The sequence below is a fragment of the Dermacentor variabilis genome, chromosome 2, assembly GCF_050947875.1.
Source record: "Dermacentor variabilis isolate Ectoservices chromosome 2, ASM5094787v1, whole genome shotgun sequence".
Taxonomy (NCBI): domain Eukaryota; kingdom Metazoa; phylum Arthropoda; class Arachnida; order Ixodida; family Ixodidae; genus Dermacentor; species Dermacentor variabilis.
In genome coordinates, this window is record NC_134569.1 from 43229386 (window position 1) to 43373564 (window position 144179).

Genomic DNA, 144179 nt, shown 5'->3' on the forward strand with positions numbered 1-144179 from the left:
ATTTCCCTAGTCGTTGTATACGTACAAAAATGTAAACAAGGTTCTTGAATGTCAGAGAGAGAGAGAGAGAGAGAGAGAGAGAGAGAGAGAGATATGCAAACGTGAGAAAGGCAGGGAGGCTAGCAAAGTTTTCTTTTTTTAATATTTGTCCTCAACTTGTTCATTTCATGACCTTTGCATTTTTCATATCAGCGCCATGCACTGCTTTGCTGGTTTCAAACTGATATAGTTTTAAAGTTCGTGTGATATTTGCTTTACTTCTTAAATATACAGAAAACATAGAAGCATTGATATCAGTTATTACGGGCACAATTTTTGAGCCTTACGAGTATACTCTTTTATGAAAAAATTCATATTTTACTTGTCTTGACAGTGCGTAGCGTTCAAGAATTCGTTTGCAGTATCTTTGGCAATGGCAACGCGGCTGTTATTAATGTTTAATGTATTTCATCCCTCGATAATTTCTATAAGGAGGAGGCCGAGCTGCAAAGTGAGCCCCCCCCCCCCTCCCCGAATTAAATTTCTGGCTATGCCACTGCTAACCTACGATCACTGCACTTTACCCTACCTACCACTTCTACATCCTGCACATGCTGGGATCAGCAGAAAGTATGAAGTCAATTTCATTCCTTGTTTCACCATTAGGGCTTTTCCAGGTCCACTTTTTGTTGCTAAGCTTCTTGAAAAAGGTGTTCATTATTCGAAGCTTATTCCCTTCTGCGAATTCTACCAGCATCTCTCCTCTAGCTTTCCTAGAATCGACGCCGTAGTTTCCCCAGCCTATTTTTCCCAACTTTTGCATCGAAGTCGCCCATTACTATAGTATACTCAGTTTGCACTTTTCTCATCGCTAATTCAACGTCTTCATAAAGCTGATCTACTTCCTCATCATCGGGTCTGCGCATGGGCACAATGGAATCACGCGCGCTGGCTATTAACGCGCACCATTCGCCACTCCACTTGGCATACGCCACTTGGCCGAACTCGCATGTCCGGTTAAATGAAGCTGCTTATCAACGTTGCCGCTTGTGAAGAGGAATCCGTGCAGTTCTGCGTGTATATAAGGCCGAGCATGCCCCAGGACGCGCAATCTCGAGCCCAGCAGTCTTCGCCCACGTACACCGAAGCGGGCCGCACTCTCGATCGACAGCAGTGAACCGCGATGCAAACCCGCAGTGGCATCCCGTCCTCTCCAAGGCTCACTGTAAAGCCTCTTCGCATACGCCGTGTACGTACACACGCACTACAGCAAAGCGAGGGAAACGTTTGACGTATCCTGTAGCATGTATGCGCCATGTTTCAAAGTGGGATCGATCAACAACATTAACTGGCTCATAATGGTTCGTGCACTGGATTATTTAGAGTGTAAATTTCTTTCGGAGAAAACGAATATTGATGTTACTCAGCTTTCCACAGTTAGAAGCCCGCACGGCGAAAACTGAAATTTTATGCGAACGACAATGTCTCGTTAAGTTTGTTGCTCTGTGACGAGTTCATCTAAATTACATGTTTACTCATGAGCAACAATTTATGCATGCCTTTAAAGATCGCTCTCGACCATTTTGAGCGAACTATATATACCGTGTGTCCAACAACGTTAGCCAAGCTGTCCAAATAAAAGAAAAAAGTTACGGAGTGCATGACACAATTATACGACATATACGGTGGTCGGTTCAGAGGTCTGACGACTATATAAACACCGTATAGGTATTAGAATTGTATCTTGCACCATGTTTTTTTATCTTTGTTTTGCTTTGAACAGCTTGTCTAACGCTAGCTGGGGAAATTGCTTGTACGTGCTAAATGAATTAAAGGAATGATAAATTATTGGAAATGGAAGAGGATGAAAAAACAACTTGCCGCAGATGGGGAACGATTCCACGTCTTCGCATTACGCGTGCAATGCTCTCACGAGTTGAGCTACCGCGGCGCCGCTTTCCCATCAACTTCCTGGAGTATTTATGCTTTACTACTATAGTACTCAACCCTAGAAGTGCTGGCCAGCGCCACTACTGGCAAACCTAGACGCCGGATGTGCAACATCCTTTCTGCTGCAGGCGTCACGAGTATACGTGATCTATTTGGGTGACGGCAGCTGGTCAATAAACCCACACATGCTACCTGAAGGCATCAATGTTGCCGGATTCGAGACTTTCCTAATGCAATGAACGATCCTCGTACATTACATTACATTAATTGCCGCGCGACTGGCCGCTCGAGGCACGGCCACAGGGACGCTCCCGCTACTCACAACGAGCTTATTAAATTCTTCTAGATGTCTAGAAGGGTCTTTCCACCCCCTCACCCCAAGTTGAATAGGGCGCAAACCGTTTCGCTTAGGCTTCTGCAGACCAGTACGTATCCGTGTCTGTCCGTTCTACACGAGGCTTACCCGGACGTGTATCGCGACGACGCCTGCCCCTCCTGCGGCCAGACCTCCACTCTAGCGCACATGCTGTGGGAGTGTGGGTCGACATACCCCAAGTTCATCAAGGAGGAGTGGGACTCGCTTTTGCGTAGCCCCGCTCTAGAAAAGCAAATCCTGGCTGTCCGGCGTGCCCGCGACCGGGCCGGTGGGCTAGACCTGCCGGTCCCGACGTGGGACTAGCCGGGTGCGCGACGAGTTCGCGTCCTCGCCGGACCTACAATAAAGTTTATTCACTCACTCACTCACTCACTCACTCACTCACTCACTCACTCACTCACTCACTCACTCACTCACTCACTCACTCACTCACTCACTCACTCACTCACTCACTCACTCACTCACTCACTCACTCACTTTGCATGTATATTTGCTGGCTTCTTTCACTCTCGGAAAACAGTTTTATGTAGCAAGTATTGAGCAACAGAAAGCTGTAGCGGAAGTTTCTCGAGTTTCTCTATGATTTATTTTCTCATTTACACTTTTCGTCGAATTATAATACGGCAAAGTTTATGAATTATTGAAGACTAATTGTCTAATTATTATATAATCAAGCGGGTTCCAAAAAAATATAATCTGAGTATGCCCAAATGGCGGCAAACAACCTTGGTTCCTCCCAGCTACGCAGCATTTACATATTTTTAAAGTTCGGCTCAAGTTAAGTGAAACACCCTATATATATATATATATATATATATATATATATATATATATATATATATGCGCCTATTATAAATGCGCCTGATGCGATTTATGCTTTGTCAGCTTAGGGCGCATCACTTCGCATCGTTCGGCATCACATTGCACTGCAGCGACACATGACGCGCTAATCATCTGTAATTAAAAAGCTCAGCGCACGTAACTAAGTATGCAAAACGCTATTTTCTGCTCCTGCAGCTGTGCAACATCGATATGTGTGCGCCATACATCCGCCAGCAAGCTTATCACAGCACAAGGATTCGCTCACGCACGCTATAGCTGCCTACCGCTGGAAAAGTTTCTCGGCGCACGTGCCATTGTAGTGTGAATGCTAAGCGTATACAGAAACGGGTTGTTGTCACCTTGACAACGCCTGCACTCGTTTGGGCAGACGAAACAAACCGCAATCGATCGGCCTTGAAGAGAAACGCCACGGCAGAGACAACTGCGCGAGCGCCGCAGTCCGTCTGTGGCCCGGGGCGACCATGCGTGCAGCTGCGAGTCCGCGCCGAGTGTCTGGATCGGTGCCATCGTGTGGAGTGAGTGCGTTGTTGTGCTGGCGAGCCGCACGCCAGTGGCGTTAAGTGTTGCACACCGTATAAGCGCCTCGCTATGACGGAAGACGGCTGTCATCGCAATTCGCCTCACGTTTTAATACCGCTTGGTCGGGACGCGATATGTATGCGCGAAGGCACCGACGTCACCTCATGTGTTGGCATTCACGCTTCTTGGGAGCGATGAAGGAGCTTGACTTATCGTGATCGCGAAACGTAAACGCACCTGCCTTACTGGCGACGGCGACGAAGCCTTCCGGCAAAACGACGTAAGTAAAGATAAACTCTTTGCAGATTTTATTTCTGCTTTTGCTACTACGTGATATGCACGAAAGAATTATTTTGAAGCTCGGCAAATGAGATAATTGCGGAAGCACTATATCGACTAAAGGATGGCGACAACGGAAAACTTTGCGATCCATCCGCAACGCTAATTCACTAGAAGCGTCCTCTCGCCAGAACTCCACCATGCCTCGGCTGACCTCCATACGAGGCGTAAATGCAACTCCTCTACCGATTTGCCGCGTAGCGGTGTCGGGAAGCCTCTCGCTTGCACCCGCGCGATTTCGTAAATAGCGGCGAGTGGAGGCCAAAACAAGCCGGCGCGCACGCCGGCGCGGTAGGGGTGGGCGTTCGCGCGCGGACCGCTTCCGTGACGTCATGGTTTGGGAGGCGGAGCGACGCCACGGGGGCTCGCCTCCCCGTGGGCGTGGTCGGCGGCAGCGGCGGGCGCAGCAGCAGCGCCGGCGGCAGCCGCTGGGAGGCGAAGCAAAGGAGCGGGCAGGCGTCGCGCTCCGGGGAGTAGCAGTGCCTGCGCGCGCTCAGTGTGAGTGAGGAGTCGTCCCGCAGCGCGCGACGATGCTCGCGCCAGCAGCTGCAACATGATGGAAAGCGCCGGCAGCCTGGGCCGGCCGCGCACGGCGGCTGCGGCGGCCGCCGCAGCCGCCGCGGCTGCCGCGCGGCTCGACCCTTTCGACCAGGACCTGGGGGCGGCCGAAGCGCCGCACTTCCAGAACGGATTCGCCATGCACCCGCACCACCCGCACGCGGCGGCCGCCGCCGCGGGATACACGGCCGCCGTGGCCAGGGACTTTCTGTTGCGCGGCGCCACCGACCTGGCGCCGCCGCCCCCGCACCACCACCACCACCACGCGGCGACCGCCGCCGACGGCATGTTCGTGCACCACCACCACCACCACGCCGCGGCGCAGGACCTGTACACCTCGCGGCTGCCGCTGACCGCGGCCGACGTGTACCGCGGCGACGCGTTCCAGACGCGGCCCGAACCCGTGTACGCGACGTCGATGGGCGGCCACCCGCACGGAGCCTTCTTCCGCTACATGCGGCAGCCGGTCAAGCAGGAGCTGACCTGCATGTGGGTGGAGCCGCCCGCCATCCACCACCACCCGCACCATCCGCACCACCCGCACGCGCAGCTGAGTAGCAGCAGCCCGCGAAAGCCGTGCGGCAAGAGCTTCTCGTCCATGCACGAAATCGTGACGCACCTGACGGTGGAGCACGTGGGGGGACCCGAGTGCACCAACCACGCGTGCTTCTGGCAGGACTGCGCGCGCAACGGCCGCCCCTTCAAGGCCAAGTACAAGCTGGTCAACCACATTCGCGTGCACACCGGCGAGAAGCCGTTCCCGTGCCCGTTTCCCGGCTGCGGGAAGGTGTTCGCGCGATCCGAGAACCTCAAGATCCACAAGCGAACGCACACAGGTCAGTGGCTTTCGATAGCCTCCGCATTATACTGTTTCGTTTTCTTTGACCGTGCGCACGAACACGATGTTGGGAGCGCGGCTTCTCGGCCCCGTTCACGCGAGTGATTCCGAAAGAAGCATCCTTAGGGACCTCGGGGGATACACTCAGCGGGCCCTGGCCGCCGGTGACCGTAAGCAGCAAATGACGCGGCTTGCCTTCGTAGATCCTTTCTCTCCATGAATTAGGGATTCACTCATTCGTGATTGTTCCTATACGAGCCAACGACCTGGTGATTAATTATTCCTGCTACAAATATTTCGTTTGTTTCTGTAATCGCTACTTTGAGCGAGATGTGCAGGCCACAGTCGCGCCCTTTTCGTTGAAACAAACGCGCGCAGAACGTTGCACTCGCTGCAGGAGTCCTCAAGCGCGGCCGCACGAACCGGCGTGGGTCTCGCGGATCGAAGTCCAGCGGTGAAGCGACAGCGCGCCGGCCATTATTTACGCCGTTAGCCACAAGGTGTTTCTTTGCGCGCAATCCGAGAGCGAGCGCCTTCTTTCGTTCTCCCCCTTCCGTCACCGCGGCGTGGGGCGTCGTCGAGCCTATTATGCACACTTGACCCGCGCGGCGACGTCGGGGTCCCCTTTCTGCTGCGTAACGCACCGACGCAGTCGACGATCGAGGCGGGTCCCCGTGTGTGCGCGTCGCCCGTCATCGGCAATTTGTGAGGCGGCTTGCCTGCCGTGCTCAAGTGCTCATTTGTTAACGGGTCGACAGACGCGCACGCAACTCTCGTCACTCCTTGACGCGAACAGGTTTCGTGACAAATTCTGGTCGGCTACACCGATCGACCGCCTTTCGCACGAGCCACGTGGACGCTAGTCTCGTTGTAGAAGCGAGAACATTAATACAAACACGTTTAATTGCCATCGGTGGGCAGTTATTAAAAAAAAAGTATAGTGAATGACTGATTCATTAGCGAAGCGCCTTACATGTATACATAAAGCCATTTTGCTGCTTGATTTTAAACAATTAAGCTCCGCTTCTACCAATTTAATTCTAAGCTTCTTCAAAGACTAGATTTGTTAAACAAATACGGCTCGATATTATTATTATTATTATTATTATTATTATTATTATTATTATTATTATTATTATTATTATTATTCATGGCAGTTTTCGAAATAATTAAGACGGCGTGCCGATCGCTAACCCTCTCTCGCACCGACGCGTCGATGACAATTTCGGGCGGGAAGGTGAAAAGTTCTAATTAAGAAAGTAACACAGCCTCCAAGACCCAAACGATGCTTCTGCATAAAATATTTTAAAATATGAAAAAAATGGGGGGGGTGGGGACGTGCACGTTGAGTACACTGCGAATGGGCGTCATATTGGATGCAGCAGCATGAAGACGGGAACAACCCTATACAGGCAGTGGCTGCTAATACATAATTTGACGCAATTTCCAGGCGCGGCAATATTGCTCGCTGCCTCTGAGCGGACGCGTAATACTGATCTGGTCCAGCAGTTATTGGGAATAGTTGCGGGTAGTTGGAATCGGTTGGTGCAGGACAGGGGCAATTGGAGATCGCAGGGGGAGGCCTTCGTCCTGCAGCGGACATAAAATATGATGATGATGATGATGATGATGATGATGATGATGAACTGAGAACGAACACTACGGCGCCGATATCCTCAGTTTTGTTTGTATCGCATTCCTTATGCGAGTTCTGTGTGCGTTTACCAAGTGTACAAAAGTTAATGGATAAGTCAGCGCGCGTAGTGTATGTGCGCTGCAGTGAACAAAGTTGCTGCGCATGACTTCGACGAAGTGCACTCAACGAACTTGACGTCTTCCAGCTGGATGCGTTCCGCTTTCTGCTTGCACCTTCTGTTTCCATGAGGCTGCGAGCCTCCGGACAAATTCGAGTATGGGTATCAATATCTCTCGACTTCTGTTATATAAACAGAAAGAGTACAGACGCAGAGCATTCTGTTTTTTTTTTTTTAATTTCGTCCCACGACAATTAAATAATTTCGTCTCGGTGCTGCCTTCTGTAACGTAAATATCCACCCACTTACATATTGGAAAAGAGCTTACCGTATGCACTCTATATACATAAGTCGCGTCGTTGCATAACTATCGAAGTGCTGCTGCACAAAGTATATATACATACACTTACTGTCCCTTCTATGAACCTTTAGCGACTGATAGCGTCAGCGTCGGCTATACGTTCACTCTTTATACATACGTGTATTTACTTCATTTATATACTGGTTAACGCAGAGATGAGCGATTAGCAGCAAAGACGTCACTTTATATATGAGTACAGATACAGACCAATGATTTCCTTCGACTCCGAGGCAGACGCGGGACGCAATCAGAGACACGAAGGCCCTGCTGTTATACTTACGCCAGGGAGGGCTTATATATGACCATTCGATTACTTCGGCTTCATACTTTTCTTCTTGTTCTTCTTACTGTTGCTCATTTTCTTGTTTTCCTGACGTAAGTTCAAACACATCATTTGATGTAAAATTCCGGCATGTATACATATAGCAAACCTGGCAGTTTCAGCTTACATTAAGATCTCCTTCTGAATATCTATCAATATATATATATATATATATATATATATATATATATATATATATATATATATATATATCTTAGTGTGGTGCCATAGCTGTGACAACGGTGAACCATTAGGTCAGAAAAGTTCAACGAACTGCTGCATTCTGTAGAGGCTTCATCAGCTTTTAGCTCCAAGTCCTATAACCTATAAAAAAGAAGAGGACGTGTAATTGAGTGCTTGTATGAACTTAAATACATTACTGCACTCAGAAACAAAACGACTGCATGCTAACGAATAGTTCTTTCGTGCCATCGGTGAGCAGGCACGAAAGCAGGTGTTGCAACCAAACCGGGTAAACGTGTTAATTTGGATGACCATCGCAACGTTATGACCAGAACTTGCTTTATTGGACGAAGTAATAATGGGCATGCCGGCATGAATACTTGAGACGGCAAATAAGCAACGGTAATTTTTTTTTAATATTCAACAAATACGTTCAATAGTCTGGTAATTTGGCGATAATTTGACGTTGTATGTGCCTAAGTATTCAGTATACAGCGCATACCGTGGCGGTCTGTACTTGTCAACTGAGTTAGTCGTCAATTTCCCCAGAAATCATTAGGTATTCTTGTAACCAATATACTGATTGTTGTCGCATCAAACGCACTGTTGCTGCATAGAGGAAGTGCCTGAATGGAGCTGTCCTTGTTATTTTTTTATTTCTTTTTTTTAAAACTTAGGAGCTGCCCGTGATCCAACGAAATATTACCTGGTTTAGTTATTTTGAACCTTTTTCTTTAGTTTGAACCTATATTCAAACATAATGCGAAACCTATAACTATTGTTTACTCAGTTAAGTATCACTGTTAGCGTGGTATGACGAGTTTTGTCGTTATCTTTGTGCATCCTTCGAATGATATATTAGCTTACAAATGCAAATTATCACGCATTTAGCCGAAGCATTTATGTGCATCTAAGTGGAAGTTATTTGTTTCATTGTGATCATTGTCATGAGAGCGCATTGTCATGAGGCAGTCTTTCACAAGCTGCCCTTTACTTCGTCCAGCTAGCGGCGCTAATAGAGTTCCTTAGGCGTACTGGAGGTTCTAAGTTCATTTTCTTTTGTCTTTAGCTCGTTTCGTCTGCCTCGTATTACGAACAGCAATGAAATAAACCATATTAAATATGCTAGTTATATAGATATATGGGAAGTTCCTCGCTAACGCCCCTGTATATATTCGGCTCTATTTGTAAATATGTATATCGTTGTTCGCTTATATCCCACGCAATATGTATAGCAAAAAATAATGCCGTCATTTGAACGAAGTGAGAACGCTGAAAAGTGCTGAACAGTAGACGGCGTCATTTAGGCTGTCTCCGTCAAAAGGAACGTGTGAATGACGTTTAAATACAAACATGAAAGGCGTCGAGTACTCTTCACATAAGGTCAGAGGTATCGTGACACCGCTTTCGCAATGAGGACAGCGCGAGAGCGATTCCTAAACGGGATTATCGAGCGGATGTTAACGGGGAAGTGGCTGGGGAGTGGGCATTATGCGTACGCTGTTTTCTTTTTCATTTTATTTTTGCATAAGGAGGGGGGGGGGTGTAGGTAGGTTATGAAAGCCGTGACGTAAGAACTGCTTTCTCGGCGCACTCGCACTCCTATAGTTATATACCTGTGTGCACGGTTATCCAACCTCGCGCCGCGTGCGGACGCGGCTTTTTCCACTGCATGCATATGTGAACGTGACACTCGATATATATACCGTGTGTCCCAGCTAGCGTTAGCCGAGCTGCTCAACGGCACGAGATACAATTATAAAACCTACGGCGTTCGGTTGTCATAGGGCCGACGACCGGACGCCGTGGGTCTTATGATTGCATCTCGTACCGTGTTTGTTTAGTCTTTTTTTTTTCTTCGTTGAACAGCTTGGCTAACGTCAGCTGGGACATATATATATATATATATATATATATATATATATATACGCACTGTAGAGCGCGTCTGCCGATTCTGTGGTCGATTTCTGTATTCTACTCGCGCAATCGTATAGCGTCCTGGCCACTTCAGGAAATCGCTAAACGTTGAACGAAGACAGCGGTAACACAGAATGCGGGTTCTGAGCGTGCATGATGTACATTTCACGGAGGATATTTCACCGCAGTTATGCGAAAAAAGAAAACTATATAGAGGTAAAACATAGACTATATCGTGCAAGCGCGTGTGTGCGATAGGCACATGGCAGTTAATTTTGATCGTTTAGGCACATACTGTCGGTGGTTTACCTCCTCTCTTTTTTGTAATGGGGAATAGTAACGATCGATAATGTCGATGAAGCGAAAAGAGCGGGCCTCGAACAACGGTCCTGAAAAGGTGGTCATTGCACCTTTAAGGAGTCCGCGTCACTAAGTCTATCGATACGTGCACCGTGGGTAATTATATCCGGTCTTCGGCGAAAAACTTACTCTCGCTGATAACGTTCTGAAAACAAGTGAATACTAGAAATTAGGGGTGAAACGAGCTAACAGATGCCACGCAAATAAATCGCTGCCACAAGTTAGCTGCAAGCTAGAAGCCCTATACAAACTCCACAATTCGCCGTATACGTATTTTTTATACGAACAGCTAGTGTACGAAATAAGGCACGCTCATCATCACGCGCTCGAGAAAAGCCACGACATTGTATTTCAATGGTTGCCAAACCGTTGCGGAATTGTCGGCAACGACAGCGCAGATGAAGCTGAGCGTTCCGCTCACCAAAAACATCAGCGGTTTCCTATACCACTTTCAAGGACTGATGCATGCGCGACAACTTCAGTCGCTTGCTCGCCACATCACACTTCTACGATGGAATTCACCGAGTTTCGCCACATCGCGCTTGCACTCTCTCGACTCTCACTTGCGACTTCGCCTGCCCCCTGGACTTTCCCGTCGCGAAACAACTTTACTGTGTCGCGTGTGGTTGGGCGTCGCATTTAAAAATTCCTATTCATTCCTGATAGCAATGGCCAACAGTGCGGCGTGCAATTTGTGCGGGTGCAAGAGACTCTATAGAGCACCTTCTATGTCGCTGCCCATCCTTTGACACTCGACTATGTACTTTAAAAGTGAAACTCAACCTGCTAGATAATAGCATTCTTGCACGCAAAAGGCCAGAATTATAAGCCCGCTTCTTGAAGGACACTGGATTGTATGAACGCTTGTGACAGTGAAGATTCCTCTGCAACTGACTGTGAATGACTATTATTTTTTTTCTTCTTATCTGTTCTTTCCCCCTCTCCAAGTGTAGGATAGCCAACCGGGCACAACCTTGGTTGACCTCCCTGCCTTTCCCTCTCTCTCTCTCTCTCTCTCTCTCTCTCTCTCTAGAAGACCATGCAAGCAGCGACAGATGATACCCACGCACAACTCATCGTTGCAGATACATATATAGAATTGTCAAAATAGCGGCGTATACGCGGACTACAGCGCCAGGCTTCCCTCTGGCGCCGATTTCCCAAAACTCTAAATCGTATTGTCCTCTATCATGCATGTTCTACATTGGTAAATTAAATAAAATAAAATAAATAAATAAATAAATAAATGTTCTTATACGGTGGGAATACATAAGAACAGATATGCGCCAGCCAATCAGGCTTTTGGACGCACATCATTAGAGAAGGCCCGCCGGTCGATGGCATTGCAAACAGCACTCACGAACGAAATATTTGCTAAATTTCGCTGCTGATCTTTCCTGAAAAAAAAAAAAGAGAAACGCTTAGTTTCTGCGCTTTCGCAGCGATACTGAATGGTCCATTCTGAAATGACTCGCACTCGCACCTTCAACATCTGTACACACCTTTTAACGTTAGATAAGCCGGAACAGGACATAGCGCTAGACTTCAACTGGCAGTTGAAGTCTATAACGGTCTTTCCTGTCCATTTTATTCTTCTACTAAAACTTTTTTCGTGCTAGAAACTATAATTCGCAGCAAAAGCAACAAAACTAGCCCAACTCTCTTGTTCAGGACATACAAAGCGCGTGATGAAGGATATGACCATGTTCTTGTTGACACTATAGCAGGGGCTTCAAGCTCTTTGGAAACGCCTCGCTCGAGGCTATAGAAAATTGCTGAAATAAGCGCACACAAAGGTGAACTCGGCGAAACGGCATACCCGAGCCTCTTCAGCCTATATACTGAGGGATAGCTGATTAAGTTCTTTTTCTAATTCCCTTTTAAAGGAACCACCTGAGACTGCCTCAAAGTACATAAAAGTTCAGAGCAGCGTGCTTTTACTGCAATAATCAACCTTTCTTTCTTTCTTGTGCGGCGCACATTCTCGCGACAACGTCAACTACGGTGAGGTGGAAGTAAACTTTCGATTTGTGCCCAGGCACCTCAAACTACGAATTTATGTGCACAATGCTCCCTTGACTAAAGTTTCCCAATACATGATCAAATGATTACTGCACGTAAGACTGTCGTACCACATAATCGGCGTGACATCAATACGGTGCCTTATATGCACGCGAAAGTTTCGTCAGCAACAATGTTTCGCTTGATTATAAAAGCTATTTTATAATTATACACATGACGCACGATTGTTGCTGTGCTACTAGTGTTACGTTCACTGTTATGCCTATGCGCTAAAAGAAGATATATTGATTCCTTGAATTAATTGGAAACGTGATTATTACTTCCGCCCCCGTGATTTTCCTGTATATTGAGTGACTTTGATTCTGTTGACTAAACTAAACCATTTACAAGACGTTTTGATGTCCGTTCAGAGGGTGAGCTTGGTTGACGCAGCTTAGTTTAGTCTGAGTAAGACGCTCTACACATTCACTTTGTGTCGTTGCTAACATCTGCGATAACGCTTAACAGAGGCTTCGAGCCCGTTATAGCTGTACAGATTACAAATTAATCACAGTTGAATGCTGTTTTCAGTACCTTTGTGTAACTAGCAATTGAAAAACTATAGTTATGTGCATCCAAGCAGACACGCAGGCAGGAGCTACTGAAATCCATGGTGTATGACGAAAACTATCGCGCAAGAAATCTGCAACGAAACTTCATGCATGCGGAGACGCTACACATTCCCGAGTCAAGTCTGTGATCTGTTTCGTTGCACACTGTAAGGAAGCACTGTTATTTTGTAAACACACATTCCCCAAATGTAAGACAACGTACGTATCATCAGAAAAGAATGAAAAATAGTATTAAATCTGGCTAGGACAGGGAAATGGACATCGTCAATGGAACTGTTAATCAAATGTGAATACATTATCAATATATTCGCAGGGAGCAAAAAACTCACGGTTGTCCAAAGAACGTGTCTATAATGCATGGTAAGATATTTTACAGCGAAGCTGTCTATGCCAGCCGATTCGTCCGTCCGTCTGTCGCCTGTACGCCGAAAACTACGGTGCAACCCCATGCGCATGCGCGACAAAAGAAAGAGGCGCGCGATTGGCCGTGCCACTAGTGACGTCGTTGCCCTCCGTTGCAGCCGAGCGAGCGCACAGCAGTTCCTCTCCGGCTCCGAAATCGGTAGGCCACGCGTCATACGTACTCCCGAGGAGCAGGCAGCTTTCGATCAGCAACGCCGCGAGCAGAAGCGGCAACGACCTCGTCTACGCCGTGCCAATGCTGTAGCCCGGGCGCAAGAATAAGCTCGTGCAGCCGAACGCAAGCAGAAACTGTGCATACCGAGGACCCGGCAGCCTACCAAACCGTCGTTTAGTGAACCGTTGGGATTCACCCAATGATAAACGTCGGGGCGGCACGTTTCAGCTTCGCTGGTTAACCATCTTTGCGGAGTGTTTGGGCGGAGATTTTTTCTGTTGTTCTTTTGACGCATTCTTAGGTGGTTATTCAATGAAGAGAAACCTGCCAGTCAGGATAACAACTAGATAGGAAAAAAGCTACAAACTGCGGGAAAATCAGCGAATTTGGCAAATTGCCGCCGTGAATCTGGCAAATTCAGTATGGACTGGGAGCATTATTACAGCATAAAGAAAGAAAGCATCATAAACCAGTTTTATTCGCCGTGTTTTCAATCCTATAGCGAGACTTGCCGGTAAGTAAATGCACACTACAAATGCCCACGTGGTTGCAGTCATCCGCCGTGATCTAATCGGTGTGCAGTGAAACCGCCGTCTCTTACGCGGTAAATTACCAGAAGCTTCTTATAAGCCGTGCGGCGAAGAAATGGCAAGATATGTATCAATGGGTCGGCGCGCTAAATTTTCTTAAATGTAATTCGCTAAATGCGTGCGCAAGAGAGATGTGATCCCCGTTCTTCTCCACGCAAGTTGCGCTCACGATAGTCTTTACACACACACGCTCGCGCAGACGCACGTATACTCAAACGCACGAATACGCGCGCCCGCTATCGGCAGCTCAATCAAGTTGCGAGCGAGGCATTCCGGGGCCAAAGCGCGCAGGACATCGACACAAACCGAGGAGGAGACGGAGTACTGGAGCCGCAGCTTATCGGCCGCAGACACGCGCCACGCGCTTAATCCGCTTGTAGAACCAGCCGACAACCAGGCCCAGCCGGACGATGCGCGCGCCCTCTGCGCGGCCGTGGCTCATGTGGAGCGCGTAGCCGCGCTGTCCAGTTTGCTCTCGTGCGCGCGCAGACGTACTTTTGATCGCGCACGCCTTCTCGCCTAAACCAACGCAATCGGCACTTTCATATGTACGTGCGCTAAGGTTAACGATGTGACAAAGTCAGGTGCGGTAAAACCTCTTCGTAAAGAAGTGATCGGAACAGGCAATCGACTTCGTTGTAAGCAGTATTTCGTCAAAAGCGGATGGACTATTGGAAAGACACAGTAACGCGAGAATACAAAGAACTTCGAGCAATGCTATATTTTGAATGAAGCGATTTCGTTATGATGAGAGTTTACTGCGTATAGTTTTGTATATAGTCCTTTTCCTCAGCCATACTTTCCTTTCCACTGTCCTCTCTCCGTGCCTTTTACTCTTATACGCCATAGTCGTCAGGAACGTTGACCACCGTTCAAGCGTCAGCAGACTCGGCTAGACAGTTAGTGTGATCGCCCCTTGACAGAGAAACAGGTTCTGGTACACTGGTCCAGACGGGCTTCGGTACCCAAGGCCTCAAGTGTTTGCTCATGGTATTAAGGTCTTGTGAATTGTGTTACCGACTTTCAAAGCTGTAGCGCGTAGCATCGCGTTATTGTGTGAATTTTTCGCACCTTATTTTTTTCTTTTGTTATTTTTACCACCTTTTCAGCTGTGGTGTAAGTGGAAATGTGGAAAACTGTGGTGTAATCGGCCCAGGGCGCGGAATCGAATCCCGGCGCGGCGGTAGCATTTCGATGCGGGCGAAATGCTGAAACATTCTTGTGCCACGCATTGACTACACGTTAAAGAACCCCAGGTGGTATTAGTTATTGCGCAGTTCCCCCTACGGCGTGACTTATATATCATATCGTGGTTTTGGCACGCTACAATTTACTGACACGATCGATCGCAATCGCGATAGCGCGCTTGGACCAAAGACCATTAACAGAAGAAACCATTTCAGAGTGCCGACATCACAAGCCACCGCCGCTGAGAGCGACGAGGGCTCTGTTGCAGTTTTTAAAGACAACAGAATTAGACAAGCGGCTGTAGCTGAACTGATGTTTACAGTGCTACTGCGCTGTGCGGTGATTGTGTGCAATGGCAGTGAACGACTGTGACTGTGAATCTGTGCTCGCTTTCTTTCTATATCTCTTCTGTCTTGTCACTCTACTTCCCCCTCCACTCTCTCCCAAGCGTAGGGTAACAAACCGGATATTTGCTTCTGCGTAACCTGCCTGCCTTTTCCCTTTCTTCTGTCTCTCATGGAACGTAAAACCCTGTAATTTAATTAATTAATTGCACGTGTTGGGCCCCTCTATGGCGCCTTACCAAGATAAACCTGGCACAAGATAGCTGTCTTATTGTTGTCTATTGAGAGATAACTAATAGATAAATTTTCCCTAACGAAGAATTCTAGCGTAAGAACGTTTTCCGAATACGGGCCCTGTTATTTTCGACGCGAGGCAACTGCGCGGTGCCATGACCGAGTGGTCGAGACACAAGCAAACTCGGGGGGAAAGAAATACCAACTCTTCATAATTGCTTATTTTTTAACAATTGCGTTCACTCGTTTCGCTTCCCTCTTTGGGAACACTGTTCCATAATTCCTCAGCAAGGAAAGTTTGCGAATACTTTTTTTTTGCCTGTTCCAATTAATTATTAAGGGCGGGCTCCGGAATAATTTTGACCATCTCTGGTTCTAAGCGTTTCGACTTCATCTAAACGCGGTTGCTGCGGCCAGAAATTGAACCCTGGACCTCGCGCTCAGCAACAGAACGCCATAGCCGTTGAGCGAACCGATATTGATTAAGCGCTTTGGTTCGTGAGTATAGGCATTTAGAATACACAATAATTATAGTATGCGACTTAAATGTATACTGCACCTGATGCGAAAACAAGAAATTGCGTTGCTCACTGGCGCTGTCACGTACACTCACGGCTGCGTAGTATGTCCCGGATGCGGCAATGAACTTTATGAAAGTATGCAACCCCCCCCCCCCCTCCCTTCCTCTCCGACAGTCACAGAGCAACGCCCTGCGGCTATTAAACCGCCTTGAACTCTTTCGCAAACGTCGGTAAAACACCTATTTCAGGAGTCGGCGAACTGTTTCTCTATTGATCAATGGCCCGGAAGAGTCAGTCACCGATCGTGCGTGACATTATATGCGAGCAGTACATTTAACAGCCAGCCTCATTTACACGACTGAGGTTATGCATATGTTTCTTTATGTTAAAACAAAGTAAAGATATTCTTGACGTCTTGGAGGCATTGTCTGCCACAAGACTATTCGTGTCATATATTATTCAGCATGTTCGTAAAATATTGTCTCAACTAACCATGCTTGCTTCGCTCTTTGTGGAAGTGCGACCTTATAAGAAGCCGTAGCGCCCTAATCGAGCAGCAAACAATGTCGATCATAGATACATACGGAGATCAGAAATAAAAGAAAATGTGCATGTTTAAGCAGCGTGCCGGAACAAAAGAACGCCATATTGTCAACGTCGTTGAGCCCCAGTAGAAACCTGCTACAACAAAAATTATGCGTAATACTCAATTCCTCAATACTCAATGAAAAGTATATAAGAGAAATACAACGGCATTCGACTTTTATAAGGGCTAAACCAGCAAAGACAGCCGCGTACCTACACAGACGTATTCGCATGTACAATCTTATGTACACTGACACCCTGCTTGATCCCTTAAAATAGATAGCGCGTAAACTGCGCCTTTCATCGAACTTTGCACCTGCCTTGTAGACGATGCTCCGGTGCTCAACACCGTTGCCGGTCAATGCACGTTCGTGCCGACGCAGCAGACGTGGGGAATTCACCTGTCGGCGCCATCAGTAAGGATTGTGCTGCTGCTTCCCGCGCCGAATGCAGCTGCTCACGTTATAAATGCTTGTGCTGCCTTTTCTTGTTTCGCTTTGTTTTCTTTTAAAGCGAAGCTTTCTACGTCTCACTGATTCGTCCGTGAGCGCTGAAAACGTACTGCAGGAAAGCCAACTTATACATCTGCGTAGAACACTACAGTTTACATTCGCAGTACCGCGCCAGCGTTGACTGGCTGGCCGCGGTCAGTGCCTGATGACTGCGCGAAACGACGAGCTTTCGTTTCCAGCACAAAGTTCGCTGGAAACGAAAGTTGCGTCTGCTAGGCATGACACCACCCCTGTCGCGATTAACTGAGCTTCCTTGCTTATCGGAGACAGCAAATGCGCCTGAACACGGGCTCGTCTTAGTATCTGGGGAAAAAAATCACGCTACCCAGACGAACTGTACATATCTCCACTGCATTACGCGCGCCACGCAATGCATTCCCGGTCATCACCATGGGTAGGCCGCGGGTGCAGCGCACGGCAAAAGAAGTCGCGTGCCTTGTGTGCCACTCCTTGGCTAAGCACTGGCATCTTTTTTCCTCTTTCTTTAGCGCCGTATGCCGACGTTATACAAATATGCATACGCACACACGTATATACGCGCATACGTAAACAAACAAACAGAAATTAAACAGAAGCAACTTTTAAAGCTCGCAATTGCCCATACTATACTGCAGTCAACCTTTCTGACAAGTTCATCGGCCACCTCTACAGAGAGTTTTCATATGACGTCACGGACGCAGCTCTCACTGCGCTAGTACCCAAATACGGCGGCCACGATGACGTCAGTGCATTGTATTATCACGCGCACATTGTTTTGCTTATCGACGGCGACTGTTTTTTTACCGGTTTTTCACCGTTATCGCTTTGTCGTTCCGCTGTCATGATGTCACGTTTCTTGATTAGACTCCTTCTCGCCGTGCTTGTACCTAAAGATGACGGCCGCGATGACGTCTATGCAAACTATATATATTAACGCGTTGAGGGCCCCGTGTCGCAGAATATCTCGCGTCGGCGTCCCGTGCCAGCGTCGAAAGTAGTTTCGGCAAAACGATTTTCGCACCACCCAGGTCCTACATGTGGCGCAAGAACGTTACTGAACTAATTGAATTTCTCAAGCTAAAATACGTAAAAAAAATCGTAAGGTACGACACACACAACCTACAGACACGCTAGCGTCGAATTGTAATTTGAATATACGAGAAAACATAATTATGTTACGCGAAAACTCAAAGGAACCCCTTTCACAGCTTTTCTACAATACATAGACCGGAGACGGCGTCCGTCATTCGCGCACGGCGGCGCCTGAATATCTCAGAGTCCACGGAGCGGTGCGCCCGGTATACCTTGAAACATTTCCAGATGACGCTCACCTCCGCTTCATCACTGTTCGATCAGATAGCCCGCCATCGTGCGTAGCGTTCGCTACCAGCGTTTCCCGGTGAAAATTGTGGTTACATGCGCTGCAGTTGCCGGGAAGCGTGAGAAGCAATCAGGGATCTTTGAATGTTATCGCGTTCCATTTTTAAAGACGAAACTTAAGCGTCCTCAAAATTTTTTATAACAGTGCAGCGAATGTCCTTTCTGTTTCATTTCTTTTGCTCTCTCCCTCCTCGTCGTACTGCTTGTCTCAGTGAACATTCACATGTCTTGAAACTGGTTTCGCTGCTGTGTGTAATAGAAGAAAGAAAAAGCAGGTCAAACGAAAACGTTGAGTAGCGTTTAAGGTCAACTGTATTTTCATATATTGAAACCTTAAAGGCCCGGAGGCATTACGTAAGGCGGGGGCAAACAATGTATTGCTTGTACAGTGTGACTCATTCATGTTCGCGCACTGAAGAAAAATGATGATAATCGTTGAGGCCGTAACAAATAATCAACAAGAAATCAGAATGAGAGACCGAAAGACGTGCTCCATAAAAAAAAAAAGAAGCAAGGTTTACAGCAACGCTATACTTCAGTGTTCCGTGACAACTTGACCTTTAACTGGTGCACAGCACTCGCATAAATCATTGTGGAGCAACATACCGCTAACACTCGACAGGCAGCTGCAGTGTTTAAAGCTGCAGTAACCACATTCTAGGCTTGTAACTCTAATCAGAAAAACAGAACAAGTTGCAGCTGTAGCGAACGCGTGCATCCATGAATATATATGTTCTTCGGGTGAGATGTATATATGCTTATTTCAGTGAACGCCGATTCCATTGCATTTCATCCTGCAGGAACAACACTGTGTATACATATATACTGATGCTGCGCGCAGTAACTATTACAGTGCGGATTTTAGTGTCACTCATATTTTGCTGCACCTTACATATCATGCACGCGTACCAAGGAGGACACGTGAAGGAGACGTACCAAGGAGGACGTTTCCGATACGCAGATGAGTCTGACACTGATGCCAGTGTAAATACACAATTACGGTAAGAAGGCCGGCCATATGGAGCTATAGGTCTGTCTTCGCTATTGAGAGGGATCGGACCCACCGAAACAGTAGCATATGTAGACTCTCTGAGATGGGCCACCCGCGGTCCATGAAATAGACGGCACTGACGTAGTGGTCACCCGCAAGAGCGGTATACATGCGACACACCAGGCTTTCACTGTTGCTTTTGAGCACGACGAACACGTGAAAATTGTAAGGGACTTCTCGCCCCTTTCACCACGCTCCTGTTAAAGACTATTATTATTATTATTATTATTATTATTATTATTATTATTATTATTATTATTATTATTATTATTATTATTATTATTATTGAAAACGTATATACACTTGACAGGAAAGGCAAAGTGAGGAAAGGCAAAGCAAACCGCCGTCTGAAGAGGCACAGCGCCTGCTCACTCTTTAGAAAGGAGGAGAGAAAGCGAGAAAGTATGCAGGTATCTTAACCAAAAAAAAGAAAAGCGTCTGGTGGCTATGTGTACACGCTGGGAAAGGAAGGAGAGAAGGCGGTGGAACATGTGCTGCTAATGCGTCCGTTAGGGACGTTATACTTGCCTCCACGAACGCGAGCCACGGAGCCCGCAACCTACAGATGACTTACACAATTATCGACCGGACTTCATATGCATCCGCGTGCTCGGGCGCGTTCGGGCCGCTGCATGTACTGATACTTGCAGAAACGCACGTTGTCTGCCGGCTCACGACCGACGTTGCTCCGATGTGAAAGGCGTCGGCGGTTACGTGTACAACGCGCCCGGCAGGCTCGCGAGAACGCGCCAAAGAGGCTCCGCATCATGACCGATCGGGGAGGCCGAAGTTCGCGAACGGCTGTCAGCGCGCGCCAGACAAAAGGCCGCCTTGCCGCGGATGGCTAGGCGCGCCTATCGCGGCTCACACCGCAGATGGCGCGGGAATATGCGCGCGCATAGTGCGTATAAAAATATATAGATATACATATATAACGCTTGTCGAAGCTGCTTTTTGTACGCCATACACGCGGCGTCTGTCTGTCCTTCTCGCACTGCATACGCTTCTATATCCTCCAGTATGCGCACACTGACCCTACAGTGTGCCCGGGGCTTCGTCGCGTGCAGGTGGTGGACTGGCTTTGATTGACACGCCTTCCACGGCTCGGCAGATTCACCCGAAAGAGGAAAGCTTGTGTTTGGAAAAGGCGGAGGAAAAGGGGGGGACTGGGGGGCAGGGAAGCGCGTCAAGCTGGTATAGCTATACGCAAGCCAAGCGTAATATCGCTCTGTGCACGGTACGCGAGTGAACCTCGGCGCTCGTCACTGCAGGCTGCGGCAACGGTGAGCCACGATCTTCTCATATCCGCGGTGTGCAACGTTTCCCGCGCGTTACGTTCACGATCGCATCCTTTCATGTGTGTCTGCGAGATTCGCATGATTATGATCGATTTGTTTATAGTGAGCAATTAAGGCTTTACATTCTTGTGAGGGAGAAACACATATTAACATCGCGTCCAATTCAGAGCTCAGACGCCGCGCACCCGCTGAATTTCTGAAAGCGCGCACTTATTGAGCCTCGAGTTTGTTTGACGCGAGTCTCGAATCTTTATTAACAGCTTTTGCCTCGAAGGACCACGTGTATAGACTCGGTATGCATGCACTGTCCGTATAGTGGTGGCATACCACCAGTATTTTGCGTTGCATATAGCTGCAGGCTGGTTTAGCCTGGCGATCGAGGACGGTAGTTGCTCCACCTGTGCATCCCTTGCAGTATCACTGCAGGGGTGCTCACCCCACGTGCAACAGGTCAGTGCACGACCGCTGTTCAGTGTTTCTTAAAAATGTAACAAGATGGCGTGAAGCTTCATTGCGGGCCATAACGCGTGATCTTCCCTCTGTTTTCCCATTATCCACGCCCCAGTAACCATGCCACACGCGCGGTATTCTGTGTATTACTTTGCTTGTACATTGAACATATATATATATATATATATATATATATATATATATTCCGGGGTTTTTTTTATGTGCCAAAATCACGATTCGATTATGAGGCACGCCGTAGTGGGGGACTGCGGAATAATGTCGACCAATTGGGGTTCTTTAACGTTTTGTGCATTGAGCAACCCCTTACGATTTCTTTTGTTTTGTTTTTTCTTAGTGGCGTTATTCCGTCCTGTGGCGATAAGAAAAAGGGTTATTAAAAAGGTTAATTTCCTTAGTTCCGTCTGTTAGCGACCAGTCTGTGGCCGGCCGGTCGATAACAGCCTATATAAGTATGCAGTTGCAAATGCATAGCGCTGTCCAACTATAATGGGGAACTTGTAAACATATATGCGCCAGCCAATTGCATTCACCCGTTTCCGTGACTTCACGGCGAAGACAAACTTCTTCGAGCAGTGTGGGAGGAACCCTCAGTCCAGGGTCCTTAGGGACCCTGTACTGAGGTTTCCTCCCACACTGCTCTCGCCATTCAGATATTACTAATAAAGATGTTTTACTCTCTCTCTCTCTCTCTCTCTCTCTCTCTCTCTCTCTCTCTCTCTCTCTCTCTCTCTCTCTCCAATATTGGCATACCCTTTTGGGAACTGTTTTGTGGACCGCGGAGGCACAAAGTGCAGTCATACAGTACGGTTTTGCAGTTTGAGCTTAAGGAATTCTTGGTTCACCATGAAGTCATGCATTGCCACTTCTCTGTGACGCGCGTACTGATTTTATCACGCTAAGCAGTGATCGCGTTCCATTTTCGGCTGATTGCAAGTGGAAGGTGATATACATTGCCCACGGCCTGCCCTCTCGAAAACAAAAGTTAGTGAAAACATTGAATACAATTGTCCATTTTCAAAAAAAAACAAAAAAGAAAATAAGTGTCCTTGGTTCAATAGCGCCTGAGCGTCTACGGCTGGGACGAGCATAGCGCCATCCGCACGGGCGTCTCCCGCTGTGGCCGCGTTCGTTTCGGATGTGATGGCGGTAAAGGATGGCGGCGGGGCGAAGGTAATATCGTCGGGAGGATTACGGGCTGGGAGCCGCTGGGGGTTCCGGAACGAGTGCCACCGCACTGGAGACGCCGCGATGAAGTTCAGTGTCAAGGCCGGTCCACCAACGGACCCGCTCGCATCCCGACCACGATTTCGGCTGACGACTAGGAATGGTTAAGACTATGCTTCAGGGGTAAGTCTGAGGACAGCTACGCGCAGACAAAGCGCGGAAAGAAAGAAAGAAAGAAAGAAAGAAAGAAAGAAAGAAAGAAAGAAAGAAAGCAAGAAAGAAAGAAAGAAAGAAAGAAAGAAAGAAAGAAAGAAAGAAAGAAAGAAAGAAAGAAAGAAAATCCACACAGGCACGTATACGCACAGACCAATCTGACGTTATCATCCGTACCTGCAAACGAGTTACTCAGAATGTCAAATTTATTAGTTTCTTTTTATACGCACAATACTGAGGTAATACTAAACAGTGCTGGCTACGGAAGGGCTATTGCGGTTCTCAAATACGGCTTAAGTTTACGGCGAACCTCTAAATCCGTGGCTAGAAGTTCGAGTGTCAACGCAGCACTCGCGTGGTTTGTTGTTTTTCCCCCTCGTAACCTTTGTGAAACATATTTCGCTTCTCTCAGTGTAGGGTAGCAAACTGGTTGAAATGCTATAGTTAACATCCGTACGTTTCCTTACCTTCCTTCTATATTTCTTAGAGATCGTATGACGTTGTAGTGCCTCTGCACTGTTGTTCATTCACAAATACAAGTTCACGGAAACACCCGGCATACTTTCGCCTATATTCTGCCTACATTCTGCGTAATTTGGCGTGTATTATAAGGCTATATATTCGCGGTCTCTGAAGTGCCAAAAACATTGTTGGGCAAGCCTTAAGGCAAGTCTTCATCGTGAAAGAAAGAAAGAAAGAAAGAAAGAAAGAAAGAAAGAAAGAAAGAAAGAAAGAAAGAAAGAAAGAAATCAATCAATCAATCAATCAATAAAGACGGCACAAAAGACGACGCGGATGGCCTCGTCTCTGGCTTCTTTCTTTCTCCGTCTTCTTTTCTTGCGTTTGGTCCTGGCCATTTGCTAAAGTTCATTGTCGCTGCAAATATTTTCGCAAATTCCTGCGCTCTAAGCATACGTAGTTATCCCCAAAATATTTCTTCGTTGGCAAGTGTCATTTAACATGTGTCTGTTGTATATATTCACAAAATTACAAGGAACTATGAACCTCAAATAGGATCTCGTGCCCAAAATCACTATACGCACTTATTCGCTGTGATTTAAGGCCCAAGAGATTTCGAAACTTACGTACAGGCATGGGAGAAACTATCGCGGAAGTCTGGCAAATAAAACATGTGTGTGAATTTAAAAGAAAGAGGAAGAATATATGAAAAGCCTGAGAGCTCCGATACGCGCTAAAGTGACGGAGCAGACGAGGCCGCAAGGCATCCACTTCTATACATGTCTATTTGATATGGTAGGGACGGGAAATAAGCGGGAAATTATTACGGAAACAGACGAGCCACGTGAAAGAGCTGTCAAATGCCGCTATGTATACGCGGGGCATCATCAGGTCGAGGCGCAAAGAAGAAAACACGGTGCGCTGCTCTCGGCGCTCGAAACAGTGTATATGAAGCGCGCTACTGTATACAATGCGGCAGCGTTGTCCAAGGGGGGGCATATGCGTTCGGTGTCCGTGTGCATACAATGTACGGGTGCCAGGGCAGCTGCCGAGGGGACATAAAACAGTGCCGCGTCGTGTCGACGTCGCCGAAATGAGGCATAAATCTGTCAAGGCGGCGAAACAATGCGGCGTTCCCCCTTGCACTGGCAGGCCGGCAGGAGCGCGCGTATACTGACGAGGCGAGGCGGGTGTGTGTGCTCCGACGCACATACGCTTCTGAACGTTCTGAATGTAGTCAGCTGCAGTCAACTGTGTGGCCGCGCTGTCGCGAACTTCTCGCGCGCGCTTTCAAACCTCGGACACGAGTGAGTGAGTGAGTGAGTGAGTGAGTGAGTGAGTGAGTGAGTGAGTGAGTGAGTGAGTGAGTGGAGCCCAGCGAGTAAGGGGAGTGAGAGAAAGAGAGAAACGATGGTGCAAGATGAAGCGAAGAAAATGAGGAGCAGGACGATGAATGAGAACGCTCAAATGCCAGTTGCGTGGATATCTTTCCCCCAAGAAACCTCACCTGTATGTGATTTCGGAAGATTAACGTCCTGAAGGAACGAGCATATAAGACCGAGATTTGGCACTCTTTCTGGATAGACTAGACACACACACAAAAATAAAAAAATCATAAAAAACCGCGTTGTTGAATGATCGCCTTCACACAGCTGTTAATCAGTTCTTCGAAGAGCATTGCAAAGCAGACATTGCCAGTTTAGTGATAAACGCGCTGTCTTGCACCGAGAGCCGATTTGTTCCGCAGACACTGCGCCCGAGAAAAGCTGAACAACGCCCCGTAGAGCAGTGCAGCAGGTGCACCTCTCTATGCCTCCGAGCGCGCGGGCAACGCCTGCAGAGAAACAACAGCAGCATCGCACCGCCGGAGTTCAGCCGCGGTCACACCGAGTCCTTAACTGTATACGCTGCAGAGAACGCAAACGACGTTTCCAGGCGCAGAAGACGACGCAAATGTGGGCCCATTAATTGACGAGCGAGGCGAACACCACCGCGCGGTGAGCGGTGCAGCTGCATGCGTTCGATGAATGCGCGACTGCCAACGTGCGGCACGCTCAGGGGAGTGCCGCCTCTCGCGTATACGCTCATGCGGGAACCGATTGACGCTGCCGGGTCCCTATCCTGTTCTTATTTATGTATATATTTTTTTCTTTGCTTCGTTTCTCTTGCCCGCCACTCTTGTTGCGAGTTATCGCAGCACAGATAGCTCGCAGCGCAGGCTTAGAGCGTGTGTGTGTGCGTGCGCGCGCGCTCATGAAAGAAGCAAACGAAGAGAGTCAAAAGAAGAAAAGAAGCTACAGAGCGACGGAGAAAAGGGGGAGGATGGCAAAGCCATTTTGAAGCCACGCGCGAGGACGTTGAGAAAGCTGCATTACGAGACGCGCTTACTCGCGAGCGCTCCCTTAAAATAGGGGCGACTCGAGGCGTGTCCGGCACTTCCATTCATCTGGAGGCCTCCAGACTGCTCCGCTTGCGGGCCGCGAGGAGCAGCGACCGGCTCGGGCCAGCTAGCCGCGCGCGATTCTCCATTAACACGGCCTCGCCCATGCGCGGATGGCCGAGGCGACCGCCGCCGCCCCGAGAACGAAACCGCAAACGAGACAGGCCTTCAATTTGGGCGTCTCTTCTTCGGGGGGCCCCGCGGCTGTTTCGCGTCCGCGCCGTACGGCTGCTGCTGCGGACCGCAGCCGGGGGCGCGGACGGACGTTCCATTACGCACACCTCGGCACGTCCGCCCCTTTCCTGCCCCACCTGCGGGCCGCGCGGCTACCGGCGCGGCGTTGATGCCGCTGCCGCGAGCGCCCGGCCGAAGTGGCGACGACGCTGATCCCTCGGAGCCTCGCCGACCGTACGCTACCACTCCCTGTTGTATAGAGCGGCCGCCTTCGGCGTGCTCTATACGCTACCTCGCCGCCAGAGACGTCGACCACATATATATATATACATCCACACATACAACCTTGACGCATTCCCCCCCGCGCGTGCACCGGGTGCCCTTGCAGTCGCTGCCACTACGTCGTGCGGGACAAGAGCGGGTGGCAGCGGGCGCGTCGATCAGCGCCTCGACGGTGACGCGTATGGAAGATGTCAGGAGTGAAGGACAAGGTCAAGAACGGAGGAAACGTCCGATGGCGATCGCCGCTCCCCGGCTGCCGGGCTTCGCCGCCCCGGCACGCATTCGGTGCTTGCGCGCTGGCTTACGCTCGCCCGGCACCGTGTGTGTGTGTGTACATACGGTCGGCAGTGGGCTTTCGTTGAGCGAGCGCCAATTCGCGTTAGCGTTATTCGCAGGCTGTCACGGGAAGAAGGTTAACGCGACGCTCGCTGCAGAACTGCGCTCGATGGCCGAGTGCCGCTCGGCGGAGTCACGGCCACCGTGGTTGAAGTGCGCACGCATGGCCCAAGTTCTAAGCGCAAGTGCGAACGCAGAAAGAAAATAAAAGGAAAAGATTGAATATTTCCGTAATTTCGCGCAAGTATCATTCTCACCGTGATTGTTTCAAATGACGAAAAAAGATAGAAAAACGTCTTGCAGATTCCAGTGCTCAATTTCAGTGGCCACCGCTACGGTGTCTTCATGCGATTGTCCTTCGCCCTGCACGTGCCATAGCGAATCAGGGGCCGAATTCACAAAACTTTTCATTCGTGAGTGCTTTTTTGCATTGACTGTACCCCTTCGCTAATAACGTGTCCGGCGTCAAGATTGACTGGAAAATACTCTTGCGAACAATTATATCGTAACAAAATTTTGTGAAAAGGGCCCAGGTAACTGCGCAGATGGCCGATGACATTGGTGGCCAAATCGTTTCTGTGAATACTTGCCATGTGCTTACCTAATAAACAAAGAAACCTTTATGATTCGTCTTCAAAGAATCATATCAAATGTATTTCGTGCATACAGGAACTGCCACTGTCATGAATTCCGAATGACACTTTGTTTTGTCAAGCTGTACCTTGCCGCTAAGTTTACAGCCAGTGAGATCACCTACACTTCAGCTAAAGCACACTAAATCCGGCAGGGTTAAGAACATCATTCAGGAACGCACGGTTCTTTTATTCAATGAGATGTGGCGGCCATTACTGGCGCAGTGCATAAAGAATATGCTAGACCAGGAGTACCCTTCCGAAACGCCCGCATGGGGTTTAGCCTTCTAAACAGTGGAATTTGCTTCACCCTTAAGCATCCGGATTAGATTAGATCCTCGGATTTTGCCTGCGAAAACCACGATATGATTATGAGGCCCGCCGTAGTGGGGTCTCCGGATTAATTTCGATCGCCTGGGTTTCTTTAATGTGCACCCAATGCACGGCACACGAGCGATTTCGCATTTCGTTCGGATCGGGATACGGCCGCCGCGGCCGGGATTTGATCCCGCGACCTCGTGCTTAGCACCGCAACGCCATAGCCGCTAGGCCACCACGGCGGCTCTTCAGTATCCAAATAGCCTTCGTTACCGCTTGTTTTGTTCCGCTTGCCCTTTTTAATATTTCGCAGCCCTCTTCCGTCCTGCACATGCGTTGACTTTGTCGTGATATTTACGACGAGCCACAGATACCGCGAGACTTTTCAAGCCGCAACATCATAAAAAGAGGCGTGGCAAGAAACGCAGCAAGAAAATCGCTATCGATCCAACACTTTTTCGCGTTGCCGCGGCGCAATGATTTCCACTTCACCGACGACGACTCAGGCCGACCTACTACACTGTGTAAGAGGCGGATAAATAGAAGTAGCAGCATTTACACGGCACAAGATTGTTTGCTCGATTTATCAAACATGAGCGAAAGAAGAAGAAAGGAACGCTTTTATGTCGAAGTTTCCTGCAAGTCATGTAAGGCTGCTGTTTGCAAGCGTCACTTCAGCAGCCACGCATTCACACAGTCCCGCGCAGAAAAGGGGACCAAAACCGACAGTCGATCAGAAGAGCAGCTTATGGCGAGCGAACACGATCTTCACCGTCGTTCAGTGACGACGACGCGCTCGAAACGCGGTCTCGAATCCGCGGGAGAAACTGCCTGTCAGTGGCAGTCGCGCCCCGAGCGGCTGAGTTCACCGTCGAGTCTCTCGCCTCCCGCGCCTGAGTCGTAGCCGCCGTTGAACGAACGCCGCTGTCGACTTCGCTTTCCCGTCGCCTCCTCGCGGCCGTCGCTCCGCTTCACCGGAGGACTGCCTCCCCCTTCCCCGCCCGACTTCATCTGCAGGTGGCTCGCTCGGGGCGGTCTTTCATTTCTTTATATGTATTCGCCTCTCTTGCAATTTCTCTCTTGACTTCTTCCTATGCGCTGCCTCCATGTAAGCTGCCGCCGTCATGTTTCGCTCTGACTGCGCTGATAGAAATTGGTGTCTGCGGTTTATATACGTTCTGCGTTCGGGGCTGAAAGCAAGCTCTCTTCGCCAGCGGATGGTAAGGAGGAGGAGGTGAGGGGGGGAGGGGGAGTTCAGTCGAACGAATATAAAGGAGACGTTCGGTCGACTTCGACATCGCGGCGGGGACTGCACGCGTATGCGCCCCGAGACGACCTCGGCTGCCCAAATTAATGATTGCGATTATTGCTGGGGGGACAAATGGGCCGATAGACGCTAACGACGCGCCGATCGCAGAAAGATACCGGCAGACCCCAATCGAAGGACTCGCCACGGCGCATTGCCGAATCGACAGGACCGTCTGGAACTATACGACACTAAATATGTCGCTATATACGAGCGGGAGAACATGTTAGGATGCACGTATAAAACATTTTGTCACGGGCGGTTCCACTGCAGCCGGAACACGCTCGACAACATCGAAGCACATATATCCACTAAAGCTCGAGCGTCTTCGTGCGATGCGAGGTTACGCTTTAAAATGCGAATCGTTGCTATTTTCTTCGTATGCATGTTATACATACGAACAGGGGGGGGGCGAGGGGGAGGATTAATAAAATAAAAAGAACAAGGCTAACTTTTGAAAAAAGAAAAGCGTTCTGAGAAAACGCGCGTGCTCAGTGGGTGGAAATCGCCGCTGCTATATTCCGTGCGTACGTGAGTAAAATGAAGTATCAGATAGAACGAACGCTATGTTGCTCCCATTACGACTTCGTTATGTCGAGGTTATACTGCGTATGTTACCCTGCGACGCACACGCTACGCGCCACAGCTTGCGCTTTGTCACGTGTCATTCGCTGACGACCGTACACACACATACGCATTTGCAGAAGCGCCAAGCGGAACAAGGAGAGCGTAAAACCTGCGCCACAATTCAGGGTCAAGTGAGTCGGTCAACAACCGAAAAACCGCGGCGGCGTAAGGCGCTCGTCCTGAGCGCCCTATCTCGCCCTCTTCGTTATTTCGGGGAAGCCCGCCAGCAGTGCTTCGTGGTGCGAAGAACCGCGCGCGCGGCAAGCGGCGGCGAGCCGCGCAAACACAGCCCGATGTGTACACCCGAGAAGAAAGAGCGCACTGGGGCCCGCGGGACCGCCGAGTAAAACACTCGGACGGAAAAAGAGCGCCTGCCGTGGCACAAGACAGAGCGGGAAACAAAAAACAATAAAAGGAAAGAAAGAAACGTGACCACAGAAGGCTTCTTCGCGCGCACAACGGAACGTGTTCCGCCTGGTTGCAATTAAAAGACACAAACCGCGCACCGGTGTACGCGAATGGTACGCACCCGCACGGAAGGTCCCTTTCTCTCGCTCTTCGTGCTAGCAAAAGCGTGCGCGTCTGCCCCCCCTAGCCCTTGTCCTTGCTCGTATACGCAGCGCAGTCAACTCGGGCGTTTTGTCGGCAGCGCTGTTCACATTAACTGTTCGGCACATCTGTATACCACATTTGCCTCCGTCTAAGCCATCCTCGAACGACCCAAGAAGATACATAGCAATCGAAAAGGCGAGAGTAATACTTTATCTATGTAATGACGCGTGTATTCTGTGCAGAAAACAACGACGATGGGGGCATTAACGGACTCCGTCTATATAGTGGGTGACTGAGATTGGGCAAGGACGAAGAAGGTGTGCCTCTGTTCTGTTTGTTTTTGAGCAGGTTGTCCTGTTGTTCTTGAAGAACGTCTCCCTGTCTTCTGTCGGCGTTGTACCGCGACCATATGTATGTATAGTATAAGGCTACCGGCATGCATGGATACAAATAAAGCATTGTATCTTACTCACTTACTTCGCTAACTTAAAAGTTTTAGATAATTGCGCGCGACACATTATAAAAGTTCCTCTCGCAACACAGTCGTGGTCCTCAGGCGGTTTGCTAAAAGCGACGTCATCATTTGCAACTTCAAATAAAATCAACCAGAATACTCGAAGCGCATTATTGAATGTATGCTGACCTCCATGCAGGCTTTGTCGCGCGTTGTAAATAGCGCGGCTAAACTTCGAATTAATACGGTATGAAATTCTGTTGGCAGGCTACCAGAAAAATTCCGAATTTTCTAAATAAGAATGCAAAGCGTCAACAACCTCGAACAGATAGATCATCAATTCGTATACGTCATAATTATTGTTTTTGTCATCTTGACGTTGCATATATACTGACGTTTGCGCCTGCTCATATCTCCTGTCGGTCAAGCTTGTTCGAGTTACTCTGCATTCGATGACGACATTCATAGATCATCGACAGCTACCAGATAGTAAGCTGCAACAACAGCGACAACTCAATTCGTCAATATAACGACCCATTCTCACAGAGCGTATATGCACATACGGCATGTGCCCATTATAAACCGCATGCACAGGAGGATATAAATAATCGTGCTTGCGTCTCACAACACTATTCATATACGAATGGTTAGTCGTCAGCAAAGGGAAAAAGCTTGGCGTTGGCAAACACTTCCTGGGTTTGTGAAAAAAAAAAAAAAAAGCACGCTGTGGATTCTGAAGCATGCAAAGCATGCTTCCTGAGAATATATACCACAAGGCATTGAACGAATTATTAGATGCTTAACTTCAGAAGAGGACCCAATTCATAATTGGGAAGAACGAAACACATGCTAGGGCAAACCGTATTTACACATACATCATCGCAAATGTATGCGCAACAGGGTTTCGGCAACCCGCCGTGGTTGCTCAGTGGCTATGGTGCTGGGCTGCTGAGCACGAGGTCGCGGTATCGAATCCCGGGCACGGCGGCCACATTTCGATGGGGGCGAAAACACCCGTGTACTTAGATTTAGGTGCACGTTAAAGATCCCCAGGTGGTCGAAATTTCCGGAGTCCTCAACTACGGCGTGCCTCATAATCAGAAAGTGGTTTTGGCACGTTGAACCCGATAATTTCTAAGGGTTTCGGCATTTCAGTTAATTGTCTTGAGCGTTGTCTTGGCGCCCGAGCCGTTTGACTGAGTTACACAAATCGGTACGTGAACAACGTTACGCAGCCACTTGGGCACTTCAACTTAGAAATCCTGTCGTATGAACTTGGCGGTACAACGTTAAAATTAAGCTCTTTGATACCAAAATTTTCTCAAGAAGAAACCGAACACAGATGTTGTTATACGACGTTTATCATCGCATAACCAACGCATATCGCGCTATAGCCTCAAAAGAAAGCAATGCGATGACAAGACGAAATTGTACTTGAGATCGACTGAAAAAAGCGATAAGTGCCGTACATACGCGCACCTAATGGAACGCCTGTGTACTACCTCGCCTTACGCCCGATTAAAAAAAGATATCGTTATATAGTCGGTTTGCCACTCCCATACTAAACACGGATTCGCGCAGGGCGCTTAACCCGCATCGTACAAAACGTCCGGTTACTGTGCGTGTACCAGACACTCAGAAGGAGTTCACTTAACCGTGACAGTGTACACACACACACACACGCACTCGGACCCACAGGTCCGAGCACGTGTGTGCAAAGAGAGCGCACACTCGATTCTGCCCACGCTTTCGTCGGTTCGTATAGTCTGGCCACCTTTTGTTTTTCTCCCATTGTGGCGCCGCTTTACACACACGCACGCCCGCGCACGGCGGACTGCTTCAAATTGTTCGCGGCTGTTCCCTATCCGCGCGGTGTGTCCGGCCTTAGCGCGTCCCCGCCTTTTGTTATTGTTATCGCCGCGCAAACCTGACCGCGCTCGCGGGAGTCGTCGCTTGTCTCGAGCCGAGAGCACGCGCGACGAGCCTTTTGTTACGGCCACGAACAGGTGTATACGTACGCGCTGCCCTCGGCGGCTCTTGCGGCTGCCGCTGCCGCACGGCGCTTGCCACCCAACGCTTGTTTGCCGAGCTCATCAGAGCTCGGCGAGGGTCAGCCGTATAGCCGGCGAAGAAGGGCCTCCGGGAGCTTACCAAGAAGCGGCGTACCGAGCGCGTGTTTACATTGACGGCCGCGTACGCTTCGTTCGTCGCATATAGCGTTTCTCTGAAAGGTATATATAGGTATGCTTCGGCAGTCGACTGCAGAGGCTGCGGACGGTTCGATACGTTCACCGTGAATTTTCAGATCATCGCTTGCGTACGCACATTTCAGCGTCAAACATACTACAGTCGCGCCTCGATATGATCAACACCTATACAGCAAATAATCGGATACAGCGAATAAACGAAAATTCGGGCTGTCACGCTCTACATGAATGAGCTAATTGCATTCTCAGATATCGGTTTGGAGCGAAGTGTTCAGTTCGTGCAACCTGGTGCGCTTTATAATTAGGGTGTTCCACTCTGCTAAAGAGAGCTTCGACCTCCACCCGGTCTTCACCGACGTGAGGCATCGTTTCTGTACCGGCTGCGGCTGGGAGCGGCTTTCACGAAGGCGCACACTACTTAGATTGGAATGACCGACAGTGCTACATGCGACGTCTGCGGCGTCGAAGAGAACGTCGAACATTTATTGTGCCAATGTCATTTATTTCAGTAGGAAAGACAAACATTATCTATCGCCTGGGCGACTGGATAATCGGCCGTTGTCTGTGTAGATGCTCTTTATAGACCGTTCCCATCGTTCGTCGGCCCACAAAGCTGTGAAGGCACTTTTGTCTTTCTTGAGGGTGACAGGCCTATGTGAACGCCTTTGACTCACTCAGGCCCTCCGTGTAAATGCGTGAGCTCACCGCAGCTTTCTTGCCCTTCCCCTCCCTCTATCTCATCTCTCTATTCCCTCTCTCCCGTCCCCCAGAGTAAGGTAGCCAACCAGACGCGTTTCTGGTTAACAAACCCTGACTTCTCTATTTACTTCTTCCTCCTCCTCCTCCTCTTTTTCGTATATCGGCTTATGGCGCCGATATATAGCATCACAATTGCGCTTTATTTTGCATAAATAATAGATCCGTTCGCGAACGTCTTTTTGACGTTAACACTGTGTAGTTCAAATAAAAAAAATCGGATATAATAAAAATAGTGTAGCACAGTGTGAGAATGAGGTGAGGTGAGAATAATGAGGTGAGAATAAATTCTGCCAGTCCGAAAAAGATCTCGACAGGACAACTATTGCCGAAGTTGAAAGATAGAAACCCTGCGGGTGAAACGAGATTTACGTGAGCGTATCGCAAAGTCTTAACAAAGATAAGTAGAAAATGCATTACGTACCACGAGTATATATAGCCGGCGCTCCGCGGCAGACACAAAGTTAGGAGAAATGCACATGACGAACGATGGGTCAATCGACTGTATGACCTATGTCTATACTATACATTACAATACCGCTATATATTATATTAAGGTCTATATGACAAGTGACTCGACAACTTCGCGGTGCTCACTGATTTTCTCACATAGGAATGGTGCTCTATGCACCTTCAGAGGTTATCGGTGCGGTTTATACGCGGGTAAAATCTAAATATATACCACGTAACTTACTTGAACAAAGTTGTAATTGTGGCAAATTAACAATCGCAGCTATTAGGCGAGTCCACGCCATCTTTTATATTTCCTTTTTCTCACTTGCAATCCGAATCTGTCGTTAACTTCGAACTGCACAGATAAAAAACATCCCAAAACGAACCGACCGTGCAGGGTCCAGCGACAGATGGGAAGGGGGGAGAGGGGGAGGGCTGCATACGCAGTTTAGGAGGCGAGAAACGCCCATGGTCTCATATTTTACGATTACAAGTCCGTCTTTGCGCCCTTTGAGTTAGATATGCAAGCCCGCCGCGGCAGCTGTTGCGAGGTAAAGGGGTCCACCTGCGCCTTATCACTCCTACGGGTGCACGAAATGGACGGCGTATGCGTATAAAGCACGTACTCGGCGCACGCCCATCGCGTCCCCCGGGTCGCCGGTATAATTTACGTCTCTGGCGTGTGCGCTGCGACGCTTGCTGGGGCCTGGACACGCGCGGTGGGTCTTCCGACGCATCGCGCAATCGGGAAACAACCGCTCCTCGAGCAGTGCAGTGCATTCACGCACGCTGTGTGGGAAGTCGGAAAGGCGGAATGTGGAGCACCGGCCGTTTTGGGCGCCCTTTGTTGTGGTCCTGGCACTGAAGGAGCTATAAAGACTACACCTGTATGAACGACACAGCGGGTCAAAAACAACCTCTTTCGCGCGCGCCTACGTATATCTTAAGACCTCCATGCACGCCTGCCGAATATACCCATAATGTGTCCTTATAGGAGCGTGAGAATTCGCACGAATCTTTTATATATGGTGTGGTCTTTACAAGCGTGCCATCGACTGCCCCGCTGACCCGCGCACCTCTCACATGGTGTTTAGTGTTTTCGTGTGTGATTTAAAATTGTGTTTACCTCCGGGTGTGAACTGAAGTATACAGTTCACCGCTGTTGGTGTCATTTATTCACCGCGCTTGTATTTTAATATTTTATAAGATCTATTAGTCTGTGTTCGTGTACTGCTGGTATAGGTTACTTATACTCCCTTACAAATTTCTCTATGGATTAGCAATCCTAAATTGCCTTTTATAATATATATATATATATATACACTCATACTTTCTTATGTAACACGCATCTGTGTGAACAAGAAAGAGTTATCAACGATTAAAAGAGCGTTGTCATCCAAGAGGAGAACGTCTTAGCCAGCACAATAAGAAACATGATCTGTTGTTATCGTCTGTGTCCCACCGAAGCAAGACTATTTAAAATACGTGACAAAAAGCCTGTGGGCGTATACAATTGTCGTTGCTTCACGCGACACGAGCGCCCCGAACACGTTGTTGGTGCTATCCGTCATGACGACCTTGCTGGCACGTATGAAAATCATAAGTAGTAAGGAAACAGTGAAGCATTTCTAATGTAGAACATCGCAGAAACACGCGCATAACGTCACTGGCATACGCCACAGAGCTATATGCGATGTAGAGGTGCATCACTCGCCCTGTTGCAACCTTCGGATTTGCGTTTTCTCTCCCTCTTTCTTTCTCTTTGAATTATGGATCTTTTACTCAAGTTACTCTTCCGTGCAACTGACGAAATCCCTCTATTTATTTATTTATTTATTTATTTATTTATTTATTTATTTATTTATTTATTTATTTATGCAGAATACCTGCATCTGGCCTTGCCGTGCACTTGGCTCTTTTCACGCATTGTTCCCTGGCCCTCGATCCACTCCACCCCATTTTTCTGTTCCTTCTTTCAATGTAAATTTATTTTCTCTAAGGAAAATTTTCAAGAATTAAATGACGACCTTGCAACAGTTATACAGCATTAGACCCTTGCACAGAAAACAAACGAATGCCTGCAGTTCACGCTTCCAAAACAACATTGGCGGGCGCATGACATATATAAGCGGATCATCACGGCATGCCTTGAGTATCAAACGTCGCTCGTGCGCTGTCGTTATTATCTAAGAAGGGCAATCTCGTAATCATTTAGCACGAGGGGTTTGCGACAGTGGGCGGCCGATTATTTGTCTGGTGTCCTCTCATACATGTTGCGTAGTGATCCGCGTACAGAACATGCATGCGAGACGATGGGCCTATATAAGTATCTAGTCCTACATAAATAAGTATCTCGACCTTCTCGCTGCTGAACATATAGAGAAAAAAAGCTTTGTTTACTTTCCGTATACAACACAAAGTGTCGATCACCTTGATTAATTTGTTTGTGCATCTTTCCACGTTCTGAAGAGAGAGAGAGAGATATTAGGTTTGAAAGTATGTGCAATGAACATCTGGGCCGACTTTTGAACTTCATGGCCTATTGGTTTAGTGCCGCATGTAAGGCGTCAGCTTACTCGAGCTCTGAATGTTTGCCGCTCGCTTCTTTCTTCCATATATATATATATATATATATATATATATATATATATATATATATATATATATATATATATATATATATATATATATATATATATATATATATATATGTGTGTGTGTGTGTGTGTGTGTGTGTGTGTGTGTGTGTGTGTGTGTGTGTGTGTGTGTGTGTTTGCTTCACACTTTGTGACTCGGATTTGATATAAAAACAGCCTATCTGTATATACATGCACAACTCAGTAAGTTATTCTTGACATCAAAGTATCCGTAGCGCTCCGCGAGAATGGGTTGGAGGGGCGCTCGCGAAGTTATCTGCTTATCGCGAAAACACTCGACACAAACGGTCACCCAGGCGCCAGCTAACAGAGAGCTCAAGGAGGGATCCCTTCGTGCTCCACAACAGACGCTGGCGCATCGCTGTGCGGTATGCTCGCGCTCGGCGTGAAAAATGATCCTCGTAGGGGACATTTTTTACATCCCCTCTAACAAGGTCACGATCTCGTGTGCGGCGTGTGGTTCAGAGATCCGCACTCGCCCGCGGAGCTGATAACGCGCCGAGCGCTTTTCGCAATAACCCGCGCCTCGTAGAAGGGACAGATAAGAGGCGCGGTGAGCCGCGCAGATATGGTATATATATACTATACAGCGTTGGCACACAGAGCCTGGATCATCTCGCGAGTATCTTCGATGCTTTTCCGCTCCCCGGCGTCGATGATTCGAAGCGCGCCCAGTATCGGCTGTGAGCATCGCGCTGCGGGAAAGCCCACGGGCTAACGTCAGCGAGTTGGACAAGCGCTTGAATGTCGCCATACATCATCAAAGGCACCTCGGGGCCAACGTGTCTCGCATCCGCCGACAAGAACGGTCCCCGACGACGACCCCTATTGGCTATTGTGTTGATCGTAACAAACGCACGCTTCGAGTTCCTTATATATATATACGTACGCGTATACGCTTATACGGCCCAACTCGTAAATCGAGCAGTCGAATCTCAAGAAACACGTGAGGCATGCGAAAGAGTGAACGCTTTCCTCTGCGTTTTCTCCCCGGTTTCTTTGTTTCTTGGATATTGTTCCTTTTTCTTTCTTTTCCTCTTCGTCTCTCTCGCCCGCAGCTGCTATCGGGAAGGCGCATCAGATCATTATGCCGTCGAGCCCGGCTCCTTGGCTTCCCCATTTCACTTTGTGGCGCGCTGCTCTTTTCGATAACTGAGCGCACAAGAACAATAATATAAGTAAGCAAGGAGGAAAGAGGAATAAAAAGAAAAACAACAGGCTCCGTAGAAGCGCGCCCTTAGATCTATGGAGGCGCTCGAACAGCTATCGTTCGCTCGGGTAAGAAGGAGCGGATAAATAAATACAATAATGGGCTCTTCGTATACGACGCCCCCTCCCCACCCTCTCTCGCCCCATACATTATTTCCTCTTTGTCTGAGACTATGTGCCTGTCCGTGCAAGTGAGCTTTCCTTTTCCTTCTCTCTCTCTCTCTCTCTCTCTCTCTCTCTCTCTCTCGTGTTCATTTTTTTTTTCATTTCCTCTGTGACCTCTGCGCCAACCAGCGAACCGCGATGACGATATCGATCTGTTAGGGTCGAATTCGCTAGATCGCGCTGCGCGAAACATCCGGGATCCTCCTCTCCGTGGGCTGGCTGTAGGGCGCGTTTTTGGCGGCGCCGATTGCTTTCCATGGGAGTGGCTCACGCGCGCAAACGGCCCGAACAGCTTGACGTATGCACCTTATGCTGTGGCTGCACGCAGTAAAGCACGGTGTGTACCGTTAAGTGTCGCAGAAGCACTTTAAGGGGTTATTCGGCGGTACCGTAAACATGCCGAGATTTAAAGCGCAGTCTGTTCTCTTACGTCTAAAACAACGAGCATAGATTTTTCTTTTTTGTTTCAGGCGTCAACGAACAACAAAAAAAAAAAAAAGAATGCAAGAACGCTCGTTTACCGCACGCTTTGGGCGAGCGTTCAAAAATCCCATGTGATCAATGAATTGATTGATTGAAAACATTTTTTATTGGGCATGAGAATTCTACGGGCCGAATGGGAGGGCAGCCTAGTCCGGCCGCTTTCTGGTTTGTCCCGCAGCCAGGGCCGGCCGACGACCCATTGCAGCCGGTCAGGGTCATCGCTACGAAGCATGGCCTCATATATAAGTTCATTATGGCTAATTTTCAAACAGGTCACTCTTTACGTCTTTGGAGACAAACGCGTGAGACGTAGATCACATAACACTAACGCGCGAAATAAATGAAGCATAATTATTCCGATCACATAACCCAATCTCACTTAAGAGATGTGTGATCGAAGTAATCGTGCCTCACTTATTTCGCACGCCGGTGTTATGTGACTTACGTCGCACGCCTTCATACATATAGACGCAGAGAAGGATCTGTGTGAAAATTTAGTCATGGTGAACTTGTATATGGAGTGAGACGAAAGCGATCGCGTTGCGCCACTGTATAAGCTAATGCTTATACAAGCTAAGCTGAATAACTTAATGCCATATTCGGGCCCACCGTAAGACGGCGTCGGCCCGGCTTCACTTTCGGAACATCATCTCCACTCCAGCAAATTTTGCTAACCTACCAGTTTCCTCTGTCTGACTCATTCACCGTTCAGTTGACACACACAAAGAGATTTCCCGTTAAATCTCGGTGGCCAAGCTGTTTATGAAACGCAGGAAGAAAATACGATAATTCCGTTTACGCACTTTCTTCGCAGAATAATCACTATAGAACTTGAATTAAAACTCTGTAGACATTTTTCTTTTTTTTTTTTTGGTAAGGGGCGCACTGTTAGTGTTTCCGAGAACCTCATCGATTCGATTGGTTTCTGCGCAAGCGCCAACAAAGTGCTGCGTTCCCCGTGCTATCGCGAAGACAAATGAATTTGTCTCATCCAAAGCCGAACGCGTTGCGGCCTCATCGCGCGCATATATACGTACAAATACACACACGGGCGCGCGCGAACGATGATGCTTGTTCGCCGCATTGCTTATCGGAGATGGGGATCGCCGGCTCGATGCGCAGGCCTGCATGCCGCGGGGTCACAAAGGCCAAACCGCAGAGTCAGGCTCCGCGTCGTCCTCCCGAGCGGCGACTTGCGTGCGTGCGCCATTCGGTGCTGACCTTCGAACCTGCGCGCCTACGCGCAGTGCGCGCGGCATTCGTCTTTTGTCATTTCACTCGCGTGCGGTGGTCGCTGACCTCTTTATTTGAAATGCAGGAAATGCGAGAAGAACAAGAAAAATTAATGAACAGTGACAGTGCGCCTGCATGCCGGCTGTGATATAAATAACGCTCTGGGCTTACTTTTAATTAGAAAGCAAACAAGTTCGCGAATTGAAGAGATCATATAGATTTGTTTGAATGAAAAAAGAAAAAGAGCAACATGATTTCTAGTCAATAAATCATTGAGTATCTCTTAAGATCAGAAGAAGAATAACAAAGACCGCCGACAAACCAGTTAAAAACATTCGCACGTGTGACGTTCCAATAAATATTAGCATATAATTATAAGAATGGAGAGAAAGGACATGGGGACAAGACACGAACAAGACGCGAGAGGAAGAGAAGGCACTTGCAGTGCGCATCGAGATGTTTCACAATGCGCACAATAAGATGCCGCACGGACGCTGACCCCTCGCATGCCGTCTGCGCATTGTTGTCTGCGTACACGACGCGGCATACGTTGTGAACGCGGTCGGTCTCGATAGAACAAACCCGCTTATAGAATGTATACATAAAGCCGTCTATCGACCAGCCTGATCGCACTGGTTTTGCTGCAAGCGGTAATTGTTTTTTTTTATTTAAATGGTCGCCACTTTTTTTTTCTCTCTCAAATAAGACGCGGCGTTTCCTTTGCCCGTCGCTTTGCGCTAACGATGCGTAGTGCAGATGCGGGCCGGTCCTACCGCAATATCGACCTGAATGCCGAGTTATACGTGCATACGCAGGCCGCGCGAGCTCGGTCACTGCCACGCAAACGCACCGGATCGGCCGCCCTTCCCCGTGTATAGGCCGGCGTGGTCTTATACTATCTAAATCGCGTCCTTTCGCTCGCGCCACTGCTGTCGGAGTGCCCAGCGCTTGCGCGCTAGTATATAAGCACCCAACGTGTATTGCTCCTCGAGGTATTCCATTTGCGTCGAAGGCTGCGTTTTGTTCGTTCCACATTTTTGTTCGCTGCGATCGACGGTCAAGCCGTGCTTGGGCCGAGCGCTGCATACCTGCGTCTCTCGCGGTCAATGCGTTCGTGAACCAATTACATCTGAGAATCGACGCACGTTTCAGCGAACGCGTATGCATGTGGTTTCACGTGTTACGTGTGGGTGAAGTCTTTGAGCGTGCTGTTTCATCTTCCCCCTACGAATATATACGGCCGGGCATAACATTCGCCCGCTTCTGGCTATATATGTCCATTTGGAGGTGAATTCTTTCGGCAAGTTCATCACCAAGAGAGAGACAAATATATACATATCCCATTCTGTAGTTATTGCGCCATCCACTATTCATTGAAGTCATCCGTGGACGGAGGCGTTGACGAGTTGGGCTAGCTAAGCGCTGTAGCCTTGCCTGGTCGCTAAAGATAATGCAGTGTGGTGTCGAGGACCACATTTCCGGCGGCTGCTTCGGGTGGTACGTACCGCTGGTCGAGGCTGTCAGGACGATGTCTTAGAAGTAGGGTCTCGATGAGCTTATATGCGCTTTAGCTGAGCGGTGGCCGCTGTTAAGGGGACGGGGTTTTGTGACCTTCAACAGTGTCTTCTTGGAGCTCGAACCTGGTTGACCATCGGAGAGGGTCAACAAATAACAGAAGTTTAATACATCATTGAGCAGTGCGCTCTAAGATAAAAAATACAGAAGCGTTAAGCGTGCATGCACCTGCACGGAAGGGCAGAGAAGATGTCACCACACGTGGCGTCTCGCTGGCTTTCCAATACACCTCCACCGTCTGGGCAACCTCATTCTCTATTGCTCTTTGGTAAAGGGCCTTGTCAGGACACGTCGAGTCAACCTACACAGAGGGTCATGGGAGGGAAACCAGTCCTTGGCGCAGAGGCCGGGGTCGAACCAGGCACGTATACAGTATTTCTTTTTTTTTTTTTTCGGCGGTGACCCAACTCAAGGTAACTTTTCTATGCAAATTAGGGGGGAGGGAACCTTTACTATTGCGAATATGAATAATTCCCAGGATTTGTTATAAAGACGCGTAAACCCGCCAAAGAGAAATGAAATGTCTCACAGGCGTACCTGTGAGATACACCTCTCCTTTATTTGGCAAACAAGGAACCACGTCAAATGGACTCGCGCAGCAAAGAAGCGAAGGAAAAACACTGCCAAGAACAAGTAAGCAAGCTACTATAGTAGAATAAAAAAAAAGGACCAGCAGTGGGCAGCCAAGGCACACGGACCACGTGGAGTTTTTACTCCGCCAGCCAATCACAGAAGCAAGAAAATCATCGTCATGCGACCTATTCAAAATGGCATCGTACTTGATACCTCCGGAGAGTCTGCTGTTCTCGAAGAATCTTTTCACCGACAGAAACAATGAGGTGTGCAACACACACGAACAAAGTGTATGGAGTCTGAGGATTTCACTCTTCAAAAGTCTGCGGTATACAGTTCATTTCACTGCTGAACCCGTCTTACTCATGAAACTGCACTGCCAACTGAAGTGAAACTTTACAATAAATAGTTGCAGCGAAGCAAACATTTTATTTCAGTCCAATAAAGAAATAGGATTTCGCCATTCCGCTATAACAGGCGAGGGAAAGCGTATAAAAGTGCGCGCTAATAATTTTATTTTTGTGGTTAACGTCTTATTTGGGTAACAGGAAAAGTTTGAAGTACGAATTATTTGCATCCTCGCGGAGGAACAGTGGTGGCGGTTATCAGGACGTGGGCGGGGCTTCACTGCAGACTTAAGTTGTATCCGACTAAGTGGCGTTTTCTTTTTAATTAGCTTTGGAAGAATTAGCTCTGGAAGCCTAGAGCTGATTATTTATTAATTTGCTTGTCCTAACACGGCTGTTGAATAACAGTCGATATTCGAGCGAATGCTGCAGTATGCAGAAATACAATGTGTCGTTAAATCTGTGCCCTTTCCCGCCAATAACGTTAAAGGAAGTTTAGTGACAAGAAAATGGCGCGACAAGAGAGAGAGGGAGAGAGATGAGAGAAGGAAAGGCACTATGAGAAGTCTCTGAGAGAGAGAGAGAGAGAGAGAGAGAGAGAGAGAGAGAGAGAGAGAGAGAGCAAAGGAAACGTAGGGAGGCTAACCAGAGATTACCTTCGCCTGGCTACCCTGTACCGGGGGAGGGGCAAAGGGATGCGAAAGTCTCTCTGGGTATATGCATGCCCATAAGGTAAGAAAAAAAAGTTTACTGCAAATTTCTTGCGTTCACAGCACATCAGTACCGTCAGTAGGTGCCAGTGAACGCCGATAGCATATATTGTAATTCCAAACCTTAAGTGTCGAACTGCAAGTATAATTTGTCACCTTATGTACAGCGCAAAATACACACGGACGGAAATGAAGACGACAGGACGGGCGCTGTCGATCCGTGTGCATGAGTGTGTTCTTGCGCTGTACATAAAATGAAGCTTAACCAACTTGCCCAAATCTCAGTTTTATTAAATGTATAATTTTCACGGGCTATATAGATAGTTGGGTGTGTGGATTCACGGATCATGTTACCACCACAAAATTAAACGGGACGCAAAGAAAAGGCGCAGTCACCACTGCGTCTTCTCGATCACTGTGCCTTGTTTAATTTTTTTACCGCGCCAGGTGTCGTACCGGAACTATACCTCTGGTTATAACCTCCCTGCATGTCTATGCATCCCTACCCTCTCTCTCTCTCTCTCTCTCTAGCGCTAATAACACGAATCAAGAAAGCTAATGAACCCGACGGAGTTAAATATGCTTTATGTAAAGAATGGACAGCTCTACAACTTCTTCCCACGTCGTATGCGCACACTTTGTCGTGTTCCTGATCTTGGACACAGAGACAAATCTTGAGCCATAAGGGTAACCAGCAAGAAGGAGGGTCATTGTTCCGCGAGTATATATGAAGTATTCGGCGCGAAGCAGCGTGACAGATGCTGTTACACAAACACACACGCAAAAAAGAAAAAGAAAGAAAAAAAGATTTAGATAAACACGCATGCTAAAGAGCACCGCAGTGCATGTTGTAACTGCTCGGGTGCACAATGTGTAAGAAACCATACAAACTTTACAGGTAGTATACTACAGCTGTACACTGACTTACGAGCTCCCCACAGAGCAGCGCACACAGACATAAGGGCGGAGTAAAACGCGCTCGTCCTCGTATATATAGTATATACACGCACTGCATGCCTCCCGCTCACGTTGCAACGTTGTTGTCTGCGCAGCCGCGCCGCCGGCTGTCCGCATTTAGCGGCGCGGGCCTTATACGCGAATGATTTACGAGTCGCCTCCGTATCACCTGGAAGATCTGCGCAGGAGGGGGCCGCCGACTCCGCAGCAGCGGCGGCGGCAGCGTCGAAGGGAATTTCAAAAAGCACGCGCGAGCGCGAATCGCATATAACGGTCGGCCCGATCTCGCTCTGCAGCGCGTGGTCTCTCTGTGTCCGTTGTGTCCCTGCAATGTGCAGTCGCGCGTCGCCTGCGCACTCATGATGCCTGTGGGTCACGTGTGCCGGAACAAAAAAGTATGATGCGCCGCGGTTGTTGAGCCCGAAACTTACGCGACTCGCACTCGGCGGCGAGCGCTGGCCTGCAGGCAGACGCCGACGACTGCTTTCGCCTTCGGTGACGGCCGTATACGAGATGCTATATATATGGCACAAAATTGTTTAATACTCAACCTTTCCACGTGACAAGGTGCCTGAGCTCCAATACCGAGCAGGAAATGGCGTGCAATATATACGCCTTCTCCGAAGCAACCTTCTTGAGTTATGCAGTCGGCGTCTAAGTTGGAGATGCGTTTGTAAGTGATTGGTCGGGTTTAGCGTATACACATAGCACTACGACAAAATTAACTACAATGAAAAACACACGAACGCATGGACACATGAGCACACATCACGCGCGCCCTTACTGCGTCGCAGGTGTTGACGCCAGCTGCGAATTATGTCTAAGCGATGAAGTACTAAAATTTCGGCCATATATATATATATATATATATATATATATATATATATATATATATATATATATATATATATATATATATATATATATATATATATATATATATATATATATATATCCTTTTTTCGCAGACGTCCGACAAAATCCATATTAAAAGGACAATCAAGCGAACGCACAGCAGCGAGGATCTTGAACTGACACTCGCATATATGTAAGCAGCGCTGGGCCTTCGATCCGCGTATAGCAGTAATCCGAGCTGCCGATTTGCGCCGATAGATATATGTGTATGCGTGCAAACCAGATGGTCAACGGCACGTACTCCGACCGGTTTTCATTTCATAAGTAGCGTTCTTGTCTCGCATACAAACGACCCGATCGGCACGTTGGCCCCCCATTACGAAGCGCTATATACATATGCTATGCACTTCAGCTTCAGGCGCTAACCACAATCCACAATACCTCGCTCCACGAGGATATAAGCACCCCTCTCCCTTTTATATGTAACCATTGACAGAAAGGCCACGGGCACGCTCTCAGCGAACTACAGGCAATTATAGAGGGCTCACGAATTCGATTTTCAATTAGTTCCGTTCTGGCACGCAATGCTCAGCAAGCGACGACGAGACCTGAGCTTTCCGCAAATTCGCGTGCACAACTCGATGCGAAGTTCAGTATGCGCTTTGTCCACGCAGTACGCATAGAGCGTATAAGCGTCTGCCGCGGCCTCTTATACACATTCGGGCAAGCAGCCAGAAGTCCCAACGAGTATCGATCGCGCTTCAGTGAGCACCCGAATGCCGTGCCTTCCCTCCGCTCTTTCCGGCATATCGGGTTCCAGCCATTTCGCCGCGCCTGCTTCCTTTAAACGCGTTTTTCGGGGGAGCTCGCTGGGGCCAGACGCGCTAACAGGCCAGGGGCGTAAATATAAATTACGACCGTCTCTCGGCGGAATCCGCTAACGGGCCTCACTGATTGGGGGAGCCCGCGTGTCGGCCGACGCGTATCGCGTGGCGTACGGGCAGCCGATTGTCTCTTTTAACGAGCTGCCCTTATCGTCGGTCCAATCAGAGTGGCCCGCGTACGCCTCTGTCGGAGCCAACCATGCGTTCACTTTTCGCCCGTATCTGTGCACGCCGCCAGACTTATTTGCGTTATTTGGATACGCAGTCGCAGGATTATATATACAGAGTATGTACATTTGATCCGAGATAGAAGCCAGGAGACTTGTTGTAACGGTGTGTGCGCATTTGTTGCGTGCTTGGAGTGTTTTGTTTTGTGAACCTTGTATATCGCGCTCAGTGGGCGCGCAACGGACCACTGACTGTGTACACATACTGACTGTGTATATATACTGACGTATATATACTGTGTATATATACTATGTATATACTCTCCAGCAATCTAATCTAATTAATTATCGCACTCGCTGAATTGTTATGTAACCGCTGGCCGTAAGGGCTACGTATAGAAAAAGGAATGCACTGCCGTAAAATTATCAATGTCCCTTCAACGCTCGCACGTTTGTATGTGCGTGCGTGTGTGCGCGCGCGTGTGTGTGTGTGTGTGTGTGTGTGTGTGTGTGTGTGTGTGTGTGTGTGTGTGTGTGTGTGTGTGTGTGTGTGTGTGTGTGGGCGTCCATATTCATTTCTTTTATTGCGTAATCAAGATAGTTCGCTACCGTCAGTTTCGTTTCGCCTCCTGAAAGAAACAGCGAAAAGTGGATGCTGAGATCATCTGCATGCATGCAGTCTTAAAAAATGGAAAACAAGGACGGGAGACTTGTACGGCCGCAATCGTGCATATAAAATTTGCATTCAAATGGCAGGATATATGGCCAAAACACAAGCAAAAGAAAACGTGGCGGTAAACGCAATGACCTATACAGTGAATGTGGCGCTGGCTGTTAAAAGCGCAGTGAATAAAAGCATCACGAAAACGGAGAAAACCTGTCGAGCAGATATTTTATGCGTGCACGCGGCTTGCATAGCAAGAAGGCGCGGGCACGGGAGCCGTATTGCGACGAGGGTCGTTGCTGGCCTCTGAAGTGTAGGGCGCGTTCTCGGCGGTGCAGCCTCGAAGGAGGCACAGCCGGCGACCTCGTTGATTGCCAATTTCGCTTTCCTGCGGCCTGCCGCATGCCTGCGACATTACTCTTGCGGGACATGCCGAACTGTTGGGCCTTCTTTTTTGTGATGCAAATGACATCGCTTTAGCACGCGGGGAAACGAACTCAATCTCGCGCGGCAATTCATTAGGCGCTTAAATTATCTCCTTGTTTGCGCGTTTGTTCTTCACTGAGCGCATAGGTATACCTACTCGCCGTGTTTTTAATTTCTGTCGTGTGCTGTCTCACTTTCAAGATTTGTCAAGCTATAGCGCACGCAAACATTCTCTTTTTCGACCTTGGTAACTGAAGATATAGCGCTGTTATCGTTATTTGACACACACAAACACACACACACACACACACATAAACACACACACACACACACACACACACACACACACACACACACACACACACACACACACACACACACACACACACACACACACACACACACACACACACACACACACATACACGCGCGCGCGCGCGCGCGCGCACATAAAGAGGAGAAACAAAAGAAAAAAATAAGGGGGGGGGTGGCGGTAGATGGATTTGCTATTGTAAACTATCTTTCTGAGAAATACTGTTCTTGAAGAATAAGCAAGTGTTAATAACAGTTTGTCGTGACTGCTACCGGTGCACACGAGGCATCCTTCGTTTCTAACTGTACTTCATTTTAAACCGTTCTCTTATTGGCATTTGCCAGATTCCTCCATAAAGTTAAAAAAATGTTATTGAAACTCTATTGAGAGTGCTCACAATATTTTTTAGCCCCTCATCTATCACTATATTAAACCTATATTAAACGTGAAGAGCAAGAAGAAAAATGCATTCTGCATTCTTATATCAGAACTGATACACCTGCGCCAGCGAACTCGGTGAGCATATAGATTTGAACTACAAGGAGGCGGGGAAATGAAGCGACACTGCAAAATACTAGACTATGAAAGATGGATTATGAACAACACATTTTATAAGTCACTGTTGCAGTATATATCTCTAGGAAACGGGCCTGCATACTTATATTTAACTCCATTATGATGTTATGCCGCGTGGCAAACCAAGCGCAAAACAGAAAAATGTACCAGGCCACTCAGGAAAGAAAAAAAAAAAAATTACGGCCCAGGAAAGTCGCACCCATATACATTGTTTAGCAAGCGGTGTTGATGACACTGCTGTCGCACTCAATTCAAAAGGACGAGCGATTATACGCAACGATTGATAGCTGGCAAATATCAAGATGGCGCTGGAATGAGTATATAGATATAACGAGAGAAAAACAAAAACGGAAATCTAGCCTCCGGAATACAGCTGCGCAGTATATATATATATATATATATATATACCCTATAAAGGAAGGCTAAGGGATGCCGTATGCGAGTATATGGTGATGACATCGCATATGGGGAAGACGCCGTTTAATGAAGGCGGCCGGTTAGTGACAGGGCCCGCATTTCTCGCTGGGCGGGTGACTGCAAATTGAGAGAGCGTAAGCCCATTAGAACACGAACGAGTACACGCAATCGAAGCACTTGCTTCCACGGCGTGTGTATACATAGCATACGGCGCGATAGCGTCTCGCTTTCCGCGTCGTGTTCAGCTGGCAACGCTCGCGCAATGGCGGCGATGGCGGAGGCAGGTTATGCGCTTCCGATACGTCACCGGCTGTCTGCCGTAGTGCGCCGCATTGAGCAATCGAGTCCTATTTACGGAGCCGCGGCGGCACGGCAACGGGGATAGTATTTCCCGCAGCGCCCAGCGCCGCGAGGGGCCGCGGAATGCAACGGCGACGGCAGCAGCAGCAGCAGCGGCGCGCTGTAAGCGCCGGTACATTACGATCTCGCATACTATTCACGACACACACACACGGGAGCTCATGCTGCGCTCGCCCGTTGCGCGTCCTCTTTCCGAGCTTAGGTAAGAACCGCGGTCGCAGCGTGTCGCATTAATGTATGCACGCAACTGAAGCGGAGCGAAGTGAGAGCAAGCTCTGACCCGCTGCCATAAAGGGTATGCATCGCTGTGGCGTGTTAGAGCAGCCGTCGGGTAACCCGGAGCAGAGTTCGCGGAATCCCGATGGCACTTTCGACTGGTCGTTTCAAGGAGCTCCAAAGACAGTGGTGTGAGACAGGAACTAAGCATTACTTGTAACATAATCAAGCTGCGATAATGAATCGAGATCATTTGCCATTTCGCACGCTTGTTCTATTAGTGAACATTTACAGATGGCTCGCGCGATGTTGGCTAACACTCGCAGACAACCAGTCGAATAAGGCCGTTAGGCTGCTCATAGAGAGCATGCGTCTCATGCGCTGAACAATCGCGATGTGCAACAGCCCCGTGGCAACACCTCCATCAATAGTCACGAGAGCCACGTTCCTGGGAACAAACTGTTTTCGGTGAAAAAAGAAAGGAAAGAAAAGAAAGGTGCGTAGTGAGCTGACAGCATCAGCGGATTCCACGTCACCGCTCGGTATTAGCGAGGCAGAACGGCCTGATTTCGTGCGTTCTCCCATCTCTCCCGCGTGCACTGGTGTTTGGCTGGCTGCGGCAGTCGACCCTGAATCACGGGGGCGGGGTGGGGTCTCGGAGAGGCGCATACCTGATACGGACGGAGCGTCCAATGCGGCTCTCCGCCGCTGCCGCACGCGCGAATTAATCGTGGCCCCCGGGGGAAAGAGGAGTGCTGCCATGGGAGCGGAAGAGGCAGCGCGAGAAAACGCAGGAAATAAAAGAGAAAATGGCGTGCGAGTGAGTGCGCGCACGGACCTCGCCGCTGCGACGAGGGAGAGACGAGAGTGGAAGAGTGATTGTGATGCAACCGCTACCCGAAGCGTGCGGCGCGCTCAGCCGCTGCGGCTCATCCATTGTATGCGCGCCGCAACCAGGCGCAGATGCGTGGGTAGTACACACATGCGCCATGGGAGAGAAGGAACGAGGCGTCCGGCTCTGCTGCATGCAGGTATGCGGAGAGAGAAGATACGCGGCGCATCTCGCCCTCCTGTTCGCAGGCTCGCCGCCTCTATAGGCGGTGTATATAAATATGTCCGTTCGGGGGTATATACATATAGCATGGTGTGTACGTACCCCTGTGCCTTCCCTTTTTGATATTTCTCTTGTTTCTGTTCCACCCCGCCTTCGCCGAACTGCGCGCTCACCTCCCTATGCTTCGGCTCACTGCGTGTTCCTGAGCTTCGCGTTCTCCTTGTTTTGCTTCGTTGACGTATAATAAAGTGCGGGTGGGAGTGGCGCGCCGCAATTCTCTCGGTTCGGCGATGAGTTCTATTCCGGTATCGGCGGGCTGAGAATGGAGGGTCCTTGCTGGAACGTTCGGTCGCCCGTCGGCGCGCAGTCTATAACATTCAAAAGAAGCTCGGACGTATAGGTATACACACAGACATCCGCTGCCGCAACGGCAGCCGTGCGTAAGAGATGACGTAACGGGCCGCGAAGTGGGCGGAGCGATGTGCTCTGACCTCCGTGTATAAACTTAACGTGCTTCCCAGAAAAGTTCACCCGCTTGCATAGACTAGAGGTGGCGGAACAGCAGCAGCTCGCGGACCGCATGTAGACCTTCTCGTGCACCACTTCCCCCATTGCAGGGTAGCAAATCGGATGTGCCTCTGGTTAGCCTCCCTGTATTTCCTCTCTCTCTCTCTTCTCGCGTCTATCAGTGTCTTCCTCATGCTTCCATTGTTCCTACATGTTTTCGGCACTCAAGGCCTTACTGGCTTTGCTGACGTTTTTAAGGGCTTGTGAATTGTGCGACCAACTTTGAATGTTGTAGCGCGTAGCATCGCGTTACTGTGTGAATTTTTCTCATTTTTTTTTGTCTTCTTTCTCCTTTTATCCCCTTTACCCCTTTCTCCGACCCAGGGTAGCCAGCCGGTACATACACTGGCTAGCCTCCCTGTCTTTCATTCCGTTTTCTCTCTATCTATCTATCTCTCTCTTTTCAATTGTAGATTCAAATCATCTGCTGCGTATCAGTGGTCGGAATGGGAAAATGCAAGATAGCTCCAGGTTTTCTAAAATATCAGATCTCAAGATTTTGCTTTACCTAGAAAACCAGCTTGGGTGTACCCAAATGGTTCACTGATACCTTTAATGCAACAAAAAATAAAGCCGGATATCCGCTTTGGGGAACATGGCACTGAGCTTGACCCATGTCCCTCAAAAAAGTCTAACATTGCAATTCGACTGCAGTTAGAAACGCTAACTGGCCAGGAAAAAGTGACTAAAGAAGTCACTATGTCTCCGAAAAGGGGTGGTCGTTGTTAAGGTGACTAAAAACTCGCTAAATTTAGCGACCCTCTCGTTATGTTATCAATACTGGTGTCTGCTATTTACGTTACCCTGTCGTGCAATCGCTGTCTGCCCCGTTTTAAGCAGATCTAGTAATGTACTGGCTTTTGCCAAAATAGGAAGCTTTCGTGACTGTATACGAATGCCGAAAACTGAAACAGTGCCTCTTATCAGGGAGGCTCAGAAGTGAAAAGACGGTAACTGGAATTAAGGACTGAAACTTACATTCTTTGCCGCGGCTCTGCATGGTGACACTGGGGTGAGCACTTTCGGGGCTTGTTGAGCATGTTTGTCAGGCGGCCTCATGGTATAGAACAACCAGTCTGCGAGAAATAGATGCAGGGGCAAAGCCATCATTGCCCTTATGCCAACAGTCTAGAACGGTCGTGAGTGTTGAATGTTTATTAACGAACTTATCACCTCGTTGTTAAACATACTTCTATAAGTGACACCTAAAGAGGCCTCGTGTAAGGCATTTCATCATTACTGACGAGCACTGAATTTACGTAAGCTTACATCTATTTCAGAGTTTGACTTTGCTTGCGTAGTGCTGCCAGCTAATTTACTGCCGAGTTGTGCGTATAGGGGCAACGCCTGTTACTCGGATTCCGTTGTTTCGTAGCTGAAGCGCTGCGGCGGCTGTGCTGTATTGTACGATGATTTTAACGCGGCGTTGGGGCACCTTCCTCGCGCCTGTTGCACACGGAGTCCAAGAAGAGCGCGTCTCCTTGGAGGCACCGAGTGCGCGGCCCCCGAGTGACGTGAGCCGTGAAAGGGCCGCAAACAAGCCGGGAGTTCGTCACGCTGCGACAGCCACGGCGACGTCAATCACGTCGTCGCCGCCGAGGCCGCCGACGCCTCCGCCGCTGCTGCTTACTCCACCGCTTACTGACACGAGGGAGTTCGAATAGAGTCCTCCTGCTCTGTACCTTGCGCGAGACTCATGAACGAAAATTGCCTCCTTCAGAGAGAAAGGGCGTGCACTCAATTACGGCGCATTCGAGGGGTCGTTTTAGAACGCTATATATATGCTAAAGGTCGTCAAAAACAGCTAAAGCTGTACAAAAAGATTGTGTGCGTATAGTATAGCGATAATGTAGAAGAGTACGCATTTGGGCTGGTTGGTTCGGGATTACGGGCAATAAAACAACGCTAAACAACAGGACGAGGAGAGGGACACAGACAACGGCGCCGACTAACAACCAAGTGTCATTATTCTTTCAGTCAGCATATATATACTCCGCCGCTATCTCAAAGCACAGAATCAACACAATTCAGCATGCGCAGGGGGAAAAATGCAATTAATGCGATAGGAAGGCAATCTCCTTCGCAAGGAGGGAAATAGAGGGAAGGCTGACACATGTTTCGCCGCTAACATGAATGTGGAAAGCTTCGGAAATAAGACGTGTGCGGTCATCGCGGTATATGGACAGATAGGTCACACCTTTAAAAGACGGCTTGCAGCCGTATTCCTTGCAATGCAATGATAACCCCTGTATATATATATATATGTATTGTAAACTGTTTGCTGAAACTGTTTCAGCAAACAGTTTCAGTTTTTTTCTTGATTTTTTTTTTTATTGCCTGTGGCAGACAGCACAATTCTAGTTCATGATCCGGTCAACTCAAAAATGCCGACATTGCTTGAAAAAAAAAAGAACTCCATAATTAGACTAATCCACAAACATTCACTCATTAAGTTTTTGACTAATTACCTTATGGTACATATTGCAATTTACCGGCCTGTGTGAACGACTTTAACTGGAACGCCTCTTGTGTGTTTGTGTCTCCGTGTGTGCGTGTTTTTTTTTTTTAACGTTTTCCTCTCTGTCCCCTTTATAACCCCTCTCATCCTTAGTGTAGGGTAGCAAACCGGAGACCGATATCTGGTTGACCTCCCTGCCTTTGCTCTTTATCTCTCTCTCTACAAATTCTAGCGGGTGAGACTGCATATCGACTTGAAGATAATTCTCTGGATGACACCAGTTATGAGATATGCGCCATCAAACTTGCGGTAAAAGTGCAATGTCGTTTCGCATATTTTCTTACCAAAACGTCAGCTTATGCACTGAACCACAAAAGTAACTGGAAAGCCAATCCATTTCTCCGCACTGGTCGGGAATTAATATCTCGAAACTCGTGTTATCTAGAGAATCCGTTCCAAATAGATCCGCCTTGCGAACTGCCCGGCTCGAATTTGTAAATCCAATACATGCCATAAGGTAATTAGTTAAAAACTTAATTAGTAATTTTTGTTTATTAGCCGTGCGCATTTTTAATTAGCGGATTATGTGTTTTTTTTTTTTTTGCGTGTAAGTGATGTCCGCCTCTTCGAGTAGAACAGCTCATGGACTAGAATTGTGCTCTCTGGACACACGCAGTTTTTAATATTTTTGAAGGTATTCGCTGAAACACCCGGTATGTATACGGTCTTCATTCCTTCGTCCGCATGCTTTTAGTATGGCTTCTGGGGACCGTAACCATCCACTCCTCGGGCATTCAAGTCGATCTCTCGTCGCCGTTATGCCTCCCCACCGTCATGCGGGCAACTTATTTATGTTCTCGGGCGCAAAATTTGCCGTTGCTCGCCAAGTACGCTCTCCCTCTTCGTCGCCCTCTGCGTCGGTTGCCGCGCAGCATCCACCGCGCACGCGAACGACTCTCGCGCGTACGCGAACGCACACGCGAGATCTACGACGCGCTCAAGAAGAGACGGAGAGAGTGAGCAGTCGAGCAGCGCACCGAGGAAGGAGGACAAGGGGGAGGCGCTGTGCTCCATCACCTGCGTTTGACGTCCCCAGGTCGGAGGCTAAGCGGCGAGCAATGGAAGGAGAACCCCTCCGCGTAGCAGAGCTGCTACGGGGAGAAGGCCTCGGCTCTGTAGCTGTGTACAGCGCGCGCTGCCAGGCAGCAGCAGCAGCAGCAGCAGCCCACCTCTGCCGTTGCGCTCGCAGGCGGACGGACCGGCGGGCGGCGAGGGAACGCAGCCGTGGCCGCGTGTACTTGTTGCTGGCCTGCGTGCGTGTGTGCGGCCGTTTCGTTCGATGAGTTATAACGAGTGCTTTCTACCCTCTTTCCTCGCCTGCGCCTTTTATTCGTTTGTTTGCTTTCCTTTTCCTCCGTCCCCTTCGCAGCTTTTCAGGCGATCGCCGATTTCTTCTTACTTCGCGGACGTTGCCAAAAGAATTCGCATGTGTACACAGTCACGGGCAGAAATTCTTCTACTCAACCAAAAAGAAAGGAAAAGAAAGGACTGAGAAGTACGTGTTCTAAACGATAATAAGGAACGAATGATGGCAGAAGAGATGACTGTCTGAGAAGGAATGGGTGACGAATCGAGTGGTGCCTGTATCGGGCACTCGACGATTGTTGCTTTGTTCTTCAGCCATTGCGCGCGCGGTCAAGTGACAGTAAAGCTGGCGGTGAAGACGGAGCAGTAAGGGCAGGATGTGGAGTGGTTGCGATAGGCACCTGCATAGTCATTGGTACAAAATACGCGAAGAGAAACAAGGACAACAACCTCGCCAAATAATATATACTTACATCGGTCCCACCCGGCGTGGTTGCTCAGTGGCTATGGTGTTAGGCTGCTGAGCACGAGGTCGCGGGATCGGATCCCGGCCCCGGCGGCCGCATTTCGATGGGGGCGAAATGCGAAAACACCCGTGTGCTTAGATTTAGGTGCACGTTAAAGAACCCCAGGTTTCCGGAGTCCTCCACTACGGCGTGCCTCATAATCAGAAAGTGGTTTTGGCATGTAAAGCCCCATATCTTTTTTTTTTTTTTTTTTTTTTTTTTTTTTTTTTTTTTTTACATCGGGCCTGTGTTGAACACATATAGTTGCTATATGGCGCTTGGCTACCTGTAACGCCACTGAAATCTGCTGAAGCCGACGGATTTTGTTGAACACTTGTCCGAGACTTGTGCGCTCTATTGTACGAATGATTGAATGGCGGTAATCGCTGCTGACCATCCTGACGAGCATAGGTGGGGAATACGGTTCTGAGTTCGCCGCAAGTTGCATCGTTTCAGCAACGCCATTCTACGCTCGTAAACCTGCTCGCTCGCATTCCTCGCGTTGGAAGGCCAATAACGCACGGTGTAATTTAGAGCGCCCACCGCGAGCAACAGAGCTTAGTTCGCAAAGGACTCACTTTACACGCTGCGAAAGCACGGCCCTGTAACTTTGAGTCCGCGTATGGTGCGGGGTACAAAAGCAGACAAACTGCGCAGAAATGAGCGAAAACCCACCGTTCGCGAACGTGACACGTTACAGTATCAACAGAGTTGTCGACCTGCTCCTTTTTGGATGCGCGCGTGGTGTAAACCGCGAGTGAGCGATGTTCTGCGGGTCCATTTCGCGATATCGTTCACTGCTTGCGTGTACGCGCACAATGTAACGACGTCGAACTACTATACTGCGGCGCGGACAAAAAAGGCCGAAACCGCACCCATTCGTTCATTCTCCACGCCCGACGTGCGCGGAGGCGTCGAACACATGCGCGCTCCCGCGCACCGCCAAGCGAGGCGTCTCCCCTGCATACATATATATGCACGGAGCGAGAAAGATCGGTGTGCACGCGGATATCGCGCAGCTGCAGGAGTTTCGGGTTACACTGTCCCGGTGCTCGGCCTTTCTTCGTAGAAGCACTTTCTCCTCCCCTTTTATCTGCCGTTCTTAGTTTCCTTTTCGATTCCGCCCCCCCCCTTTTTTTTTTCTTGTGCCACGGGAAAGCTTTGTTAACAGCAGTTTTTGGGGTGGTATCTCTTTGCTTTATATGCGCAGCCGGCGCACCTGAGTCTGCCAGAGAAGTAGCGGTGTACTGAGGCGTCTCAAAATGTAGAGCCGTATATACGTATAGATACGTGCAGCCGGTGCACGGGTTCGCGCGAAAACAGAAGGCACGATCGATGCGTGCTTGGGTTTCAAAGCCGCTAACTTGCATGTTATCTGGAGATCTTTAACCATATAGAGGATATATGAGCCCGTCTGAAAAACTGCTATTCTTGGGCGTGTCTTCTGTCCTGTGATCGGAAACACCGACAGAAGTGTTTGAGCGCGGTGAGGCGCTTCGCAGGCCGTCTCGCGCGATATGCGGTGCAGTGGCAGTGATTGCTATAGCGAAATTTCCCGCGGAGAGTAAAACTCGCTGTACTTCGGTCTTTATGTACACATATGTCGCAGTAAAAAAAAAAAATGCCATGGCGAACGAACGGCATCTTGATTGCTGCGAGGTTCAAGTTTGGCTGTACATGTGTGGCCAGCACATCCGGTACTGCCATTGTCTAGGCGCGGCACAAGGCCGAGGCAAGTGTCACCCATGCGACACGACGCCGGCCGGCCGGCTGGACCGTGTGTGGGCGCCATTTTACACCAGCCCGCAAACCTGTGCAGAGGAACGCACTAAGCGGTAACAAAGGCTCTGCAAATCGACAATAAGAGCATTTATTCCAACAAAGGTAATTTATTCCAACATACGAGGCAAATTATATCAAGGGGACAGTACGAACAAGAAAAGAGCTGTTTGATTATCGAAACAAACAATAGGTTACTGCAGAATCGGCGGCCACCGAGTAACGTACAACAGTTAAAGTGTAGCCACAAATAGGTTTGCAAGTACATGAAATTGAATTAGTAGTGTGTTACGCATGGAACAAGAGTATATTTCTACAGCATGAACCAGAAAACAAGATTACATTTATTTAGGCCAAGAAGCATATGGTAATGAGCTGTTTACTGAACAAAGCGCAAGATTGCAATTACCGCGCACGAACAAGAAGCTAACGAGATAATTACTGAGCAATCGCTAATAGTTCCTCGTGATAACCGAACTAGTTTACACAGGTTTCGCAAGTCAGATCACCTGCGTTCTTCACTAACAGTGTGGCCGTGCACGTGTTGTGCACAGTAGCTGAATTTATCAGCTTTGCTTGCAAGGTTCAGATCGAAGAAACCTTTATTGAAAACTGTAAGCCACTTATTACGTGGCTTTGAAATATAAACATTGAAGTCCCCAGTCATTTTTCATTGGTGCATTGTAGAGCACGTGCTGGCCGAGGCCACGCCAATCCAAGACAGTGACAATGACGAGTCGCGCCTATACGTGTCAGAGTAGGCTACAGGTCCTGTTTCCTCACAATCGAGAACCAGTCTCAAAAATACTGCCGAGAGAATGCCCGAATTTTTTGCCGAGGTGAGACGAAGGGTACATCGAAAGCCTGCGCCATTCACTTGCCGGGAAGGGAGCAAACGGGTTGGAAATGGCCACACGTTTGGCCTGAAGCGGGAAAGCCGGTTGCCGCCATGGCGGGCGATGACGTAGTTTCCGCGAAGCGGAAGTCTATCTGTGGGATAAATAAAAAAAAGACAGCTTCGGCATGGTAAAGAAAACCTTAGGAAACCAGAAAGTGATACGCCCAATCGTCACAGCATGCATGCATCTGTACATGCTGCGAAATCGCGCTCTCACGAACCAGGTTTGTTGCATGAGTTGACTTATATATCTCTACAAAATATTGCACAAGTAACCGTAAGAAACGCAAATTGATTGACGGATTAGCGATGTCCTTTTCCCTTTTTTTTGTTTTTTTGCTTATGCTTTTTAGTCTGTAAACTTGCTAAAACCAAGGAATAGGAAATCAATAGGCAGTATCTTTTACTTGAAATAGAGAATGGTGCCACAATGGTTTCTGAGAGGTACAGCTCGTTGTCCTTATGCGGCCGCAGTTCTGTTATCCCCGCGATTCGTTCGCCGCACCACCTTGCTTTGGCACCGACGCTTTGGCATCGCTCAGTGGAGCACATAATGCGAAGGCCACATTCTCTTTTGCACAATCACGGCGGCAGGTTGTGCACAACGTGCCGCCGTGATTGTGCAAAAGAGAATGGCACACTCAGACACTCCAACGCAACGGTGCATTTTTTTTATTATTAGTCTTTCGCAACGCGGCCCCAAGCTCGCGTAAATTTGCTCAAAGCATCGCTGGTGGCGACTGCGAGCAGCTCGAGCAAGCAGCGATCGCGCACGAGAGAACGTCTGGGGGCTCGCGTGTCACTCATTCAGCCAAACAGCGAATGCCAACCTTGATCGATTCGTTAAGTATATGCACGTGCCGCACAGCGGCCCGCGGGCAGCTAGGCACCGTCACTGCTGGCAAGGAGTCGCGGCGTTCGCGTGTGTAATACACCGACCAAGTGCGACTGACACCGACGACCGACCGCGCGAGCGCACGTTTTGCGTTGGTCGCGGACCGAATTGCGACAGTGTGCAGACAGCGGAAGAGGCGGCTCGCGCGCTGTCAGTCCCCGTTCGCGCAACCTTGGAAGCGCCGCGGACACCTCCTCGTTCGAATGAACGCGCGCCGTTGCGACAGTGCGCGCGCATGCAGTGCGCGGCGCGCGATTCTCCATAGCGACGCGAAACGCCGCACCTGCAGGCCGCCGGACAGGTCGTGTTCTCGCGTGCCCGCGCGGCTTCGGGTTCTCGCACGTGAGGTTCCACGCTCGGCCGACGTCTGCAGACGAATGCGTGTCGGCGGGCGCTCTGAGATCGTATACGAGAGAACGAGAAACTTATAATACAAATATATATATGCATGGATAGAATGTAGAGTTTCGATTGCAACGAACGAACGATGCAGGGAGAATTGGAATCGCGCGGTGCCGTGGGCGCGCTGCAGGGCGGCTGCGGAAGTGACAGCGGCCGACCTTCGGCCGTCTTGTTTTCTAACAGCGGAGAAACGACAATCGGTCACGCGCTTCTGGATGTGGCCTTACACCGCTGTGTGCAAGCACGACTCTGCAGGTGGAAACAGTGAGCGACACGATTACGTCAAGTATTATACAGCCGGGTCGTTGAACCGACAGCGCATATAAACGGTTCTGTGATTCGATGGTTGGTATTATAGCGGTGCTTGCAGATATCATAGACTATAGACACCGTTGATAGCCCCAGCAAGTTTGACGTATACACAGATGCGAACAGTTGGGAGGTTAACCGGAAGACAAACATTCAGTTTGCTACAATGCACTCTAAAGGGTATAAGAAGACTGAAGGATAAGAAAAAAAGCAGAAATTATTTTTGTTAGCTTATGAGGGGGGGGGGGGGGCACCTGGGTGGCGAGACTATAGCAGAACCTGCACGACCGGCCTTATTTCAGTCTCATGACAGCGCGTCACCCCCTCTCCACTTGCTCAACACACGTGCGCCCTTCCTATGGCAACTTTAATGATTGCCAAAAGAGCCTCGATTCTTCGCTGGACCTGCCATGATAACTACTATGTGCGCCTCTATAGAGTCCAGGGAGAGCAGAGATTAAGTACAAGCACGATGACCTCACAGAAGAGACTTTCAGCAATGCTTGCTCATAATCGGCAACGCAGACTCTATGCAGACGGCTTTCAGCATAACTCCGCTCTTATATACGTGAAAGGGTATCTATAATCGCACTATAGGAAACAAGACAATGGGGCATTATAAAGCGTACCGCAAGCGAGTGAAATAGCAAGCAGCAGCGTAATGCGAGCGTATCGTTCGGCGCGCGTAATAAATTGTTGCGAGTTCAGCCTGTCAACGGGTCAAAGTGGGAAGCGGAAGACGACGCCGAGCGCTTGAGACGAAACACGCGGACGCGCATATTTTTTTTTTGCAACGGCCGCGCGATTTCCTGGAATCGCGTCTCGGTATAAGGGTTCGCAGTATGCGACGAGAGCTATGTGGACGGCGCGGGTCGCGCTTTTGTTTGTTGACACGGAGATGCCGAGCTGTATAGACGACGGCGGCTTCACAGGAAGTACATATAGACCGTACACGCCGCCCCATAGATCACAAAAGGAATCGCGCTTCTCTGTAATTCCGAATGCGCGTGCGCCGCTTATATATATATATGCTTTGTTTTATCCTTCGAGCCAATAGATGCCGCCTGCGGGAGCGACAAGTAGCCAGATGATACTCGAGGGGACAATCTCGTAGCGCCTTGCAGCTTGGCGCACAAATCGCCGGAGTGATCCAGCGGGAGGCATGTAATTTCATACGTGCCACGCGCAAGCAGTCGCGGTCTGCGCGGGAAGTTATGCGCACGAATGCGTTCCACGACAAAACCGCCACGATCCTTGTCTGGTCGCGTCGCACTTGACGATACACAGGAGGCGAACCACGGAATTCACGCTGCGCGATGACTCTATACGGGATGTTTACTAGGCAACCCCGTTTTAATGATATACACACATGCTCTGCGACGAAGGGAGTTGATCGCGGATGACTAAGGCAGCAGCAGTTTGGGCTTGTTGCTATGTTTTACCTGGAAACAGTAGGAAAGGCAATGACAGATACACAGGGATCTGTTTCACTACCGTATCTGTCCTTGGTTATTTTTTTTTTCTTGTCGTTAGCAATAAATCCATTGTTATCGTAAATGCGACCCGTGTCTGTGTGTGCACGGAACTGATTTCCCGCGCAACTATTGCGCATAGTGTGAATTTCGTAATGCTCTAAGTACAAGAAAGAAGCTCGCGAGACATGTATACTTGTAAAACGCACTTGCACTGTTTTCAGTGCGAATAGTAATAAAATCTTCAATTAACTGCGAGCGTGGTCTTACCATGTACAAAAGGCAGCTAACGGCGGCGCAGTCATTTTTACGATCATGCAGCGCATGCGTGCAGACTTCGTGCGTATTATAAGGTAAAAAATGTGCACACGTACTAAATAGTCACGTGCGCAATACGATATTGTGATGGCACCATGTGCACCAATGTGTGCATATTGAACGTCATCTTCATTTCAACTTTTCTCAACATTTCAACATTTCTTCATTTCAATTTATTGAGAATATTGTGTTTGCTACTGAGTCTGAGCTGTGTTGCCAGTATGAACTGACGTTTTTTAGTCTTCATGATGCTCTGTTTTGTTTGGTGCCTAGAGATTGTACTTTCCAACGGCCGCATACGTACATTTATTTTCAGTTGAATACCTGCCCATCGTTGAATATTGTACTTTGTATTATGTTCAAATTTGTCCTCTCCCAATCCTGTTATAGTCCCTCTGGGACTGATAGTATCAATAAATGAAATGAAATGAAACAATGAAAGATGCCGCCAGCAATTTCATTGCATCTCATTTTATTGTTTCCGATTCACTATACAGGTCAGAGGAAGGTACGGCAGATATTCAATGCGTAGAAGTGGACTTTCAAGTTAGGAAAATTTCAATTCGCATGTCAATAAAGGTATACAATGCCGACGTTAAGATGATATTGCGGAAGGAGCAAATTAAGTGCGGAAGTTGTGAGAAAAACTTCTTCATCATCATCATCATCATCATCATCATCATATCATATCATATCATCATCCTGTTTTATGACCACTGCAGGACGAAGGCCTCTCCCTGCGATCGCCAATTACCCCTGTCTTGCGCCAACCGATTTCCACTAGCGTCCGCGAATTTCCCAATTTCATCGCTCCACGTTGTCTTCTGTCCTCCTCGATTGCGTTTCCCTTCTATTGGTACCCATTCTGTAACCCTGATAGTCCAACGGTTATCTAACCGGCGCATTACATGACCTGCCCAGCTCCATTTTTTTCTCTTGATGTCAGTTAGAATATCGGCTATACCAGTTTCCTCTCTGATCGAAACAATTCTCTTTCTGTCTTTTAAAGTTATACCTGGCATTCTTCGCTCCATCGCTCTTTGCGCGGTCCTTAACTTGTTCTCAAGCTCTTTTGTTAGTCTCCAAGTCTCTGCGCCATATGTCAGCAAATGCACTGATCGTACACCTTCTTGTTCAATGATAATGGTAAGCTTCCAGTCAGGAGCTGGCAATGTCTGCCGTACGCGATCCAACCCATTATTATTCTTCTGTGAATTTCTTTCTCATGATCAGGGTTCCCTGTGATTAATTGACCTAGGTAAACGTAGGCCGGCTGGCGATCCTGAACTTTTGTTCCTTTGCCCGGCTATTTATCATTATCTTTGTCTTCTGCATATTAATCTTCCAGCCCCATTCTTACTCTCTCTCTGTTATGGTCCTCAATCATTTGTTGTAGCTCGTCTGCATTGTAGCCGAATAGAACAATGTGATCGGCAAACCGAAGGTTGCTGAGATATTCGCCGTCGATCTTTACTCCTAAGCCTTCTCAGTTTAAAAGCTTGAATACTTCTTCCAAGCACGCAGTTAATAGCATTTGAGAGATTGTGTCTCCTTGTCTGACCCCTTTCTTTAGAGGTATCTTCCTACTTTTCTTGTGTAGAATTAAGGTAGCTGTAGAACCTCTGTAGATATTTTCCAAGGCATTTACGTAAGCGTTCTGTACTTCTTGATTACGTAATGCCAGTATGACTGTTGGTGTCTCTACCGAATCAAATGCCCTTTCGTAATCTATAAAAGCCATATAGAGGCTTATTATACTCTGCGAATTTCTCGATAACCCGATTAATGACATGGATGTGATCCATTGTAGAGTATCCCTTCCTGAAGCCAGCCTGTTCCCTTGGTTGACTAAAGTCCAGTGTTGCCCTTATTCTATCGAAGATTATTTTGGTAAATATTTTATAGAATACTGAGAGTAAGCTAATGGGCCTATAATTTTTAATTCTTTACCGTCTCCCTTTCTGTGAATTAGTATATAGTTTGCATTCTTGCAGTTTTCTAGGACCCTTGCAGTCGATAGAGACTTCCTATAAAAAGCCGCCAGTTTTCAAGCATTATGCCTCCTCCATCTTTGATTAAGTACACTGTTATTCCATCTTCTTGTGCCGCTCTTCCTCGTTTCAGATCTTGCAAGGCCCTTCTGACCTCATCGCTAGTTATAGGTAGAGTTTCTGTATCCTGTTCATTACTGTTTCTAATTGAGATATCCTGACTCCTCCGGGTACTGTACAGGTCAGTGTATAGAATTCTTCCGCTGCTTTTACTATATTTTCGAGATTGCTGATTATATTACCCTGCTTATCGTTCAGTGCATACATCTTGGTTTGTCCTATGCCAAGTTTCTTTCTCACTGATTTCAGGCTACGTCCATTTTTTACGGCTTCTTCAGTCTTTCTCACGTTATAGTTTCGAATATCACCTATTTGCGCCTTGTAGAAAAACTTATGCTTGAACAAGTGCGTCTTCGGTTACCTTGTGAGCTTTTTTACATGTTGTTGTCTCAATCCGCGCATTCACAATGCAAAAACGCGACGGCTTTTCCACTATACTCCATAGACTATAACATAGTCGGCTACGCGGTCGGCTTGAGGGCCGCGCTGTCTCTCGACTGTTAGTGTCATCGACTGTCTCACGACGCTTCGATAACACTGCTCAACTATTGCAGATCGGTAATTTCATCATCAGGAACTTTGGTGGTTTCGGTATTCAAAGGCACTGCAGCGGAAGTTAAATTTTCAAGGAACTCCTCGTTGCTGCAATCACTGCGGAACGTTACTGAAGTCGCGAGATGACACAGTTAGACCTGAATTTAACGACAGCCGATTTTACGAATTTCTTTATTTAACGATCATGATTTCAGTTCCCCGGCACATATTCACAGAACCTAACGCGTTCAAAACCTATAGGCCTGAAATGAAGTGAACGTAACGTTTCACCTCAAGTAACGAAGTTGTGTGCCTAAATATTGGCAAAATATGGGTTTGCCAGTTTTAGTTCAGGTGACGGATGCATTTCATCGTTTAAGAACGTTTGCAACTCCCATGAAGGAACTAAGGACGCGTTCAACAAACCCGCTGTCAATGCGTACACCGGCAAATATTGCGTTTTATGGTTATTTGCCATAAATATAATGTCGTTCGCATGAATGCTTTAAGTGCGTTCGATTAAGCGAGGTTCTCGACTTAACGAAATGAATCTCAGGTCCCATCGATTTCGTTAAATCGATGTTTTCGTTAATTCAGTGTTTTGCAGAGCCCGCGTCGAGGTGCCGCGGTGTAAAAATGACGTCTCTCGGAAGACCGGAAAACAACAGACGTTTCACCTAGACTTTCGCTCACGGAAGACATCCGTGAAGAATAAAGGCGCAAAGAAGTTTAAGTTTCCATCTGCGGGCATCTATAGCCTTTAGGTATACCCTTAATCAAGGCAGAAACTTCGCCCTCTTGGTGTAGCATATAGTTCAGGTCTTGCAGGACCAGCGCTTTAGACGTATCACAAGCGCACTGTGTGTATGTGTGTGTGTGTGTGTGTGTGTGTGTGTGTGTGTGTGTGTGTGTGTGTGTGTGTGTGTGTGTGTGTGTGTGTGTGTGTGTGTGTGTGTGTGTGTGTGTGTGTGTGTGTGTGTGTGTGTGTGTGTGTGTGTGTGTGTGTGTGTGTGTGTGTGTGTGTGTGTGTGTGTGTGTGTGTGTGTGTGTGTGTGTGTGTGTGTGTGTGTGTGTGTGTGTTTCTTGTTATTGGTCTGAGCGCTGGTTCAGATTTACGAAACCTGAACATACAAAGATCGTTCACACAGAGGCTAGAACGTCTATGAACATAGTATCATTCTGCTATGAAGTTTATAAAACGTCGGTGGATAGTCTATACGAACTTTCTGTTATGTCCACGAGCTGTCTAAAAAAAACATTTACCAAATTTTATCACAAATAGACCTGAGAGATTCCACCTGTTAGAAAGCTTTCTCGATACACAACCTATTTATCCTGTGTCGACAAAAGGACGACTCTGCAGTGTACGAAAAGCACTCTACTCAAAGTCTACATATGGATATTTCATTGAGCAGTTGTTTTTTTCTTTTTCTCTCTCTCTGTCTCCCTCCCGGAACGAACCAAGCAGCGCCCTCTGTACTCGCTTTACGCAGAGTATAGTTCAGGCTGCGATCTCATCTAATCGTTCTCTTTATTTCTTTTTCCTTCGACTTCCGTGTTGCAACAACTTGTGCAAGCTCTTGCGCGCGTGACGCCGGCTTGTTCGGCTACAGGTCGACCGCGCTCTCCTTTGAGCATCAGTTAGAACTGCAGGCGACCCTGCATGCGTTCTTTCGAAAGCGAGCGCCAAAGAAAGAATAGGCGTTTTCTACGCACGTTCTCAATCGCTTTAAGAGCCGGACGTTCCACTGCCGGCTAAGTAGCGACACATGTAACAACTCGTGCTTCCCGCCACGTGTACGACGCCGCACATGCGTTGAAATATGAAGAGCAGCAACACCGTGGGCGCGTGAATGGACGCAACTCGGCCGTGCGATCGCCCAGCTACGCTGCACGCGTTTTGCAGACAGCCGGAACGAATGGACGCACGCAGTAATCTCCGCGGGCGCCCATTGTTAAAGGCAGTGGAGCTTCTTTGCAAAGCCCGGTGCGATTCATCATGTGGACGGATTGCGGCGCATCACGCCCTTCGCGGCCACTCGCTCTGCCGTACCTGCGAGCGCTCTCGCCTCGAGATAGCGTTCTAGGAATTATTCATTCAAGATCACCCGAGACATGCAGGCTCGTCCGGGTGTTTCGCTGCTCTAGCGTATATATACACGCTATAGGCAAGATACAATTTCCGATCCAACCGTGTTGCACTCAACGTGATAATAATCAGCAGCCCCTCCGAGACAAAAATTCACTTCGCCATTCTTCAGAGGGCGCATACACGTGCTCATCATCATAGCCTTATGGGCTATAGACGGACAATTATACATATACTACTTACAGTTAATAGACGGTCCACACACAATGTGTTAACTTTCAGCCCGCATAAGACCGTATAAGCATAGAATATTTGAACTTGCGTTGTTTATCATGTCTCCCTGAAGCGGCGGCCACATTCCGATGAGAAACCCCGCGTTGGCCAACGCTCTTCGGAGTTTCTCACGTAGAAACGTTCTAAACAGGCAAACGCTCAACACCGCTTCGAAGAAACTACAGGTCGAGAGATGTATCTCGAGCAAATTGCTCATCGCGGGAATAGCCAAGAAGCGTTTCTGAAGCGCAACGTATACACTTCAGCCAAGGCATATAGATAGACCTGACCTCAAATTCGCTGCCTTGGGTGTCTTGCCCCACGGTGAGGCAAGTAGAAGTGGTGGGAACGAGCAAATGGTCATCACAATGACCAAGCGGTGATCTACAGACTGGGGGTCACTGAAATGTAAGGATCATAACCTATCTGTTTGTTTAATTCTTGCCATTTTATAATTTTTCAGACCAGTCTAGGCTCGAACAAGGTCACGTGCCTTCCCGTTTCGAAAGCTACGGCCACAGCGACACCATAATCATGACGTCACGCTAGATCTTCGATTTGAGCCGCATTTCTGCATGAAACCAGAGGTTAAACTTGGAACCTTGTGCAGTCGAAATCTTGCCTATATAGATAATCATTAACCACGAATCCTTTCCGATTCACGCTTCCGTTGCGCGGATTAAAAGTCAGACATACTATTCGTCGAATAAATGCATATAGTACTGAAAACCGCGATGCCACGCTAACACCGATTTCTGTCCGATAATTATATGCGATGCCGCCAGACCGCTTCAATGTAACCGTCCACGGCACACCCACTCAAAGAAGAGCGCAACCTACGGGAACGCAGACATCCTGCGCAAGCATGCGCACCCACGCCCTCTGTAACACGTATATGCGCACTCGACAATGCAGGCTGTGTCACTGGCAATATACGCTCGTGTCACGCTTTCGCAACGGGCATCACGGATAAACGGGAGCTCGCGCGGGCGCCGCAGAAAGTCGAAAGAAGCGTGTCGAAAGAATGAAGCCAGCGCACAGTAGCGCGTTACAAAGGAGGGGGAAACAAATATAATAACGTGTGCACAAGAGACCAAGCAGGGGGAGGGCTGGCTGAGTGAAGTAGGTATAGCCCGCGGCAACAAGCGTTAATCCCGCGGCCTATTCAACGCAGTCCACCACACCACTGGGAGAAGGAGAGAAGGGTCCGACAGAGGTGCGGGCGCGCTTGGGTGTCGACCCCGGAGTCGTGGCCGTCACGCCTTCCCGCCTTGCTCCGTTGTTGCGGGGCGAAATGCGGCCGCCGCGCCGGACGATTTCGTGAGCTGTGAATTAGTTCGCCAGCGCCGCACGAACGGCACCAGCGAAACATTCACAGCTCCCCGCCTCACCGCCCCGAACGATTGCTTGTTTCCTCTTTGCTTCCTTTCGCTGCGGCCCCGGTTACACGGCACGAACAAGCGGTCCCTTTGATCGCTGCGTGAACGCGGCTAAGGTTACGCGGCTAACTGCTGCACGAAGAGCGCTTGTTGCGTGTGCCGTTTCCATATTGGCGCGTGCCGGGCTGTTGAGTGTAGGGGCGTTTGTGGGCTTGCCCGTGTTGCCTTCCGAAACGGCTCATTTGTTTCGCAGCAAGTGCTTTGGGGCGCCGATAATTGCGTCCTTGCCTCTGCGGAAGGCAGTGCCGAGGTGGTAGCTTTAACTGGCACCCAATCGCGTGTGTTTCGATCGCCCATGCAGTGCAAGTAGATATGTAGAAACGGCATAAACGCACGACAGGAAGTTGTGGGCAGGTAAAGAGGCGGGTGCAAAAGCGGGCGAATTACCTACAGGCTGAGTGGTTGAACTGTGGGTGCGATTATAGCGGGTCGAGACTGATCACTGAAGCGGGCATATGGAGCACGTGTGGCGCAACATAACGCTGATGTTTCAAGCTCTACGGTTCCATGTTCCCGCGCGGGCTGTCACGTCATATATATGTCGCAGACACTGCGGAACAGCGTCTGAGCATGAGCTTGTAGTTACGGCTTCGCAATGGAAAAAAAAAAAAAAAAAAGCAGCGCACCAGCAAGAATGCACTACCTGCAGAAGACAAACTACGAAACGGATGCCCTCGGTGGAACATGAATTTAATTCTGGGGTTTTACGTGCCAAAACCACGACTTGATTATGGGGCACGCCCTATAGAGGGCCCTACACCGCTTGTCTTCGTCGTTATTTTCCCTGTCTATGTTCGCGCTGTAAGTGACGTTTGAAACAATGGAATACCAACTAGCCCGTAACCGTCTAGAGGGGGACCGGATCAATTTTGACCACTAGGTGATCTTCATCGTGCCCCCAATGCACGGGACATAGGCGTTTCTTTATATTTTGCCCCCATCGAAATGCGGACGCCGCGGCCGGGATTCAAATCCGTTACCTCGTGCTTAGCAGCGCAACACCATAGCCGCTAAGCCACCGCGACGGGTCTGCGGAACCTGACATCAACTGACTGAAATGGCTCACACAGAGTGATGCGATATTACATTTGTCAGAAGCGCTAAGACACGGATGCAGCCGCCAAAATAAGGCAACAGCAGAGAAAATGAGATGTCTGTAGGGCAAGCACCTGACAAATTCTCTTACACTTTCGCCCTTTGCACTCGTTGCGTAAAACGAAAATCAGTTCGCCAGCAATTGTGCCCCAAAGCGACCACATATTATCTCATTGATTTGTCTGATAACATTTGTAGGAAATCATGCGCCGACGACGCTTGAATATAGCCTTATTAAAAAGCTCTAAGCTAACACTGCAGGCGGCGTAGCAAACCAACAGACAAGCTGCGCATTTGTAAACAAACAAGCACAGTACAAGCAAACGAGCAATTTGACATTTTTCCTATTCTTTGTTCACATCCTCGAATAATGACCTGCTGAAGGCCGTCAGGGAAAAGTCATGGAATAATGACCTATTTTGGCCGTCATGGAAAAGTCGTGTCCTCATTAGAGCAAGTCAAAGAATAAGAAAGAAAACTTTCTTTTTTCTTTTTCTTTCGCCTGCATGGAGTGGGACAGCACAGCAGTGACGCTGCATGTGCATGACGTCAAGTTCTGCACTTTGTGCGCAGCGGTGGCACGATGCGAAGGATCATCCTAAAGACACAGCCGGGCTTCCGCGCGCAGACACGCGGGCACGGCTTCCCCGTCTCGCTCGCGGCGCCCGAAGCAGCGCGCGCGTTAAAACGCGCTCGCGGTCGGGCGAGCGACAACCGGGCGTAGTACAACTGCGCGCTTGCGAGTGGGAAGCGAGGACTGAAAGAGAGCGCGTTTACTACGAAACTCCAACTGCGCGCCACTCGCACACGGGGACACCCCGCGCGGAGGGACGAAGCGGCGGCCCAGCGAGAGACGCTACCGAAACGCCAACGTCGGCCGCACAAGCGGCGTCGGCGGGCGCAGCATGCCCGGGTGGAAACCTGCGGCGATCCCGACAGCGCGCACAGCTTGAGCGAGACAAAGGCAGAGAGCGATCGCGACGGCTGCTGAGCCACACCGGCGGCGGCGCAGTCGTCGGAGAGCGCGGGCCTGCGCGGCGGCCACAATTGCCGGGGCGGCAACGGCGTGTCTCCGATCCCCGCTGCCTGACAGCAGACAGATGGCCATCGACGCCCGCTCTCGGCAACGTGCATGTGCGTGCGTACACTACACACACACGCCTTTTCGCCCTACGGTTTGTACGCGAGCGGTGGGGCAAACGCCGCCGGGAATCTCGCCGAGGCGCCGCTTTCTGCGCCGTTGTTCGAACGGACAGGCGATCGGCTTGTGCCCTCCTCATCCTGATGATGATGCTCCGGACGAGTCTGCACCGGTGTGTACACCCAGACGCTACACGAGCCGCACCCCATGCAGCCCGCCTCCTGGTCCCGTTTTCCTCCGCTCTCCCTCCCATTCGCTGCCGCGCAGTGCGATTCACGAGGGCTTTTAAAAAGCGAGCGTTTAAAAACCACTTAGAACGGTGTCCTGCCAACCTCCACGTCCCCCTGCCTCTTAGTTTACTGTGTGTGCGTCTGTACGCTATTATATACTCAACACATCGATTCTCAATTGTCCTGGGGCTTAGTGGATGTATGTACACACGTGGTCACCGCGGTGGCCGTTCAAATCATTAGAGTTGCACGGTGTGTGCGTGAATACGCAGATGCTCTTCTTGTGTATATGTGTGCGTGTGTGTGTTTGTTCGCCTATAGCTGCTCCTTGAACTTGATAAGTGTCAGTTTGGAATAGCCGGTATTTTAGTAGCTTCATTTTCCAGATTTTTATTTGTCGGTAAGCAAAATCAATCCGTGTCCTTGCATCTTTGTGTCGTGTGCGTTTGATAGCGTCTTTGGTGCGGGCAACTGTGAAGGCATACGCTTCGAGATCACGTGCTGAAAAGTGTTTTAAAGGACAAAAGCACGGAACCGTTAAACTGCCGCTCCGTAAGACAATCCAGCGGAAAAACAAATAAGATAAACATTGTGCGTCGACTGTCTCGCCCTCTCGAGTGCCGAAATTCCTAGTGTAGTACTCTTCGCGAATGTTCTATACGGAAGGGAGTACGGTCCTGTGTTTTCTCTATAGCAGCATCCGCCTCGATTTTAAACGACAACTAAAGACATCCGAAACATAGCTAGGCAGTAATATACGATTAGCTTCTGCTGCTCAATTAAAACATATATTCGCCATGTAGTCGCGGATCTGAGTATTCCACGGGCACTCAGGCTGCACCCAAGGCCACACATCCCCGACCCCATTCTAGAGGGAAACTATATCACCCCTTCCAGGCTCACGCGTTTCGACGACGGCTGAGCATCAGGAACGTCTCATTGCGACTTAGCGTGGAAGCTTGGGCTTGTTGGTGATTCATTGGAAAAAGGGCGCCATGCAAAAGAGAGAGGGGCACGAGAGAGCGACACGCACACAGCGCTGACTTGACAGCAGTTTATTCATGAAACCATGAAGGAATAAATATATAGGGTGCTGCCATATGCGCACTATGTAAATGATCGTAAAAAACCTGGAGCATCATTTGCAATGCTGATAATGACAGCCACACGCGGGCAGTGCACACTGAACCTTTGCCATTCAATCCTTGTCAAGATATATGCCATTTCCCGAGATGAAAGTGCGATCCAAGGAGAACTGACGCACGAGCTACCAAGCCTCCTTGCGAAATCTGCCTCAACGATTTCACGTGTCAGCTGTGAATTATGTTTAGCCAGCTATTCGATTTTTTTTCCAAGGAGGACTTACGCCCGTGATCGCGGCAACACAGTGTTATGGTGCTCCCTGAGACGATCATTTAAGCACCTTCCTGTCTGTTCCACGTACTTTTTTCCACGAGCGAGAGGAATCCCAGACACCACGCCAGTGATTCAAGGCACTAAACCTTTCCTGTGTTTCACAGTACAATGACCACGCCTGGTCTGTGAAACAAACTTGCAAAGCTTCGCCAGTTTTTCCGGAGCGGAAAAAAAAGCACCGCAGCAACAGCGGGTTGGCCTACCCTCTTCAGTTTGTGGGACACATCATGTAAGTACGGAAACTGCAAGTCTTTTTTTTTTTTTCGTTTCCACTGGGAGGACGTGGTGCTCGATCATCTTTGCCATGCTTGATTTGCTTAAAAAGCTTTTCCGCGACAGCTGATGCTAAAGCCTTCGTGTATCCGACAAACAACGAGCGGGCAACCTGAGCATCAAAACTTTTTTGCATAGAATGCGGACATGACCTTCTGAGGACACTGACGAGGCACACATTAACGATTCCTCTTTTGACTAATTTTGAATGTGCTGACTGGTAAGAGAGAAGCGGTTTCCCGCTCCTCGGTTCGAATGACCAGCACAAATGTTCTATACTGGACATGCACAGATGAAAGTTTAAGAACCTTATATAGTTACTTTCGGGTAGCCCTATAGCTATTGAATCCGTTTTTCGATGCGAGGACGATATTTCTCTCGATGAAGTAAAATCCGAAGCCAATAGGCTTTGCAATGCCCTTAGCCGTGACAAACTAGCAAAATCAGTCGAAAAATAAACACAGCTAAGTTTGGACTTGCTTTTTAACGCTAAATCCCACAAGAATGACTGCTCTCTATATACGAGTGATTGTAACCGAAAAACGGACTTGCCGCGATCACGGGGAAAAAGGCGAAGTGGCTGCTGCTAAACATAGTTCACAGCTGACACGTGAAACCATTGAGGCATATTTCGCGAGGAAGTTTGGTATAGCTCGTGCGTCAGTTCTCCTTGGATCGCACTTTCATCTCGGGAAATGGCATATCTTGACAAGGATTGAACCGCAGACATTCAGTGTGCACTGCCCGCGTGTGGCTATCATTATCAGCATTGCAAATGATGCTCCAGGTTTTTTTTCCCGATCATTCGCATATTGGGCATGGCAGCACCCTATATACTTATTTCTTCATGGCTTCATGAATAAACTGTTGTGAGTTAGCACTGTGCGGGTGTCGCTCTCTCGTGTCCCTGTATTTTTGTCGCTGTGTCCTTTTTCCAATGTCTCATTGCGGTTTCAGCGGCTTGGAGCTTTCCCAGCAATTTTCGCAGCCAACGAGAAAAAGAGACGGTCACACGCAGCGGTATATAAACCGTAAGGGATTTCCGCATGTGAACGCCACCGTGCTAATTTTTCTTAGAGTGGTTCTTAAGCTTCGCTCTCAGGAATACTGTTCAAATCCCAATTCTGCATCAACGCGAATTCTCCTTTGCAAGTATTCGCGGTCGTCTTTCTGAGCACACGAGCAGCATTCGAAGGGCCCCGTGTGTACAGGGGCAATTAACCATCCAACGCTGAGCCGAGGCCAATATCGCCGCGGCGAAGATCGCGTTCCGTGTTGCCGTCGCGCTTACAGCTTCGCCGGCGGCTGCCCCGGGCGCTCCGTTTGATCGGCGCCTGCCGCCTGCCATACATCAAAGTCGGCCCGCTGATGGAAATCCTCCTTCTCCTCCGACAAGAGGCACGGCCGCGTCCTCCCTCGCTCTAGACGCTGTCCCTTGTGTATACCCTCCAACCCCCATCCGCTTCTTCTTCGCTAGTGGCGATGCCACACACTGCATCGGGACGGTGCCTGTGACGTACAGGTTATTAAACCACGCGAGCTGCCGGCGCCCACGCAAGGCAAGGTGCAGCGCAAGAAGCAGACGAACATAAAAGCTGAAAAGAGTCTCGCGGTTCTACGCCAAGCTCACTCCTTCCTTTGTGGTATACTTGTGGTGTTACTTCTCTTGTGGTATTACTTCTCTGGGGGTCACTCAGAATAGTTAACGCAGTGAAGATGACTGGCACTGTTCCCGTCCTGCCAGTATAGCGCTGGTTTTCTTCTTCTCTGGGAGAACACACAGCGGGTCATCCATCAGTGCCCGTCATATACCTCGTTGATCGGGTTATTTTTAGTTGTTGAGTTATATGCACAAGTGTGTTTCGGCTAACTCGTGCCAAGCCTTAAAATATCAGCGTGCGCGTTACGAGAATGCAACATAGTGTTGTTCACTGTTCTCTTGAGAAACTCGGACTGTATTTTACTACGAGCTCGGGGCAAGTAATTAACAAATAATTAACCAACTTTTCAAGTACTGCCTTAAACGCGAGATCTTCAATAATAATGTTGTCGTAGAGCGTATACATTGAAAAATATCCAAATAATTTCTTTCCGTGCTACAAAGAAAGTGCGCGAGATTTGAAAATGTACCACGTGAATATGCACTTGCGCGCAGCGACACTAGTGCCCTCAAACATGCTACCAGCGAATAATCGATGGTGAGCGCAGACTCAATAACCTTTCAAATCGGCGTGTGTGTGCGTGAGAGAGAGAGAGAGAGAGAGGTCGGCCTGAGCTAAGGCGCTCTAGCCTACTACTCTGCACAGGGGGAGGGGAAACGGGGACATAAAGGTGTGATGAGGGATGATGATGAAATAGCAAGAGGGATGCGCAAAGGTGAAAGCAAGTTCAACACTGATGATAAACATTCACAAATGCCATCCATGAAGCCACTGTCAGGTTTCCTACGAAGTCTGTAGTCACCAATTCAAGTGAACTTAAAAATAGAGGCGCTAGGACGAAGCTGGTGTGTGGGCCTCCCCTGCGTGAACAGCACAAGCGCCAAACAAAATCTTTATAGCATATAAAGAGCTGCGATAAGCGGCTCTAGCACGGCGAGCTCTTGTAGGGCACTTTTAGCGGCCGGAGTCTCGAGACCACCGAGAAACACGTGCATTGACTCTACTATATAGGTGCTTCAGCATTTTTTGTACACTCTCCTTCTCATTGGGTTCATCTCCTTGCTTGCCCGTAGTGTCACCGGTTTCATTGACCCTATAATTCCTGGCTTCATGGCGCAGAGGACCACTAGTGCCCGCTGGCATGGCCTTGGGCCTAGAGGGCAGCAAAGGCCATTCCGTGTCTGTATCAGCCGGTTTGCCGCGTGCTCTCGTCGACCTTAAATTATCAGTAGACGCCGTTACCGTCCTCGATGCACGCACAGACAGAGGTGGTCGTGGAACCTGTGCCACGCTAGATAGTTCTCCTGACATGGTTTTGTGATGCTTCTGTCACGAGCGTTGGTCACTTTGGCGAACAGATTGAGCATCCTCTATACGTGAAGACTGGTCTCTTGCCATTTTTCGAAGAATACGAATCTCTTGTTTCATCTTCGGGCATTCCTTCGAAGTCGCTTCGTGAGAGCCAGTACAGTTGGGACATTTAAATGAAGACGCCTCACAGTCGGTGGTGTCATGCTCTCCGCCGCAACGGGAGCAGGTGGCTTTGCTTCTGCAAACAGCGCTCGCGTGTCCTATCTTGTGACATTTCCGGCACAGAATCGGCATCGGAACGAATGGTCGTACTCGGTGTATAACGTAGCCCACTTTGACAGACGCTGGTAATGTCGAAGAAGCAAATATTAACTTGATACATCGGGAGTGCCCCAAGCGGTGAATCTCAAGAATGCGCACCGATGACCTCAAAAGACTCTTGAGGTCCGCGTGCTTGATTTCAAGCTCCACGTCGGAAATCACTCCAGTTGTTGTCTCCTTCCCGTAAGTAATAAAGGAGCGGACGGGGATTGCGCTTAATTGTGGAATGGTCTTTAACTTATCAAGTATTGCGTATTCACATCTATTGTCAGGATGTTCTTTCGAGCGTTGATCCTGGGGTGGTATTCTGTAAGAGTCCACCTAGTGGACTGTCCATTTCGCCCGCTGCTGATTGGATGCAGCTGTATACGAGCGAGGAGGAGACGAGCGGCCCCAGCCAACCAGGAACGGCCGAAATGAACAGTCCACTAGGTGGACTCTTATAGAATACCTCCCCTGATCTCGTTAATTTGCCCAGGGGCCACACTATCAAAATATTCGGTTAGAAACTGCCTGCTGAGGGAGTTCTTGCTGTGCGACGTTGAGAGCGGCACGTAAGAAACCATGAAGGATTCTTGCTCACTCTGATGCGATGAAGTCGCCTCAGTCGACATACGGCGCATCTTCTTCATACGGCGGCCCATAACTACGGTGTATTCGCTGTCAGAGTCCATGGCTTCTGGCGTTGAGCTCTCCCAGGAATCGAGCTGGTCCGAGCTTCCAAAGACACGTCGTCCACAAATGAGCGATGAAGTAGACGACTGACCTTGTTCAGGTGGTCGTGGGAACATCTTCTTGCTCATCCTTGATGAAGTGACTCTCACGAAAATGGCAGGAACGTAAAAAAATGCATAACAGCGAGAGGCCCAGAGCAGCAGTGAACTCTGGGCACTTCTTTCTCCTCCTCCTCCTGCGAACAAGAAGAAAGCTGGTTAACCGAGGCACCCGATTTTCATTAACCTTATCATAAGAAGCCAAGAAACAAAGACAACACAGGGGAAATTACTTATACTTTCTAATTGAACTGAAGAAATGATAAATTAGTGGAATTGACAGTATATGAGAAAACAACATGCCACAGGAGGGGAACGATCCCACTTCTTCGCATTACGCGTGCGATGCTCTACCAATTGAGCTACCGCGGCGCCGTTTTCCCCTTCGCTTTCTGGGATGTTCATGTGTTACTACTAGAACTAACCCTGGGCGCTGGCTGACACTTCCATCGAGGTAATCCCAATAGATGTTTTGTCAAAAACCAGGCCGGCCCGTTTCTTATTAAGCTGCACTGAAATCAACGTATCCTGATTGAGCGCGGACCCCTTCAGTTAGAGGATCGAAGAAACACCTCGGGGGCGGGAAAAAGGCGAGCGAGCGGGCACCTATAGCGTCCCGCCTCCGCGTCCCCTACATGTCACACAAAACGATGCGCCGCGCTGCCGTCTCACACGCGCCTCTTATCATCCGCGCGCCCGGGAGGAGGACAGCGGCCTCGGGACGCTAACACGACGCGCAGCTGACCGTAATGATTTACGAGCCGCTTGGAGCAGAAGCGTCGAACGCTTCCGGAACAGTCCGCGGCGTCCATTCCATTCTTTGCCGGCTGAAACTCCGGCCTCCCGCCGAGCGCGCACACAACAGAAGAGACCGCGGGAGAGCAGCAAGGTCGACACAAAAACAGCGCGCCGATCCCGCAGTTCGAAGCGCGCCTCCGTGTCTACCGTCGCTGTCTGTGCGATGACCTGCTGAGCGAGAGCGGCCGATCATCAATTGGATGCCGCGCGGGAGAAAAGGCGGTCGCGCCTCGAGCGGACGCATGCGGCCCGCCGCCTCCAATTCAACGAACGGGATGCGATGGGTTCCAGCGCGACGCCGTAAGCTTTTTCACATATAAAGAAAGAACAGAAAAAGAAAGAAAGAGAGAAGGGAAACGTGACCAGCGGTCCGCTCGCACTGACATTAACCTTTATGCGTGCTTGTGGCGGTCGCCCACGCAAGCACGCAGCGCGTGCGTTATGCCTGTGTCGCTTGTTGAAAAATGGTTTTCGCATCGAGACCGGTAATGGCGCTTTGGCGCGGGCAGGCAGGGTTGTAATAGGGCCCTTGCCGCGAGGGCCAAGCACTTCTTCGCAGAAGTCGATCGTTGTCTCCTTTCTTACGCTCGCATCTTCAAGTATAGATGAAATATACAGTGCGTAATATTGCCTCTAAAAAAAAAATCTTTACTTTCTCTTGAATTAAATAAAGCAAAAAATACTAGAAGAAAGACAACATACTTCACCTAGCGGTGCAGAGTAAGTTCAAGCTGACTAAAAAATAATTTTAACACAACTGATTTTTTTCCCTCTCTTGCAAAGAAAAGAATAAAATTAAGCTATTTGCGCGAAACGCACCAAATGAAATAAAACCTCATTGGACAAAAGAAAAAGGAGCGGCGACACAAGTGGTTGTGTCTCAAGATGAGGCAGGATCCTGTCCTGCCTCATCCACAATTAGGGGAGGAAAGCTGCCGTAAGCTCGCGCACGCACGCGGAGTGCCTGATACTCTTTAGAACTTATATTCCAAATTTATTTAATAACTATTCAGCTTCTTCAATTTCGCGCCCAGGCTGCGGCGGTGATGACGTTATTATGACGCCAAGTATATACGGAGTACGCTTTCACGGACATTTGGGTTGTTTTTGTGTAGCGTAAAAGCCCGCGGAACGTTGTCAGGTTAAGCGATTGGTTTATTTTCTATAACTATTTCATGCTCTGTCACTATTAAACCACTAGCTAATCTCCGCGAGGCGTTTTTGAAACCTGTGACGTGTCACTGCAGAGATGTTTGGGAAACGTGAAAGTGGTGCCTTTGGGCGCTTTTAGTATTGGCGTCGAGGACATATATCGTGGCGCCGTCTGCCGGAATCTATCCGTGACGTAGAAAACGTCGTCACGTGATACCGATTGCGAAGTGTTCGACGTCTCCAGTGGCTCAGCCCGTTCAGCGACCGTTGTTTTCGTGTTGCAAGCGTTGAATGTGTGCGTCTTAGCTGCAAAACAACGGGCCAACAAATATTTTTTTTTAGCGAGCCAACGTATACGGCATCGTCCACTCTCGTATAGGAGCGCGTGCACGCGGCGCCATGGACCACGAACGTGAAGAGGCCACTCGCGTCGATGGGAGCTGTTACGGAATTTACCCAGTAGTATACAACTCTAAACACTCGCACATCTCGTGCACATTTATGTTTACTGAGGCAAGCCTGATTGCGCGCACCTATCTCTGGCTTTTGCGCGCACGGTGCGCGGCCGAGAGGAATGATTCGGATTTGCGTTGATTGCCGTGCATGATTCGTGGCAACCCTTCGCCCCAGTTTTGAGCGCGTAATTAAGTTGGCGACGCACGTGACGCCTTCATATTGGTTATTCAGTTCGCATGGCCTTTAATAAAGGTAGGCATACGCACTCTCGGCGCCCAATAACAGCATACTGTTCGCAGCATTCGTCGTGGCGAGTGCGGCGTGCCACTTTCGCCAGAATTATCGCGGGGCGATGATTTATCACCGGTATATTTTATTAAGTGGAACTTGAACCGATCGTATTTTTGCGTCTTCAATCCATGCTTCCACTATTTGCGCTTCTCTGCACAAGGTATTTTCACTGATACGATACCAAGTGAGCACACTGCAAGCCCAGTGTGCATCGCTTGCTCGACTCTTAATTACGGTGCACCATATTTCGTTTTCAGTGACTCTGCCGGTCTCTAGCATCAGCCACTTCGTTAACCAGCAGTTCAGCGCATCACGGTTGCTAACAGAAGGCGAGGCAGTGTGTGAGGCTGACCACGTTCGAATATGCAGCCTAAAGGAACAGCATGCACGAGGCCAAATTCACTCTTGCCGCCCCTGTGCTGCAACCAGCTGGAATTTTGCGTAATTCTCTGCGGCGGCGGTGTTATCGCTCTTCGACTGTATACGGAACTTCACGGTGACGGCGACGGCTGAAATGCGCTTGGATTGTCCATACAATTGCTCTCGAAATAAAAGCTTTACGTGATGAGTTCACACCGAGCACTTCACGAAGGCTAGCGAATCGTCAGGTTTCGCAGTGAACGTTGCGCGTGACCTCCCGCATGTTATGCAACCCGAAGGAAATAAGCCGCGAGCTTATCTCCAGCTCCCGATTCCGGCGAAGCTCGGTGTATTTTGGACGGTCCAAGGGCCGTACAGGAAGGTCCCGCGATGGCACTGCTCCGGGAACAAGGCACCTTCTTTTCCAGCCTGGCGCGAATAAACGTCGTAAATTCTGATACGTACAGCCCCGGGAAGTTCCACGCCGTACTAACCGAACATTTTCGCTCCAACGCCGTACACAAAATCTTCTCGCGGAAGTGCATGCTTGCCACACACGCTATAATGAATGTTGGGCTGCTTCTCCATTCTCAGCTTTATCAACACTGCATCCTGCTGCTACTTGGGGTTGGGGCACACATGAAAACTCTCACTGGGCTCCGTCGAATACGTTCTGCACAGTGGCACCGAGCAGTAAACCATGCTGAAACAATAAACGAAATTACTGCCCTCCGGATGAAAGGCAGCGAGCGCCGGCATGGCTGGCGGCGGCAAAGGCGAGTCACGTGATGTCGTTTACAACGTGACAGCGATAGCAGCGCCGGTCTCTCCTGTGGTGGCCCTCGAGGCCAATGTATTTACGCTCTGTCGGAAATAAACCCTGCGCTCCCTACAAAAATAACCTCATTTGTATTGTAGAAGGACAATATAGGGCAGTCTAACTTGCTTCTCTTTATTTTTGCTTTAAGGTGATTTTCAAGAATGTTTTCGCAGGCTCTGATCTAACATTTGTGTTAATAAAAAAAAAACATTAGTCTATCACGCCTAATCACTACACGCCAGCCTTTCGATTTCATAATCGTATCAATTGGTGCGTCTCGGTTAGTTTTCATTGTGTCATATAACGGTACGGAGTTTTAATAACGTCTATACGGGCATAAGCTATTCCAAATGCCGCAGGGCGAAAATTCCGAGCACTTAAAAATAGATATCTGAGTCTGGCTTCGCAAAACGTTTCACATATTCAGTTTTCCATCGACTGCAGTGCAGCGACAGGCGAGCAAACAACAAAGGAGCAAATAAGAATAGGGTGAGCGGGATGTACACATCTATGCTGCAGGCCTTGCACATGTCTGCTATACTTCGCAGGCGTGCATATTGATTTGCGTGCATTCATATCGAGGTTTCTTCTCAGATGGCCCTCCCCGGCCGTTGCACCCCAACGTTGCCTGCCCAAGCGAGAGAGAGAGAGAGATAAGTCATAAGGCAAAGGCAGGGAGGTTATCAAGACCTATATATAGAGACGCGAACGCTAGTTTTCTTTCTTCCCTTTTTGTTGGTATCGAGCGACGTGCTGCCTATGGAAACATCATCCTTGTGCCGTCAGACACCTCCTCAAAGAAAAAGAAAACAGCGACTAATAGCTGTGCCGCGGGGTTTAGCTAGGGCTCGAGTTGAGCTCCACAGCGGGAAAACAATTGTGAACACAGACTCGCAATCGCAGCGCTCACGAGGGGAACAGCGGAGCCCAGTGCGAGAAAAAAAAAGAAGGAAAACAAAGGAAGAAAAGGAAAAGAAATCGCAAAAGGCAAGCACGGCGAAGCAGAGAAAGAAGTGGGAGGGGGAAGAAGGAAGTTGGCCGCTACGCGGGTACACAGTACTGTACGCGCGAGTCGCAGATGCGCGCCGCCGCAAGACGTGTGCGCAGCCCGGAGGTCTCCGTCGTTTGTCACTCGCTCTAACGAGCGAGCCGCGCAAGCATCTGCAACGAGCCCCTCCGCATCGCGCCTCCTCAACTCGACTGCCTTGCCCCAACACAGAGAGACTCGCTCAAACACACACACACACGCACATAAAAACGCATCCAGCGCGCGTACACCTTCGCGTCGCAGTAGCAGCAGCGAACCACCACCACCACCAGCTTTCCGCACGGCTCAGCATTGGCCACGGCTTAGATCGACTTCTCCATAGCTACGGCACGCACGCACACACTACACACGGACTCGGCAAGGCGCCGCTTGGCCGACCAAGCGACATAGCCGTGGCAGGCAAGCGACAGGGCGTCGCTTACATGGCTGACGCGCGCGGCAGCTTTTTTTTTTTCGGGAGAGGAGCGACCGCCCGCTCGTTCGCTGCGCTGCTCCTGCCGCCGGTTGCGCCGTTTTTATCTCCCTGCCCGTGTTTTTTGGCGTTTTGCTTAGCGCGCCCATTAGAGGGGCAGAGCGAGGGCCCCGCGCCCTTATCTCGTCACCGCTGCCGCGCGATTGGCAAGCCGATTTCCAGTTTTCACCTGAAGCGTATACGCCGCACGTGACGGCTTGTTCCAGGAAGACATGCTTCCCTTGTCAGCGCGTGCGTCTCTCCCTGTGGGGATCCGTTTATCGTATATATAGCGCCGATTGGAAGCCGCGTGGACCCCGGTGCGGCGACGGTATGACGTGTGAGGCGACGCAACTCTGCCAGGCCAAGCAGGAACACGGAGTGTACCACCGTACACACGACCACCAAGCGAGAGAACGGGGATGAGCAGCTTGTCCTCTGTAGTTTTATGATCTCGTCTTTCGTCTGGTTGCGCATTCTTTTCGCCTCCTTGAAAACTATACTTGGTGCCGCCAGATTTTACTTTGGCAGCGTGTTGGAAGGCTGTGCCTTTAAATGCGCAAAGTGCCACCTCCATCTATATATCCGCATTTATCAGGATTACACCTTTTCTCAAGCTCGAAGACAGAGTGAGGGGGTGGGTCACCGTATAAGCTTATACAAGTAAACCTACAAAACTTTGTGTCATCGGAAATCATGATGTTTCTAAACTACTTCGGAATTATAACACAAAGAAGAGTTCATCATCAGGTCGTTTACGCGACCTGTACATGGTGTCACAGCTGCGCTCGAATACGTGGGCGGTTTCACATGGCGGCATTAATGTAGTAGCTTGTCAGCTGCTAAAAAGCAGCGTTGGTGCATAGCGCCATCTTCCCTGAAAATGAAAAGGCCTGTCGAGAGCGCGCTTGGTAGGCTCAGATTTGAATGGACTGCGTAATTTCGCTATGATGGATGCGGGTTTTAAGTCACAAGGCGATACCCGTTCACGAGAGAAACCCCAACGGCGGGCTAGACACGAGTGTTACCGTGAAAATATTGAATGTCGACGACGGGCGTCACCTTTGGACCCGAGCGCTGAAGAGCATGTGTTAATGTATACACATCTTCAGCCGTCAATAAATTTGGACCACGCGGAGCAACTTAAGCGGCTTTCCGGTTAAAGCGGAGAGAGAATAGTGTTGCACAAAGTCTGCAGCTATGCTTCGATCAATTTATGCGTAGCTTTAAGAATATTTTGAATGCAGCTAAGCAGCGATGCGTTTTTGTCAGGAGAATCCTGATTTGCTGGGTGTTCAAAGTACACAGACTGCGGCGCATCTCGGCAGCCATATATAGAAGCATTCCACTGCATCCCGATCATCTGCATAAATGAAATGTTGGTGACGCCATAGATTTGTAAAGTTGGCGACTTCGAAGAACTTCTATTTGTGTATACGCGCACATGACCATGTGCTATAATAGGCCGGCAATTCATCATCAACGTGACGTGCTATCGTCATAATCACTGACGGAGAGAGGGAGAGAAAAAGAACGACTTCAATAAAATAGAACCTCTTAAGCCCCCGTGGAAAGATATTTATCAAACAAAAGTGTCTGAACTTGCTTAATACACGAAATACACGTAAGAGTAGATTACATTACAAGGCATTTCACGACGGGTGAAATAAAAGGTCGGCGGGAATACGCACGTCGCCATGTCTGTATTTCCTCGCGAAGCGCTATGTAGGCATGATCCAATCGACGCAACTACCTTGCCTTCTGAAATGCACCACACACTATACATTTACACTGTACACTGTACGCTGTACCACTGGTACATCCACACTGTAGGATGTACCACACTGTCCGATTCGCGCGGCAGTTGCACACAGGAAAGTTTGCCCACGATGAAGTTTGCACTGGCACACGATGAAAGTTTTCAGTCACGAAGGCAGGAGGAAGTTCTTCTCCCCGATACCTATCACCGTAAAAATGACAAGAGAGGAATAATAAGGCCGCTCGCTGTAAATATCCTATACATCCGGAACACAGCGGGAGCGTATTCAGAAAATGCCTCGTGGGGAGGCCGCCCTTTCGCTGATACGTAACGGCTCGAGACGATAAATGTGCCAACGCAACGTCGGGATTCTCAGCTCCGCGCAGCTATGCGTGCGAAGACGCCAAATGTCAGAGTATGCACGGAAAAAGAAAGAAAGAAGCATTTCGCGCTTGTAAGCAAGACGCGCCTTTGTTTGGAGATTTCTTCTTTGCTGCGCGGTATTTGTCAAAGAACGTATGCCCCCAGCAGAATGCAAGCTGTCTCGCGGCGCGTTTAATTGGCCGTGCGGGTGTTTTCCCAGCTCTGCGTGTCGTCTGGAATGCCAGCGCGTCACATAATCGATTACTTCTTTTCGGTTGCTTGATTCTTTTCTTCTTTACTACGGCTGGCTTGCTTACTGCGCAGTTAAAGGGACGCTAAAGGCAAATAATAAGTCAACGCGCACTGTTTAAATACCATTACAGAAACCTCGCAACGCTTGTTTTGGGCCAAGAAAAGACTTGATTTACGAGAAAATTTCATCTGACGGGTCCGAACACCCTTTTCGAAACTGAAATCTCCCGCCACCCAACCGGGGAAGTGGTGACGTTGCATGCGCCATCGCCATCCTTTGCTGCCGTCGGTGAGTAAAACGGCGCGCGACAGACGGCGGTGCCGAGCAAAGACACAAAGCAAAGGTGGATTCGCCGCTGCAGCTGCTTTTTGGTCAAGTGGCGTAGACCGTTCGGGAATCCCGCGGCATCACGTGGAAAGTGCATTCTCTGCTACTTGCAGTTTGTGCGAGTTTCGCGAGCCGGCAAAAGCAGCGCAGCACTACGCGATAACGAAACTTCTGAAACGCGAAAGCGACGCAGAGTTGAGCGAAAACGAAACTTTCCACCGCCCGCGTCGTTGTCAAGGGAAATTTCAATTAGTTCTTTTTTCTAAAAATCAAATAGAACTGTACAAGTAGCATTTTATTTAGTCTTATAATGCGATATAAGAATGCCTTTTCCAACGAGTTGTTGAATTCTAGTGACAGAATTTAACCGAGGACTGCTTTCGTCATTGGGCAACTACCTGAATGTCGATCCCGGGCGAGTCTCTAATCATGTCCTGTATTTCTCGATTATTAAGGCTCTGTTCGCGATGATACTGACGCCTTATAGGTTCTCTATAGCACTAATCTATCACTTTAGCTTGACATAATATTGGCTTTTAGTGTCCCTTTAAGCTTATAGTAACCCACAAGAGCACTTTATATATGCTATGGCCTTCATAAGTTTACGAAAATAACTATGTGTGTTTGTGTGTGTATTTCCGTAAACCCACGCCCCTCAAGCTTTTGACGCCGACTCCACATTTAGCGTTTTTTACAGGTTCCGAAACGAGAGCACATTTCTTTTAATATGGCCATTGACCGGCGATTCGTTGCGTCAACCTGACTGTTTCGCGCACATAGAAGGACAGATTATGAGTGCAGTTTCTAAAAGTTGCACACTAGCATTTACGTACAAATATGTTCTCAAGAAAGCTTACTGGGTAATACAACACACATGGTGAGAAGCCTGTGTCTTTATACAGTATTACACTTATTTTATATTATCTTGGCGCATAAACACGCAAACACGCTTTCTTTTCTTTTTGTCGATAAGCGAACAGAGATTACCTACGCCAATATTCGCTCACGTGTGAGAAGTTGTAGCGCACGCTTTTTCGGTGCCTGCACTTTTCCATTCCTCGGAAGGTGTGCTGCGGCAATGAAGCCACAAAGGACGCGTCACGGAGGCAGGCGGGACTTTTGTCGAACGTTCTGACCGGCCGGCCGATATGATATTTCTTTTTTCTTGCGCAGCTCCGAGGCAGCGCACCGAGGCCTTCCATTGACGTCTGGCGCTTGGCGCAAGTAAATCTTCCCACACCGCGAAGAGACAGAAATAGAAATCGAACACTCGCATTCCGCGCGAGAGAAGGAGGTTGATGCCCAAAAGACAACACGTTGCAAGAAACGTCCCGCTCTCCTTCGCCCCGAGCTGTCTTCGCAGTGCCCGCCGCCGTGAACACTCGCGGCTGCGGCAGTCGCGTATGACACCATATTTCAAAGCGATCTGAAATTCACTCTCGCTCGCGAGGGCACGGCACCGTCAGTTCGTCGGGGCCACAGGGCGGCGCCGCTCGGGTCCCAGACGGCGGCACCTCATCGCGAAACGCACACACGACTCGCTCCCGTGGCTTCTCGGTCCGCCGCCGTTCGGGGGTCAAGCGCGGCGCCGGCCGCTTTCGATTAATTCGCGGCGGCGTCTCCAAAAGCGCGCACACGCGCGCGTGAGCGCTGCTTTTACTTATCTCCGCTTTGATTTCGTTTCTCGGAGCCGGCCCGCGAAGAAGGGTCGCCCCGCTGCCAGTACGGCACACACGCCACACTTTCCCGACGCACCGAGTCAGCGGCCGAACTCGAGGAGGAGGCACAGAAAGCGTGCTCGTAGGCCTCAACAACAACGACGGAGGCATCGCTCGCGGAGCCAGCGACGACGAGCAGTCGCGGCAACAACTCGGCGAGAGAGAGATGAGAGACCGCCCGTCGCGAGGAGGAGGACGCTCCTCCTTCGGCGCCGGCTGCTCCTCGCCTCCCTCAACAAACGCACGCACGCAAGGGCTGCTGCTGCTTCTGCTGCGGTAACTTGCAGCGCCGCGAGCCTGATCCACATATGATCCCAGCGCGGGCGTGCGCCCCGCGAACCATCTCGGCGCATCCCATAAGCCGCCGCCGCCGTGGTCATTATGGGAATGCGCATGCGCTCTCCGGTCACGACCGTTTCTGGAGTCACGTCCGCGACCTCCCCCCCAACCACCCAACTCCGGCACCTCATTCCCCCGCCCCGGTATTCCTCACCTATGCTTGCTCTTTTTCTTATTCTTCGTCATTGCCGCCGCCGCTGCTGCTGCTGTTGTTTTCCAGTGCTTGTATATTTCGCCCCCTAGGCGGTGGTCGCTTTCGCGGAGACCGGTTCCCAAAGCCACGCGATGTTCGGCCGCCGTCGTGGCCTCCTCCGCCGAGACATCGTTGTCTCGGCGGCAGCAGCAGCACTGCAGCGCACTCTCGCAAGAACGGCCTAGCCGACGCCGTCCCATCGATTATCTGCCTCGCGGGAGAAAACGCGAGGTGAAAGAGACTAACGACGACAAGCAAAGGGAGCAAGAAAAGCGAGGAAGCGTACGCCGCGAGCTTTCGGGTAAATCGCCGACTCCGATGCGACCCGGCAATGCGAAGCGCGCGGCCCTCCCCGGGGCCAAGCAAGCGAGGCTCGATTCGCCCTCAGCTGCCCCAACGTCGTGAGCGCGCGCGCGCGCGCGTACAGCAAGCAGTCTGGCGCATTCCTGGTTCTTAAGCTGGCCCGTCTCATCTTCCACGGCAAAACCTGCGGGAGCGTGGTCCCCAATTTTAACTCTTGCGTACTATCAAAATTCGAACCGGTCGTGACTGGGGTCCCGATCGAGCGGTTTGATGTTCTTCTGTTCGCTTTTGCATCGCAGAGCGAACCGCTGATCTCGTTCGATAATTGTATATAGAGCATGGAAAATCGCTGCTTTATCTCCAAATGGCCGTATATACCGTGAGGAGGGTACCACCGTATCATCAAAGGTGGCGAAACTGCCGCACGTGTGCCGGTCCTTTCTCGATAGCAAAGCTCCTGCGGTGTCCTTCCGCCTCTGCGGAAACCAAACCGAGTCACGTCCAAGTTTGCATCGCGAGCAAAAACAAAAGGAGATACCTTTCACTGCTCAGGAAAGTGGTTCAAAGAGACAGTGCATGTTCTGCAAGAGCTAAACAGGACACACCAGCCGTATAGGTCTGAGAGGCTACTCCCGATGGCAAGGGTGAGATTATAAAGATGGAGGCGCTCACACAGGCTCACCGACGCCCACGAACACGCAACGTGGAAGTACTTTGCAGGTCCTGGTTGATAAGCGTCCCGCAGAGATGTGAAATTACCGCCGTTGCGCACGACAGAGTAAGCACTCTTCTGAGGTTCATAGGGCGTTATCAGAGCAGCCAAAAACACATGCTAAGTGACCTGTGTATATGCCTTTACAGGTGAAAAATAATTCGGATAGAGTTTGACTCGTGCGTATCACTCCAACATGGGGATTAAGAAGTGAATGAAGATTAAGAAGTGAAAACATTCGTTGCTGATTAAAAAAAAGTATTGCATGCGTTAGTATTACACCCGACACTGCTTATACATGAACTTTCCGCTTCCGCTCCACTGCGATATAGGCGATCTTGAGGACGCCTTGGAGTGACGTCGCAACCGGGTCTGTTTGTGCGGGCGTTTCCTACAGCGGTTAGTGCCCACTGCACGCTATATGCAACGGCTGATTTCTTTAGACGTAAAAGTCCGCTGTTTCGAGAGAGTAGACAAAATAGTTCGTCGTTTCAAAAGCACGTTGACTTATCGCCACGCGCTAGGACGTTCGTGTTACACGCCTGATACGGCAGACAGCACGGACCGAAACTGGAATGGCCCACGTAACCGCGAGCAGAATGGATAAAGCCCCTTCGCAGTGGCCGGAACACGCAGGCCATCGCGAAGCGCAGCTAACGAATAGACAGCCCTCTCTCGGCCCTTAATCTCTCCGCGAGATAAATATTCTGGAAAGGCACTATATATATATGCCGCACGCCCGAAATCGCACACTTTTTACGTCGACGTGGACAATTTGCGAGGAGCGAAAGACCTCTCCGACTGCGCGCGCCAAGCGAGTAGCAATAACGTCAAGCATCGACCATGAAATGGGCGAGAAGAGGCGGGAAAAGAATATAGAAAGAAGAAAAAAGAAAATCGAGAGACGAGCTAGATTCATGCAGTGCCGGCGGGAGGGGGAGAGGGCGCCAATGCACGAATCCCCGCAGCAGCGCCGGCGCGGCAACCGAGGCGGATTCCGCGCAACTTGGTGCGCGCGTATACGTCCGCGCGAAGAGAGACAACGTGTTGTGTGCACCGACGGCAGCAGGTATATGGGACTCCGAGGAGGCGCCTGAAAAGATGGCTCCCCATCCCGCGGTGACCATTTGTCAGGGACCAAATCCGGATCTCACACGAACTCAGGACCGGTTTGGTGCAGATTCCTGCAGAGCACCGCGCCGCGTTCTGGCCGCGAGGACTCTCCCCCCGGATCAGTTGGGGTGGTGTTGCTCTTGCACACACTGTGTGCGCCACTGACACACACACACACATGCACACAAACGCATCACGCGCACGGATAGGCTGCCGTGGTGACGCCGCCCCTTGAATTTTCACGCACAGTAATAAATATCCATGATGCGCGAGCTCGTATACTCGTATGCGCACGTGTATATTATAGAGCAGCAGGCATTTGATATGGGTCTGCGTTGTTGATGCCGGCGGGTCTAAACGCGCACTTTAGAAGCCGACCCATCAATATGAGAACGAGCTGCGATATGGGTTTAAAATGAATCTCGTTAGTCATCGGCCTCTAGCAACGCACTATGGATGGAGCGAAGGAGGAGCGAAAGGTACATGCATGCACTCAAGGTTGCGGCTCTCGCGTGCATCGTACCTCCTGATGTCACGCGATAAGTTTCGATAAAAATCTGCTGTCTAAACGTTAGGGAACAAACATTTCGCAGTCGTATCTATATACATACCTGTATACTACACGTGAGAATATGATCGGTAAATAAGAAGCAACGCACATCGGCGATTTGTATGTTCATTTTCGCGGCGCCGGAGCAACCTGATTTTACGGTATACTGTGGCAGCCACATGAGGGCACAACCACTCTGTCCCTTCAGCATAATTCAGTCCTACCAGATTGTGTTTCCTGCAGACATGTCTCCAAGATGACAAGCGGCCTACTGATTTTTCTTGAAGAGTTCTGTATACCGATAGCAGATCTGCTGTAAACACGCGCTCCCAACATACAGTGATGTGTGTATACTGAACAATAAGTTATAGAATATGTCCCCGAAAGTGTCGGATAAACGTGTGCAGTGCAGCTTATGTTGCGGTTAACTCGATCGATGCGCCGCAAGCCAGTAATAAAGACCCGCTCGCAGTCGGCAGGCACTCGTAAAGCCCGTGCAGTCCACGCGAGTCACAAAGGCACATTACTCTCAATATCAATTTTGTGAATTGGTAAAGTTTAGCAGATGAGCAACACAAGAACAAGGTAACAGCTGGAGCCGACCTTTCGACAAGTGGACTTGTCTTTTTTTCAAAAAGTCCGCTTGTCGAAACGTTGGCTCCTGCTCTCACCTTGTTCTCGTGTTGCTCCATTGTGTTGAATTTCCATCTCCCGTATTCCCCCTGTTTTCCCTAAGGTTAAGCAGTACGATAACGTTTGTTTTTAGCAAATACAAGTCGAAGCCCACAGGGGGGTAACCATTATGGACACCTCAGGGCACGGACACTGTATTTATTATTATTATTATTATTATTATTATTATTATTATTATTATTATTATTATTATTATTATTATTATTATTATTATTATTATTTCATGAAAGTTTCAGGTGAAATAGGAACGTAATGGCAATACGCTGTCAGAAATTAATGAACATCGATGCAGGCTACGGCCCCAAGTAATCGACTTTTGATTCTCAAGAATGAATTCAAGTGAATGAATTCTGTGGTTTTATGAGGCCCTCCGTTGTGGGAGGACTCCGAATTAATTTTGGCCACCAGGCGATCTTTAACGTTCCCCAATGCGCGGGACACCCTCTTCGAATCGCATTCCGGGACGACAAACTTCCCAGTCTTCCGAGGGCCACCGCGAAGTATGCGAGGGAATGATCCACACCCTCATCGACCACGGTGCGCGCTCGCACAGCCGGGGGCCACACCGGCTGAAGAGGCATCGCACGAGGCGAAAGAGACCACGCGAAAAGAGAGAGAAAAAAAAAAGGCCTCCGTAATACAAAGCAATAAATTTTCACTCGATATAGTCTGCTGGCTTCGCACGCAGAATGCGCAGCAGCAGCATACATACCCCGCCAGAGCAATCTCCCGCTCTCTTACAACTGGCTGCCGGTAACCCGGAGCGTCTTTCCTTCTGTGGCCCTGGTGCTCGCCTTTCCTCTCGTCTTCTCTCTTTTGGCTCCCCCTCGCTTCCGACAGCTCATCGCGCTCTCTCATTTTTCAACTCTCTCGCAGGCGACACCGCAGCTCTTCCTCTCTCGCGCGCACGTACGCGCTCGACTCTCTGCGCGTCTTCTCCTCCTCCGCTTCTTCCTCGTCGCCGTCGGACACAGGTGTCTACAGGTGTACACTCCCCGAGATCGGAGATGTGTTCCTTGATTGCCACAGAACGCGCTAGCAGAAGCAGCAGCGGCGGCGGCTGGAATCGTAGTTTTGGGAGTGGCACTTCGAGGCGAGCGAAAGAGGCTCTTTGGGCACGTGCGCGCCGCGTCAGGGAGACGAGATTCATTTCGACGATTGTCCGATGAAACGATGCCGATGAGGTGTCCGGCGCGGAATTTTCTCGTCGAGAGAACGAAGAACGGGGAGGAATCGCACTCCGCATTAATTGAGAGCCACTTTGGCAATTGCCGTTGTGTGCCTTGTTGCCATATGTATGCAGAATAACCATAAGCGTACTCCTTAAACGCGAGGAGTTTAACCCATGGGTTTCGCGCAAGCGTGATGACGCATCAAGAAGGCGCGCCACCATATGCGAGGGGTTTTCGGGGGGTAAGGGGGGGGGGGCACCTGTTTTGTGAGTTACAGGACCTCACAGATAGCGAATGTAAAGGTTAAAAAATAATGCTCGGACGAAGAATTGTTTTATTCTGCAGGAATATGCTCGCCTCTCAGAATCACCTCGGAATGTGTAGCGTTCAGAGCGGTGGATGGACCTCGAGCGGAATCACGACGGTTGCGCAATATGGCGCATAAGACGCGTCGAAATGCTGCGCATTTGTGAACGTGATTTTGGTAAACGCGTGAAAGGGCGGCATAAAATAATTTTATGGGGTTTTAAGTGCCAAAACCACTTTCTGATTATGAGGCACGCCGTAGTGGAAGACTCCGGAAATTTCGACCACCTAGGGTTTTTTAACGTGCACCTAAATCTAAGTAGACGGGTGTTTTCGCATTTTCGCCCCCATCGAAATGCGGCCGCCGTGGCCGGGATACGATCCCGCGATCTCGTGCTCAGCAGCCTAACACCATAGCCACTGAGCAACCACGGCTGGTAAAGGGCGGCATCGATTGCTGCGCACGTTTTAGTGCGTTGTATCCCCGCATGGGCACTCTGTGAGCATAGCGATATACATTTTTTTTCATTTTCTAACTTATGAGTTTCGCTTTTCGCATTTCACAGATACTACAACGCTATTGCGAAGCAGGGCCCGTGTGCACAAAAGAAAGAAAAACATCAGGTACTTACGCAAGAACTGTTCGTAAGAGCGCATGCCAACCAGTCGTGATGGCGGACATCATCGAAGGTGGCAGCCCAATGAAAGCAGTACTTGCGAATGAAAGAAAAAAAAAAGAATAGTTTTCTTTCATCTTTTCTTTTCCCCGATATATTTGCGCTTGTTCAGTGCACTTAGTTACCGCGTCCGTAAATGATGCACACAGTGAAAGCGCGTGACAGTGATGCACACGAAAAAAGCGAAGCTTTTGATTTCTTCTTTTCTTTTCCTGTTTTTTTGTTTCTTATTTCATTTATTTGTCTATTTATTTACTTATATTTTCCGCAACTCACCGGGGCTTGACGTGGCTGCAACTGGGCCGGTCGGCATTTCGACGAATGTGTATGCGGATATAGTACATTATATAAACATTATGTGCGTGCCGAATGCAAGCTCAAGCAAACTGCGGTTTATATGATCTAGCGCAAAATGGGGACATAGTATAGTGCCTGTGTGCGCACGTCTGTTATTCGTAAACGTAACCGAAAAAGAAATCACTGACAAAACCTATGCGTACAATGTCTGCTCACAGATGTATCTCTGAAGCATACGGACCACTTAATGGAATGACACATTACATTCAATGGCTTCTTTGTATTTCTTAGCTTTCTGAGGCCGAATTCACAACACTTTTTGTTCGTATAATATATAAGTGCTCTTTGCCATTGGCTGACCGCCTTCACAAATAATATGTCCAGCATCGCGATTGACTGAAATTTCCCTTTCCGAACAGTTCCGGCGTAAGAACTTCTTTTTGTAAATACGGGCAGTGATGTTTGTTGTACTGCATTATTGGCCCGCTGGGATTGATATATATGTGCCAACGTGACATAAGGCGAATGGAATGCTGAAATACATATATACATACATGTGTCGCGCTCCCCCCCCCCCCCCCCCCCCCGTGCTTCTTTCCTCACCATCCTTCCCTCGACAAACACGAAACTTCGCCTTCAACCTCTTCACATCGGCATACGTCGAGGTATCACACCGTGCGCCCGCCGGCAAGCCGTAACATGTGAACAGATATACAGTGCATAGACAAACGTCGCGTGAGATTACGGTTGTGAGCTCTGCGGTGCTAGACATTGCACGAGGTCGCACATTGCCTGAGATGAAGCGACTCACTTGTGCGCAGTTCATTTAGTTGTACAGGGTAATTAACCATCTGACCTAAGCTTCACTTGACATATGAATTGCAACATGTGCGCTGGAGCTGCATATTTGTTTTTGTTTTTTCCCCAACGCCAGCATGGCGGGGGATATTCTTAAAGCGTTGCTATGCTTTGCTTTTTCTGGCCCGTTTCGATATTCTCGAAACAAAATTGGCCAAACAAAAGCGACGTTTCTATGTCGCGACAGCCTTTCAGTGTCAGTGGTGTGCATATATATACAGGGTATCTTATTTTAGCTGCACCAACATTTTTTAAAGATTGTCTATGGCAGATGGCACAATTCTAACCCTTCGTCTAAATTACTCGATGAGGCGGCCATTACATTTATGAGAAATCAAAATGTTCAACTGAATAATTAAGGCAATCACGCTAATTAACCTTTAATTAATTGCTTTGCGCAACACATTTAGTATATATTAAATGTGTCAAATAACGAACTATTGTATTCTATGCTGTGATGGTGCTCTTGTAAAACAACTGTATGTGTTATATATCCTGAAAACCTGTTTGTTCCACCTTACTTGTCTTTCTCTAAATGCTATTGTAGTGCCTCTGTTTGGGAGTATATCTGTGCAAAATCTTTTCTGTTTTACTGGTTATGTTTTATTCCCCCCTACGTAATGACTTTATGGCCATGTAGTTACTCTGTACATAAATAAATAAATTTAAATCTGCGAATTATAGCCGCTGAGTTCGCAAGGCGTATCCATTTGGAATGAATTCTCTAAACAGCACCAGTTCCGAGATAATAATTTTCAAAGTGTCCGTCCAAATGTATTGGTCTTCCAGTTACTTTTGTGCTACGATGCATAAAACAGTGGTTTCTTTAAAAAAAAAATCCTCAATCCGTACACAGCAACCGTCGTATAGTGACCAGAACTTGTTAAGAATTCCCTTTTAGAGTGAGCCATGCTGTGTACAAATGCGGCGGCCGCCACCGGCTGCACACAACTGTGTATGGTCGTGCGCAACTTGCAGTACGGAAGAACTGCGGGCGTGGGGGGAGGGCGCCAGGTGGAGGTGGGTCGGGCACCTCACGCTCTAGCCACGCGCCACCGTGGCCCTGAAGCGCAGCCGCGGTAAATATCGCGAGCCCTCCCGTGCAATTACGTGGGCACCTCCCCTCTTAACCGCACGCATTCCGGGCGCCCACCGGGATACAACTGCCCCTGGCTGTAGTTGCTCACGGCTTCTGTGGGGGCAGTGCGTTCCTCTTCGAAGAGACAGGCGATTGAGTGCACCCCACAAATATGCGGTCGCCACCCCGGGGGAAAGCAGATTTTTACGCGGAAGCGAGCCGTAGATCGTCGACACACACACACACACACACACACACACAACACACGTATGTATATATAGCAGAGCAGCTCGCGCGGTAATCGGGTCATCGTGGCTGCTCGACGTACTTTTGTGCTGTGAAACAGTTTTGCCTCGCCGTCTAACGAGAAGTCCCGTTTGTGAGTGCCTCGATGAGGATTGCATAAGCGGGTTGCTTCTTTCTCTATTCGCACATAACACAGCACACACATCGTCAGTTGCTGTCCGTCACGCTTGCGCGGTACGTGACATCCCCATTCGTGGGGTAGCAAACCGGTTAAGCTAAACTGGTTAACCTTCCTGCCTTTCCTTCTCCACTTTTTCCTTCCTCTATTCGCACGCAGCCTTTCCCGCGAGCACGGCACGGGGCTTGATGCGTCGCGCCGTTGCTGTTGACAGGCTTCCAACTCTCTAGCAAAGGTGCTGTGACGCGCAGCACGCCTCTCAACTTTTTGAACATTCATACGACATAGTCCGTAGAAAATGAAAGGGATTTACCCCTGGACGCTTTCAACTCTTGATAACTGAGAGGTGCGAAAAAAGCCTGCAATTTTGTTTTCTTTGAACAATCTTTAATCTAATGATTGCTTGCAAGACCACCAATCTTAGAACCTTAAAAACCAAGCAGGAACCTTACGTTTAGTTCCGAAAGCTGGCTTCCACGCGCATCAAATTCCTCATAACGAGGATCGCGATGTTGTAATAGGGCAGAAGCAAGGAAGTGAGACTGACAGGACTGAAGACGTCACGCCACACGGTTACACTTTCGTTCCGCTCGTAGTGTGAAGTACAGTCTTGGCTCGGTCGAAGTAGCGGCGTGAAGTGCGCTTACAGAATAATGCGTTGTCTGTCGTCAAATGAACTGATTCCTGCACAAAACCGCGATGTTTCCATGTCTACAGCCCGCGTGTTGTCAGCGTGCGAGGAATATAGTTGTAAGGGCGAAAAACAGATGCTGATGTGTTGGTCGATATTTTAAATCACATGTTCCAGGTTGCAATCCCATTTTCTTGTTCAGCGTAATGCGCCTGACATCATAAATTAAAGTTAGTTTTATCTGCTCGTGCATGGCACACCTTTTCTTTAATTTTACGAGCAGGGGTGAAGAAACGAAACAAGTCGCTTAAAATAAAATAAGAATTTATGCGTCATTCAATCTCGAGTGTACACAACATAACGTACAATCACCTGTGTTTGGTTCTGGTTCTGCTACGTATTAGAACCTTATCTAACCCGACTGGAAGTTTCACCCTGGTCTTTCCATGTTTGCAGCTTCTGACAAAACAACGCCAAGCCATGCATGACGCGCGTGACTACAACAAACGTATGGCTGTGTTCTTGTGGGGCAATTGACTGTTTAGTTCTGCGAAGGGTGACGACGACAACCCGAGAAGCAGCCTTAAGCAAGTTTCGATCACATCCCCTTTCTCGTATATATGCATTCGACAAGTACAGTTCGTGTCCACTTATCATCGGGTATCGCAGAAAGAGAAGGCTGAGCAATTTGTGCAGTGCCAAAGCTGCTGCCTGGCGGCGTGTCTGATTGCTCTCTCTCTCTCGTTCGCAGGCGAGAAGCCGTTCAAGTGCGAGTTCGAAGGCTGCGACCGGCGGTTCGCCAACTCGTCGGACCGCAAGAAGCACTCGCACGTGCACACCTCGGACAAGCCGTACAACTGCAAGATCCGCGGCTGCGACAAGAGCTACACGCACCCGAGCTCGCTGCGCAAGCACATGAAGGTGCACGGCAAGTCGCCGCCCCCGTCGCCCTCCTCGTCGTCCGCGTCGGGCTACGAGAGCGACCCGGGGGCGGCCGGCATCACCGCAGCGAGCCTCGGCACCGTGACGGGCTCTTGCAACGCCGCGAATCCCGCCGTCGGCGCGCTGGCCGGGACGCCGCTGCAGCCGCTCGGGCTGTCCGCGGCCTCCCACCAGCTGGCAGCGCCGGCATCGACGGCGCTGAACGAGTGGTACGTGTGCCAGACGGGCGGCATGCCCACGCCGCCCAGCAACGAGCACTCGCCGCTGGGCGGGCCACACACACACCACCTGGCGCCCCCGCCGTACTGACCCCGGCTGACGGGGGCTACAGGCTTCTGAGGACCCCCACCACGATTTGCGTGGAACCCTTCGGCAACACCAGCACGCCGCCGCCGCCGCCACGAGACGCGGCGGCAAGCAACCGCGGCGTTCACACCGGCCGCTACGTCTGCCGCAGCGCCGCCGCGCGGAGAGCGCCACCGCCGCGGCTGAAACCGCGTCCTCTCGCGGCCCAGTTGCCGTGTAGTACATCGGGCACGCGCGCTTAGTGCGTCCGGTTTGGAACCAGCGCTCACTCGGAAGACAGGACACAAGGCGTCGAGGAAGAAAAGCGGTTCCTTTCCTCGGCCTCGGTCTCGTGTTTGTCTGCTCCAGTGTAAAACGAACTCCGTAGTCATGACCTCCGCGGGGAGCGAAGGGATGCCTGGTGAAAACAGAGACGTGCCAGCGAGCGCGGTCAATCTATAGCGCGACAAGGCGGCCCAGCGAGAGAACGGAAACGCTGTACGTGCCGTTGTAGCGCCGCCGCTACTGCGCCACTCGGACAATGCCTTCCGCAGAGTGCTTGTCAGTGGCGACTACCACGTCGCTGCGACGCGTTTGAGGTAGCGGTGGCGCGACAACATCGTGCGAAGAGTACCGCAGGTCCGCGGCCGAATATCGGGCACCACTGTGTAGGGCGTGCAGCATTTGCGCGATGTGGCTGTGCGCGCGCAAACGCGCAGGAGATGCTCAGGGGCAGCGCGCATTTGCCGCACACCGAATACATGGGAACCGGATTCCCGACCTGCTGTGGCTCTAATTTCCGGTGACTCGCTGGGCGCCGAACGCGATACTCTGTCTGCTTATCCTTCTCTTAATTTCATTTTCCCGGTCCACTTCACGACAAAGCGTTCCGTTGGCTTGCCACTTCTCTAGCTGCGTCCAAAATGCGTGTAAATTCACATCACGTCACATAAATACGGTTTCCCGTGGCCCATATTCACGTTCTCACGTATACATTGCCGTTTGACACTATTCTTTTTCGTCCGATTTCGCGGTCTCCAAAACCGTGGCAAAACGTTTGCTACCTTCTTCGACTTGAATTCTGTGCAGGAAATACGTCATTTGGACTAGGAGCTATTATGACATCAAAAGCGTCCTGAATTATCTCAAAGCGCCCACGGACCTCTTAACTTGACGGTTGCGAAGTGTATTCAAAAAAAAAATATATATATATATATATATATATATATATATATATACACACAAAACACTGCGAACTACATAAGTGCGGTGTGTTCAATGTGCATTGCCATTGTGAGATCATAAGGTATTTTTGTACGAAAAAGAAATATTATTGTTAAATGTTAAAATTTTGGACGCAGCTGGAAGTGCGCAGGACACTTGCTGCTAACACCACTAACGCTGGAGGCCTGCCGCTGAAAAGACACTTGTACCGTTCATGTGTGTGTGTTATTATTTTTTTAGGCTCTTCAGCACACATGAGAACTGTACAGCCGTGTGTATGTGTGTGTGTGTGGCATTCTTTCTTGTTGTTTTCTCTGCTTTGCATAAATTGACAGAAATTAGCATGTATGAATGAAAGCAGCAACGCTTGTATTCTTTTTTGCTTGTGATAGAAATGATTTTCTCCTACTGTGTATTACCATGCCGCTTCTGACATTTGTATTTAGCCGGATCGGCGATCTCAGGGCGATCATAGCATGTGTCTGCCTACTTCCGTGCGAAAGAAAGAAAAAAAGAAAAAGTAGAAACACAAGGACACGATCGAAAAGGACATACGTGGCCCCGTCCACCACACTAGAAACAATGGCGTGACCTTCAGCGGGTTAGACAACTAAAGTACGTCTGTGTATGCAAATGCAGCGTTATTTTCACGAAGATGAAGTGGTCTACGTTTAGTTACTCGAAGAGATACCATCTTTCTTAAGCCATTCGAACTAAAAACATCAGAGCGCAAAAAGGAAAAGAAGGAATGTAATACATCAACACAAAGAAACCGCCAAAGGAGTCCCCTGTATTCTGTCTTGGAGAACAAAAATTGCTGAACTGGCAAGAAAAACATCTGTGCTTTCAAACTCTCAAACAACTTGCTAGGTACATAAGATTGCTTGATTTTCTACTTATAAGACAGGCGACTTGCTTATATCTTGCAATTTTTGAACAAAATAAATACATGTTTACGCGCATGTAAAAGGCATGCTAAAGAATGAGATCGGTCAGCCTGGATGCTTAGACAATGAGACTTAGTACACACCACTTGCATCTGTCTCCTCAGGAGTCTCTCGTATTTGAATTCATCCCTGAGGAGTCAGCGTTATTATTTTCCTTTTTTTTTTTTTGGTCATGTGACATTGTAACGATGTAGGAAGCAGAAGCGGCTCTTTTATTTAATTTCGCGTTCGTGTGGAATCAATCAACGAATAATCAAGTAATAAATAAATAAGATAGGCAAAGCACTCAACAAGTAAGCAAACGATGACAAAGATCGCTAAAATTAAAGCAAGGCGCAACCTAAGACGAGACGGTTAAAACGCGTAGTTCTTGCAAACTACTTATCCGTATAGCCATTATCATCCATTATCGTTGTGTGTGCGCTCGGACAGGTATCTTCTTCCTACGCGAAAGGAAGGTATTGGGCGCGGGCAAGTTGACGCGTAATCACAGGCAGCGTTGAAAGTAGACTGGAGCTGAACAATAAATCAGATTGAACCGCTTTACAAAACTTTTCGCGATCTTCCCTCACAGAAATTTATTTGGCAGTCTATACAAGGTATGCGGACTGATTTCATACAATCTGTGGGCCTGTCCTTATTCGTTCAACTAACCTTCGTCTATCAGTATGTCTATAATTATGCTGCAGACAAAATAAACATCATACGAGGTAAAGTAACTTATGTCTATACAGCCAGTATACATACCTCCGAGTGCTTTCTTAGACAGTAACTAAGGCAATCTCAGTATGAAAATTTGCAACTGAACGCCAACTTTTTCTCCTTGAACTTTTATTCGCGTTCACACTACAGCAGCCACGATGTCATTGCGCGACAACACAGGTTTGGCGACTCGAGACCGTCCCTTCTGAGCTTTCTGAGAATGACGCTGACGCAGTCCGTGACGTCATAGGGACGTGCTTTCAGAATTCGAATGGGGATTCACCACCGGCCTTTCGCTTTCTCGACGTCTCCTCGCGCGACGAGCGCCTGCTCTCAGCAACAGAGAACTATTCGCTGTATCAGTATTGCGGTCTGCCTGTGTAACTGGGCGTCATGTGTTTAACCTTTTGTGCCCTTCTAAGCGGCATTCACTACCTCAGATCGCGCGGAGCAAAGGTCGCGGGCGCGGCTGTGCTCACGCGATTTCATGGTGCGGCGAATAAGTATTGACACCGCGTGTCTCCCGGCGTCATCCGAGAGCTTGGTCGCTTCGCAAGGTTGTAAAATGCGCGACGTCTTTGCGTGGCGGGCGGCGTCACTCGCGTGTCTACGATTGGCAGGAGCGGACGTGACGTCACGCATCAGGTGCGAGAGTCGATGATCCCAGTGTTCCATTTCGACGGTGGATGTGTACTTAACAGTGACGCACGTATAACAGCGCGAAGTACCGCTCTTTCCTCGCAACGCTCCTCAAGTCAAGGCCAGGGCGTGCGGTATTCAGGTGGCTCCAGTGAATCTCGTTTTCATTATGTGTGATCGCGCTGAACATGAAAACGAAAAAAAAAAAAGACATCGTCACCGTGCCCACTCACCTTCTCTGACCGACAGAGAACTGTCACTCGTCTTCCAAGAGCCAATGGTGATCTTGCGGATATGTCGCCACCAAACTATTACTGCATGCAGTGTTTCTCACAGCTTGCCGAAATTTCGCAATACAATATCCTGCGAAAATTGGTAAAAGTGTCTAATTTGCTTGAGTTCCACTCTTGCTTATCTACTTCCGTTTCAAAGTAACCAAAATGAGCTGAGACGTCGTCTCACAATCGCGAATGTTTAGATGGCCGACGCGTGGTTCACTAGAAATACCCATTTTTGGAACCCGTAAATCCGTACAGTTCTAACCTTTGTAATATTTATTCCTATTGTTTCATTATGGTTTGACAGAAAAATAACTTTTTTCAATCTTCTGGCAATTTACTTCGAACATTCAAACCGAAAAACAAATTGAGAGAGAGTACTGTGCTGTTCAGTGCATTGACAGGCAACGAAAACGGTTTTCAGGCGTACAAATTTGAAAGTAGAAAAAAAAAATGCAAATGATGAAACGGGCGCCTAAAGCGTTTGATCTCAGGCCAGCGAAAGAAAGAGAGAGAGAGGGGGAAAAAAGGCAAGTTCATTATCTGCTTACCTGCTGAAAACCGATAAGAATAGAAACAAAAATCTCTCGGAATGGGCGTTGCAGAAAAGCCCATTCGTTTTTGCGCCTGTGTATTATAGTCAAAGGCAGGCAAGCGATGGAGCACATTTCCTCGTATGCGCGTACAGTCCTTGCCAAAAGTATCTAGGCCACAGCGCAATACCGACAAGAGCTATCACCCGGGCCAGTAGCAGGCATCTCGAGGCAATCTTTGCATTTCGGAGTGTTCACGACAGCAGGCTCTGTCTTTCTAAATCTCCGTGGCCTTGAATAATGCCTGTGCGGCTCAGTAGCTCAGAGACCGCATTTTGATGCTGGCAGAATGCAAAAAGGCGCCAGTGCAGATTTCAGTCTGTTATCAGGAAGCCTAGATGGATAAAATTATCCCGGAACCCTAGGTTACGGCCTATCTCAAGCCCCGGTTACACTTTTGGGAAGCGAAACCCGATCAATTTTCACGTACAAATCTTAAGGAACGACAGGCTGCACAGCAACACGGCGCAGTGAGAGCTCCGGCGGCAGTGGCCTCGAAGCTTTTGGCACGATCTGAACGAAGAACATACGGCGTTGGCTCGCGTCCTCGCTTTGCATGCCCATGTTGTAAGATATACGCCTCCATCGTTTTTCATCCACTGTGTGTTTCGGTGTCACGATCGTTGTCATGCGTGTGTGTTTGTGCGTGCTCGCAAAAGTCAAGCTGCGCCCATGTGCCGGTGCGTAGTGTTTCGCGCACCTGCGCGAAGTAGGGCTGTCGAGCCTCGGGCGGCGGACCACCGTGTGTGTACGTCACAGCCGTCGACCGCGCCTTGGGACCACAAACAGAACGGACGTACTTCGACGCACCAGTCATGCCTCGAGAGAAGAGAGCAAAAGGAGAGAGACACTGCGCGCGCTTGGTCACGTGATAGGCCGCTCGGCCGTGCGCATCTGCACGCATGCGCAGAAGCGGGACAACATTATCTGTGTGTGTCTGTGTGTGTCTGTGCCCACCAGTGGAAGAAACAGCTGTTGTCGTGAACGACGCGCAGGCAACGACGGATGACTGTGTGTGACCGGGTCGTGAATTTACGTGAACTGACGAAGTGTATAGAGGACGCTATACATGAACATGCATGCTTGTGCGCTCTATGCGGACGTGTTTGTGTACGTGATATGTGGGTGTGCGCGTGTGTCTGTGTACATTTTGAGCTCTCTATTTTATTACGACGTCGAGAACACCTCTTCTATCTACATCTTCTCCCTGGCCCGAAGCCTTTCACCCTCCGGTCGACATCCCGCCGAGAAGAAAAATCCCAAGTGATAGAGCATGCAATGCACTCGTCGTCTATTTTTGCAATGAACTTGGACAAAACCGTAGGACGTGAAAGTGAATGCAGCATTAAATGAGAGAGAGAGAGAAAAAAAAAAGACGAGTTGCGAAAACCAAAGTTGAATTTGTCTTGTCTTCTTATACAATCCGACCGCAACAGACGACGCCAAGCGTTGCATGTGCTTGAGCACGTCGACCTGCGGACGGAAACAGGAACGCTGCAGAGCTTGCGTAGGGCACTGAATGTGCAGTTACAAGCAAACCAACCAACAAACAAACACAAACAAACAGACAAACAAACGAACCTGTTATATGTTTACTTAGCCTATGCACTGACATGTTAAACGCGCAGCCACTGGTTGCGAAAATTCGTTGCTTTATTGCCTGATTTACCAAAACCTCTGTGGCAAGGCCCACAGAGATGGTTTTCACTAAGAAAGTAAAAATAACGTGTATGGAATCTACTTGTTCAGTGGCTGTAAATGTTATGGTGCCGATTTGCAACAACACCTCGCCTACTTCTTCCAAAAAAAAGTAGTGTACATAGCCCGGAAGCGTGTTGTTTCCAACCTCCGCATTTAGTATCCCAGTTGACGGTATTCCTGGAACATCAATACGGTATACTTACTGGACGACACATGTGAGTTGAAACTTTTCAAGACCATAGATGTCTTCGTATACGTGTTTTTGCGGAGTGAAAGAAACAATAGATAGATAGATAGATAGATAGATAGATAGATAGATAGATAGATAGATAGAGAGAGAGAGAGAGAGAGAGAGAGAGAGAGAGAGAGAGAGAGAGAGGGAGAGAGTTATCCCGCAGAACATCCGTCGTCGAGGTGAAACCGAGTATGTGGACGAAATGTGCGCCATGGAAACAGTCGTTACCCAGCTCGTTTAAATAATAGAATGAAAGAAGGAAAGAAAGAAAAGAAGAAATACTACGGTTGCATCGCGAGCGAGCGAACAGAATCACCAGGCTAAAATAGGTACAAAATAAGAAAAATAAATGTGCTCTTCAAATGCGCCCTGTGCCTATTCTACGAAACACCGAAAGCGAAGCCTGCAGACCCCCTCATCATGTGTTGGCGTTGAGCGCCTCGCAGGGTATGCGCGACAAGTGTCGTGCGGAATAGCAATGCCTTCCACAAATGGTGCATGGCACAAAAGTTGCGCTACGTGAAGTCACGTTGTGCGCGGACGTTGTGCACAACGTCACTTCAAACAACGACGTTGGAGTGAGTGGACGTTGTGCTTATCTTTGCAGGTGCTCATCGATTACTCTCTCACTTTAATCATGTGCACCGATTATGGTGAGGATTAGTCGAACAAGGCGTGTCGCCTGAAGCCAACGTTTCGACAAGAGGACTAGCCTTAGTCAGGGCTGCAACTGCTTTCCTCAGCAGCGTTAATATGTACGCGTAGCTCACGCTCCCTCAGCCTGAACGGGAGACGAAAGCAGTTTTTATTTCGACGAAGACGGTGTCCCTTTGTCGAAACGTTGGCTTAAAGCGCCATTCCTTGTTCGACTACAGCCCATAATTTCAGGTTTCCAGCTTCCTCTTAACTTCTGTCTTGTTTGGATGCACTCATTAACGAACACGGGTATAGCACACAACGCTTAAAAATGAGCTCTAATGACTGTGGGGTTATTAAACGTTAATGACGCAGGAGGCTTTCGCTGCTCGCCATTATCCTGGTCATCCTCATTTGTACCTGTGTGAACATACATTTACTGCGGTCTGGTTGGCTTGCGCAACCACTACAGTTTGATAAATTCCCTGCGCAGATAGTTACGTCAGACGACAACTTTCGACTTATCCGGACCAGGTAAAGACCGATTCCAACACAATTTCGCTTAACTAAATGGTTTTCAAAGGAGTAGTATGTACTATACAACCAATTTTGGCAGAGCTTCAGGGCTCGTTCGTGATCGCGCTTGACAAAATGGACGATCACCCCTTGACGGAGACAATAGTGCTATAGGACACTGTGCAAACCGGGCTCAGCACTCGTGGTATTAAATGCGCTGCTCCTTTACCATAGGGACTATAGTGGGGGAAAAAACTAAATTGGGAGGTTTCGCGTGCCAAAACAACGATATGATTATGAGGCACGCCGTGGTGGAGGGCTTCACATTAATTTTGGCCACCTGGGGTCCTTTAGCGTGCACCAAATGCAGGGTACACGGGCGTTTTTGCATTTCGCTCTCATCGAAATGCGACTGCCGCGGCCGGGATTCGATTCCGCGCCCTGGGCCGATTGGTCGGCGCGATCACCACTTGCACCACAGTACGCCGCGGCAGCCACTGTTAAAGTATATCGAGTCCCTGTTCTTTTGAATTCTAAAATTAAAATTATGGGGTTTTACGGGCCAAAACCACGATATGATTATGAGGCACGCCGTAGTGGGGGACTCAGGAAATTTGGACCACCTGGGGTTGTTTAAGGCGCACCTAAATCTATGTACACGGGTATTTCCGCATTTCGCCCCCATAGAAATGATGCCTCCGTGGCCGGGATTCGATCCCGCGACCTCGTGCTTAGCGGCCCAACACCATAGCTACTAAACAACCACGGTGGGTTTCTTGTGAATTTTCTGTGCACGAAATTACGGTAGCTTGTGAAGCATTCCTCCACTCAAGGAATGCCAGCATTGCATTCAATTTATACCCAGTACATATATATCAATAAACTTGTTTACACCCTTGCAAGTGTCCTACCGGTAATATCGCTACCGTCAGGACTTTAACAAAACTAACAGTGCATGACAACGAACGCTAATTATATGTGCGATGAGAAAAGGCGTGGTTAAAAGCTGTCTATTAATTTTGACAGCGTTGGGCACACTGAAATATGTGACAAGAGAATTTGACAGCGAACGCTTTCAAAGTTTACTCAATGCACCTTTCGCATTGTCTGTAGCAGCTGTCATCATTTTTACATGCCAGAAAAAGTCATCAGTCAAGACACCTTTATTGATCCCCACCAACGAATCGCTATTGCTGCCCCTATACGTGAGGGTCTTAGCCATGGGACAACCAAACACTATTTATACACCCTTAAACGTGTCACAACGTTGTACATTGTACTTTGAGCAGACGTATTGTGCTGGTTGCTTAAAAGACCTGGATGCCGTACATTAATAACTGCAGTAGGGATATGACATGTCACTCTGCAAATTGTACTTGTAAATATAGAAGACAATCTAATTACTTCGCACTGCCCGCAGGCAGTGCATGTAATGAAATTCTTTCGGGTTCCACACACCGGTATACTCTACACGAAAATCCATCCAATAAGACTGCACTACAGAAGCGCGTCGTCCACCGCGCTTGCGTGACCCAAGCCTATTCATTCGCTGCGCTCGGACATGCGTGATCGCTTCAGGGACAACAGATGCGAGTGCCACGAAGAAATTCATTGAATTCGGTACCGCGCGCATGCAACCACGAAGGAAGCGAGCAGCAAGCGCAGCGGCTTTCGATCGGCGCTGGCACGTCGGCCGAGAGCTATAGCGTATGTGCATATATACGCTTAATGCATGTATATTCCCGCGCCAGCGGCGACACGCATCTCGGTACGCGGATTCTTTCAAGGCGCGCATAATACGGTGGGAGGGGGGGTCTGTTGCGAAGGCTCCCTTGCGCAGCTATAGTGGGAGGAGGGAAGAAACCATATCGTGCAGGCGCGGCTTGTCAGATAGCCGGCGAGCCTGCGCGTATAGCGACACATTCGTGACCTGCTGGCGAGCGTGTGTTGCGTGCCCATGAATCTATCCCAGAGCACACGCAGCAGCCCTTGTGTGGACGCGAAAACCAAGGCGACAGCAGCGGAGGGGACAGATAGCTTTCGCGGCGCGTTCCGCGTTGCATGCCGCATCCTGCAGGAGCACATTTGTACGCGAACAGCCCCTGCTAAGCACATAACGCATACGCACGCGCTGTGCCAGGTCTTGGATGTGTACGTACAGCCTGCGTGCATACAGACCGCCTCGCGGAACGTCTTTCCCATTCCATTTTTTTTTTCTTTATCTTGCAGCGATGCGTGCTTGCACGTTGTTTGATGGAGCTGTCTGTGCAAGGCAGAAGCTATCCACCTTGACAGGCGATTACAAGAGACTCGGCACTTGAGGCTTGTGAAGATTTTCCATTTGTGAATTTCCTGACGGGACCGTTCTTCCCCTTCCTCTCACTGGCCTCTTCTTCTTGATCACTATACGGCGCGCGGCGCGAGTTGTACAGCGCACGCCTGATATTTAAATAAGCCTGAGCGCTTTGGACACGCAGCTGCTGTTGGTGCTCGACGTGCACGAAGAGCGAAAGAGGAAAGTGTATATAGTGCGCAGCACGCGGCGTTTGGTACCTTGCAGTAACAAACGTCCAAGGCAATGGCCTTTCGAACCACAGCGGAATCTATGCAAATGATTCAAAATCGTGATGTATGGGTATACAGACCTTCGCTGCCGATAGAGCGCACCTCGATCAGCTGCTATAGCGATCGCATTAACGTCACGCGACACCGTTGGTCGCGCAATAACGACGCCATCAAAACTCTGCGAGGGCGGCCTCGAAGAGCAAGATGATTCGGGCACAACATGCATGCAGTAGCCGAAGTGACGCATCGAGCTCCGACTATAACAAACAGCACAGCAAGCTCCTCCATGGCAAACAATTTGCGGCAACAGGATAAGCTGTTGATATATATGTCCATTGCAATACGTCTCGCTTTCTTCGTCAGACTTCTACGTTGCCCGATGCAGTGAAACTCCGCCGTATTGAGTTCACACGGAAGAAGTGTGACCTCATATACCGCCAACAATTAGCGTCTGTGGCCAATATGCAAACTGCATATAGCTCGGCTTGAAATGGACGCGGCAACTGCGAGTCGAAGATACATATACGTATACAGTATACCTAGCTCAGCCTCAGAAATTTACGGGGCAAGGACGCGGCGAGGACGTCACATTTCTTAGTGACTTTGCCACTCAGCCTGGAATTTAGATGGCAGGGGCATGCAAGAAATCACGCGTGATGGCCGCGTGCACCTATATCGCGCCTTTACGTTTGAAGGTGGACGCTTTAACAACATTGTCTTTCTTCAAATACCGCGTTCGACAAATTTTTACGGTTCTATAGATACGTCGAAACGTTTCACGTGGTTGCCGCCAAAAGGCCTTAGGGCTTAGGGTTAGGGCTTTTGTATTATCTGTACGAAGGCTTCGGTATAGAGAAGCTCTCTATTTATTATATGTTTTATCGGCACCTTTAGGCCTTCCGTTCACATGGAACGGATACGTAGTATACAAATGAAAGAACGAGCCGGCACTAGCTGAACAAGTGAAGTGTAAAGAGAACGAAAAATCGGCGGATCTTCGTATATGTGAGAATCGGTGATAAGCGAAGCTTTGTTTGATTTTTACCGATATATCCTCATTTCTTCATTTGTAGGCAAACGTTCCTCGCTCAACGCACACTATATACGGCCCCATTTCGTTTCATTTACTTTTTACTCCACATTCTGCTGCTTTTGTTGCCGACTTCACTGCTTCCCTCTTGTTCTGCTTGTCTGTATGGGAATCTATATACCTAGTGGCACTGCTCTGCGCAGTGCGCTTCAATTCATTGACACAGAGAGCCCTAGTACGTGGGCCATGTTTTCCGACTCGTGACCGGCTTTACACAGCATGCAGCCAGTTCTTCGACGTGGACCTCACGAACAGCTAACATGCGAAATTGCCAAACTTCACCATGGTGTCAAACAGAAGGGCCACAAAATTACTTTCTGGTGGCTACTTTGCCGTTGCGGGATTACTGGAAATGATCAAGCAGACAAAGCTGCCCGAGAGTCACATCAAGAAAACACAGCTATCCCATACCTCTTTCCCGAACAGACGCTGCAAGGCAGCTTCGTTGCCTGGCATGCAAGCTCTCTTTCAGTGGAACATACCAAATATAAGGCGCACCAGGTTGCACGAACTGAACCCTTCGCTCCCACTCTGACTTCCACCCGGACTTTACTGATGTGAGGCATCACCATACCGGTTGTGGTTGGGAGTACACTACTTTGATTGGAATGACCGACAGTGCTGCATGCAACGTCTGCGGCGTGCATGGAAGAAAACATCTTGAAGAAAAGGAAAGAGCGCTACAAAGACGCGGACTAAACGAAGAACATGTACGACGGACAGGCGCTAACTTCCAATTGAACGTTTATTTGAAGAAACAGGGTTTATATATATAGAAACAAGAATAGCACCACCGTGACTCCATGACCTCTCTATCGCATCAGGAAAGCAATATCTTTTTCGGTAAGTGCCACTGACGGGCAGCTAATATGCACGTGCCCTCGGCTTTTCCCAATGTAGAAAGCTTCTAATATCTCTCTTTCTAGTCTATCTCTAGAACGGGCCAGAAACCTGGTGTCACGAAGATACGAACAGCATTTGTGACGTTTACAATCTTCAGTCAGATGGCCCCCGCATAGTTATTTGCGGCCCAGTTGTGCTCACGCGCCCTTCCATTGTAAAACCGCCCTGTTTGACCGATATAAACCTGGCTGCAGTTTAGGGGTATCTCATTCTTAGAGCATGGTTCGAGTTTTGCTTTTGTCAGCATAGGGCATATCTTGGCCAATTTACATCGAACACATCGAACATTTATTGTGCCGCTGTCGTCGATTTCAGTCCGAAAGACAAAAATTTTCTATCGCATTGCGACGACTTGACGATCGGCCATTGTCGGTGAAGATGCTACTTGAAGACCGTTCCCATCGCTCGTCGGCCCACAAAGCTGTGAGGGCAGTTTTGTCATTCTTGAGAGCGACTGGCCTATGTGAACGCCTTTGACTCGCTCAGGCCCTCCGCGTGCGTGCGCGAGCTCAAAGCGGCTTTCCTCCCCCTCCTTTCTCTCTCTATATCTTATCTTTCTATTCCCTCTTTCCCATCCGCCAAAGCAGCGTAGCCAGCCAGACGCATTTCGGGTTAACATCCCTGCCTTCTCTCTTTATTTACTCTTCCTCCTCCTTCTCCTATTCAGTGGCGCATAACCATTCTGGGGAATTGGCCAAGAATGTTCACATACCCACAGGCCCAGCTGCACATACCGGTGTCCAAGTTTTTCATAGTCGGACACATGTCGGACATAGTTCATAGTCGGACATGCCGAGTTGCGCGTATCCAATAGCCCCAGCCTACTCGAGCACATACCTATACTATAGTGGCACATAGGCAATGGCTCAATTTGTTGCGTAATTAACGAGACAGCAGAAGCCAGCAGTCGCAAAGTGGGGGGGAAGCAGCAAAGAAAGACTTGGAATCAGCTTATCTATAAATTTAAAGAAGGCCATCGCACAAGTGAGATCAAGTGGAAGGCAATGTGTTTCGACAGCTGTATAACTATTGTGGTTGAACAGGAGCTCCTGGTCACCGCACACGTAACCGTTAAGACCCTCAGAGCGCACATCCGACATCTTCACGGATACCTTCTTCGCACCACTTTGCTTATTTGCAAGCACGGAGGCCACAGGCTACATACTGCAGTATTGTGGCCAGAGAGATAGATAGATAGATAGATAGATAGATAGATAGATAGATAGATAGAGAGAGAGAGAGAGAGAGAGAGAGAGAGAGAGAGAGAGAGAGAGAGAGAGAGAGAGAGAGAGAGAGAGAGAGAGAGAGAGAGAGAGAGAAATGAGATGCGAAATGCAGGCAGGAAGATATCCAATTTGCTACTCTGCATTGGGGAAGGGGTAGTGGGAGACACGCACAAACACACACACACACACACACACACACACACACACACACACACACACACACACACACACACACACACACACACACACACACACACACACACACACACACACACACACACACACACACACACACACACACACACACACACACACACACACACGCCAGTCACCAAGACTCACTACGAGCTGGCTTCTATAGCCCGCGAAACGCTCGGCCGACATCTGCAGGTGCCTCTCACGTGTGCCTCTCACTTCTACGGCATTGCCAAGAAGGCTGACATGTCATCACTACCCACGAAGCGAATGTCTATTTTTCTCATAAATGAAACCACGTACATATCTTCACGGACGGTTCTTCAAGTTTACAACAGTTTTACTGGAGCCGTGATTATCCCATCGAACTCCGTCCCTATACAGCTGAAGTTTTACCATGTTATGACATCCACAGCAGCGGAACTTGCGGCTCTCGAAGGTGCCGTTGAATTTGTATTTCAGCAGCCACTTTATTGATGGGCAATACTTTGTGATGGCAAGGCTATAGTGTATACAAACGCTACAGTTTGCCTTGAGCCACGGCACTCATGAGTAGATTGTATATGAAATCAGAAGTACGACGCCACCAAGATTACGAGAACGGCCATGATATTATATTTCAGTGGCTGCCCAGCCACTGCGCAATTGCCGACAACGACAGGGCAGATGAAGCAGCACGCTCGGCTCACCGGCAAGATCAGTGCACACCAATACCGTTGTCGAGAACCGATGTAGCGCGGCAACTTTACTCACTTGCGCGTAGCATTACACTTCGACATTGGAATTCGCCAGATTTTATCAGCTCTAGATTAAATTAGGTGGACCTTGACATGCTATTTCGCCTGCCACCCAGATTCTCTCGTCGCAAAGCAATCTTAGTGTGCCGCCTATGGTTGGGCGTCGCATTCACGAACGCTTATTCATTACTCATCGAAATGGCCAACAGCAACGCACGCAATCCTCGCGGATGGGACGAAACCATACAACACATTCTGCGCCATTGTCCAACCTATAAGACTCAGCGAGATGCCTGCATATGCGTCTTAGCTTCTTAGACGACAGACCGTTCTCGGAAGCAAACATCCTGAGGCCCTGGCCGAAGGCCTCTACTATGTACAGGGCCACCAAAGTGCTAATGCGTTTTTTGAAGATAACCGGAGTAGATGAGCGCCTGCTTGCGAATGAACATTCATCGTGACTGAACATATGCGTCAGTGAACTTTCATCTGCATGCGAGTGCGCGTGCAGTAACTCTCCTTCTCTCCTTATATTTCCTTCATCTTTGCCACTTCCCCACATGTAGGGCAGCCAACCGAGCGAGACCTTAGTTAATCTTCCTGCCTGCAGCTGCAGCAGCTGCGTCTTCTCATTGAAATAAATCTGAATACGTTTAATTGCAACATACTTGGTACAACAGTGGCACCATCTGCCATGACCATTCGAACTGTATACAAATACATTCTTCCTTTTATTTATTTATTTATTTATTTATTTATTTATTTATTTATTTATTCATCTATCTATCTTTGTCTTGTTGTTCCGTCCTGCCATAGTCGCGGACGACGCCAATTTCTGGTTCGTTCACGGAGGCACTCGCATAGATTTATTTGCCGATAAGAAAAGATTTATAAGCACTGTACGATAATTCATGATCGCGCAATCACCGGGAAGCCCCGAGTTTGCGAACAAACTGCTTAGCTATTACTAATGCTCCCTTTGTGCTTCTGACAAAAATGTTTTATAGCGTGCAGTGCAACGGCAAAAAATTTCTGGTATTGTGAATACCAGTATGTGAAAATCGTTTGATAGTAACTGTGAGAAGGCTTTACATTATTCGCCAACTATTCGAAAGGTGTTCGCTATTCGAGTCGATGCACGTCTGGCACTATTCGATTCGCATTCAATTCTATCTCAAAAATTACTATTCGAATAACCCTATAAATGCGTGTGATGCTGAATAATTTGCCCGCGGGTGGTCACGAACTGTCAGGTGCACTAGGTTTCCGAATGCCGCGGCCGCATACTCGCATATACAGGGTGTCCCACGGAACTTGTGCCAAGATTTAAAAATAGGCGAGTTCCATGTAGCTGGACAGAAACAAGCTAATGTTGTTTTTCGTCGCTTGGAGCAAGTGAGGGTATTTTTTTAGTATTTCGCTAAATACATATCTAGTTACTATTAATTATTTAATTCTCAGATATTATAATTAGATCAAAATTTCCAATAAGAAAATAGTAGGCCATCGTGAAAAATTCCCGATCCATCTTTCTGTGGCTCTATACGTACTTTGTAAAAATATTTTCCAAGCCTGAAAGAAGCCCTCGACGAAAGCCCGCAAGAAGTGCTACGGGACTCACGCGGCGCGTTGTTTCTTTCTTTCTATTCTTTTCTTTTTTTTTTGAGCATCGCAGGTTTTCGTCTGGCTTGTAAAGGAACTTGTATGTAGCACGTGTAGAGGCACAGAAAGTTTGATCGTGAATTTTTCATGATGGCCTACAATTTTCTGATTGGTAATTTTGCTCTGATAATGACATTTTGAAAAGGTAATTATTTATTAATAACTAATTATACAATTGGGAGAAATACAAACAAATTATATTACTTCTTTCTAGCGACGTTCAACGTTAAACGGTTCAACGTTAAACAAGAAGATCGTTTAGGTAGGGAAACGGTTATTAGGGGATGAAAAGAAAGAAAAAAATGGTGAAAGAAAGGGTATAGCAATAGGGACGCGCATCTGGTTGACCTTCCTTTCTCCTTTTCCTTAACTTCTCTCTCTATCTTTCCGCAGTCCACGCAGCTTTTATGAACGCGTCAAATGTGAGCGGTGTGGATAATGGAAGCAAGAAATGAAGTACCCTATCAAATGTCACCGGTGTAGGAGGTGGGAACGCGCATAAGTAGAAACTGAAACGATACGCGGACGACTCCGAAACCACGTTAAACAGCCGCAGTCACGTGATGTTTACACAAGTGCTACGTATAACTGCATGAGATAAGCCGTGGGCTGTAGTGGGACTCATTTTTAAGCGGCAAAATAGTTAAAGCTTAGTCGTTAAATTGCTGTCAAAGAGAGACAGAGAAAGGATGAATAGAAAGGCAGGGAGGTTAACCAGATGTAGTTCCGGTAGGCTACCCTGCACGGGGGGAGTGGAATAAAGAAAAAAAAAATAAAGAGAGAGAGAGAGAGAGAGAGAGAGAGAGAGAGAGAGAGAGAGAGAGAGAGAGAGAGAGAGAGAGAGAGAGAGAGAGAGTACAGGGTCCAATACACAGGCTAACCAATTCTAGTGAAACTTGATACAAGCTTCGATCTTGATCCTATGGTAAAGGTCACATGCTATGGCCACACGCGGTCGATATATTGCTGGCTCAGCGTAAACACAGCCAGCAATATTTTTAATATATTTTTTTATAAGGCCGCTATTGGCACAAAAAGAGCGAACGAGCCGGCCTTATCTACGAAGGTATGACTCACATACATTTCGCCATCTTGCGCTGATAATGTACCGTACGTAAACAAGCATATATTCGTGCCGACGTCAGCTGCATCCGTCACGCATACACACACTGTGGCATACTCTCTTCCAGTATATGCCACTCTTACTTTGCTGGCGCTCTAGGTGCAAGGGCAGGCTGAAGCTTTGTCGACAGAGTGCAGACAGGGGTGCTGAAAGGTACGAGCGCCGCCAATCACAAGTCAGCCGATACAATACCGCGCGTGATTGTAAAATTGCCAGAGGGAAAATATATTTAAACAAATAACTACACTGAAGTGTTCACTTTAGCGGCGGACGGCACCGTATGTATCTCTTGAAGCGCGGGCTGTTGAAAGTTCGACACCCGTTGCGCCGACTGCCACACTCATCTACCACATCTTGATATCTCACTGCTCTTTTTTTGTTTTTGTTTTTAACATGGACTCAGAATTAGCACTCATATACCAAGGTACAGAATTCTGCCTCTATGACAAGCTATAGCTACAATATGAATCCAGTAATAAACTGCACAGTTTTGAGACCTTCATTTATAACGGCCCGTACATTCCATACATTCTGTACATTTCTGTTAAGGTGAAGGTTTGATAAGCCAAACAGATTCTCAGACTAGTTATCTTGAAAGACCACTGCATAGAAAGTTTGTGCGTTAGCAACTTCTAAACATTTCCTGAACGCATCCGGCATTAACGTTGTCGATAATTTGATTCGAATTATTTTCAGAATTGTACGCGTAGCCGTTGCCGCGCTAGAAATATTTGTAACGTAGAAATTGATTAGAATTTTCATTCCCAGATATGTACCTAGCCCGATAAAAGGATACTGCAAGAACAAATTGTGAAAAAAAGAAAGAATAACGCCTGCATATTAAGTGCACGATGACACGATTATGGGATATTTAAGCTCTACCCGGCAAAACAAATGGCCCATTAATCAGCGTCACGCTGCGCTCTTCACTCGAACATTGATCAATTCTGTTTACACGCATCCGGCACCGCAAATGGCACACTCATAACGCGGCGTGTCACCGCGCTCGAACGGTCGGGAGGTGGCGATGCGTCTAGACAGAACACGGCGCCCGTCAGAATTAACAATGCGGAGCATTCGGGTTCTTGGATGAGAGCACTCGCCCCGCACCTGCACGGAACGCTTCTATGGGCGAAGAATACCGTTCTACCACAGGTAAAAGACAAACATAAAAGCGTAAGACCTGAGAAGGAAAAGAAGTCAACGACACAAAAGAACGCAGACGCGAGGCGCCTCCATCATGTGACTCTCCGTCACCGGAGCCTGAACGACTGCTCTTTTATCTTGTGCTGCTTTCTTTCTTTGTTTCTTTCTTGATTCTCTCGTTCTTTTCTTTACGCTGTGGCGCCTGCGATCTCTCGTCTTCCCTTCCTCAAGATAGTTATTCGTAGCAGCCATCTTCTGGGAAAAACGGCTTCCAAATGCCAAAAGGCGCAGAAAAAGAAAAACGGATATAAAGCACCAGGGTGACAGCCTTCTGGCTATAAGACGAGTCACCTTCTGTTTTGGAGACGGCGGGCGCAAGTGTACACCGCACAGCCGAGCAAGCGCTCGAGCCGACCAGCGAGCAGGCGAGCATGCAACAAACGTACAGACACATAATGAAAAAAAGAGAGACACATGCACGAAAAACAGAAGCGAAAGCTGTCGCCCGCGCAGAAAGGTGTATACGAGTGGCAGCAGTGGACGAGGAATCCAATGTTGCTGCTGCTGCTGCCTGTTATGTACGCTATTCTCTCGGCAACGTGTTTTCGGAGCGCCTCCTTCTTCGCGTCTTTCTTTGGTGCACAGCGAAAGCTGTAAATGCCTCCTTCATCGCCGACGAGATCGTAAACGAAGCCATTTCTCTCTCTACTTGAGGCTCACCATCGCTGCCCCCTTTCGCTGTTGGTTCCCCTGCCGCGTCCCTCACTTCTCGTGCTCGCTGTTCCACCAGAAAGCCTCAGCTTCAGACGCTCCTTCGTTAGGGAGAGCTTGTTCTTGACTGCCTACACCTAGTGCGTCCACGTGACGGTCGAAAACGAGACGCGTCTCCCGAAACTCAAACAACGAATGAAAGAGAAACGGCCAGGTAGGTCAGAGATTCTCGGTAGCCGCGCACTGGCTTCCTTTCTTTCATGCACTCTCGTCCCGAAGCAGCCCCTTGTCCTTCCATTTTAACTTCCTTCACCGTTTTCCAAATGGCTTCACGCACACGAGCAGCTTTCCCTGCTAGCTCCCAAGAGTTTACGCGGTCAGCGAGAAAAAGCAAAATGGGGGACTCGGGCCACATGCGTGAGTGCGAGTCGTACGCACAGTCCGATGCCTGAGTACAACAAGCTCCTTGTTCACAGGGGTAGCCCATCTCCAGAGCCGGCTATACAGCGGGACAACGCATAACACTCGTGAAAGCCCGAGGAAAAAATGAGGAAGTAGGCAAAGGGAGGGAATCACTCAAGGTGCGCCTCTGGAGGGGAGCGGGGGGGTCAAATGACGGGGTTCAAATGACGGCGACGCACTGACCCACTCCGGCGCACCACGAAGTTAGCGAAAGAAAAAGTTAAGTGGGGAAGGAAGCCCCGCGGCTATATCGGAGACAAAAGGAAGGCGAGGGAACACAGCGTGACACGGCGAAGGCGATCCAGACGAAGGAATGGGTGACATTGAAAGAGGCACCCAAACAACGCCGCGAGGTACGCAGAACGCCATCGTGACCAGGCGGGAAGAAGGAACAAGCGTCAGGAGAGAATGGCGCGTACGGTACACGGCTCGCGCGAGTATCCGGGCCGTAAACAATTTCTGTTGTTGTGCACAGCCAAGTCACGCTGAAATAATGTAGCGGGTCTCTGTCGAACAACTGAGGGCCTCCTGACAAGAACGGCGACAAAGACGACGATGACGAAGGGGAGTGGGAGGAAGGAGAGAAGGCTTCGCGAGAACTCCACGGTGCTTCGCGAGGACTCCGTGTTGATGGCGCTCGACCCTCCGTAAAAACGCATCCGCGGCACACCGGTGGATGGGGGTTGAGCAGTTAAAGCAGGGGGTCCGCGACAAGGCAGTTGGGCTGCGGTGGGCGGGGGCGTGCACGGGCAGGCGGCGAAGAAACCAGCGGGCAGCCGAGATGACATCGCAACGGGAGCGAAGATTTTCTCACGAAGTCGTCAAACCGAGTGAAAGCCGCGGGGGAGGGCGAGATTTAGACGGCGCGCACCGGCGAGACGGTAAAAAGTCGGGCCGGACACAAAAGACACGGAGAGGAGTCGTGCAGTGATGCACAGGCAGGTAGGCAGGTAGCGTGAGCGAAAGTGGTGTTACAGCGCAATGCGACGAGCCGTTTATGTATAGCATACGGGACCTCCTGCGCACGCGGATTCCACGTAAACACGGTCCCGAACGATCACGGCGGTCGCGAAGTCAACGGGTGGCGAAGAAAGGGGCGAAACAGTGCGTAGGCGACCCAGTGCACTATGTGCGGGGCTTTTCGAGTCACCCTTCTCTCAGAAGCGCGCTTCTTAATAACCGCGAGACTTTTGATTTGCCACGCAGTCAAATCAAGTGAGCGTTGCCGCGGCGGCCCGACAAAAGTCCCGACGCCTAGGAGAAGAGCAGTGTGCGGGAGATGACGAGAGAGAGAGAGAGAGAGAGAGAGAGAGAGAGAGAGCAAAGAAGTCCCCGAAGCGGTCGCCGTAAGTCGCGAAGCTGAATGACAGGAGAGAAACAACGGGTAGCTCCGCGCAGCGCGTCAGCAATGGCCCAATAGCAACAACCTGTCGCAAAGCGAAAGAAAAAAACGAAACGCATCGTCGTCCGGCCCGAAGGCGACGTCAAAACGTGCAGCGAGCAGCGAAATGTGCCCGACAAATTTCGGTCTGGGTGTGTCCCGACGCTTCTTTTGAGTGCGCTCGCGCGCGCTGTGTACGAGCCGTGCATCAGAAGCCAAGCGTTGCCCCCACGCCCCAGCTCGGACTCGTCGAAACACAAGGGAGCGGAGGGAGGGGACGACGACGGCGAACGAGAGCTCTGTCGAAGCGAGTCTTCATCTTGCGCCTCTTCTTGCAGCACGCACGCGGTTCGGTTTGAAAAATCACCGGTGGGAACCCCCCCCCCTCCCCCTATATCCCGTGTTCCTCCCCCCGTTCGCTGTCTACTGCTCACCGCCGCCGCTGCCATCGCAGTGTAGCCTTTTACTTTCTTCTCCGTGTGTCTCCTCCGGCCCCGCAGCGGCAGCGGCGGTGGGACCACTCTCTCGCGCACGAAGCAGCAGCAAGCGAGCGAGCACCGGCGGCATCGCGAGAGTCCTTGAAGTGCCACTTGCCCCGCCGGCATTCCCGATGCGCGTTCGTTCTTCGGCGTGGCAGCAGCAGCAGATCTCTCTTGTTTTGTTTCGCAGCCGGCTTGTGCACGGCGCGCCACGGCTCGGTCGGTCGGTCGCTTGGTCGGTCGGTCAAACGCCGCGGTGGCAGCATCGCCGGTTCGTCGTGCGTCGTGCGCCGCCGCCGAGGCATTCCAGGCATGCTTCTTCCTTTCCGCCGCCTGGACAGTCAATCCTCCGCGCCAACGGCATACCACCACCACCCTGCGCGGCCTGATTGCTTTCTCCAGAACGCCCCCGACAGTCGCTGCTGCAGCTTGCTCGGCATTTTGGCTATTTCTCTCTGCTGCGAGTTCGCATTCGCCACAGAACGCGCGCCAGCCACGACGCTGTTTTAAAGGAATTGGGGAATCCGGCGGCCCAACGGGACGGAGCGTCAGGTGTGATACATGCCTGCCCGCGTGTGGGTCAGCTCCCGGCCGGGGGCCGCGGGAACCGTTTAGAACGGTCGACAAGGGGAGGTAATTGGTTGGCGATAAAAGCTGAGCGATGCCTCACGCACGCTGACATGTCAGAGTCGCTCCCTTTCCCCGCTTGTTTTCACTTCCTCCGCTACAAGCTCGCTCTTGTACACAGGTGCGCGAGAGAGAGAGAGAGGCAACTCTCGCTTCCGAAGCGCAGAGGTCTTCAGGCGCTCTTCGAAGCTCGGATGCCTGAGATACTTTCGTGCAGGTCGACAATTCGTTTCTCGAGGGTGAGTCATGACGCGAAAATATCGGCTAGAAAGGGGGCATCGATTTCTAGTGTGACCACGCTTGCTCATCGGCTCTCCCTCGCACGATGATCGAAGACTGTGATCGGGAGTTCACGCGTTCGAGCACAGCGCAGCACTGGAGGCAACGTTCACGACGAGCAACGTTCAAAAGTTCAGGGCCAAGCATCGCAACCTGCCACGCACTAAGCTTATAAAGGTGATGCCGAGTCTTTGTTTTGTTCTCCTCTGTTACTACAAATAATATACCTGTCGGTCAAATAGCCACGCAAGAGAAACGGAGCACACGACCACTTATTCGCACGGCCTTTAAAGCGCCGAGAAAGCTCGACAAGCAACAGTGCCGGAGATTCCCTTGACGTTAATAAAAGTTGCAGCAGAAAAGTGCGTGAAACGATGGCGATATCACGTACCCTGCAGCAGGAGTTTGCCGAAATTTGCAGGCTAAGCTTTATTTTGGTTAGCTTTGTATGCAAACTTAATAATTTGTTACCGATGAACGCTTGGCCATGGTCTGTGCACGCACTGTCAAAACACTGCACGCGACGGGGAGCCGATTCGGTTTAGTTTCGATGTATATGCACAGCGTTGTCTGTCGCGTTTGTGCCCTTTACGGCTTACCGAACCTCTGCTCACTGAAGGGCTTAGAAAGCTGTAACTCCGCAAGTGTATTGAACGAGCGGTAACTTTATTTATTTATTTATTTATTTATTTATTTATTTATTTATTTATTTATTTATTTATTTATTTATTTATTGTTCGATTGTTCGCATAACTCAAGAATTGCCTTAAAGAGACAGCGAAAAGCAAAACTACACAAGTTTAGACGGGAAAAGTATGATTTTAATTATGACTTGAATATTGGCTAGTCGTATTGAGGTTGATTATTACGGGAGGGAATGGAGGCTAAATTTTCCTTTATCTTGAGTTTAACGTCTAGACTTCAGCGCCGATACGTCAGTGTGGTACCACACATTTCAAATTAATTGCCCGTATTTGGGCCGTCTGGCAATGCAAATGTTCACAAAGCATGCTAGACTGAGTCTAGCATGTTCAACACTCAAATGCAAGTGATATTTTGTTTCCGCGAGGAGAGTCCCTATTTAGAAGAGAGGTGTTTCGGCTCCTCTTAACGTTCGCCCCTGACACAGTCATACAGGGTTGGAAAGTTGGTCGTTGTGGTTCGCAGAAGAATCGAAATTTGGGCAAGTTGGTAAAACGTCTTGCGCTGCCCCTTCAATACGTCGTGGTACGGAAAACGTGCAATGTATCGGGCTCCGCGACGCCTTTTTTTTTTTTTTTATGCCTAGCGTTGTTAGCTGGACTGCGATGTCTCTCACACCATATCGTGGTTAATAAGGTCTGAAGCGCCCGTTTCAGGATGTGTGCGGCTTTAATCGTGACAATGAATTAAGGTTGTGGCTTACAGTTTCAGTTCGCCGTCACAAGCAAAGAATTGAGCTTCAGAGTAGATCACGAGGGGCAGTCGCTTATGCGCGAGGCAAGACCAAGAGAGAGAGAGAGAGAGACAAAAGGGGAGGAAATACAGGTAAGTTAGCCAGTGTAAGTACCGGCTGGCTACCCTGTGCTGGAGAAAGGGACAAAGGAAATGATAGGTGAAAGAAGAAAAAAAAAAGAAATATTAGCACAATAACGCGATGCCACGCGCTACAACATTCAAAGACGATCGCACAATTCACAAGCCCTTAAAAACTTGAGCGGAGCCCTTAAGGCCTTGAGTGTCGAAGCCCGTCTGGACCAGTGTCCTAGAATTTTTTCTGCTGTGAAGGGGCAATGTCACCAAAAAATAGAGCATAGGAACAAGCTGAGAACGTTGCCATGGGCCCTGGTATAATTGCCACATTATTGTGTCCGATACGCTGAGTCTGAAGCGTTTCCACGGCTATTTACATTTAAGTTTAGATGAGCATTTTAGTACAAAAACTTTGAAGTAACGTCTAAACTGCAATATATACCTAGCTGGAATTCATAGCCTGAAGATTTTCTGGCTTGTTTGTGCTGCATGAAATGCGCTTGTTTTGAACATCGGAATTCCGCGGCTAGGCATTTGAACTATAAGGAGCACTCACCTCCAATAACGGAGGTTTGAAACAAAAGAACAAAACCAAAATATGCAGGCTTTGGCGATTACTCAGGCGCTCAATTGATTTACTGCGACAGCTAGCTAGATCTCACGGCTGACGCTGTTTTCAAGCCAATAAAAAGCGGACTAAGCGACCCGCAATGACCACAACCACAGATTTTCCCGGATGGTATTTTCTTCAGAAGCTGAGACATAGGCACTGGAAGAGCGGTATGTTGTTAAGGAGCGGAAGAAACTCTGGTCTTCCTTCCTCGGACACTAGAAATTTTTGTACTATATTAAACCGGAACTTCATTCAAGGCTTCCAAGATGACCATCCCGGAGGGAGGCACTCTATACCATGGGCTACGACTTATGTGGCATACACAAACAGCCTCCACTAAAGCCTTGGTCGAACTAGAAGCCCCTGTTGCTACAGCTGAGGCTCTGTGAAATCGATCGGACATAATCTATTGGACTGTAGAGCGTATACAGTGAGGAAAGGCCACATACAAGACAAATACGGCAACAATCTGTGACGGCCCTTTGACACTTCGGTGCATATTAGGCCCCTGGCACTCTACATCCATGCAACGGTCATGACCATCGGTGGCCGTTGAGTTCGATGACCATCAATCAAATGGCTTCCTCTAATCTAGCTATTACTCGGACTATGTACATCGCATAAAAAGCCACAAGTCAGTTCAAGATGACTCACATATTCGGACAAATAGGACTCAAAAGCGAAGTGAATATTTCAAGTAGTGTTATTTTATATATTTTTTATACTTTGCTTTTTCACTTTCTTCTGCCCTCCTTCCTCCAGGGCCGTTCTCCCCTACTTTCTTCTCTTGCAAAGTTGGATGTAGAATAGTTCAACAGCGGCAAACCTCCCTGCCTTTAAATAATGATCTCTCTCTCTCTCTCTCTCTCTCTCGTTCTCGCAAGAGCAACACTTATGCGATGCATAGTGCGTCTCCCTCGTCCGCTGCATCATTACCTGTTCTGTTGCCTCCGAATACATGAACAGCCTCAACATGCTCAGAACCAATGCGGGGCACAACACTGCACAAAAAGAAAAAAAAAAGAAGCAAGAGCGAATGCCGCCTTTTAGCACACGTGCTGAGGTTGTGGGGTCCGGCTGCAGGGACATGAGTTTGAATCCCAGTGACAGGCAACGTTAAGGTATATAAGCTCCTATTTGGCAGTCTTCGGAGCCTTTTACCCACTTTCGTAGTGTGGTGCAACAACTCATGTGCTATTAGTTCGAGTGCTTTATATATAGCCATGAGTCGTCTACACACTCTTATTCTCATTCAACATATAGGTTCCCCTATACATAAGCGGAACATATATGGAAGAATGTTCAACTCACTTGGGAACACATGTGGAAGGTTCCACATAAATTGCTTAATGTAAGTGAAACATACCTGTAAGAAGATTAAGTATATATATATATATATATATATGCACGTAGCACACACGTATTACGTCATTGTCTATCATTTCATTTCATTTATTTTCACCTTAAAGGTCCGGAGGCATTACATAAGGGAGGGCTTTAATCCTTGTAACAATGTTAGAACAAATGTACAGAACAGTAAAGAAATAACAATAAACAAATACAAGCCAGGAACAATTGTGAAAAACAAAGGAACATCGTGTTAGAGTAAGGGTAGGTGGGATCGGTAATTAAGCAGTGTGGTTATTTACCATTTCGCGGAACGTTTTACGGTCAGTGCATGACACGATATCTTCTGGGAGAGGGTTCCAATGGGTTATAGCGTCGGGGAAGAATGAAGTGTTCATGGCAGATGATCGGGTGTTAATGTTTGCTGTGGGACGACTGTGGCTTAAGCGAGAGGATGTACGTAAGGGTGGATTTAACAGGGAATGCATGGAGTGTGGATGGTAATAAAAGGTGTGAAGCAAGCAGAGACGAGAGATGACCCGGCGGGAAGTAAGTGATGGTAGTTCAAGTGTACGTTTTAGTGCGGTTATGCTGGTATCACGAGAGTAATTGGAAGTTATAAACCGAGCAGCGCGATTTTGTATTGCTTCTATGTCATAGGTTAGATATGATTGGGAAGGGTGCCAGATAGATGACGCATATTCTAACTCCGGACGTACGAATGTTACAACATAGAACATAGAACAGTGGTACGCTCACTAGCACTTTTTATGGGTCAAAATGCGGTGCTATGTGGTTAGCCGAGGTTTGCCAAGATGGTGCACAGGAATGACGATAGTCGGTAAAAGCATTATTTTTTTCTTCACCCTCTAGTGGTGGGCCGGAGGCGGGGGCGGGGGGGAGGCGTGAAGCTGAGGTCGAACAGGCGGACTGACGACTTACGACAGGACGACGATTGCGATCGCTGTCTTCGTCGTGAGTGACGTTAAAGATGGACGGGCGGACAGAACGGAGCCAGGCTGAGCCTTCTAGCTGATGTAGAAAAATATGCGCCGTTTTGCTCTATATATGCCCGGCCTCTCACGCGCAGGTGTTAAGTTTCCTGAGGTAATATTAAATCTTTCAATGTGTTACGAAAATCAGCGAGCCCGACGGGGTGGCTCAGTGGCTATGGCGTGCGCTGCGGATCCAGCACGAGGTTGCGCGTTTGGTTCCCTGCCAGGGTGGCCGCATTCCCGTGGATACGGAATGCAAAAACGCTTGTGTACTGGTGCTTTGGTTGCACGTTAAAGAAAGCCAGGTGGACAGCGTTAATTCGGAGCACTTCACAACGTCGTCTCTCATGACCACTGTGCAGTTTCGGGACGGTAAATGCCACAAGTAAAAAAAAAAAAGAGTAAAGAAATTGGTGCACTATACAAACCAGTATCGCGATTGGCGGCACTCTGGGAAACGCGTGTCTGTAGGTCTTTTTTTTTTAACTTAGAGCAGAAGACAGGCGAAAGTTTGTATCCGATTCTGGAGCTTAACGGTGGCAAGAGCATTTTTATTGCGACAAGCGCACGTCGCTATTCAGCTATTAGCATTGAAAAAGACAGGGTTTGCGCGATACTTAGACGACGCAGCCTGTGTACAATACGTATTTGCAGTACACCCGTTACGAATCTTAACAGTTCGCCCCCCCCCCCCCCCCCCCCACTGCACTCTTTATCTATCCCACACACTTAAAGCAGAGCAAAGTTTCGAACTTAAGTCAACAGTTTTAAAGTGTAGGCGGTACCCAAAGTGCTACACATCGAGTGCTACACCTCTGCACCGCACAATGTTCCGATATATATGTGCGACTCCGGGCATGCGTTTTCGCGCCACTTCTCAGCTCATCAGCGGGCAACTAGACTCCAGCACGGCCTCCGAGGCTTCCATGTGTCACAGGTTCGACAATCTCGAAACCCAAGTTTTCAGCCGCCAAAGCGAAAATTTCTCTCTCTCTCTCTCTTCTTCAACTGACGTAAGTAATGAAGCTCGTTGCGCACAGACATCGGTGGGATCTTCCACAGAGCGTGTAGGAAAGGAAACGGTTTTTCGAAAGGTGCGGACGCCCGGGCGCGGGCTCCCCGTGCCCCCGCACAAAAAACACAGGTGCCTCGCGAGGCAACGACGACGGCTCCGAGCCAGCGGCGAGGAAGCCGTAAGTGGAACGAGTACAAGTAAATACCTACAGGCGGGGATAAGAAAAACCTTTTAGCCGCCTGTCAATTCTAGCTGCCTGCTTTCGAAACTTCTTTTCATTTACTTTTATTTGTTTTTGGTTTCCCCTCCGCCGGTCTCGTTCATTGTTCAGTCCCAGGAGAGGTCTTTTCGAGTCTCGTTAGGTTGTTGTTGCTTTTGTGCTTGCGCGCTCCACACCCGCCTGGTGCTCCATTGGTGGAAACCAGTTCCAAGGAGACGACAGCGAATAGAGGGAAAGGGAAGCACCGAAAAAGAGAGTGAGGGTGAGTGTTCGAAGAAAAACGCCACGCTCACATAACGCAGTCTCAGGTGGAGAGCGGGATAGGAGAGGAAGAAAACGGGAGGCCGGGAGAGGAGGCGGCGTAGTCTCCTCGTTTTGGAACAATGGTCCGTTAAGTGATCGCTCATTTCGGCCTGACTCGCGGTACTTCCTTCTCGTCACACCATTTTGTTTCCCGTCGCCCCCGAGCGCATCGCTATTGACGCATGCGAAAGTCCTCCTACGCACTCGTTTTCATCAGCTCCCTCTCGTTTTCTTGCTGCTATTTTTTTTTTCTTTCGGACTTCTTTCGAAAGCCCTTTCGCTGCAGTTCGGTATGTTTCTGCTTCGTACGAAGCGCGCGTTCCTTTGTGCGTTCGCTGTTGTTGCGCTTCTGCTTCGGCTCTTCATTAGGGCGTAGCGTACAGTCGTCATTCTTCTTCCTCTCTTGGCGCCGTGCCTACGGGAGCGATTGCGAACGCGAGCGGATACGGCCAGCACGAAAAGCTTTCGCGATCGTCGTTAGCGAGTCGAGAAAAAAAATGGCGTAAGTTCAGTCCGTTGTGTCCTCCTCTTCCCCCAGCCCCCTTTTTTTTTATTTGTTCGCTTGAGTCAACTACCACGCGGCAAAATGCGGGAATGAAGTGTAAGCATGGAGGCCCGCTTCGTTCAAATACTGCAACATCGACTTGTGAAATGCATCGTCGCTGCCGAGGACGAGGTCGTGGTTTCGATACCGGCCATCGGCCACCGCGGCCGCATTTCGGTGGGTGCGAAATGCAACAACGCTTGTGCACTTAAAATTAGGTGAACGTTAAAGAATCCCAGCTGGCCAATATTAATCCGGAGTCCCCAACTACGGCGTGTCTCATAATTGGATCATGATTATGCAACGTAATGCAATCTCCATGAGCCATCGCTGGTAGTCGTTAGATTTGTCAGTTCTTAACTTCCCATCTCTGAGTGAATTTCTCTACCTCTTCCTATACTTATCGGGTCGCTCCAAGCTTATTTTTCTCCCTTTAGTTTGTACTGTGCGCCATCATTGCCTCTTTTGTGTTTCACGTCATATGTAAAGCAAATGTCAAGTGGTCTGCGGCCGACACGTGCATGTTTAACTATTTCCTTAATGCTAGAAATGCGCTCATTTTTTGGTGCTTATATATGTTAACATTTTATTTCACACGAGGCGTTTCCACACGAGGTGAAGCACGTTTAGTGTTATATACCTCCCTTAAGCATGCATATAGCATTTCACTTGCGGAGGGTATTGCGGGCTGTAGGGATAATTGCGTTGCAGCCGTCACCATTTCCATAAGGCGATGATGTCGTGTGCCGCGGCATATGTGACCACTGTTAAAAGGACTTGTGTGCCTCGGGCACTACAGGCAAGGCAAGACGAAAAAGACAACGCACATTTAGCGAGGTTGTGGAGCATTGCGCAGTCGCAAATCAAACGTTATTCAACCTGGTGGAACGCGGGCGATAAAGCCTCCATTCAGGATAAAGCGACTGTGCTATCAGGAACAAGTCGTTACTCCGGACATCTTGAAATGCGAGACGCGACTATTCGGGCAGTGGCGCCGCCGCAACGCGCAGACTGCAACCGCTCCCTTTCGCATAGCACCATCGCGTTGGGTGATGACTACAAATGTATTATTGTTGTTGTTATTATTATTATTATTATTATTATTATTTAGCGTTAGCATATTCGCTTAGCGGCAGGAACTATGCCTAGGGTCGACTATGGTCGACTATGCCTAGTTATCAGAAATGAACCGGCAATATTATTAGCTCATAAGCAACAAAATAATGCAGCAATTGTCCCAGACGCGAACACCGGGCGCTCACACATCGCAAGGCGTAACCGCCGCTGGACGACGCAGCCCGTGTTGCAGCGATTTCGGCGGTTATGGAGCACTGCATTCGCCCTCGCCCTCTTTCTCATCCTCCTTTCCCGCGCCTCTGACGAGCACGTCTCGAGAAGACCGACGAGCGTCGCTGAAGACCACCCCGCTCTGTCGTAATAGGTGCCAAAAACCGAGTCACCGGGCGCAAAATAAAACAAAGAAGTGCGAGAGGAGCCCAGAGAGAGAGAGAGAGAGAGCTGGCGAGCTGCGTGCGCGCAGAGAGGGTCGTCCGTGCGTGAGCGTGCGTGTCCACTGACGGGCCGGACAGCTGGACACATCGGGCCAGAGCGAAGACGAATCGCCCCTGGCCGTGCACCGTGTAAAAAAAAAGGGGGGGGGGGGGGCGCCGCCGCGCGCTGGAGGCGTTTGCGCCTCGCCGTGCTGCCGCCTGTGTACGCCACTCTCTTTCTGATCGAGCGGGGCGACACGCAGAGTGCACGCGCGCGCATCATCTGCATGCGGCCCGGCGGGCATGCACACACACACGGGCCGCCTTATAACGCGTCTAGTTTTCGCGCCGAGCCAGTTGTAATAGCGTCCTCGCGGCGGTGGATTTCTTTTTCTTTTTCTCCGCCATTGTTCTTTTCTCCTGTGGCTCACTTCCTTTCCCGGACCACACAGCAAGAGCGTGGTCGAGGAGTGGAACTGCAAAAGCCGTGCCATTATAATTTGTCCTACTTTTTGTTTTATTTATACATTTCTTTTTAATATTTATTTAGGCCCATGGCGGTTTATTTCCCAATGGTCGGTTGCAATCGCGGTGTAATAATATTATGGTTGCACTTAACCTAAGGATGCAGCCCCACATATACCACCGTGCCAGTGGAAAAGAATTTATATTGATGCGCCATCCAACAACGTTCGTCCATTTCCCTGACTTCTCGGCGGAGAGAAACTTCTTTCGAGATCGGCATATCACAGGCACAGAGGTCACATGCGATGCGGTTTTGTGGGTTGAGCTTGTACTGAATTCTTAGGTCGTCACGGACTATGCTAAAGAGAGATAAAGAGGAAAGGCAGGGAGGTTAACCAGATATCAGTCTCCGGTTTGCTACCCTACACTGGGGATGGGAGATAGGGGTTAGAAAGAGGACAGAGAGGAAAACGTAAAAAAAAAGAACACGCACACACGGAGGCACACACACACAAGAGGCGTTCCAGTTAAAGACGTTCACTAAGGCCGGTAGATCGCAAAAAAGCGCAATAGTGCTTGCACGGCCTTCTTCTGTGACGGTAGGTCGTTTCGATTCTTCTTTTCTTCTATCGGAAAAATTCTTTTTTCCGATAGCTTTGGTCGTCCAGCTGGTCAAGTTCGTGGCGAAGGCATTCCCTCTGTTGACTGCGCTGCGGGCAGGCGCACAAAATATGTTCAATCGATTCTTCATGGCCGCAGTGGTCACAGCTTGCGGTGTCGGTCATCCCTATGCGGAATGCACACGCAGGCTTTGGCGAAGGCAACGCCCAACCACAGTCGATATAAAAGCGTGGCGCCTCCATGGCGAAGCTGTGATGGCGCTCGAAGACTCAATGTTGGATCAAATGAGTACAGTCGCGTATTTCTTAAATGTGGCTCTTTCCATTGCGACGCGGTGCACTGCCGAGCAAGTAGGCGGAGCTTCCGTGCTGCGTCAGTTCTAAAGAGTGGAATTGGGACGTGTTGCTTTTCAGTATGGTCTGAGCGGGCAGCTTGATCCGCCCGTTCATTGCCGATAATCCTGCAGTGACTTGGAAGCCACTGGAAGGTTATTTCATGGCCTGCATCACTTATACGGTGTAACGTCTCTGTAATATGAAATATTAGTTGTTCGTGCGGTCCGCGTCGTAAAGGTGACAGTAGAGACTGCAGTGCCGCCTTCGAATCGCAGAATACCGTCCACTTGTATGGCGGTTCATCACCAAAGTGATGAAGGGCAGTAAAGAGCGCTGCGAGCTCTGCTGCCGTCGATGTTGTCGCGTGGGTTGTCTTAAATTTGATTTTGTAGCTTTCGCTGGTATGACGATTGCCGTCGCGGAGCTGTTTGCAAGGACAGATCAATCAGTGTAAATATGCGTCGAATCACGGTAGCTCTCGAACAAATATAGTAGCGTGAGCTGTTTAAGGGCTGGTGATGACAGATCACCTTTTTTCGGGATGCCAGGCATGGTGAGGTTGATTTTTGGCTGAGCGAGGCACCATGGAGGAATCGAAGGTCTCGCAGCCGGAGTGAAACAAGCTGGCAATGATTCATCATATGTGGTTATCGTTTGGCTGAAAGATGTGTGTGGTCTGTCCTCTGGTAGAGAGGCTAAGCGGTGACGAGAAGTCCTAACTAGATGCCTTATATGGGTCCTGAACACTTCAATTTCAATGTGGGTCTTGACAAGGTGGTCTCTAGCGATTGTTATCGTAGCCAGAAGAAGTAAATAAAGCCTTGGGAGCTATGCAAAGGGGGAACGCAGCTGGGGAGGATCAGGTAACATCAGATTTGTTGAAAGATGGTGGGCTGATTGTTCTAGAGAACCTGGCCACCCTGTATACGCAATGCCTCATGACCTTCGAGCGTACCGGAATCTTGGAAGAACGCTAACATAATCCTAATCCATAAGAAAGGGACGCCAAAGACTTGAAAAATTATAGACCGATCAGCTTACTGTCCGTTGCCTACAAAGTATTTACTAAGGTAATTGCAAACAGAATCAGGAACACCTTAGACTTCCGTCAACCAAAGGACCAGGCAGGATTCCGTAAAGGCTACTCAACAATAGACCATATTCACGCTATCAATCAGGTGATAGAAAAATGTGCGGAATATAACCAACCTTTATATATAGCTTTCATTGATTACGAGAAAGCGTTTGATTCAGTCGAAACCTCAGCAGTCATGGAGGCATTGCGGAATCAGGGTGTAGACGAGCTGTATGTAAAAATACTGAAAGATATATATAGCGGCTCCACAGCCACCTTAGTGCTCCGTAATGTAAGCAACAAAATCCCAATAAAGAAAGGCGTCAGGCAGGGAGATACGATCTCTCCAATGCTAATATTAATAATATTTGGGGTTTTACGTGCCAAAACCACTTTCTGATTATGAGGCACGCCGTAGTGGAGGACTCCGGAAATTTTGACCACCTGGGGTTCTTTAACGTGCACCTAAATCTAAGCACACGAGTGTTTTCGCATTTCGTCCCCATCGAAATGCGGCCGCCGTGGCCGGGATTCGATCCCGCGACCTCGTGCTCAGCAGCCCAACACCATAGCCACTGAGCAACCACGGCGGGTCTCTCCAATGCTATTCACAGCGTGTTTACAGGAGGTATTCAGAGACCTGGATTGGGAAGAATTGAGGATAAGAGTTAATGGAGAATACCTTAGTAACTTGCGATTCGCTGATGACATTGCCTTGCTTAGTAACTCAGGGGACCAACTGCAATGCATGCTCACTGACCTGGAGAGGCAAAGCCGAAGGGTGGGTCTAAAAATTAATCTGCAGAAAACTAAAGTAATGTTGAACAGTCTCGAAAGAGAACAGCAGTTTACGATAGGTAGTGAGACACTGGAAGTGGTAAGGGAATACATCTACTTAGGACAGGTAGTGACTGCGGATCCGGATCATGAGACTGAAATAATCAGAAGAATAAGAATGGGCTGGGGTGCGTTTGGCAGGCATTCTCAGATCACGAACAGCAGGTTGCCATTAGCCCTCAAGAGAAAAGTTTATAACCAGCTGTGTCTTACCAGTACTCACGTACGGGGCAGAAACCTGGAGGCTTACGAAAAGGGTTCTACTTAAATTGAGGACGACGCAACGAGCTATGGAAAGAAGAATGATATATGTAACGTTAAGGGATAAGAAAAGAGCAGATTGGGTGAGGGAACAAACGCGAGTTAATCATATCTTAGTTGAAATCAAGAAAAAGAAATGGGGGCATGGGCAGGACACGTAATGAGGAGGGAAGATAACCGATGGTCATTAAGAGTTACGGAATGGATTCCAAGGGAAGGGAAGCGTAGCAGAGGGTGGCAGAAAGTTAGGTGGGCGGATGAGATTAAGAAGTTTGCAGGGACAACATGGCCACAATTAGTACATGACCAGGGCAGTTGGAGAAGTATGGGAGAGGCCTTTGCCCTGCAGTGGGCGTAACCAGGCTGATGATGATGATGATGTTGATGATGATGATGATGATGATGATGATGATGATGATGATCGTAGGCACTGTTGAAGCACTCTGAGGCAGGCCTGGACAGATCTGGAGCGCTTGAGCCTGAAGACTTTGTATTGTGCATAGATTCGTTTTACCTGTGTTGGTTATTGCTGGCAAGCTGTATCGCAGAAATCCTTGAAAAAGCACCCTGTACAGTTGTAACATGGCACTTGTCGACATTCCCCAGGTCTTGCCAGCGAAAAACTTGAACAGGTGGCAGATGCTTGTCAACCGTTTTTTCACGTATGATACGTGAGGGCTCCATGACAAGTCCCTGTCGATTATGACACCTAGAAATTTGTACGATCGGACCCGTCGTTTTATTTGGCCATTTATCATTACGCTGTAGTTTGCGATGGGTTTACGCGTAAATGGCACTAATGCGCATTTCTCGGAGGAAATTTTCAGGTCTCGATTACGGAGGTAGATAGCAGTTTGTGTGGCGGCTCTCTGAATTCTCGCTCGCAACTGTAGGCGTGTTACTGCAGACGTCCATATACAGATGTCATCCGCGTACATTGATAGCCTGACTGTGGTCGGCACCTGCTCAAGGAGAGCAATTAGTGTTAGATTAAATAACACAGGGCTAAGTACACCGCCCTGGGGGACACCGCGGTAGCTATAATGTAGACAAGTATGGCCTTCCTCGGTGCTTACAAAAAATGATCGCATGGAGAGATAGTTCCGTATCCATTGTAGCCTCTGCGGGAGCAGAGAGGATGGCTTCATGCGTAACGTTGTCATACGCCCCTTTAACGTCGAGGAATAAAGAAGCGCAGAGACGCTTACGGCATTTCTCATGCTGAATGTAGGTGAACAGGTTGACGATGTTATCGATCGATGATCGACCACGTCGAAAGCCCGCCATGGCATCCGGGTAGGTGCTGTGGTACTCCAAGTACCACTCCAGGCGTCCTAGGACCATCCTCTCCATTACTTTGCCCACATAGCTCGCCAAAGCGATCGGGCGATATGACGAGAGTTCCAACGGCGACTTGCCAGGCTTCAGCAGTGGAACAAGGCGACTTGCCTTCCATGTTGTAGCGTGCCATCTCTCCAAGATTCATTGTACAACTCAAGGAGAACACCTCTCGCTCGCTCCACCAGGTGGCACAGAGCTCGGTAGGAAATTCCGTCGGGTCCTGGCGCTGATGTGCGGCTACACAAAGCTAATGCTGCCTTGAGTTCGTGGATTGAGAATGGTAGATCGATGCGGTGATCACGTGGTGGCGGATAGCTACTCGAAGGCGATGGAATGTTGGCAGCTGTGAGTTGGCAGGATAATCTGGCGGAGAAATCCTCTGCCACGTCAATCTCCGATATCTTTTGAGAGAGGGTAAGAGCCTTGAATGGGAATCGCTGAACGGGCAGTGTCCGGAGACCGCGCACCGTTCTCCATAGTTGCGATAAAGGCTTGCGTGGATCTAGCGACTCCCAGAAGGAAGTCCAATGTTGCGATTCGAGCTTGTCTAACAGGCGCTGGATCTTCTTTTGCGTGCGTCTGGCGGTTCGTAAATCGTCCATTGTCTTCGTACGGCTGTATCTTCGTTCAGCGCGTCGTCGGATTGCTCGAATTCGTTCTAGTTCCACATCAAATTCCATCAGTTTCAAAGAGCATGTGAGAGTACGCTTTGTGTCTTGCACCGCGCCCTTGATTGCCTCTTCCAAGTCGAAAGATGGATTGGCGTCGCACTGTTCTTCCACGATAGACTGAAATTTAGACCAGTCCACTCTTTGGATCGTATCCCGTATTTTGGAAGGGGACAATCCTCTGACCTTGATGCACGGGGGGATATGGTCGCTTCCATGCGTCTCTATGTCCGCAAACCACCCTGCACGTCTGGCAAGGCTTCGTGAGACGAAATCCAAGTCAACACAGCTGCTGCACGTGGAGCCACATAATAACGTAGGACTGCCATCATTCAGCAGCCAAAGTTCATTACTGGAGGCGAAAGATACCAGAGCTCTGCATCTTGCGTTGATCTTCGGACTTCCCCAGAGTGTATGATGGGCGTTGAAGTCTCCAATAATGACCCACGGATCTGGAGTTGAGGAAAGGATTTCTCGTAGTCTTTTGTGATCAAATCAACTTGATTTAGCGTTCGAAAGAGACTCTGCACTGGCTAAAATAGATGTACTAGTGGGACACGCCGGTTGGATTTATACCGTGCACCCACAGGGTTCGTTAACGTGCACACAAAATACTTTGCACGAGCGTTTGTGCATGACGCGCCCATGACGCAGCGAGACCACCGTGACTGAGATTGGAACTTTATAATAGGGCTTGCTAGAATGGTTAGTAATAGCATGCCTACAGACAGGATTTTGAATAAAAGACTAGGAAATCTGGCACATGTGTAACTATCTTCTTATACAATTGATTTCCCAATGGTCAATCAGCACTTTCCACCGCTAAACTAGCTATGCTCTCAACTCTTACTTTCGGGGAAATCAGGCACCATAGTGGGAGAAAAGAGAGGAAGTCAAAAGGGTTTGACGAAAACTCGCCTATATAGTCGGGATTAATTACAGTGAAAGAAAGAACTTGTACGACGACCACAAACACAAATAATAGCTATTGTTATGATTTATTTATGTCTGTGGTCAGCGTCAATGTTTTCCTTGACATTATAGGAGAGGAAGGAGTGAACAGATGGTGACGGTCAGTGGACGGGGGATATAGCCGGTCTTGCAGGACCGAGCTTCGCAGGCTTCATATGAAGGTTTGTGGCTTTTCTCCAACCGACATTAAGTCGTCCTTCACTTTCACTTCCCTTTTAGCTTGTGTTAATGCTCAGCATTTCTTTCCTCATACAGTGACATATTGTCGTATAGGGGAGCATAGGTTCCTTTCTCGCATCGTTTCGAGCCCATTCAATAAGAAAGGTTACGTGTGTCTGATCGCACGCTTTAAGTAACCCCAGGTCCTCCAACGCAAAAGCCAAATGCTCTTACCATTGGGCCAAAGCGGCTTGCTTCTATGTATTTTTCTATATTTCTTTTTCTTTTATTTCGTGTTATGGCGGGGCACAAATCACTCTTCCGGGTAACGTAGATAAATGAGCTAATGATTGAGTATACGCGTCCACGTATACTCATTATGCTCGTATGCTCATTACAATAAGCCGGAGAGACTGATCCCTTTATTCGGGTATACATACAGACGCAAACATAGATTATATGCCCTTGTATCAACGGAAACTAGCGCTTTGAGACGATTGGCGTGTGCGTCATGCACAGTGCATATAGGAATATTTTTCTTAAACTGCCGCAGTAGTTTAGTAGATTTGGCGTTGCGCTGCTGGGCTCGCGGCCACGGGTTTGATCCCGACTGCTGCGACCGCGTTCGGGATCGGGGGACAGAGAGAGAGAGAGAGAGAGAGAGACAGACAGACAGACAGACAGACAGACAGACAGACAGACAGACAGACAGACAGACAGACAGACAGACAGACAGACAGACAGACGGACGGACGGACGGACAGACGGACAGACAGACAGACAGACAGACAGACAGACAGACAGACAGACAGACAGACAGACAGACAGACAGACAGACAGACAGACAGACAGACAGACGGACGGACGCATGGACGCATGGACGGACGGACGGACGGACGGACAAGATACTTTATTTGGTCCTAAGGGACTACGTTGTCGTAGTCGCGGGCCGCACCCGCGCCGGAGGCGGAAGACCGTGATTTTCAGCCCGCAGGCCCTTTGGACAGCCCGAAGTTGGACTTGAAGGTCGTCGCCCTTGACGGTTTCTTCCCAATCTTCTTGTCTGTTTAAAGGCGAGTGGCGCAGCGCAGAACATTGCCACAGCATGTGGTTCAAGGTGGACCGTTCCTTGCCGCAGTAGGGACAGCGGAGATCCACACCCGGAGTGTAGTGGTTCAGCCTGGATCGAGACGGAAAGGAGCCCGTCTGCAGCATCCTCAGCACCGAGGCCTGGGGTCTGCCTAGTTTCGGGTGAGGAGCCGGCAACTGCCTGCGTCCCAGCTGGTAGTGAGCAGTGATGTCGTGGAAAGTAGGCAGCGGGGTCTGTGGTTCGGTCGATCCCCTGCGAAGCCGGGCCCCTCGGACCGGCGCGGTTGACGAGACCTCGCGCCTGGTCGTGGGCAGCTCATTGGGGTTGATCGAGCTGGGGGAGACGTCCTGGCCCATGTGAGCCTTGGGAACCAAGTGATGACGTGACGGGCCGTGCCTGGCTTGCGGGTCCTCAGCACCGCCGCAGCCTCGGCTGAGACCGAGCCGGCGAGAAAGGCCATCGCCGCCGACCTGGAGTCCGTGAAGATCTGGATGCACCTGGGTCCGCACAGAACCAGCACCACTGCGACTTGCACTGCGACGGACGCTGTCGAGTGTTGGATAGACGCTGCATTCAGGATCCTGGCCTGGGGGTCAACCACCATGGCCACGTACGAGTTTAATCCGGGATACTGCGCCGCGTCGACAAAGGACGCGAGCTCTGGGTTCTGCAGGGCAGTCTTGATGAGTGCTCGGGCCCTGGCTGCGCACCGGGCCTCGTTGTGCTGTGGGTGAACGTTCCTCGGGAAGGGGGAGACTCTAAAGGCGTCCCTTTCACCCTGGCAGAGCGGGACGGTGCACGACTCCTCGGACATGGTTGCCAGACCGGCCATCTTGAGTATTCGGCGGCCGGGCTTGGTGGTAGACAGGCGAACGATCTGTGCCGTTTTTTGGTGCTTCTACGACTTCGCTCAGGGTGTTGTGGTCCCCGAGTTGCATCAGCTTCTCCGTGCTGGTCGTCACGGGGATGCCCAGTACTCGTTTAATGCTCTTCCTGATGAGTGCGTCGATCTTGTTCTCCTCCGACAGCGACCAGTTTAGCGCGGAAGCCACGTAATTGATATGGCTCATGACGAAGGCGTGGTAGGTACTTAGGAGGTTGGCTTCGCTGATGCCACCCCTCCTGCTCGTCTGAGCATGTTCTCCGTCTTCGCGCTCAGGCGCGCGATCGTTTGCGCGTCGCTGCCCTTTGCATTGAGGACTAGTCCGAGCACCCTGAGAGAATCCACCCTCTGGAAGCGCTGACCCGTCTTCGTTCTGAGTTCGATCAGTACGTGGTCCAGCGTCGTGTCGAACTTGCGGCCCTTTCTGTCGGGCCGATACAGCAAGAGTTCCGACTTGGTCGGCGAGAGAGCCAGTCACGTGGCCTCGAGGAATAATTCCGTGACATTGCAGGGTCTCTTTCAGGGCCCGCTCCACCGCTGCGTCCGACCCATCGCCGCATCAGACGGTGATGTTGTCCGCATAGAGAGGGTGATAGAGATTGACGCCCCCGATTCGGTCGAGTCGAACCGATAGGTCTTTCATCGCGATGTTGAAGAGCAGTGGGAATAGCACTGCACCCTGCGACGTGGCGCGGAATCCAAGCACGTATCCGCCCGACGTGATCTGGCCCAAGTTGATCGTGGCCTGAAGATCCTTGAGGAAAGAGCTGACGTCGCGTGAAAGCGTTCGCCGAGGTTCAATCTCGTCACAGAGTCGAGGACGTGCTTGTGTTTGACCGTGTCGAAGGCCTTGGCGAGGTCCAGCGCCAAGATGCCTCGGACGTATCTCGTGACCACGTCGACTATCTGCCTCTTAATCAGTAGCATGACCTCTTGAGTGGACAGCGAGAGTCTGAAGCTGACCATATTCGGCGGGAGGAGGTGCCGTTCCTCGACACGCCTCGATATTCTGTTGTGGATGACATGCTCCGCCACCTCGCCCACGCAAGACGTGAACAAAATGGGTCGCAGACTGTCTATGGCTGGTGTCTTGCGCGCCTTCGGAATCGAGGGACAATTAAAAAAAACGCCCGCGTGTATATGTACGCATTTAAGAACTGCAATTGGTCAAAATATAATCCGGACTGCCAACCCCCGCCCCCTCCTCCCAAAGGCTTGCCTCGTAATCATATCGCGGTTTTCGCACGTCAAATTTCAGAAATTAATGCTTTTTCCCACAATTTGTTTTTAAACATATTCAATACCCTTCCACTCTGTGAAGAACGATGACCAGCGAAGCTGTGTATGTGGGCCCCTTAATGGCAAACTGCACCAAACTGCATTGCACTATCTTCGGGATCGGCCCACGTATGGGGACCTTTTGTGACTTTTTAGGAACGGCCTGCAGAGGTGCCCAAATGCTAAGTTTTCTCAGCCAGCTGCAGCTGCGAGCGTGGCGAGCTTCCCCGAGGCGACCATGGAAGCCTTCACTATTTGCCGCGGTGTCTCGTTTCGTAGGGACGACGATGTGCCGCGTCAAGACCCCTTCGGCGCCACTATGACTAAACGCGGTCGGCGGACCAAGCATTGTTCGTGTATTCGCCGTGTCCGCTGTTTGAAACAGGGGAGCCGCTGGAAGATATTTTGCGCGGCCGTCTCACGGGGCTTAGAAGTCATGGACGGACGCGGTGGAGATTGTCTGCGGGGTCAACACTGGGATGAAGAGGCGCCTGCCTGGGCCAAGCCCAGTGTCTCCAAGAAACCCACTCACCTCGGCGTGGTCAGTAAAACCTGTGTGGAAGTGTGTGTAACCCTCCTCCTAAAAGGCGGGTCGGCCACGATGACGTTGGACGCTAAGAATTGCCGGTTAACTGCCGTTTTTCCCTCACCTAGGGATCTAGGGAGGACAGAGTGTCTCTAAGCAGCTGTTGTGCGGCTGCTGAGTGTGCTTTCTCTCGCAGTCATGCTAGACTGATGAACTGCAACGTCCTTATGTAGATACTGTAAACAAACCCATATTCTTTGTTCTCGATGAGAAGCAGTCCTTCCCTTCAACAACGACCTCAGCGTGTATAAGTTGGGCAACGGCATGGGCCAAATACCATCTATTTCATGCCCGATTCCAAACTTGACAACTGGATGGCAGCGGTGAGATCGTCCCTAAAACCTTACAGCCTACACACGGACACGATCCTGGGGGAATTATAGCCCTCAACAGCTTCGCTGTAACAAGTCAGCGCATGCGTGCGCGCGGCTCGCCAGTTGGCACTACAGGCTACGGGCGGAGTTGTGGTTATTGTACCACTTTCGGGACCGGCCCAGATCATAACGAAACAGGTCACAACTTTTTTTTTCATTGGAGTATATATTAAAACAGTCGCTATACCATCGACGTCGCCCGTCACTGTCCTACTGTCGTCGTCGCCGTTGTCATCAGATGACTGCTGTCGTCACACACACGCTCGCGCAGCGCACACAGTCGCGTCGCTGACACAAACATGTTGGTACAGCCGGCAAAGCCTTGCATGCAGAACCGCAAACGATGCTGAATAGCCGGCAGCTTGCAGGACGCTTCGTATAAAATTGATTCCCAATGTGCCTAGGATCTGATAAAATTTTGCACATTGCAATTAAAAAAAGATGCACACACTTATCTTCCCCTGGCTTCATTAACTCTTGAGTTCATATTGGCACAAACTAAAAACTGAGCCCTCCGGTTTTCGTTATTCTTCTCTCTCTATTAATTTGTGACGACAGGCTCTTACGCCCGTGTAGCTGAGGTTTAACTCACGAGCTATGTTGCTAACTGGTGCTATACCGAATCAGGACAGTATCTGCTAGTGCACCAGCATGGTTATTTAAAACGGGGCGCAACAATTCTCCGAACTATACGACATGCTACGAAACAGGAGACATTGAACACTTTTTGTGGTCGTGCCCAAAATTCCAAGACGAAAGGGATGCTCTCCTGAAAAATCTGCAATAAAAGGGCCTTCCACATACGTGCCTGCAACACCTTCCCACGAAACACAGAACCTCTTAAAAACCTCTTGAAACGGCTACAAACGGCTATAGACGCATGGGTCTATGATAAGACTGAAAATAAAACTTCTTCTAAACATAACCTCAGAACTTGGAATATGCTAGTATATATTCTATCTGTGCTAGTATATATTCTATCTGTGGTAAACCCACTACTGGTGTCATTAGAGTCTATTTTGGTAAACACATCCAGAACGTCTAACTCAAGAACGTTGTTAGATCTTTTTGCCTAAAAGTGCATAAAATGTCAAACGACGTGTTAAAAGTGCGGTTACGTCGGCCGTCGGCGTTAACGAATAAAAGACGCCACAGACAAATCGAACTCGTTGGAAACAACATAATAAGTTGGCTTTAATGTTAAATGATTTCACACCGGAATTTTAACAATCAAGGGCGTGTTATTGTTTTCCAAACGGGGCGCGCACACGACGCCTGGAAACCATTCTCCTATGCTCGCGTAGAAGGCACTGACAGCAGCAGGAGCGAAACACCGGTGTTGCAGTGACCACAGCGGTGTCACAGAGCTACCGCTCTGCGATCACTTCGGCGGCAGTCAAGTGGTCAAGTAGGCACGCTCCAAATTTGTGGGACATCTCATTCCGTGCTGGAAACACTGAGAGGCAGGAAGTTTGAAAAAAAAAACGACCGTTGCCACCTGCAATGTCTCGGTCGTGGGTTCGTTATACCAGTTGTGCGTCATTCTAAGCCGTTCTGTACATTTATACTGTATATTAACTGGAGTCATCTAGCTTTGCTGACGCTGTTTGCCGTGTGTTTTGCATCAGTGCTTCGTGACATCGGCTGTATTGCGTGTTTTCGCCGACGGCTTACTACCACAATGGCGGGTTCTGCGTTCGCCGCCTTCGTGTCTTGGTGCGTCTTTGTACGTCGCACGTTCGGATAACACTTTTTCCGGTAAGTGAAATACATTGCACTTCGTTTATCGTCAACAATGTGAATATTTTAGGTGTTACACGCGACAATTCTTGATGGATGGGCTCTATTGCCCTGTGGGTTTTCGTCATCTTTACCTTTATACGAGGGTTCTGCTTGTTGCAAGGTTCTGGCTGGTGTTGTATAAGTCGCGGCCCGCTTTTCTCGTTGCGACGATAGATAGGATTTTCACAGGTATGTTCCAGGAGGGCACATGTAACCGGCAAACGGAGACCTCAAGAGAGCACCTGAGATTATAATAAAAGAGGCGGCGCAGGATCTCCATGGCACCCAAGGGGTAGCGGGGGAATCAAAGATGGAAGCCGGGCGGCCCGTGGGTTGGGGCCGTGGAGGCCGAAGCATGCCAGGGGGTGTTCCCATAAAAAAATTGGCTGTGCGCTATCGCGGACAGCCGATCTTATACACCCCTGGCACGCGCCGGCCTCGGCGAGACCCAGGGCCAGTCCAGGTTCTAGCATTGATGTCCCCGTTTCCGCTTTGGTGTACTGGAAGCGCCGCTAATAATGCGAAATGACACGTTGTTACAACTATAGTAAAAAACACGATTGAATAAATATAATTACGTCCAGCCGCCAACTTACGAAGCCAAGTTCAGCACTACACCGCTCCACGACTTCCGCAACACCAGTCAGAACTTTGGCCTGCTTGTTAGTCTTTGCGGTTAACGTAGCACGAATCAACCGAAGGAAGTGCATTCGAAGGCGACGCGCTGGCTGTAATCCCGAACCAGACTGAACTCGTGCTATTTTGTGTCCTTTCGTTCTTGCATGGGTTACAGCGTTGCGTGCGCGCGTGCGTGTGTCAGTGACTATGCAGCTTGTAGCGTTCCCACTTTATGGTTTCCGCTTTATGGCAAAACAAAAATATAACTGCAATGTTTACTTCGTCTATACAATTCCAAATGCAATCGCCTGCTGATGTAAAAATTTCACTGGTGTTTTGTTCTAAATAAGCAGCAAAACCTTTAGCCTAGTAGGTGCTTCATCCGAGAGTGCAATCACGACTGCTTGGCATTTATTAATGAATGACTGTGGGTCACCTCCCTTGTAATTGCAAATCTGTCTTTCAACTGGCTTGATGCACTCTTATTTTGTTATTTTCACTCTATACACGGCCGGGCATCCTTCTTGTCCCTTGGTGCTATAGCTGGATGACGGGGCCTCATCATGATCAGTGTAAGACAATGTACTGTACCCTCTCTGGGCCTCCCAGTGCTTTGTATATGGATTAAGGTCAGGGAGCGCTTCGTGGTAAAATAGCTAGTTGGTGCCTCACAAATGGGCATTTTCTTCCACTCCATGGTTCCTTATAAGCTGCCACTATTATAACCAATTTCTCAGTGCCAGTGTACATACACAGTTCTACTATTAATCAGTTTCCCTAAGCCTTACAAAATTTAACTGTAGGTAGTTAGTGCTATGTAAGAACTCACAAATTAACTCCGTTGTGTCATACGAGCATTCCATACCTGAGTAAAAATTTGTAACAACACTGTAGATTACACCTTGCTTCCTTAATGCCCAAATGTATTCATGCCAGTATGTGATTAGTTCTGTATTTTAAATGTTTTCTGTGTGATTTAGTTTCTTTACAGGAATTGACTGTACAGCATCAGCAAGCAGTCTAATTTAAGATTTGTGTGTAGTAAAAGTGTGTGTAGTGTGCTTAAAATGTGTAGCTTTGCCGCTACAATTGATAAAACATGGGCCGAGGCTTCCATACAAGGACGAACTTCAATTTCACTCTACCACCGTCAGCACTTGGCTGGCGCTTGCAAAGTCAATCACATCAAGTAGTTTGTGCCAGACTGTTTTTTAACCTTATTGTAAGATCACACAGTAATGTGTGGAGGCGCCTGCATCAGAGATAGAGATTGTGCTGCAATATATGTGCGTGTAGAACAGGCATGATGCTGAGGGTTCCAGCAGTTTGCAGATGTACTTTTAAAATTTTTGTAATAACTATAATTTTACCTGTGCTGTATTTTGTCACGTATTTCAATAATATGATTGGAGGTGTTATCAGAATTTAGAAATTTATTTGCCCTAGCCCATTAGCCTGCTACATTTGACTTTTCACTAAGTGGGTAATTATTCAACATGGAGTATTACTTGAATACACCTTTTTGTGTGCAGTGGCTTCTCAATTGCGAGTCAATGTAGATGCTCAGAATTATCAGAGGCTATAGATGCACTGATGAATTTGCTACCTGTACGAATCACTTTGCACTTTCTCGCGAAAACAGCATGTTAAAACTTCCAAGACAGTGGGCAATAATATCGTTTGGTCACATCATGAGATACTTTCAATGTTGCATGATGCATCATCCAAGGTGATGCTTCATTGGTGTGAGATATTGCTCTAAGCCAATTAGGGTCACATGAAAATATATCGAATATGAACTCGAAATAGCCTAGACTTGAGGAGGGAATGGAAGAAGCTGGTACATAAGAAGCCGATCAATGAGTTACCGGGAAGAGGGAAAATAGAGAAATTCCAGGTCAAGCTACAGAACCGGTATTCGGCTTTAACTCAGGAAGAGGACCTTAGTGCTGAAACAATGAACGACAATCTTATGGGCATCATTAAGGAGTGTGCAATAGAAGTCGGTGGTAACTGCGTTAGACAGGATACCAGTAAGCTATCGCAGGAGACGAAAGATCTGATCAAGAAACGTGCCAATGTATGAAAGCCTACAGCTAGAATAGAACTGGCAGAACTTTTGAAGCTAATCAACAAGCGTAAGACAGCTGACATAAGGAAGTAAAATATGGATAGAATTGAACATGCTCTCAGGAAAGGAGGAAGCCTAAAACATTGAAGACGAAATTAGGAATTGGCAAGAATCAGATGTATGCGTTAAGAGACAAAGCCGGCAATATCATTACTAATATGGATGAGATCGTTCATGTGACTGAGGAGTTCTATAGAGATTTATACAGTACCAGTGGCACTCACGGCGATAATCGAAGAGAGAATAATCTAGAGGAATTTGAAATCCCACAAGTAACGCCGGAAGAAGTACAGAAAGCATTGGAAGCTATGCGAAGGAGGAAGGCAGCTGGGGAGGATCAGGTAACAGCAGATTTGTTTAAGGATGGTGAACAGATTGTTCTAGAAAGACTGGCCACCCTGTATACGCAATGCCTCATGACCTCGAGTGTACTGGAATCTTGGAAGAACGTCAACATAATCCCAATCCATAAGAAAGGGGACGCCAAAGACTTGAAAAGTATAGACCGATCAGCTTACTGTCCGTTGCCTACAAGGTATTTACTAAGGTAATCGCAAATAGAATCAGGAACACCTTAGACTTCTGTCAACCAAAGGACCAGGCAGGATTTCGTAAAGGCTACTCAACAATAGACCATATTCACACTATCAATCAGGTGATAGAGAAATGTGCGGAATATAACCAACCCTTATATATAGCTTTCATTGATTACAAGAAAGCGTTTGATTCAGTCGAAACCTCAGCAGTCATGGAAGCATTACGGAATCAGGGAGTAGATGAGCCGTATGTAAAAATACTGAGAGATATCTATAGCGGCTCCACAGCCACCATAGTCCTCCATAAGGAAAGCAACAAAATCCCAATAAAGAAAGGCGTCAGGCAGGGAGATACGATCTCTCCGATGCTATTCACAGCGTGTTTGCGAGAGGTATTCAGAGACCTAGATTGGGAAGAATTGGGGATAAGAGTTAATGGAGAATACCTTAGTAACATGCGATTCGCTGATGATATTGCCTTGCTTAGTAACTCAGGAGACCAATTGCAATGCATGCTCGCTGACCTGGAGAGGCAAAGCAGAAGGGTGGGTCTAAAAATTAATCTGCAAAAAACTAAAGTAATGTTTAACAGTCTCGGAAGAGAACAGCAGTTTACGATAGGTAGCGAGGCACTGTTAGTGAAATACAGCTACTTAGGGCAGGTAGTGACCGCTGATCCGGATCATGAGACTGAAATAATCAGAAGAATAAGAATGGGCTGGGGTGCGTTTGGCAGGCATTCTCAGATCATGAACAGCAGGTTGCCATTAGCCCTCAAGAGAAAAGTTTATAACAGCTGTGTCTTACCAGTACTCACGTACGGGGCAGAAACCTGGAGGCTTACGAAAAGGGTTCTACTTAAATTGAGGACGACGCAATGAGCTATGGAAAGAAGAATGATATATGTAACGTTAAGGGATAAGAAAAGAGCAGATTGGGTGAGGGAACAGACGCGAGTTAATGATATCTTAGTTGAAATCAAGAAAAAGAAATGGGGGGCATGGGCAGAACATGTAAGGAGGAGGGAAGATAACCGATGGTCATTAAGAGTTACGGAATGGATTCCAAGGGAAGGGAAGCGTAGCAGGGGGTGGCAGAAAGTTAGGTGGGCAGATGAGATTAAGAAGTTTGCAGGGACGACATGGCCACAATTAGTACATGACCGGGGCAGTTGGAGAAGTATGGGAGAGGCCTTTGCCCTACAGTGGGCGTAACCAGGCTGATGATGATGATTAGGATGAAAATATCAACAAAAGTGATTGATCCAGCTAGGAGTGTTGCTTTGGAACAATACTTTATCACCAGTCCTCCTTCGCATGCTACCTGCTTACTCTGTCTTCTGTCATGTCTAAGTTTGAAAAAGAAAAGGCTACTGCTGGGCAGCGCAAAATGCCAAACTTGCTTTTCGTTTAACAATATAAAACGCTATTTAACTTTTTAATTAAGTTAGTGCATCATTTACCTGCAGAGTGGATTACTGTTTTAAACTGATTTTGTTTTGCAGGAAGCTTCTCAGACTTGTTTAACAAGTTGATAAATGCCTTTTTAGCCACAAAACGCCATATATTAATTTCACAGCTGACTTTGTCTGACTCTGCCCTGCAATTTAATAACTATATGCCAGGAAATGTACTAGTAATTTTAAACATCATCAGATAGATACCTTAAGATACCCGTAATTTCAGAGAAAGGAGTGCTTAAACTTATTTTTAATGTGAGCCAAACTTCTCACTTAGCACATATTGCAAATTGAAGTTCCAATTTCAACATTCCCATTACCCCCTCACCTTTTTCCCCTCTTCTATGCAGGTATTGCTGCCTATTTCTACAAGAACCGTTGTTCTCGAGACAAGAACCTTCACGCGTGGTCTGTGATAGCAAGCTTTTGTGGGCAGCCAGTGCTCTCCTACGAAGGCTGGCCTGCTCTAGCAGCAGCAGCAATCATCTTCAAGAGTTATCCATGATTACCTTTGCTGCTATTTGTCACTATTGTTAATTACACTTTCTGCATCCTTTCTAATTACGTAATAAAGTATGACTATGTGACATGGTGTGAAGTAGATGTCTTGCTGCATTTTCGCTTGCAATCATATTTTATGCATGAAAAACTCATCGTACAGTGTATGAAAAAAAAAACAGCGTACTATAATTTATCTTTCACTTCCGGTAACATGCAACGTGCAAGGAATT

General features: G+C 48.9%; 1 protein-coding gene across 1 annotated transcript; it reads left to right on the forward strand.

Annotated features, from left to right (window-relative positions):
- Window positions 1-4027: 4027 nt before the first annotated feature.
- On the forward strand, window positions 4028-101638 carry LOC142571710 (zinc finger protein ZIC 5-like). Its single transcript, XM_075680254.1, has 2 exons — window positions 4028-5400; window positions 95406-101638. The coding sequence occupies exons 1-2, from the start codon at window positions 4560-4562 to the stop codon at window positions 95903-95905; spliced, it is 1341 nt and encodes a 446-aa protein (XP_075536369.1). The 5' UTR covers window positions 4028-4559; the 3' UTR covers window positions 95906-101638.
- The last annotated feature ends 42541 nt before the right edge of the window (window positions 101639-144179 follow it).

Bases quoted from the DNA above. Each gene is read 5' to 3' on its own strand.
- LOC142571710 (XM_075680254.1), top strand. From the start codon at position 4,560: ATGATGGAAAGCGCCGGCAGCCTGGGCCGGCCGCGCACGGCGGCTGCG. The intron at 5,401-95,405 runs GTCAGTGGCTTT...TCTCGTTCGCAG, and splicing joins CCACAAGCGAACGCACACAG to GCGAGAAGCCGTTCAAGTGC.